We start from the raw sequence: 108,561 nt of genomic DNA, 5'->3' as shown, positions 1-108,561 counted from the left end.
ATTAAGGTATATTTGAATTAATATAGGTGTCAACCAAAATTAAATTTTATTTTTGAAAATACATCCTCTAAATTGACTTGATATATTAAAAGAAATAATTATTCTGGATGCAATACTCGAGATTCAAATTAATTTAAAAATAGAAAACTTCCATAATCAGCATGCTGTCGATCCAATTGAAACTAAGCAAAATCATGGCCGAAACCGCGTCTCGTTTTGGCTATAGAAGACTAGTGAAAGCTTGGTAGAGAACACCAAATGAATCTCTTGTTCTTCAATTTCTTTTCCTTTCTCTGTTCGTGTTTCCACGTCTAGACAATTTCATGTCCCACCAAATTTCGGAATTAATTGTTTAACTGGCACATGTTTTGCCATTATAGAAATTAATTAATTCCATACAGGCACATTAATTAATTAATGCCTCTGCTAGTCTATTGTATCCATGGAACGTTCAAGCTGCCTCAGGCTCCAACCTTGGATTTTTTCCCTGGCACGAAACAAGCACCAATTAACCTAAAATATTCCGGTCCAGCTAGTATACGATCATTTATCATTATTTGAATTCTAAAAGCCCACGCAATATACATATAAAAAACAAATATTAAATCTTTTTTTATTTTTGATAAACCTGTTTGTAGCAAGATTTGGAACGTAAGTTTCACAACTAGAAGATTCGTTTAGAATTATATATACATTTCAAGGTAAACTCTTAAATTAGTAATCTAATGATGAATTTAATTTGATCAATTTGATAATATTTAGCAATAAATTATCAAAACTCCTCGAAATTCTCTATGTCAAGTGTGGATATATAATCGTTTCAACTTTCAAGTAGTCCTGGTTATTTTTTAGATTTTCTATAACAAAAATTCATAGCCTCCGCTAGACTTCCCCTACTTGATCCTTTTTTTAGACCATTTTCTTGAAACCTCAGCATGATCAGAGAAGCCAGAGTCAGTTTCATTGGACAATAGCCAGTTTATACGATCATTTTGTTGCAGTTTGGATAATTTTTTTAGTGAAAAAATAGATAAACAAGTTTGTTCAAATGTATTTTTTTAAAAGAAAAATTCTAATTATAAATCAAGAATTAATTAAATATATTAAGAATCATACGCGTCAATAAATGCAAGAAAATAAAATATTAATGTGTCTATTTAACTCGTTTTGTTGCAGGTTGAATATTTTTTTTTTTCAATGCAAAAGAATTAATATATATGTGTTATTAGCATCCTTTTTGACATCGAGTAAAATATATAACCATGAATAAAAAAATTGATACTTATATATAATAAAATACAGTAAAGATCATATGTGTTAATAAAAATATCTAAGATCTTAGGCTAATTTTTAATGCAGCAGGAGAATGGAACAATGTTGCAATTGTTACGGTGAAACACTATTTTCTTAGTCTTTATATAATAACTTTAGAAAAAAGTGTAAAAAAATAAAAAAAAAAACAAAGTACAAAAAAAATAAAAGTAAGAAGTTGGAATAAAAAATGGTATAAATAGGTCAAGTGTAAAGTGATAAATATTTAAAGTGTAAGAAATAGAAAATAATATGTTTTAACAAAAAAAAAGTGCAAGAAAAAAAAACAAAAAATTATTACAAAAAAATAAAAAAAAATATATATGATAAATAGGTCAAGTATAAAATGATAAAAATATTAAATATAAAAAAAATTTGCTTTTTAAAAAATCTAAAAATTACAATTTTACCATGATTACAGCACGCTACATTAAAAACAAATGATAAAATTTATAATTATATTATTTCTACGTGAAAATAACATTTCTTTTCTAGTATATGTATAGCAATTATTGTAAAAAGATTGGTTTGGTTTACCAAACCCGATACATTGTCCGTATCGGAGACAGCAATAGATAGAAACCAAACCAAAAGGAAATTAATCCTGCAACAATGGGCTGATGAATTCTTCTGGGCTCTTTTTTTACCACACTCGGATGAAAATGAAACAGTCAAACACGAAGTCCACTTTGTAATAACAACATACGACAACGACCACTATAGTGATAAGGATCGTGGTTTTTTTTTTTTCCAAACAATTTATTAATTGGATTGGATCGCGGCTTCTTTTGCGTTGGATGTTTAGTTGAACTGGGTTGGTATAACATGACTAATTTTTTAATAATTTAACTGAACTATCCAAATCCGGTTGGATCATCAAAAAATTTAAAATAAAATAAAATCATATTGTTTTAATATAGATTCATCAAGTTATTTTTTAGATTAAACTCCGAGTCTGCGTGGCTACTATTAATTTAAATTTTAGATCAGCTACTCTTCTATAAAAAGAGAATAGAAAAGAAGGGTGGTGGTCGTTCAAAAAGAAGAAAGAAAACACAAGGAAGGGACAGGGCATGTCAAGAGAGCTGGACAGATTCAATTAACAAAAGACTTCTTATCCGCGAATCTTCGGGCTTTTTTCCTTGCTGCGCTCAATAAATTCGTCGGCATTCTACTTTTGTACACGAAAGGCATTGAGATGCCGAAGTGGCCATCTCGAAGAGATCAACAAGTGTTAAATTACCTAATCAACTCGGGGATTCGAGGGTTAGTTGGACAAATTATTGATTGTAATTGTTTCATGACGCCATATTATAGATAATTAGACAGTTTTTAGCACGAACGTAATCGAAATCAAGATTTTCTACTATGTCATCAAGTAATAAAATACTTTACAGGATAGATCACTTGGGTCTGATTGTGCGCCATGGTTAATAATATTCGGCTACCACTTGCCTAAAATAGAGCAAACCAGGTGCGGCAGGGTTTGGCTAATTGAGACTAACATACGGAGCAAAGTCTGTCAGCGTAGCTTTCATTTATTTATGCTCATTTTTTTCATTTATTTAAGGGGGAGATGGTAGAGGATCTGATAGTTTATGAACTCGGATTTGCTTCGGACAAAGGAGGGAAAGACGCTAGTCGTTGGCTGGTTGGTTTTGGCTATGCGACATTAGCCTCTTCCACTGGGTTCCGGTTTTTCCCTGGCCGACAAGATATATTAAAAGGAAAAAAAAATATTAAAACCAAATATATTGGTTTGCTAATATCTTTCCAATTTTTTATTTTCGAAGTGAATTCCGAGAAATTTGCATTTCCTAAAACGGCAACATATTTGGCGATTAAGAAAGTAAAATTAGACATTGGTGAGTGGATTTAGTGGCCACTGGCCGCTTAGCTATCACCCGACAGTGGTTGTGGCAGCGTCCTAAAGATGGCTAAGGAAGAAGACGAGAAATAGGTGGATATTGATAGCTTTTTTTATATATAAATAGTTTTTAAACACCTGCATGGATTACTGAGTTATATTCAGAATATTAAAAAATATTTAACATTCATGACTTAAAATATTTAAAGTCTTTTATTTCTAATAGCCAAGTAAAATAATAGCAATGATAGGTGTTAAAAAAAACAGTGTATTTGTTACTTAAATGGTATTTTTCTCATGAAAGTAAGTTGCAAAGCTTTGCACATAAGATAAAAAAAAAAATCAATGCAAGCAAGGTGATAAAAAAATCCAATTAAATTGTCACTTTATTTTTTAAAATCTTATGTTTTTAAATTTCAAGCAAAAATTAATGCTAAAAAACATCGTCCTTGATTAAAAAGGCCAATTGCCCTCTATTTTTGTTTTTACTTGTTTATTCCTCATGCTCTTAAATCAAAATTGTTTTGAATATAAAAAATAAATATTTAGCTCATATGAAATTTTTTAATATTATTATTAAATTTAGCATAACAGTTTAAACTTTCAGTTCAACTTTTTATTTAATTTGTGTTTTAAATTTAATCATATAAGAATTGCTTCAAGTTGACATTGTCGGCTGAAAAATATCCAAATAAATAATATCAAATAAAAAAAAGAAAAAACATATTGGATTAATTCTGGTCAGCTCGCCAAACTCATAACTCAAATTATATACTTTACTAGTAGAGGTTGAATCAATTTTTTTATCTTACAAAATAATAAAAAAATATAAAAATTAATTTACCATCAACCCAATATTAAAATAAAATAAAATCCCCACATTAAGCAATGATATTTTATTTGAGAGGAAAAATAAAAGATAAAAAAGTAAAAAAAAAAAACTTAAATAAAGCTTGTTACAACAAAGCCAAGGCGTGTGGCTTCTCCTAGACGCACATGCATTTATAGATGATAGTTCATTTGTCTTGTTAAAATGAATATTGTCACCACTATTGTTTGAATATAACACCTTTTATAATATAAAATTGTTATTTAAACTATTAAAAATATATATTAACTTGTTTACTGTTTATATTGTTAAAGAATAATATAAATTATATCCTGAGACCTCACCTAACAGCTTAAGCTATTGGGTTGAGATGATTCTTTGACATATTGGGTTGAGATGATTCTTTGACATGGTATCAGAACCTTAATGACCAGGTGGTCACGAGTTCGAATATGACCATCCCCATTTATTTAATAAAAATTAAGCACAAGGTAATGTGAGCTTGTGCAAGTTTCAAGCCCAAAGGGCTTTCACTTGGGGGGGTGTGTTAGAGGATAATATAAATCATATCCTGAGACATCACCTAACAGCTTAAGCTATTGGGTTGAGATGATTTTTTGATATATATAAACAATTAAATGTACAAGCCTCACCCGTCTTATTTGTTTTTTTAATACTTTTCAATTCTTCTTACATTTTTAAATAAAAACATGTTAATTGACCTCGTAATTTTCTGATTTCTTTACTCGTGGAAGAACACAATTCCTAGTTTCACGATGGTATTGTTCACTAAAAACATCCAATTGACCTCTTCCTTTTCTTCCACTGCAAGAAAAACTTCATAGCACGAGATCTAGTCAAACCAGTGCATGGAATATCAGATTAATAAAGACGTTAACTTTCCCTGTTTCGAATTTCTGTTTGAATTATGCATTTCAATGAACCCAAGTAGTAAATAAAATAAATAAATAACAGAAAAACTCCGGTGGTCAAGAGCTGGAGGCTGGAGCAAGTTGGATTCAAAATTGCCCTCCTCCCCGCACCACCACCACTCGTTACATGGGATAAAGCCTTGTGCAAATACAACATCATGACAGCGAATTAATTATTTGTCATAATAGCTGGTGGTAGAGAATAGAGGGGGGGAAATGCTTGGATCGATTGGAGAGTCTTAATCAGGAATAAATAAATAAATAAAATAAAAATCAAGAATTATGCCGGCCGAATCTTCTGTTTTAGTATGACAATGACACTAATAAATCTGGCATGGCTTTGAAAAATAAATAAAAGATTATTACTCTGTTTTATTTTGAAACTTGGTGGGAATCTGATTGCCATTTACGTACTCAAAGCTTTTTTAATATTATTTTATAAAAAAAGAAAGTGAATGCCATGTTCAAAATATCTTTTAATTACACATTCAATTATGAGCTTGCCTGTATAGTATCAAGTGAAAAAAACAAACTATTTTTCTTTTCTTTTTCTTTTTTTGGATCACGATAGAATATTTATCTCTTCACCAGACGTGAACGCTATCCCTTGGTTCATAGAGGAGACCTTTCAAAAGTCCAACGTCCCGCTATAATTTGGAAACAACTACGCACGTAATGGCTCGTTCGAATCTTTTGACTGCAATATTGTCAAAGAAAATTCAAGGGAATTATTTATTTATTCGTAGATTCTCTTGATATTTTTTTTTCTTAAAAAAATCTGGAGTTAAATGTTTCATAGCTTATTGATCAGATTTCTCTTTAAAAAAATAAAATCGTTACTGATCTCCTAGCTCCTTTTTCTCCCAAGGGAAGAGATTTATTGCAAGAGAGATTAATGTTCAACGAATGAAAAATGCAAGTGTGTTGATTTATTTATTTGGAAATCCATTTCCAGTAAAGGAGATATAAAATAAAATTAATTTCTTATTAAAAGTGATAATAATATAGGATTTCTCTTTCCTGTATATATCTGTATCATTTTTCAGAGTGAGTAAAAAAAAAACATTTGCAATATCGAGCTGTTCTCTTTTTCTTGAAACTCTGAAGAAATGATAGGAAATATTTTTTTTGTTATAGAAATAAAAATAAATATATTTTTAAAATATTCTTAGAATAAGTTTTTATCATTTTAAATCATGAAGGACACGAGGACATGTCTTCGATTTAAAATAAATAAATAAATAAATACTGCCTTACCTTACAAACGTATATATATGCCTTTTTTTTTTCTTTTCCTACGATCATGTATCCACTGATTTTGTTAAAAGAATTAAAATCCAAATCAATACTTAATTTGCAACCTTAAGTTGCTAAAAAAGAGTTGCGTACGTGACAATTTAATTGGATTTTCTTACCACCTTACTTGCATTGATTTTTGAAACTTAATTAATCGTGTTAAATCAGTAAAATAAAGAGCATCACGTTCAAATTATTTTTCCAGACACATTTAATTACGATTTTGAATGTACAATAATACATAGAGAAATAAAATATATATTTTTGCCACTGTTGATATATTCAGAAAAAAATAATAAATTTTCAGATATTAATTCTTAATTTTAAATTTTATAACATCGAGGAGAAGAGCAATATCAAATCAATTTCTTACATTGGAAACCATCCAAATAAACAAATAAACAAATAAAAATTAATAAATATATTCACAATATAATAAAAAAATTCAGTTTGTTTTTGCATTTCAAAATATTTTTAAAAAAAATTAAATTTTTTTATTTTTCTAGCTTCAAATTAAATTATTTTAATGTTTTTAAATCATTTTAAAATAATAATATTAAAAATAATTTTATAAAAATAAAAAAATATATTATTTTTATATATTTTTAAATAAAAAATACTTTAAAAAACAATCCTATCTTCCAAAAATTTCTCAATCCCTAATTAAATTCGTCAACCCCACCACTTTAAAGCAAACAAGTTCTGATTTCTAATTCCAACTACTAATTAAATTCCTTTCCATCGCATTTATTCCTTATCAAGAACATCTCAATCCTCGTCCAAACAAGTCCTTCGGACTCCAAAACATCGACCAAGACCATATCCCCTCACGCGGAAAAGGAAAGGGTCCATGCACAAGCTGACACGCGCTTCCTCTTCTCCTAAAAGCCGCGAGTATTGCTAATATTTAAATGTTCGCGAGTGCAGATGTCCATAGAATCTCCGAAACCTCCGGCCACTTGCTCTTGCCATTTTCTCTCCAGACTCCAGTCTCCACTGGTGGCTGCCCTTGTTTTGTTTTTATTTACCGTGCCAGAAAGGGACTGCCCGTTTAAAGGAAAACAACGAATTTGCCCGTTTAAATGTTCGCGAGTGCAAATGTCCATAGTTTTTATTTACTGTATTTTTCCTTGAAAAGAAATCGGTTTCCAAATGACAAGAACTTGCTATCTTACTTTTCAACATAGATATTTAACTCTATTCTATCCTATCCGAATTTTATATTAAAATGAGTTAAAAATTAATTTTATTAAACTCGAATTAATCCAGTTAAATTTAACAAAACTTATATGAAACTTGATCAAATTAAATTATTTTTTATTTTATTTTTTAAAACATTGTTATTTATTTATAATTAAAGGGTAAACGTGAATTGAAAAAATAATCGGAGCATGAGAATTTTGTTTTTATATATAAAATATAGTTTGAAAATATAAAAAAACTATATTATTACCGATAAATAATCATTGGATAATGTTGTTCTCGCACTCTTAAATCTCGTAATTCAAGAATACATATAGATATTTTGGATTTTGGAGATTATCCACTATGAAATTGGAGAATGCCTTTTCCTTGCAATTTAAGTGATATTTTAGTTCATTGAATAAAAAATAAAAAAATTGTAAATTCAACACGGGCAGCATTTTTTTTATTAAATTCAAAACTCAAAAGGCATTCTCTCTCATTGCTCGTCTTCTTTTTACATCAAAGGGGTATAAATGTTAGATATAGAAAATAAACACAGAGTGCTTGAAAATAAGAGTGGTGAAGGTTTTTAAATTGGTTTATTCCACAGCAGCCACTGCAATATGGGTTTCAACCAAGCCAGTTTAGTCATTAGCAAAGTCTAAGTCAACGAAGATGCTACTATGAAAAAATTTAAACCTTGGGCTCAAGGACGCAGTTATCCGATAAAAAAACCGACTTGTCATATAAATATTGTATTGAAAGATATATTATATGAAGAATATGAAGAAAATTTTCTACAAAGAATATGAAAAATATAACATATACTTAAAAAAAACCGAGACGTATATGGATAAATAAAACTAGGTATGCACATATGACATTTGATGATATATATACTAGTGGGGGATTATGGGACAAAAAATAAATCCACTTGGAGATACATGGAAACATTTCCTTCCCAGGAGATGCCTTGTTCTTCGTCAATTTTTCTCAGGGCGAGTAAATTTATACATCAGTTGAAATTAAGATTTTTTAATTATAAACAATTTTAAATTTATCAGATGTATTAAAAAATTGAATAAATCTAAAAAATTTATTCAATATATAAATTGAATAAATTGAATAAAATATAATTTCATAAATTATCTCAAATAAAATAAATAATAATAAACACAATAGAGATTAAATCTAAAAATAAAAAAAATTGAAAGATGAAGAAATTAAAATAATAATAATTAACATTTCATAAATTATTTCAAATAAAATAAGTAACAATCAAAAGAATGAGGATCAAATTTGATAGATAAAAAAATTTCAATTAAAAAATGATAAGGGAAAAAAAATAACAATTATAAAAATAAAGATCAAAATTAATATAAAAATTAAATTCTAAGCGATGAAATTAAAAAAAATATTCAAAATAAAATATATATAGCAATAAAAAATTTGATGATCAAATTTGATATAATCAGCAAATAATATGACATTTCTAAATTTTTTACAATTTTCGAAAAGTGTTTTCCGTCTAAAATAAAAAAAATACTTTCCTAAAACCAAGCTAAATTTTCTTTTAACTAAAAAATATTTTCCATCAACTAATTTTTTTAATAACAAATAAACATAGAAAAATTTAAAAAATAATTTTTCAAAAATCAGTTTTCAAACAACAAGTTCTCCTTGATTTATCACTAATTATCAGTTATGACCTGCTATGAATTGTCTCTTCAATTCATTGTTTTAAATTCCGGAATGGCCTGATGTTTAACACGGGTCCCAACTGATACGGGATTAACTAGTCTAAATTATATACATAAAAAAAACTTGGTTTATCCGGTAGAAATTCAAGTTGATAAAGGATTGGCCGGTAAATCTAAATTTAACCTGATCGAACTAGTCCATAAACTAACTAATTTTTTATTAAAATAATATTATTTTAATTTAATTTAAAATAAAGATTAAAATAAACTCTACTTGCTATCAAAACCTTACCCTAATTCAACCTTTTAAACTATGCTCCAACTTGTTAATTTTTTTTTATTAACGTAGATATTTGGGTTAGTTTATACATACCTCGATTAATTTAATGAGTTATAAAGTTAACGACCATATAAGTTTCTAGTAATCATTAGGAGACTCGAACTCGTGACAATTAAAAAGTAAACCGAAGATTTAATTAGTTGAGCTATCCATCAAGGTTAGCTTATCAAGTCTTAACTTGTATTTAAGATTGTATTTGGTTCACATTTTAAGATGGAAAAAATAATATTAAAAATAAAAAATAAAAAATATATTTTAAAGTAATTTTTTATATTTATAAAACTAGAAACTAGAAGCGTAGAAAAATATATTTCGTCTGTCTCTCGTTATCTTTATCTGTTTTATTAAAATACAGTAATAAAACGATATCTAAATTCTGTGGCTCTCAAAACTACGCAGGTACACAAATATTTCCTCGCGTAGAAAAAAACCCTCCTTCTCTCCCTCTAGAATCACAACAAAGCTTCCTATGCATGCACATACACTGTCTGCATATATAAATTTTGAGATGGCCAGACAGCGACTCATCCATGCACAAAGACGATCCCAAAGACCCAAACCCCTAAATTCCAAGCCAAAATAAATAAATAAAACCTTCCCTGCCTGTCATCCCCACCACCAATTCTATCTAAGAATTTTACATCCAAAACACGCGCAAAACGTATCTCTACAGCAATCTCAAAATCAATCACGCACTGAAACAACAACGTTATAAAAACCAAAACCATAACCAAAACAAAAAATATTACCCATAAAAAGGTCCTTAGAAATTAACTTCCTTCCCTTGTAAAGACACAAACTTCTAAAATTTCAATCTTTCCATCTGGGGTTTGCCTAAACTTGCAAATAATAATCTTTCATGGGTGTTTATGAGGCTGGTGTGAATGGCACCGCAACAGCGACATCTTGTAGCTTCTGGAATACGAGCATGAGGTGTTGGTGCAGATGGAGATGGGAAAACCATCAACAACAGCAGCAGCAGCATAATGTTTTGCGCCAAAGATTGGTTTCTCTAGTGTTTTCCTCTGGTTTTACGTTCTTTTTGGGGTATTTGGTTTTGTATGGATCTATTGGCATGTTTTATGCTTGGCTTATGTTTAGTAAGCCTTATTTACGTAGCACAAATGCTGGTGTTGGGTTAAAGTCACTTGGTTGTCAAGAAGACAACGAGGGTTCTTGGTCTATTGGTGTCTTTTATGGTGATTCTCCTTTCTCTCTCAAACCAATTGAAGCTGTAAGTTGTTTCTGTTCTTTTACCATGATTTTTTTTATTTGTTTTGTGTTTTGTGCACATTTATGCATTAGCAGAGACTGGCTTTGTGATTATATCTTCACCTCTGTTCATGGGGTTTTTTTTTATTGATTTTTTTGTTTAATTTTTGCTTTTCGTAAAGTGGGTTTTAGTGGCTAATTCCTGCTTCTTCTTCTTTTACTAGTGGCTGTTTCAAAGCTTCATGTTTCTTGCTTCTTCTTTTTTTTTCCTTTTGCGAGTCAGGTATTAGTGGTCAAGTCTTGCTTTCTTGATCAATGACTGTTTTGAAACTGCAACTTTTTTGCTTTTTTACCTTTTCGCATTTCTGTCAGAATTTATTGGCGTGTTTACTTTTTTTGAAGAATTTTTTAATTTGTTCAATTTAATTAAATTTTGTTTATTTCTAGCACATGGGACGAGGCCAATTTTTCGTTTTATTTCCTTTTGCATGTATTGACTTGTATCATTAACATGTCATGATTCTGATTTGCTGGTGGAAAATGACAACAGATGAATGAATGGAGACATGAGGGTGCGGCATGGCCTATTGCCAACCCCGTTGTCACTTGTGCTTCGCTTTCTGATGCTGGCTTCCCCAGTAATTTTGTTGCTGACCCGTTTCTTTATGTTCAGGTAATTATTTTATTAACTGTATTCATTTTGGTAATTTTGTTAAAACTTCCTCTGGTTTTGTGCGTATTTGGTGGTTGTTTTACTGAATGCTCACATGTTCAGTCATGGTATCTGATTGTGGTGCCAAGCGTGTAATCAAGCTGACTAATATATTTTATTATGGAAGTGCCAATTAACAGGACTGGATTCAGGAATTTGGCAATAGCACTGACGAAAATTACTACTAAATTCTTATGTGTCCTTTTCTATTTGGCCCTTGGTGTTTTTGTGTCTGGAATGAGAGCTTCAAGGTGGAAGGGGGGGGGGGGGAGGGGGTATGTATATGCTTATTATTATTGGTCATTGAGTATTGAAATAGTCAGGGGACTATGACAGAAAAGTCCGTAATCCACTGTGCAAATTGGTGAGAGAGACCAAATCCGTGCCGCTGCTCAGATGTCTTAAGGGCCCATAACTTGTGGTTTTATTATTATGTAAGGTATCTCAAGCAATCCCATGGTGAGAGATAGGGAGCTCAGTGCAGCAATTCAGACTCGGTGCATGTGTTCATCTTAATTTTTGCCATATCATGTTATCTAAATCCTAGTTAAATGGCTAGATGAAAACTCTGAGGGTGAATATTTGCAAGAAAAGACGAGGATAGATAAAGATGATTTGTGTGGTTAGGGGAAGCCCCTTGTAGAAATCTGTCATGCGGGCAGAATCAGGAAATTGATGGAAGATCTTTCTGGGGTAGAAAGCATCTTGCGAACGGTATCGGTACCTAGAAATTGTTTTTTACCAGAAGTTTTAAGCAGAAACTGGTTCTGTTATTACTTTTATTAGATAGTGAATATGTGCCCGTCTCTGTATTTGTTTGCATGAGGATATGACCTATGGTGAATATAGTGTTTAATAGTTTTATTCTGGAGGCTAGTTAATAGGATAGCTCGTGGTTTTATTTTCAATAATATTTACTTCTAAAGTCGGAGATAATTCTAGACATGTCGGGACAGCATGGTCTATTTTTCTGGGGAGAAGTGGGTACAGGGGATTTTTTTTGGAGAGGAGGTGCTGTGCTCTTTGACTGCTTCTGATTTTTCTAATTGTTACATGCAAGGATGAGATCAATGGACACCGTTAGCAATGTAAATTTAGCTTGAAGTATGGTTATTTAAGAAGCAGGGGATGAAGATTAGTTGTGGACTTTATTCTGGTTATTTTTCATATTGAGAAAATCCACCAGAAGCAAAAGTCTTAGCTTGGATTTCAAAATTCTTTAGATATATCTTTTGTTGCGGTCAGTGTGACTGTAACTCTGTCTAGCATCAAACTGTAAGCCTCTTACGCTATTTAGTGCTCTTATATGATACATGTTGTGTTTCTGTGTGTGCCTGCACGCAAATGCCTGTCTATAATTTTGCATTTCATGAAAGACCAAATTGTTTACTTTCTAGCGTGCGTTCTGGAAATATCTATTGAGTGCCATTTTTATTTTATTTTATTATAGTAGCTTTCTTCTCTTGAAAATAATCTCTGTGTTTACTTACGTTGAATTGACCAGGGGGATACACTTTTCCTCTTCTATGAAACAAAAAATTCAATAACCAGTCAAGGAGATATTGGAGTTGCGAAAAGTATTGACAAGGGAGCGACATGGCAACAGTTGGGCATTGCCTTGGATGAGGACTGGCATCTATCCTATCCCTATGTATTCAACTACCTTGGCCAAGTAAGATCTATGTTTCCTCGCAAGCGATTATGCATCTAAAAATGTTCACTTGAAGACTATTTATCCTGGATGTCCTCGACACAAGTTAAGGACCTGACCCACCAATAATGGGTCCTACTCGTGAATTGACTTGGAAAATTAGCTGGGTGATCATTGGCGATATGTTGAGCTGGAAAAAAAAAAATCTAACAGCTATTACTATGGACACGTAGCTTAAATAGTTTCCTTCGTTACTGTTTCTTGCAGATATATATGATGCCTGAGAGCAGCCAGAAAGGGGACCTTCGTCTTTATCGAGCTCTTAACTTTCCATTGCAGTGGACACTGGATAAGGTTCTTATAAAAAATCCCCTTGCAGATTCTTTTATCATTAATCGTGCTGGAGAATATTGGCTTTTTGGTTCAGATCACAGTGGTGTTGGAACCAGGAAGAATGGGCAACTGGAAATCTGGTATAGTAGCTCACCACTTGGTCCCTGGAAACCACACAAGAAGAATCCCATTTATAATGTTGACAAGAGTGTGGGAGCTAGGAATGGAGGCAGGCCATTTGTGTATGATGGAAACCTTTATCGTGTTGGTCAAGACTGTGGTGAAACATATGGAAGACGAGTCCGTATCTTCAAGGTAGAAGTTCTTACCAAGGACGATTACAAAGAAGTTGAAGTTCCCCTGGGATTTGAAGAGTCCAATAAGGGACTCAATGCTTGGAATGGTGCACGCTACCATCATCTTGATGTGCAGCAACTAAGCTCTGGTAAATGGATAGCTGTCATGGATGGAGATCGTGTATCTTCAGGAGATCCAGTCCATCGCTTTGTTCTCGGCTCTGCTTCATTTGCTGCTGTCACTGCTGTTGTTGTTGTATTGGGTGTGCTACTTGGAGCAGTGAAGTGCATTATTCCCCTCAACTGGTGTGCTCACTTCTCAGGGAAGAGAAATAATGCTCTCTTGGGTCGGGCAAGGTCGAATTTGTTTTCTTCAAAGGTGAGACGTTTTTGCAGCCGATTGAACAGGGTTCCTCTGTCTGTTCGAGGAAAAATAAAGCCTAATACTTGGGCTGGAAAATTGGTTTTGGCTGTAATATTTGCAGTTGGAGTTGCATTGATGTGCACAGGTGTTAAATATTTCTTTGGAGGCAATGGTGCTGAGGGAGCTTATCCGTTAAATGGTTCCTACTCTCAGTTCACTTTATTGACGATGACATATGATGCACGGCTCTGGAATTTGAAAATGTATGCGAGGCATTATTCAAGGTGTTCTTCTGTTAAAGAGATTGTTGTGGTTTGGAACAAGGGCATGCCTCCCAGATCGAGTGATCTAGACTCCACTGTGCCTGTAAGGATCAGAGTAGAAGACCAAAACTCACTGAACAATCGGTTCAAGGAAGATCCTAAGATTAAGACCCGTGCTGTTCTCGAGCTTGATGATGATATCATGATGTCTTGTGACGATATAGAACGGGGATTCAATGTGTGGCGTCAACACCCAGATCGGATTGTTGGCTTCTATCCCCGACTCGTTCGTGGTAGTCCATTGCAGTATAGGGATGAGAAATATGCCCGGCGTCATGAAAGTTATAACATGATTCTTACTGGGGCAGCTTTCATTGACCGTACACTAGCTTTTGAGAGGTACTGGAGTAGTGAAGCTAAGGCAGGAAGGGATCTGGTAGATAGATACTTCAACTGCGAGGATGTGCTTTTGAATTACTTGTATGCAAATGCAAGCTCGTCCCAGACTGTTGAGTATGTGAGGCCAACATGGGTAATAGACACATCGAAATTTACTGGGGTAGCAATTAGCAAGAATACAAGTGAGCATTACAATATAAGAAGTAATTGCCTCCTGAAATTTTCAGAGATCTATGGAAGTATAGCTGGCCGAAAGTGTGAATTTAATGGGCGCAAGGATGGTTGGGATTTATAGTGATGCCTAATCTTGACAGCAGCACACTTGAGGTCATAAATTCTCTTACTCTTAAGGTAAATTCTTGTGGTTCTCGTCTCTCTAGGTTTTACCCTTCTTGTGAAGATTTTTGCGTTGGGTAAGTTTTAGCATCAATATCTTTGTTTGGGAAGATGTAAATTCATCATGTTTTTACATTTTATCAGAGTTGTTTAGGTATTTGTACATTAGTGACATCCAGTTTTTACTTTCCTAAGTCTTTTATGAAAATTATAAGATATATATACTCTTTGGCAAACATGAAACTCTTCTCTTCAGTGTCTCTTCTCTCTCTCTCCGAGAACTGTCCTATATTTTCCATTTATCTATAGATATTGGATAAGGAAAAGAAAACGTAAAAAGCAACCTCCAATCACTGGAAGCTGGGAGATTTTGGTCTGGCAAAAGACACGATGCTCTTCCCTTCGGTGATATTGAGGTGGAGATTTTGGTCTTTTGAAGGTCCAACTGACAGGTCTCGGACTGAAAGGTGTTTATCTGGGAGTGGCTTTGCACTTTGAAAGGGCTCTTTCGGTTCTTACAGAGATAAATTACAGAAACAAAGACAACCCAGGCCCTAGTGCCACGGAGCATCACCCCCAGGAAGCCATCTCAAATATGAGAACAATGGTTCAGGGAATCAGGGATTTTCGTCAAGCAAGGTACATGCGGGGCCAGTGATGTTGAATACTAAACTCAATCTAGAAGGTCAAGGAAGGCAACCACCGGCCAGCCAGCCACCAGCTATGACCGACCAGCCGCCAGCCGCCAGCCGCAGCCGCCAGCCGCCTTCACACCACCATCCACAGCCGCCTTCACACTTGGAAAGGTTGAATTATCTTGTTTTGAATTCGTGTATAAATAGCAAGCTGAGCTTATGCTATTAGGTGTGGGAGAGTAGAGAGAATAGAGAGAAACACTAGAGAGAAAGAGAGGGTGTGTATTGTTAAGCTTGTTGTAAGTTTATTTTGTGTTTTGTAAGCTTGTGTTTTTGAAATAAAACTTTGTGTTTTATACCCTCTGAGTGTTTCAAAGCCACCACCAGTGGTTCCTCCCACCAACAATTGGCATCAGAGCCCCGTTCGTCAGAAAACAGAAGTATTTTCTGGGATAGCCGAATTTTCAAAGTTATCAAAAACAAGTTTTGATCATTCCACCGTGTAGAGCTCATCCATACGAACTCACTGCCGCAAAAATCAGCTCAATCGGACACCGGGGTGATCCACACGCGCCTCCTGAAGTTCCGGTAACTGTAGCCCAGTCGCACCCACGCGCGCCAGAGGAAGAATACGAGTGACGTCCACGCGCGCCATATTTGAGCCGTTTAAGCCGCGCCGAGCCAAGCCGAGCCAAGCCTCAAGCCAAGCCTCCAGCCGAGCCGAAGAATATTCCCGAGAATATTCCCTTTTCAAGCCGAACCGCTAAGCCGAGCCGATATTAGCCGAAGCCGAGCCGATAGAATATTCCACAGAATATTCCCGGTTCAACCCAGCGAACCGCCCGACGCCCAGAATTGGTTTTTGGACCGGTTCACCCATTGTCTGACCCGATTTCTACAAAGTCAGACCGGTTCCCGACTATTTCGACCATTCCGGATCGATCTACAGTGTCCGTTTTGCCAAATTCAACTCCCAGAAGGAGATATAGTCATTAAAAGAGCAAAATGACTACAGAAAGTACACAAACACTCATCCCGAAGCTGACCAAAGACAACTATGATAGTTGGTGCATCAGATTAAAGGCATTCCTTGGTTCACAAGAGTGTTTGGAGATTGTACACTATGGTTATGATGAACCAGAGTCCAAAGAAGAAGAAGAAGCTTTACAAGAGGCACAGAAGCAAGCCCTGAAAGTCAACAGAAAGAAGGACAACAAAGCAAAGACCATCATCTACCAAGGTCTTGATGAAGATACATTCGAGATCATAGCTTCCGCTGAAACATCAAAAGACATATGGGAGGCTCTCCAACAAAAATACAAAGGTGCTAACAGAATCAAGAAGATTCGTCTTCAATCTTTACGAGGTGAATTTGAGTTATTGCAAATGAAGTCTTCGGAATCTATTTCTGATTATCACACAAGGATTATGGTGATAGTCAATCAGATGAGGAGAAATGGAGAAGCCATCGTCGATTCTCGAATTACTGAGAAAATTTTGAGATCCCTAGATCCAAAATTTGATTTTGTTGTTGTCGCTATTGAAGAGTCCAAGGAAGTGGACAAGTTGACAGTTGATGAGCTTATGAGTTCTTTGCAAGCTCATGAGCAGAAGATTGTAAAGAGAAATGGAGATAAGGCCATCGAGCATGCCTTACAAGCAAAGCTGTCTCTCAAGGACAGATATGAGCAAGGGGAGACTTCAACAAGTGGATATACCACTCAAGCAGGAAGTCAACAATCCAGAGGAGGATTCCAGAGATTCCAAGGAAGAGGTTCTTGGAATACAAGCTTCAGAGGAAGAGGTGCCAGAAATACCACCAGAGGAGGCCAAAGACAACAAGCATTCACTCCTAGAGGAAGAGGAGGCGGTTACAATAACCGTGACAAGAGGAATATCCAATGTTATAGTTGCAATCAATTTGGGCACTATAGCACTGAATGCAAAAGGAAAGCTCCGTTGGAGATACGTGAGCAAGCCAACTATGCAGAGAAGGATGACAGAGAAGAAGCTGCATTTCTTGTCCAACAAGAACTTGGCGAGAAACAGGAAAATATATGGTATCTAGATACTGGAGCCAGCAATCACATGTGCGGCTACCGAGAGTTATTTAGTGATCTAGATGTGACCAAGCAAGGTCTAGTTACTTTTGGAGATACCACAAAGGTTCCATTCAAAGGTAAAGGCAGCATCCCAATTAAGTTGAAGAACGGCGATTCCAGCCACATCGCCAATGTCTATTATGTCCCAGCCATAAAGCAGAACCTGATCAGCTTAGGTCAACTTTTGGAGAGAGGATATACTTTTTACTCGAAGAATTGTCATCTAACAATTAGAGACAACAATTGGAGATTAATGGCCTATGTGAAAATGTCCAAGAATAGGATGTTTCCTTTGAACATCCAGTATGATGCAGCAAGGTGTTTGAGTGCCATCACCAACAGTGAAGAATGGCTTTGGCACCTGAGGCTTGGACATCTGAATTTCACGAGCTTGAAGATGCTAGCAAGCAAGAAGATGGTCAAAGGTTTGCCCCACATTGATCATCCAGATGAAGTCTGTGAGAGTTGTGTCCTCAGCAAACATCACAGATCCAGTTTTGCCAAAGAAGTCAACTGGAGAGCAAAGAGGCCACTGGAGTTAGTACACACAGATGTGTGTGGCCCAATTACGCCTATGTCGACTGGACAGAATAGGTACTTCCTCACTTTTATTGATGATTTTAGCAGAAAGACGTGGATATACTTTCTGAAGAGGAAGTCAGAAGTATTCAATTGTTTTAAAGATTTTAAAGCAATTGTGGAGAAGCAAAGTGGCTACATGATCAAAACCGTGAGATCTGATCAAGGTGGAGAATATACAGCAAATGACTTTGAAGCCTATTGTACACAACAAGGCATCAGACATCAGACAACACCTGCGTATACACCACAACTGAATGGTGTAGCTGAAAGGAAGAATCGCACGATTCTTGACATGGCAAGAAGTCTGCTCAAAGCAAAGAAGTTGCCCAAGCAATACTGGGCTGAAGCTGTATCATGTGCAGTGTATCTACTGAATCGCTGCCCAACCAGAAGTTTGCAAGGAGTCATTCCAAAAGAAGCATGGAGTGGTCACAAACCAAGTGTTACTCATCTACGAGTATTTGGTTGTGTGGCATATGCAAAGATCCCAGATGCAAGAAGGAGAAAGCTTGATGATAAAAGCGAGAAATGCATCTTTGTCGGATATGGTGAAAGAAGGATGGGATACAAGCTATATAATCCCATCACGAAGAAGGTGATTATGAGTAGAGATGTTATCTTTGAAGAAGATAAATCTTGGGAATGGAATGATGATAAAGAAGCAGGCAAATGGATCAACATTGATTTGATCCTTGAAGGTGAAGAAGTACCAACAGTACTTGTCGAAGAACCGACTGTGCCAGCAGCTGAACCACAAAGTCCAGTGATTATGCCAGCAGCTGAACCACAAAGTCCGGTACACAGATTCCCTGTATTCAACAGGAGGAACACACCAGGAGCATCATCATCAACACCAGCAGCAACATCCTCATCGTCAGAAGGACCAAGAAGGATGAGAAATCTTGACGAGTTGTACGATGCCACGCAAGTCATCGAAGATACAACTCTATTTTGTTTCTTTGCAGATAATGACCCACTTAGCTTCAACAAAGCTATCACAGAAGAGAAGATAAAAGCAATGGATGAAGAAATGCATGTCATTGAAAAGAATGATACCTGGAAGCTGACTTATCCACCAGAAAGCAAGAAAGCAATAGGTGTCAAAGGGGTCTATAAGATAAAGAAGAATGCAAAAGAAAAGGTGCAAAAAGACAAAGCCATTGAAGAGGGAAACATTTATCAGAATGAAGTTCATGCTTGGCATGACATCCCTCGATTGAGTTTAAAGGGGAGATTTGTTGAATACTAAACTCAATCTAGAAGGTCAAGGAAGGCAACCACCGGCCAGCCAGCCACCAGCTATGACCGACCAGCCGCCAGCCGCAGCCGCCAGCCGCCTTCACACCACCGTCCACAGCCGCCTTCACACTTGGAAAGGTTGAATTATCTTGTTTTGAATTCGTGTATAAATAGCAAGCTGAGCTTATGCTATTAGGTGTGGGAGAGTAGAGAGAATAGAGAGAAACACTAGAGAGAAAGAGAGGGTGTGTATTGTTAAGCTTGTTGTAAGTTTATTTTGTGTTTTGTAAGCTTGTGTTTTTGAAATAAAACTTTGTGTTTTATACCCTTTGAGTGTTTCAAAGCCACCACCAGTGGTTCCTCCCATCAACAAGTGACCCGTCAAATTTCAGCTTGAGATCCTCTCATGCAGTAGAATTTGCAGTTTGTTTCTGAGCTACGCAATCTTTACCTATCAGCGGGGCCATCATTGTTCTCAAAAGGGTGTCCATCATAACCAGTCTCGAGCTTCAGGCACTTTTTAAGAGAAATACTTAGCGCAGTCAGGTGACTTCTCGAATTTAGACCGATGGTCCTTCAAATGCATATAGGTTCTTTCTACTAGAAACTATAGATATCACATCAGCTAAAAAACATCGGTAAAGTAACAGAGGTTTAATTAGTCTAATGAACAAATCTCACTCTCTCTCACACACATACAAAATATCACATAGAATAATCAAGTATAGTTGTTTTTATATCAAGGGTAAAATATCAAGATGCTTCTTTGTAAGTCCATCCATTTTGTGAGCTGTTTTCAAACCAAGTACCAAGAACCACGACTCTTTCCCTGAACTTTGGAAAAGGAAGATTGCAGAAGTGAATCGTTTGCCATGGGGACACCATGCCTGTTATTCATGCTGGTGTCTCGTGTCCACGTGCATGCATGGGTAATATGATTCTTATTGACTTAGGAGTATATCCTTGTCCACATCTGGACAAGAAAATGTTATGCATGGTTTGATCAAGGGAGAATATGTTTCTCATGGAGTGTGGACCACCAGGACAAACATGGGCTAAAGTCTCTATCTGACTTGATTGGTGATTCCACGGGACCAAAATGAATTGCCACTGCAACCACTCATTCACTAGACCTATGCCTCCACTCACACGAAAATTGGGCTCTTTGTAGGATAAATTAAGCAATTAAGATTATAAATTGATGAATTGACATAAATTTAAATAGATTTGTTAAATAGGTTAAATAGTACAGTTTAATATAAATATAAATTTTAATAAATTTCACTATTACAAAACATGATAAGAAAATTATTTAAGGCATGATCGAACTATATCATTTCTGACTTAATCAATCTCGAAAATAACAAGTAAAATCTTAAAACTACCAAAATCAGAAGGTTTGTTAAGATTTTTTATATTTAAATATTTGAGCATAATCAAACGGTCAAATTAAAAGTTATTGTTCTTTTAAATTGTTATTCTGGTCTGATGCAATCGGATCCCTTATTTATATTATTGGTCTATAAATATATACACTATGTTATCTATGTAATTTATTTGGAGTTGTATGAACAATAAATTTTTAAGATTTTGATTGGAGTTTATTTTTGAGTTAATAAAATAGATAAAAATACATATTTTGACTTATAAAATTATAATTTTTATATGAAATGATGAATCAATTAATACAATTAAATATAATAAATCAACAATTTAAGTAAAAGGTAGCATAATTTGACCATGTTGTATTTTAAAAACATAATATTTACTAAATATTATTATTTTAAAATATAGTAAGTATTTTATTGTACTTAAAAATAATAACATTTAATAAAAGTAATATTTTTAAAATACAATACGATGAAACTATATATATATATATATATATATATATATATATATCACTTCCTCAATTTTTTTTAATTTACTGTGATAATTTTTCAGAAAACCCCCTCTTTGCATGTGTTTTGGGGGCTACCATCTGTGTACAGTCTGGCCTTTCTATTTTACAGGCACATCTTTGCCCGTCCTGGTCAAATCATGATGTAAAGGTATGTATCCAGTCAAATGGCTAGCTGGGTGTTTCGGAATAGACCAGCTTTATACCAAGTTATCATTGCCTCTAGATTGACAAGTCCCAGATTATCTATCCTAAATGGAACATGACAGCATCTTCTCCCTCTCTCTCCTTGAATCATTAGATTTCTCAGGGCTTTAATAAAAAATAAAAAATAAAAAATAAAAGAGGATTTCTCAGGGCCAAGCTTATTGGCCAGTGAAAAGTATATTAATTAATCTATACTCTGAGAATCTTATACTAATTAGAATGAGATTTGAATATTAATTGCTCTGCGCACATACTCGAATAAAGAAATGAAATAATTTAGCCATGTCCATGCATTATTAGGAATTTGGGGTTTCAGTAAAGATTCAGAAAAAAAATTGAACATTCGTTTAGAGTAAATCTGCTATTATTATTCCAGTGATATATATATGTACCTGTAACAGGCAACCTAACACTGGTCATGTTCTTCATGAATTTTCAAAAATAACGCTCATTTCATATGTGTGTGTGTGTGTTAATGGGTTCTATATGCTCGGTGCCTGAGATTAAAAAAAAAATGATTTCAAGGAAGATTTTAGATGATATTAGAAATAATCAGTTATAAATCTAGGACGCTCTCATGTCTTAACCTGTGTTTCTTATAGCTGCAACCTTCTTCTAGGCCTGGTTATTTAAAAAAATCAACCCGACAGGTCTCCATGAGATTTGAGCTACTTGAAATCTGAAATAAAAATCAGGGTAAGAAATTTACTCAGTTTAACCTAGTAAAAAAAATTAGATTAACTTGAAACCAGTCAACTTAAAATAAAATTCGGTCAAAACATGTAAGTAAGAAATTTTAAATTATTTTAAACAATAGAATTTTTTTCTTTTAATTTTATTTTTTTTTAAAATTTTATTCTCAATTCTTTTTATTAGTGAACTGAATTATTTTTAAATTAGACAGGTTGATTGTTTTGTATTCAAGTAACTTTTATATTATTTAATTTTAAAATAAAACAGTCTAGTCTAGAGACTGTAAGGTTAACTCGTGGAGTTGATTAGCTTTTCATTATATTTGCTATTACATTTGTTCACATCTGTTCTGACTTGCAGTCGTAAAGTATAAAGCAACCAACCTGCATTGACTCAGTGGTGTCCAGCTTCAAATTAATGTCCATTCCCCTTGACCAGTACCAGAAAACCGAACATGGTTGTTTCAGAAGATAATCCCTTCGTTTGTAAGATTAAGGATTATTTGTTATGCTCGATGACTTGTTCATGTTTGCTTCTCTGGTTCTGTTTTACTTTGTCCTTGGTCCTGTCAGCACGGAAAGGAAAAAACTGGGAAGTCGCTGCTCAATATTTCAAGTCAACCTGGAGATATTAATGGTTCGAACTTTCCCAACGTGTAAGATGATAGAAAATAATCTCTACTCATCTTCTGTCGTGAATGCTTCCTCTGAAAATTGAATTACTAGAACAAGGAGTGGTAATAACGCTAGGCACATGCTTCAGTTTTTGTCCTTTTTCTCATTTACTATATTTCCTGCCACTGAGAATCCAATTTGTTGCTTAACCAATGTTTTCTCGTTAATTAAGATAACAGTTCACAGTAATTTACTGTAAAATAGCTTTTATATCGTTGTCATTAAACTTTACATGACTGGATCAATTTACCTGATCTAAACTAGTTTAATATCATTGGAATGTATTCCAGAAACATGACTGAATTAATTTACCTGATCAAGTGAATTCCAATGACATTTTTTACTTTTTTTTTTAACTAGAATAATATTATTTTATTTTTTAAAAAATTAAAATAACATTTTTTAGAATTAATCTGGATTAACTTACTAGGTTTGTGCATCAAACATTAAACTACATTTGATAATTTATAAATGTATCAACATGAGAGTGTAAATAATTCATCTAAAACTCCATTTTAAAAAACTTGTCATGGTCGAAAGAAAGAAAATATATAAAAATATAAATAAATTGTTAAAAACTCAACTTTAATTTTATGGTACAAAATAATTAAATAATGCTCTACCTATTAGTCCCCTCCTCCTTTTATAAAAAATATATATTTTTTAATTTTATTATTTTTTTCTTGTATTTTTTTTGAATAGTTATATAAATGTTCATTAAACTAACTAGATTAATTAAATTACTTCAAAATAATATTTATATAATTTTATTTTAAACTTGAATTAAATAATAAATTAAATTGATAATTGTTTTTAATTTTTTAAATAAAATAACTAAATTACTTTTAAATCGATCAAATTAAGTGAGTTATATTATAATAAGTTATATATAATTTAATTTTAAAATAACACTCAGATCAAATCAAATAATTCCTTACATGCCAGAATTTTTTTTTTATATTAAAAAATATTGATACGAAACATAACGTTTAGCTAAAATTGGGAAAACCCAAAAGTTCAACAAATCCAGTGAAAGTCATGCCCCAAATTTCTTATCTGACGTGGCAACAAAGTTTTCTGACACCATTAAGCATTACCAAAACTAAAGGGTCTAATCTCTAATCCCAATCCCAATCCCAATCCTAATCCTAATCCTATTCCATCTACTCTAGAGCTCTATAGATAGAAAACCAAGAATGAAAAAGAAAAACAAAACAAAAGAAAAGGACGAATGATCTCCATCATTCAATCCCATGTGCCCATTCTCTCTTCTCTTCTCTTCAACCCCCACACCCCCATCTCCTCCATCAATTTCCACACACAATCCCCTTAACTTCTCCTCCTTTCTTCAATTGTAACGACATTCACTTTTTAGTGTTTAGAAATTTTGCATCACCAAAACATCCTTGAAGCTCACAACTTTCATGCACATATACCCATGTTGCAAGAAAAAATAAACACATATTTCTTTAATTCCTGTACAAAATACATATACATGGAAAGAATCTTATTCACTTTTCTTTATCAGAGATGAGAGCATAAAGACTCCAACTTTCCCTCTGATTCTGATCCAATAAAGGGTTCTCTTTTGACTTGAAAAACTCACCTCCCAAGATTTGTAGAGAGAGAAATTTTGGTTTTTGTATAGAGAGAAAGTGGGTTTTTGTTAATATTTATTATTATGTGGAGATAATTTGATCGAGAAAGAGAGAAATGTTGGAAATGGAGAGGGAGTTTGATTCAAAGTTAAGAATTCAAAGCGGCGATCATCCTTCTTCGTCATCTAATAACAATAATGGGAGTGTGCAGAGATCTAAAAGCTTTGCATTCAGAGCACCTCAAGAGAATTTCACTATTCATGATTTTGAGCTTGGCAAGATCTATGGTGTTGGGTCTTATTCAAAGGTTTGATTTATTTTTTTGTTTTTTCTTACGTGGGTTTTGTTGGTCTGTTTTGTTTCTTATTCTAGATTGGTGGTTTGTGTTGTTTGGTTATAATTATGGCTAAAGTTTGTATCTTTTATTCATTTTTTCTCTCATGGGAATGTCTTTGATTTATAAGCCTATGCTCGTACTATCATGATCTGATAGCAGCTTGTAAATCTAATTTGTTCCCTGTATAATGGAAGCTTATATTTAGGAGCGACAGATGTATACTTTCGAGTTGTATGAAGAATGTTTTTGGTTCTGGCTCGGGGGAGAAATTTCATTTGAAGGGGATGATGGTTTGGCGAATTTGAATTTCTTTTGTTTGGTTTCCGGGAAAGTTGAATGAAGATGAGCAAACGAAATTTTAAAACTCACCCTTAATTCTGTCTCTACTTCTAAGAAAACGAAGCTCTAGGTTCGCTTTGATGCTGATATCGTTGTCTTTTTCTCGGAAGCCAAATGGAACATCAGAAGTCTGAGAGGTTTATTTAATTCCCCTCTGGGAGCAACTGTCTTACTCTTACAAGTGTAAGTAGGGCCTTTTAGTTGGTTGGATGGTTGGTTTTGCTCATGTTATAGGTGACTGGAGAGAGCCTCAGCATACTGACCCTTTAGTTGCACCATATAATGAGCTAACCTCCCCCTCCCTCAAATGCCTCACTCTGAGGATTTCTGATGAACGTTTAATGGGAAAATGAATTTTGTTGTGGATATTATGTAGCTCTTATATTCCAGCTCCCTTTTTTTGCTTTTGAGCTTCTTCTAATGAATGCCGAGTATCAAAACTAATGGACTTATCAGGTAGTGAGAGCAAAGAAGAAGGATACAGGAACAGTATATGCCTTGAAGATCATGGACAAAAAATTCATCACCAAAGAAAATAAAACAGCTTATGTTAAGCTAGAACGCATTGTGCTTGATCAATTGGACCATCCTGGAATTGTGCGGCTCTTTTTTACATTTCAGGACAATTATTCTCTGTGTAGGTATCCTGGTGGCAATTCATCCAAGTTTCCATGTTCTTGGAATTGATTTTTTTTACTTTAACAACACTGGCTCTCATAAGTTTTTTTTTTAAGTTGGTTTATCTTTTGAGGTCCGTCTATTTTGATTCTGTTGGGCAGATATGGCACTTGAATCCTGTGAAGGCGGAGAACTTTTTGACCAAATAACTAGAGTGAGTACCTATTAAGAACTTTTCTGTGTTCTTTATTCATTTTGGAAAAGTAAATCCTATAGTTTGTCCAAGTTGTCCCAATTTTTTGAAACATTTTGTCTTATAAAGTTAGAATCTGTATTTTGCATTGGTGCCTAATGCAATAAATTTTTCCTGTATTCTTGTATTATTTAAGAACTTCACATCATTTTGGATATAAATAGAAATTAACTTATGGTTTTCATCTTCCATATAGCTTATATTCAAATAAAGTTGCTCTTGAAACACTTTAGAGTGATTGCATAATGCAATGCACATTTCTTTATTCACTTAATATTCAGCAGAATGTCCTTCATTTTTTTTTTTTGCTGCATGTGATTTATTTTGTTATGAAATATCTATTTTATTGTCTGTGCAGAAAGGCCGTTTATCGGAGGATGAAGCTTGCTTTTATGCTGCAGAAGTTGTTGATGCTCTTGAATACATACATAGCATGGGATTAATACATCGAGATATAAAGGTAATTTCCGAGTCCATAGCTCTTTTTTCTATATTTGGAAACTGAGCTAAAGGCCTTTTGAATGGCAGCCAGAGAATTTGCTACTTACTGCAGAAGGACACATTAAAATTGCTGATTTTGGGAGTGTGAAGCCCATGCAAGATAGTTGCATTACTGTCCTTCCAAATGCGGCTTCAGGTAATACTAGAACTTATCATCTACAATTGTTCATTATGTTTTTTTTAGCTGCATGTTATTTTTCTTACTTTGGTCCTCTGTTCAGACGATAAGGCTTGCACATTTGTGGGAACAGCGGCATATGTCCCTCCAGAAGTCCTTAACTCTTCTCCTGCAACTTTTGGGTAAGTGACTCCATATAAATCCAACCAGATAAATTTTATTATTGGAATAAGTTTTAGGTGTGTTATAATTGTTTTTTCCCTTTGTGTTGGGGTGAGGGGGTGTCAATATTGTTTTTCATGGTTGAGCTTATTTCCAATTTAATGAAGTCTTGGGTATGGGGGATAACCTTTTTGCTCTTTTGACCACATTCAAACAGAAATGACCTCTGGGCACTTGGCTGCACTTTGTACCAGATGCTTTCAGGGACTTCTCCTTTCAAAGATGCAAGTGAATGGCTTATATTTCAAAGAATTATTGCCCGGGATATAAGGTTTCCTGATTATTTTTCAGGAGAAGCAAGAGATCTCATCGACCACTTATTAGTAAGCTACAAAGCTCTCGTACATTAGACTTTAGATTTTTTTCAAGCTCACTGTTTTTTTCAAGCTCACCAAACTTCATTCTCCTTTTTGTTCTATTCTCTATCTATAGATAAAACATCCCTGCTTGGTCAATGGTAAGAGCTTTGCTATTGCAGCACAAGCATTTCCAGATTCAAGTTTTGAGATCATATTACATGACTATAGTTTGGTGTGGCCTTTAACTCATTAAAATCGCACAGTAACAATGGCTAGGAAACCCACGGGGTACGGTCTACTACATCTGATATAGTGGGTTTCAGGATGATCTAGAGGTCTGGGAACAGGTTGGAAGATGTGTGGGCTTACTCTCTTTGTTTAGTGCATGGATGGATCCAAGGGGGGCTGGGGCTAAGCTATCCTCTGTCCCTACTAAAACATTGTAATTTAGTCCTTTACTTTACGTTCAAGAAGATATCACCTTGGCCCCTCAAAATGAAAATTTTTTGGTTGTTTACAGCATCTATTTGTTTGTGTTAACACTGAATGCCTGGATGTTAATGCGATTACACTTTCAAGGCACATGACTAATGACAAAGGACAAGGTCATATCATGGTGGTGCATGGTAGCTGGTCTCCCTTGGAATAAGATGTGAAATTTATAAGCCTTAACCTTATGAAGTTCGTGATTTAGGCCTTTGATCTTCCATCTTACAATGTTGTAGGATATAGATCCCAGCAGAAGACCTGGTGCTGGACGTGGTGGGTATGCGGAGCTCAAGAACCATCCTTTCTTTGAGGGAGTTGACTGGAAGAATTTAAGAGGAGAAACCCCTCCTAAACTTGTTTCGGAGCCAATGGTATGACAACACTGCTTTAAAGTATTATGGGCGAAGGATTTCAAAATTCCTTTGCATTTCTCCTCTCCAGGCTAATAATCTTTAGACTTCTAATCTCTTTCCTTACTCATGTACCAGGTGCAATCAGGTGACAGTGACCATGACTCTGGGTCTCCATATAACCCTACACATGCTGGAGACAGTTCTTTGACACAAAATGATGGAAATGCTGGAGTCTCATCATCTGCTGAAGCAACTGCTCACATAACTAGACTTGCTTCAATAGACTCCTTTGATTCCAAATGGTATTGGCTTAACACCTTTTACTCTATGCACATGTCTTGCCTCTATACATGCCCCTTTTCTGCTTCTCTCTACAAGTCTGATTCTTTGCATGCAAAATATCTTGGCTTAAACCTTGTGAGATATATTTTTTGAGATTCTTGTTGTTGCCTAACACGAGTCTTGGAAGTCAAAAGAACGTGCAGAGGATATGGTTCTACTCAACCGCCATCCAAGTTGGAACTAATATTTTTATTTAAGTTCCTTGCATTCCTTGCCTTGTGCACCTAATCAATTCCTTAGATTTATGTAACCTTTGAGTTCATGCTTGGAGTAATTCAAGTCGAGGAAAGATGGACTCTCTTCTGAACACACAGAGGATATGTCTTGACATACTGGATTAAATTGGAATTTTTTTGTGTGTTCACCGTACACCCTTCCTGAACCTAAAGGATGGTTTTGACATTAAAGTTGAAGCAATTTTTTTTTACTTTGACCTCAAGGAAGTTAACCATTTAACATCACCAAAAAGCTGGTACAGCTTGTTTCTTGGAAGAAATTTAAATGACCAGTCCTGTGGTTGCAGAGGGCCTTTAGTCAGCAATATAGGTTGACTTGTGTTGGTTGATTTGCTTCAATCTTCTCAAAAGCTTCAAAAGAATGCCGCTATGAAGTTATTTTAATTGACAAATCTTAAGTGGTGGTTTTTCTTTTCTCTCTTCCTTGTTTCCAGACTACTTGGAAGTATGTCTAACATGTAGGATATCCATGTTACCAGGCAACAGTTTTTGGATCCAGGGGAATCTGTTCTTATGATCGCAATGGTGAAGAAATTACAGAAACTGACAAGCAAGAAGGTGCAGCTTATCCTTACCAACAAGCCAAAGTTGATTTACGTGGACCCTTCAAAATTAGTGGTGAAGGGAAATATAATTTGGTCTGACAATTCTGATGACCTGAGCGTCCAAGTTGCAAGTCCTTCACATTTCAAGATCTGTACGGTATGCCTCTTTTACCATGTCATTTCACTGATTAAATCGTTGGCAGTTTTTTCATTATAAATCAGTGCCATATCCAGACCCGGGTGACATTTCATGGAATCTCGGGCTCGCAAAATGATGAAAATGCATAAATAATTTGATTTTAGGAGTTCAGACCTCTGCTACATGGCTTTTTGACCCTCTTCCTATACAGTGATGGTTTGATTAAAAATTCCAACTACAGGGGATTATTCACCAGTTTATATCCCTTCATTCCCCCCACCCTTCACCCCTCTGCATTTTCCCATCATTTTTCTGACGTAGTTATGTGCTCATTCAGCCGAAGAAGGTAAGGTCATTTGAAGACGCGAAGCAGAGAGCATGGCAGTGGAAAAAGGCAATCGAGAGTCTTCAAAACCAGTGAAAATCTGTTTGTGGATGTGACAAACATTCTTTGTTGTTTTGATATAGCAGAGGAACTTCGGGATTCTTAAAACAGTCGACACCATAACGATTATTTATTATGTGGAAGAGATTCGAGTAACAAGTTTGGCTTCTTCAAGGTGCAAAGCTGCCCCATCAAGCTCTCCTCATCTCACTTGCTTAGAACTAGCTTTGCAATGGGGGCTTTTCTGTGTTTTATGCTTTTAATGGAAGAAATGTACAACGCAAGTCTTGATTGCTCGGTTTGTAGGGGAGGGCTACGGTTCACGACTTACTGGATTTTAAGTTCCAAGCCACTAATGAAAAGTATGAGATGTTTTACAGGTGAAAATTTATCCTCACCATGCCTTGTGTGCAGATTACGAGGTCTACAATGACTGGATTTCGTTATGGAAACATGTCCAGAAAATTAAGAATAAAATAAAAATACTGATGTAATCTGAGCAAATAAACATTTTGATAGCTACTGTTGGAAAAACCCAACAGGTACATATCAGGCATGTGCTTGGTATGTATGGCTCGAGTTCGGTAGCAGCTGCAAATCACGTTTCTCTTCAAAAATTCAGAAACCATAACTAAAATCTTTTAATCTCTTGATTCTAAACGCCTGCAGGTAGGATGATTGTATAGCTTTTCAACCGAGGAGTTGCCATTTTAATTCCTTGGAACATGTCTTTAATTTCTCTATTCTTTTTTCACAAATTTAAATTATTATTATTTGACTATATATATATATATATATATAAGCGCTTGATTTTACACGTTAACCCTTGTTTGTATTAGCTTTAAATTTAAGAGCAATCCCATCTCTCACTCAGTTAAGGATATCCCCTCGCATTTAAACATAAAAGTTTTGAATGAAGCTATCTTGGTAAATGATTTAGTTAATTCTAAGTTAATTTAAAACTATGTCTGTTTCAGTAATTTTTTAAAAAAATTAAAATAACTTCACTTAGAAAAGAAAAAAAAACCAAACTTGTTAGATCTCAACTTATATTTTCTTAAAAGTAAGGTAAAGGTTACTTTTTAAAATAATTTTTACTTAAAAAAAATAGTTTTTAAAATTTATTTTTAATTTCAGTTTCTTGTAACGTTCATGTCTGTTCCCAAATCCCAAGTCTAACTTTAATCCCACATCAGGGTCAGGGCACATGAGACTTGAAATACGTGTTTGCTACAGTCCAAAGGAATTTTTGGAAACAGAATCACTATCCTCAGCACATTGCTATGTGAATTACATCCTGTTCATTTGCTAAAAAATAATTTTATTAAAAAATAAATTTTTAAAAAATAAATTTCAAAAAAGTATTTTTCAATGTTTAATAATATAATTAAAAATAAATTAAAAAATATTTTCCAGTATTTAGTTATGTTATGAAAAACAAGTTAGAAAAAAACTTATTAATATTTTATTTTTTTCAAGTTTATTAAAATAATAAGGAACAAATCTTATAAATTAAAAAGTTGAATAAAAATAAAATTGAAAAAAAATATAATTTCATAAATTATCTCAGATAAAATAAATAATAATCAAAATAACAGAGATCAAATAAAAAATAAAAAAAATTAAAAGATAAAGAAATTAAAATAATAATAATAATTAACATTTCATACATTATTTCAAATAAAATAAGTAACAATTAAAAGAATGAGGACCAAATTTGATACATAAAAAATTTCAATAAAAAAATGATAAGGAAAAAGCAAATAACAATTATAAAAATAAGGACTAAAATTAATATAAAAATTAAATTTTAAGAGATGAAATTAAAAAATAAATATTCAAAACAAAATATATATAACAATCAAAAGTTTGAGGATCAAATTTGATATAATCAGCAAATAATGATATTTCTAAATTTTTCATAACTTCTGGAAAGTGTTTTCCGCCCAAATTTTCAAGGAAAACACTTTCCTGAAAACCAAACCAAATTTTTCTTTGATTGGAAAGTATTTTTCATTGACCAACTTTTCTAATAGCAAATAAACACATGAAAGTTTAGAAAGTGATTTTCCGGAAACCGCTTTCCGAAAAATAAACACAGCCAAAAAAGAAAATATTTTCTTGAAAACCAAGTCAAATTTTTCTTTGACTGGAAAGTGTTTTTCGTTGACCAGAAAGTGTTTTCCGTTGACCACCTTTTCTAATGACAAACAAACACAGAAAAATTTAAAAAATAATTTTCAAAAATTACTTTTCAAGAAACAAACATAGCCTCAAGTACTAGGATTATTCTGGACCTCTTTGACAGCTAGAGGTTCATACCATTGAGGACCAAATCCAGCAGCTTTCCTTGCTTCCTCGTTAAAGGGAGGCTTCAATGGTCCTCTGAAGTGTGTTCTCACTATAGCATGAAATTTCTGAATCACCTCTTCATTCCCCTCCGTAGAAATTTCAGTTTCCTTGTCTCCATTTTCTTCAGATGACAAGCTGTCTCTACTTAAAGCTGGAGTTTTAGACCTCAAGCATAGATACTTAAACCACTTCACTCCAGCTGCACAATGGGTTATCTCTTCTGGATAAACTACTGTCTCCAATAAATCGGCTGTTTCGTTGTCACCTCCATTGCGGAATCGAGATATGGTTGTTGGCAGCACATCAAGTCCCCTGGCCTGCATGTTAACCAAAATCAATAAATCAAGCAGCATACATAAATGTGATAATTGGATAATATAAGGCTAAAGTTAACTTCAGGTTTTGCATAAAATTTTGAATATATGTTTACCTTTGTCCGTATGATCCATAAGTTTTGTCATGTAGACCACTTCAATAAAATTGTCGAATCTACTTCAGCTAAAATATACTTTTTCAAAAAACAAAAGGAACTTCTTTATCAGAAATACAAATCTGTGCGTTTATACACCATAAAAAACAATAAATTGGAAGCAATTTCAACTTTTGATGTTGATGCTACTTGCATTCCATTAAAACGAGGTTTTTTTTTAGCTCACATTAACAAAATAACCCAGCTAGAAACTTAATCATGAAAATGGCAAAATTTATTGCACATGTCTTTAAAGATAGCGCATGGGTCACATGCACATGCTTAAAATTGCAAGGGCCCGTAATTAAGCAGATAATAACATGCACAACCTTTAAATTTGAGTTGGACGCACATCTAACACATACACGTCTCAATGAACTTCGCTATTTTCACAGATAAATTTCTATGTGTGCTATTTTGCAAAATTGTTTTGGCCACTGTGCTCATTAACAAAAAAAAAAATCTTCAAACAAGGCAGAGAGTAAGTGAAAAAACAATCACGCACCTCGTGAACACAATGCTCTATTGCCAAACGAGCTAAAAGGTCCTTTGAAGTAGCAATGGCTGAGTCCCACAAGCCATCATGAGCTGGTAAAGCCCCATAAGAAGAACCCAATTCTTCAAGCCGTTTTGCAAGAAGATTAAAGTGTCTGCCCTCGTCTTGCGCAACCTTCACAAAATCCGTGAAGAACTCTCTTGGCATTCCCTCTTGCTTACCAAACCGAGCAATTATATCCTACAACAATCTCCTTCATAAATACAATAACAACACCAAATTATGAAGCCAGAGAGAGAGAGAGAGTACCCAAGACAAGTCAATAGCCCAACTTTCAGTATGCACAAGACTATGCACAATAGCCTGCCTACTCTGCAAGCTACCAGCTTTCCCAAGCTTTGGCATCAAACTTGGTGAAACCAACCTTACCTGCACCACATTTCTTTTCACTTAGTCATATCATCGAACATTTAATAAGCATCCAGAAACACCAAGTATAACACATAAGTGCGTTACATTAGCGAGCCTGGCGGGGCGATCGGGTACGGGGAAGTCGAGGGAAGGGTTGTAAGCCTGAAAAATGGACCCTTGTTGCCATTTAGAAGCCACTAAATCGCCTAGCTTTGCCTTCTCGAATGGGTCCCCTGTGTTAAGTACCCTTAGCGCCGCTTCCACTAGCGTCTCGCTCTCTAATTCTGGCTGTCGCCTCATCATCACTGTCTCTCGCTCACTCTATTTACTCCTTTTATTCTTATTGTTTTATTAGATAGTAATAAGAGAATAATTATTAAACTTGTTCCGGGTTGACCGGATAAGAGCCTAAGTTGATCCAGTTAAGAGATCAGGTTTTAGTTATATAATACAGTTTAACTTGGTATAATTTGAAAAAATTAAAAAAAAATATTTTAAATTTTAATATTTTAAAATAAAAAAATAATTCATTTGAATATAAATTATATTATCTTTTTATTTTAAGTTTAAATATTTATATCATAAAAAATTCTTTTCTCATATTAGAATTTTTTTTCGTATAAATATAAAGTATGTATATTAATAGATTTTCGATCGGATGTTAAATTTTTTTATTTTTTATTTATATAATAAATTTTAAAATAAATTAATTATCAAGAATGAAAAGATGATATACCGACAACGCATATAATCTTAAACCAAACAAAAGGAAAACATCTAATTAACCCCCTGTACAACCCTTATGCTTCCCGAACCTTCTGTTTTTTACCATTTTAGCTTCTCCACGAAAACTCTATTGGACACTACGTTGTTACGTGGAACACCCACACAGAAAAATTTGTTCCGCCTCTAGAAAAATGTGGAAGGTTATGAATTGGTTTTTTTTGTCTGTTAAGAAAAAAAATTACTCTGTTACGGGAAACACCTACACAAGCAAATGTCTTCCATCTCTAACAAAAACAGGGAGTCTAGGTGTATTCCAGCTCTATAAAGATATGTCAGGCTAGTTATTTGTAGATTCATTTTTTGGTTTTGTTTTTTAAAAAAATTCTCCAGTCTGTGGCACCGGGTCACCCAGTTCATGGGTTGACCCGACATGTCCAAGGTTAGGTTAATTATTTTTAGACTCGGTCAAAATCTTGAATCATTTGGATCCTTAACCTATCAAGATGAGTTAGGTTTGATAAATATTAATAAGAGTATATTATTTTATTAGACACTAATAAGAGTATTCCTAATAACTAAATTAAAATACTTATAGAATATCATACAATAAAAAAGCAGAAAAAAGAAAAACATCTTAGAGAATAGTTATTTTATCACTTTAAAAAATAAAAAATATTTCCTTTTAGTATTATCACCACTTTTCAATTAGGGTAGACAAATAAAACTTCACCAAACTTCTGCTAAAAACAATTTTTTCCCTGTTGGAGTAGAAAAATAGAATAAAACACTTGGAAAAAAAATATTATTTGAGAAAAATTAAGGCGCTTGAGAGAAATTATTAGTTGATTTTTCACAAGCAATAAAAAAATATAAAAAATAAAACATTATTTGAAATGCATTTAACAAGCTAAAAAAACAAAATAAAAAACTCAAGAGTTACTATTAGTTGAAATATTTATAAAATAATAAACACAGGATATTTGAATAATATTAGGAGCTGGAATATTTTTTACCAAACAAAAGGAATTATTAGTGAAATATACTGGTCTATTTATATCATTTTTTTCATTGTTTATTTTATTGAACATGAACAAATTTATGTGCTGCATAATTATTATTATTATAATTAACATGTAGGTTAAATCAATGGACTTTTATGATCAATATTTGTTTGAGCAGCGAATTAGGTTAGTCTAATAGGTTTGAATTGGGTTAATTAGATTTTATCGACTCTATTTAACTTGAAATCAAACCCAAATTATATTCCAAAATTTTAAGTAAAATTATTATGAACCAAACCATATCCTAAACAGTGAATACCATCATTAAAAAAACAAAAACAAAAACAAAAACAATACAGAACACAAGTCCTGGTCCAACGACACGACGTCCTATATCACACCGACTCCGCGTCTTCGATTGACTCTTATGGGCTTCAAGTCGGGCCCAACCTTAAACCCTGAGGGAAAAGATAAATAAATAATAAAAAAGAACAAATTAATTAAACCCTGCTCCATTTCGAGAATTTTCATCGGAAAATTGAGAAAGCTCAAAAGAAATCGAAGAGGATGAGCGGGTTTCCGATAACGAGAACTGAGTCAACTCACCATCGACTCTACGAGTTCGCTAAATCTGCCATCATTAAAATCTTTGCCCACCCCTATGCCACTGTCAGTAACACTAACCCCTCTCTCCACACACACACACGCACACACACACATATTTGTCTGATTTGGATTTTCTGTTTTCTGGTGTTACACGTGAAGGTATGTGATTTGTATTGTGGAGGAGGAGTGGACATAGAGAAATGGGACGCTGCTCAAATCACTCACTACATTGGAATCGGTCTGTTTTTCTTTTTTCTTTCATATACAGATTAATTAATGTATTATTTTTTGGTATTTTATTAACGATAATGTTAATGTTAATGGCGTAGATGTAGCATCATCAGGAATAAGTGAAGTAAAAGAAACATGGGAGAGTCTGAAGAAAAATTACACTGCTGATTTCTTTCAAGCCGACCCTTGTTCTGTATGTCCTTTTTTTTATATACTATTTTTTACGTTATTTTGCACATTGTTTTTCACCAGCTTGACTTCAAAATGTTTTTTGTTTGACAGGAAAATTTTGAAACCCAGTTGCAGGAAAAGGCCAATCAAGCTGATTTAGTTTGCTGTTTGCAGAATTTGCAGGTTTGAAGTTGCTAAGAATGTTAATGATTTTTTTTCTTACGAGGAATATTTAAGTGAGAAATGTTTTGTTATAATTGTTTTTTGCAGTTGTGTTTTGAGACCGAGGAGAGTGCAAGGAAGCTTCTGCATAATGTGGCGTCGTTGCTTAAACCGGGGGGTTATTTTTTTGGTATTACTCCTGACTCATCTACCATATGGTATGAATAAATGATCATTGAAGAAATGATGCCTTTCTCTCTGTGTGTTTGTGCTTCTGCATGTGCGAATCTGTATGTTACAAATTTGCTTCTTTTTAGTTTGTTGATTATCATATCCGGATGGATTATTTAAATCTAGATATTTCTTTCAGGTATTGATAGCAATTTTGAATAAATCTTTGCTGGATGATTTACTTACACATCATTCTTTCTACCCAGAACAAGGTTCATGCTATAACCAATGGAAAACTTTTAGTGGGATTTGGTTTTCTCCATGTCAATTGCCTTTATTTAATAGTAGTTTGAATAATGAAATTGCACAGGTGAATCATTGAATAGCTTAAAGTTGAAATTCTTTTTTAGCTTGTTCCATACAGAACAGAAGTATCTTAACGACTATTGCTGTGGTCGTTGGTGGTGTTTCTTCCTCCAGAATGTACATATTAAAAAATTCCAAGCTTTTTTCCTCGACTTAAATGGCTTCTTGATCTCCGATTCATTCCATCTCAAACTTTTTTTGTGCCTGGACTGTGAACTTTTGTATATCTGGGCTGCAGTTTCCATCTTTATACTAATCACAAGTTTGAAACTCTGTATGAGATTTTTCTTTTAGAAAAAAGGGAATTTTAGATGGTGTTTTTAACGTTCCATCCATGCAGGGCAAAGTACCAGAAGAATGTTGAAGCATACCACAACAGAAGCGGCAGCATGAAGCCAAACATTGTTCCCAATTGCATTCGATCAGAAAGCTACATGATCACTTTTGAAGTAGAGGAAGAGAAGTATATACATGTTTAAGAAATGAGCTTATTCCCTCATTTTTTTCTTGGATAGCTTTGTTCTGATTTGCCTCCCCCCCTTCTATTAAAACCAGGTTTCCATTATTTGGGAAGAAGTACCAGTTAAAATTTGCCCACGACATCTCTGCAGAAACCCACTGCTTGGTACATTTTCCAAGCTTGATAAGGTTGACTCCTTTCTTCATAACCTGTCATGAGTTCACCTTCATTATAAATTGCTTTAATTAGTGTAATCTCTATATTGCCTAATGAGTTTCTGATGCAACTCCATGTTTGCGTTTTATGTGGACCCATTCTATGGCCAGCACAAATGACTTACTTGATAACGCTACGCAAAGGAGTTTTTATGGAATGTAGTTTTTTTAAGAGATAAAAGAGTTGGGTTTAAGGACTCACCTAACCCCATTACACATTCTTTTCCTACCCCCTTCTGTTTCTTTCTTTGTTCTATCTTGAGCAATCCATTGCTCTGCTTCTGAGTGTCCTCATCTCAATCAGCTGGTGTTCCAGTCTGCTTAAATCTAAAGCTAATACCAGAGGATTCTAGTATGTCTCTCATGACAAGTAGGATGTGTGAAAGGAATGGAATACTGATTCCAGTAAGTGTTAATTGCCTAAATAAAATTTTTAAAATACATCCAAGTCATCTATATGTCCATTGTTGATGTTGTTGCCTGAAATCTATTTCATTCTCACCATTTATAGTCTGAATCTCACTCCATATCGTAGTAACTAGTTGACTCATACGGAGAAGATAACCTAAGAGAGAGAAGACAAAAAGAGGCATTGAAGATGGTTGAGTAGAGAGAAGTAAACATTGGGAAGGATTAGGATGCATGTAATATGATGGCTGATTCTTTTATCAACATATAACCTTTTTGTTTGAAAAAGCGTCAGACCCCAATTTCTCCAAGTATATCAATTGGGTCATAATGCTGGGCTGCTGGCATTGGGGACCATTCTGTTTAATTGAAAACTCAATGTTTTCTAAAACTGAAGTTTTGGATCTCCTACAATGTTTCTCTTGAGTAATTGGCCATACATTTTTTATTCTGAAGCATGGATGGATTGCTGTGAACTTGTTTTTTTCCGGCTGAAATTTTGTGGGTGTTTTTGCTATTCTATCCTAATCATATACCTTTTATGCTAAGCTTTAAAAATCCTTATGCTAGAGTCTCTGTGTGCATCTAGGTTGGCCAGGGAAGCTGGTCTGGAGTATGTGGAAATTCAGAACTTGACAGAATTTTATGATGATAATAGGTATTTGACTCTGCATTATTGTGTGTTTTTTATTGTTTCTAGTGCCTTTTTATATATGCACTGCTGATTTCTGCTTTTTCCTCTTCAAAGAACTCAATTTGCAGGTATGATAATGAATGCTGGTCTGAACCTGGTGGATCCTAGAGGGAGACTTCTTCCTCGATCATATGATGTCTTAGGTGTGGCATTTAACTTATTTTCTCAGAAATTACAACTTAATTTCCTATGTTATCACTTTATTCACACATTCTCACCCTTTTGGCATTTCCATTCTGCAGGCCTATATACTACATTTATATTTCAGAAGCCTGATCCAGATGTTGCTCCCCCTCTTACCACCCCACTATTACAGCATGATGGTTACACTATTGATGAGGCAAGTATTTATGATTTTAGCGAAGGCTACATTGAGCGCATCTTCATGCAATGCAGCATAAATGATATTTTTCATGTCATCTAATCAAGGGGAATTCTTAGCGTGTTCTATTACCAAGGATGTCCACACGTAAACTCCTTCAATTATAGCCTCATCTCCGCCCATGAACAAAAATTCTAATCCTTGTCGCTGTGTTTTGGCTCTCCGATGTCTTATCCTTGTGATTCACTTGGGTTGCTTTTGATGTTCAGAGCGAGTGGCAAGCACCTGAGTGGCAAGGAACCCTATGGAGAGACGATGAAAAGAATGCACATCCAGAGCAGCAGCCTCCTCCTCCTCCTCCACCTCTTGGACTTGGAAAGATTAGTGAACAGAAGGGGATATTGGGTCCTGGCCCGGCAGATTTACGTTTCTCAGAGGCACTTTGACCTTTTGGTGGTTAGAAGCAAGCTAGAGGGATGTTGCATGCGATGCAAGAGGGGAGCTTCGTGGAGTGTATTCGTTAACTGTAACCCGACTGTGAACAGGACAAACCCATGCAAACCTGTAATGTGTGTAGCCTATGCAATTACAACCAATGAAGTGTTCTTAGTACACTTTGACATTACTGGCCCTGATGGATCAGTAAAGGAAATAGAAGGATAAGATTCAAGCACTTGGAATAACGTTTTAGGAATTCGATCAGTAAAAGAAATAGAAGGATAAGATTCAACAACTTGGCATGACTTTTTAGGAATATGATCATTTGCAGAATGTCGCATGAGAGTTGCTATACGGTGTCTCTTTGTGTACTAGGTGATTATTTAATTTTATCGAAAATTCCTTGGACAGTGGATGTGGATAAGATTCAACAAAATTTGGTATCATTCCAAATTATTATTATTATTATTTGAAATTTTGTTAATATTTCATGTTTAAGAATAATTAAAAAACGCTTCTTTTATCTCAAAAAACTTGGACAGTGGATGTGGATTTGAGTTTTTATTGGCAAATGAAAAATCTCAACTTAAAGTACTAGAAACTGATTTTTTTTTTATCAAAACTAGGATTTTTTTTATCAATGATAATGAGCAGATTAAACAGAGATAATATTTATTCAAAACATAATACTTCAAAAATGAAAATAGTACATGTTTTAACGTTGCACAACCCCTAATAGTTGAGGGGCAAGAAATGCCATCAAACCATAAATATCTTTAGCCCCATTTGAATTTCCCCTGCTCCTCCATTTGACAAGTTACCTTGTACATACTAAATACTCGGTTACACATGCCTGTGTTCTCTTATTTTATAGCATATAGATGGGAGCTGCCAAAAACTAAGATTTCAAGCCAAATGAGACGCACATTGGCTTTAATCTTCAAGCTCAAGGATCTTCACCACATATGAATCTCCAAGCTTTTGGCAAACAACAACCCGGTCATGCGGCTTTATAAAACCAGCTGCCTTGCCACGATCTAGAGCAACCTTCAGAACTGATTCATTTGTTGCATTTGTAGATTCAGCCTGCAAAACCAACCACGTTCCCATTTGTTAAAAAATAAGTTCATGATGATATGTCCCCTGTCATTCTTAGTTGAAAATCCCTGTGAAACAGGGTGAGTAAAAACTCTAGTGACACAAGATGACCCGAGGTCTGTGAAAGAGCTACAACCTGTAATGCGTTGATTATATTTTTGTATACCTTCTACCTATTTTCCCTGTAATAGTCAGTGGTTACCTACATCTAGACCCCATATTTGCCCTTCGTCCTTTGAAATGCATGCAAAGGCACTTTGCTGGAATGCCAAGAGAATTAAAATCTATATCTGAAAATTATGGTCATGATATGACCTTTAACCTTTAACCTCCATCTCAAATATCAATTATTGGAAAAATTCAAAGAAATAGCATATTAGATCACTAAAATTCATTCCACAAGACCTTTCTTATCTTGTCATTCTGAAGAAGAAGAAGAAGAAAAGTGGGAACTGATAAAAACATAAACTTGCAATCATGTAATGTAATGCGTGCTTACTTGGTGTCGAGGATCAGCAAGCATAGGAAAAACTCCCCTGACAATGAGTGACTGCCTTGCCTGCCAGAAAATTATTAGAGGATAAGCTTCAAATTCAATTAGAGGGGGGTGTTGAAACAATGGAGCACCAAATTCAACAGAAAATTATCCCCTGCACTGGAAGAAGATATAACCAATCTAAGCAATAACATACCTCAAAAGCACCAGTAAAGGACCAACGCAGTTGATCAGTCTTTACCCGAGGGATAACAACAGATATAACAGGCGTTATGGGCTTGTACTTTGCAATCAACCTGTATTAATACATGGAAGATTAGAAAGTCTCAAGTTCTGAAGAAATTGGCGTGTCATCTAAACAACAGTTCATTTGCCCAATTTAATAAATCTTTCAAAATAGACTTCCAAGATACCTAATCACTTGCATTTGTATTCAAATAAACATAGCGCCAGAAAAAGAAACTTAAGAGGAAAAACTATGAAGAAAGAAAAACCTTGCAGCTCTTCCAGTAGAAGTGAAGCACAAAATTACAGAAGCTTTAACCTTGATAGCTGCACGGACCTTGATAACCATAAAAGGGAAAGGATAAAAATAAGTAAAGGAAGGAATACCACAGTGGAAGTAATAAACAATTTGTAAGGAAGGAATGCAAACAATGTTCAACTAAATAAGCAAAAAAGCTAAATTGAAACATTATGAAAATACCGCAGTGGAAGTAATAGACTCCAAATGGCTCATTTCATCTCCTGCATATTTGACAGTTCTTTTGTAATACAAATCATAATTGAAAACCTTCTCTGCCTGCAGATGGGAATTTAATTAATCAGGGGAATAGATTTGGAAATATCAAGAGAAAATGGAGGCAAGGACGGATACTCGATGAAAACAAGAGAGAACTTACCTCAGCACAAATTTTCCCAACTGTAGAGATGGTCTCAACTGGATACAATCCTCTCAGGGTTTCTGCACCTAGAAGAATTGCATCACTCCCTGAAGAAACAGAAAAACACATTAAAATACTTCTGTTAGCCTGTGGTTTGCATAATATATGATACTTTCAGCTTACTTAGCAAGGCTAGAAAAATGAGGTATCAAGACTGCTATATTCTGGTGTAAGAAGTTAGTACTTCATTGTCCAGAACGGTATAATTACATGCAACAAAATTTACAACCGAGAAACACAATCCACGCAAGAATTTTGAAAATTACCATCCAATACTGCGTTGGCAACATCAGTTGCTTCTGCACGAGTAGGTCTCAAATTCTCTGTCATACTGTCCACGACACGAGTTACCACAGCAGGTTTTCCAGCCATATTGCACTTAAAAACAGCAGTTTTTTGAAACATAAACACCTGTAAAATGCAGATAGCAGGACAGTATGGTTGGATTCTGTGTGGTAGTCCATTTCAGGACTCAATAAGCCCTAAATGCAAATGCATGTTTACTGATGGTCTCAAACTAGATAGGAACAACATGCTAATTGCCTACAGTCGGTTTTTATATCTATCCTCATTGGCAGGATTGGCATCACAGGAAATCGTACCTTTTAATGGCCTCCAAAAGCTACTTAGATGTCCCACTTGAAAAAATATAATATGAAAAGTAAACCCGTAAAAAAAAAGATTGATACAGCATGTTGCAGTGTAGCACTCTCCATTTCCCATTTATCTTCTATAAATTGCTATTATGCAATCCTTACAGACTGTTGTGTTACAATATCAGATGTTAACAAGAAATCCTAACAGACTAGTATATTTTGATGACAGGTGCCTATGATAACTTGCACATATTGAAAGTTCATCAATCAGATTTCACACCTACCTTCTCTGGTGGGAGATCTATCCCCAAATTTCCACGAGAAAGGATGATACCGTCTGCTTCTTCAAGGATCTCATCAAAATGAGTTAATCCCTGCAGGAAATACATTAGAATTATGGCTGTTGGAACCTAAAATGGAATTTAAGCACAGTACGATAAGGAATGGCATATGATAGCAGACAAATTACAAAGCTCACCTCTACATTTTCAATTTTCGCAAAAATTTGAGTCTGATAGAGGTCGCCCAGTTTAGAAAGAAATTCACGTGCCTGTATAAAAGCATTACCAGCTTAATTTTATACTATAAAGGGGACAATGAGGAAAATATAGATGCAGCAAACCTCGATAAACACAAAGAGATAAAAATGATAAGGACAAAATGATGGGAAGAGGTCAAAGCAATTTAGTTTACAATGAAAAGAGATAGCAGACAATAACTCTCAGCAGGAAAATCCTTACATGACGAACATCTTCAGCATGCCTGGTGTATGAAAGTGAGAGGATGTCTATGTTGTTTCGAACACCCCATGTGCTTATAACCTGATATTGATCATGAAAATTTCATCAAAGCACTTAATGATATCACAATAGCAGTAAGCACTAAATTTTCAAGGGAGCATGTCACCAATCCTTCATATAGTTGGCACCAAAATTACTCGTTAATAAAAACAATAATATGATTCTGAAGCGTTAGTTCCCTAGGGTAACATATGAGGTAAGAAGAATGAGGCTTTATTCCAGTATAAATGATGGAAGCCAGCACTGATCAGTGTTAAGAAATGAGAAGAGGTTAACACCAAACACCCTCTGCTGTCCATTTCTTATTCATTCAGGGTGCTCGGCCGGTGCTCCTTTCTCAAACCAGAACAACTCTGAACGTTAGGGAGGGAAGACCACCTGAGCGAACCGACTTTGTCTTCCCTAGATCCGCACTGGTGATAATAATAAGGTAAGAGGAGTAGTGATCTAGGTATCATTTCTTATTTTTTTAGAAACAAAGTATCAGTATACTCTTTTAAAACAACAAATTATCTCATCATACTCAATTAAAACAACAAATTATTTCATCAAGCAGAAAGAATCACCTCCTTATCTTTGTCAGTGAGAGTAGGCAGATCAATATGGATTTGAGAGACATGCAAAGTATATAGTGGCCCACTCAAGGTAGTAGAATTCTTTACCAAGCAAACAACATCCTCGCCATTTACTTCAGTGACCTGCATCATCATGAAATTGAATTAAGAAAATGTTCTTTTTTGGAAGTTGAATCACGCCATTATCTTTCGAGTACAAGTCTGCTGGCTTGTTTGTTCAAAGAATAGTTTTAATTGAAACGGGTTGGCAGCTAGCAAGCAAAGTAATTGCTTTCTCATCCTACATAAGTGATATGATTATGATCTGTGAAAGGCATGCTTGGCGTGAAAAGTAGGTGACATGACATGCCTCAATGAAGTTACTTACCTCTAGCCACACAGAAGTAGTTTCACTTCCTGTAAAGAGGTATTGACCTATAAAAATTGTGTCTCCCTTCTTCACTGCCTGCAAAGACCATACCAAACTCCAGCTACAGAAATTGTACAAAGGCATTGACAGATGACATGAACCCATGTCATAAAAAGAAAAAAAAAATGACTTACAAAAAATTCAAAAGAATCAAAGGATGACTTAGGAAACTGAGTTAACAAAAATACTTGACACGTACGCAGACATGCACAAGGCACCTATAGCTATGTTTTAAAGAAACTGCACAAACATTTCCAAACATAGATGCAAATGCCAAATGAAACCGGAATTAGTCTATACAGCATGTAAAACAGTTACTCACCGATGACAACCCAGTAAAATTTATGGGTAGCAGACTTGAAGTGGCTTCTTTGTCCTGATCTGGTGTTAGGACAACAAAGCTATCTTCCAGAAGGGATATCGGGCGCTCAGTTTTATTGATCACCTGTAACTCTGGACCCACAGTATCAAGCATTACCTGAGATTAAAACCAAAAAAATTAGACAGTAAAGAAAGTCATAAGATTTGGCTATTAAATAAAGTGAAAACCCAGCATAAGGAGAATAAAAATCTCATTATCTCAAGCGCATTGGTGAAAGACTTGAAGGACATTAAAGATTGAGCTATCAAAGTTGAGATCACTTCAGTAAGAGAGCTGTATTTGTGTCAAGTGCCAAAACCACTTGAATACATTTCAACATGCATCATGTACTTCTTCAACACATCCAAACTTCAAACTTTTGGAGACGCATTAGATGGTTCTGCATACTTTTTTTGGATATAAAAGACACAGAAATTGACCTTTTTTTAGACACACAAAAATTAAGTAAAGATGAGGAACACATATCTAGTTATCATTCAGCCACGGTAAGATGCGAATTTCCATCCATGCCTTTGCATCAACTTTAGATAGCTAAATTAGGTATTAATATAGCTTAAACTGAATCTAATAAAGATAAGTTTACCCCGCAGAGTTTCTTGGTACTCTTGACAGCTGCTTTCAGATTATCCAATGTCTCTTGATGGTATTCAGTATCACCCCATGAAAAATCAAACTGTGCCACTAAAAAAACGGAAAAGCATTTTAGATCAACCCTCAAGAATAGGCATATTATAATTATAGCGTGCTTGGTCTCAAAGAAAATCAAAGACTAAAGATTGGCAAAATGTTTGTCTTCTTTCAATATTTGACTCTTAGTGTGAAGTGACACCTGCATTTCCCCTAAGCCAGATATAAATTTTGGACAATTTCCTATAGCCAAAAAACAAAAAAGGATCCAAAAAAAATAGAGGGGGGGGGGGGGAGCTTTCAATATTAAGATGTTAAAAAAGATCAGATGGGGGCAATACCAGACATTCCTGCCTTCAGACAATTAGTTATTATCTCCACAGTTCGAGATTGTGGACCAAGTGTGCCAACAATCTTTGTCCTTGCAGGAAAGAAACTCTGCAAAATCCAAAATCAGAAGAATATAAGAAATCATAGCTCATATTCTCTCTGAAAGCTAAGCCCCGCTACTTTTTTTAATCTTTTCCCTTTTGATCTCCACAGTAAAGAAGAATACAACGAATCCAAACACGTCTCAGTTCCTAACATTTTCTCAGCAATGAAACAAATCAATGAAGATTAAGAAACCCCAAACACTATTTGTCTTCTATACTTTTTCTTGAATTTTCTTGGTAACCAATCAAGAAATCAAAGTACTATTTTTGACCGGTTAAATAAACCAAGAAGCAAGAAATAACATTAACAAAACAAGCAAAGAGAGCTTTCTTGAGCTATTAGAAAGAAAATAGCGAGAGCTCAAAAATCAAGGCAAAAGCAAGTAAGCTTGAGTACAACTTACAGGTTTTGATGGCTCAAGAACTGAAGCCAACCTCATGTTCTCTTCAAGATTCAAGTGCGGATTCATTTTCTGAGAAAATACGAAGAATCTCAAGAAGAAGAAGAAGAAGAGAGAGCAGTGGGTTGACGGTAGTGAAATGAACAGAGAGATTGCGTGATTATTGTGGTACTTTCCCTTGCTGGTTTGCTCTGTTTATTTATAGTTTTCTTTCGCTTCATCGAAAATGGTATGGAACGAACGTTGTTTTTTGAAGCTGGCACGTGGTATTTCCATAAAGCATGTGACATGTTACCATGGATTATGGGTAATTAGTTGGCTTCATGGATAAGTAATTCGTTTTTCCTTTTTGGCCAAAAAGTAAAAATTTATCTAACACTTTAAATATAATACAATAAATTAAACTTAATACTCTTATTCAGATTTTAAATTAAATTATATTTAATTTATTTCAACGTAATTTTTTTTATTTGACAAGTTAAAAAAACAGTTTAGATTAACCATAATTAATTTGAATAGACCCCATTCGATCTATAAACTCTACTAATTTCAATTATTTTTTTATTTTATTATATAATAAAAAATAAAAAAAAACCCTTCTGTTTATTAATTTAATAAGAACACGATGAAATTAAAATAAAAATTAAAAGATAAAAAAGCGCGGGTCCAAGTGGCACCGCATGCCTGAGCCAGTTACCATGAGAAAACACAATTTTTTTAAAACTCAGGAATTAATTTTTTTTACCATCCTTTTTTTCCTCTCTCTCTAATGGAAAAGATTTTAATCCTACTAGTAAAACTCATAAATAAAACATGAAAAAATAATAATTAAAAGTGTAGCCGACAAGAGAGATGAAAATGAAATGCAAAGATCGTACTAGAAGCATAGGAATGTTCAACACTCACCAGAGACGCGGGCCTGGTATCTTCAGGAAACCAAGCCAAAACCTCCCGCTCTGATTATTGAAGTCCTGAACTTGTTTTCTCTACGCAAACAGAGCCAGAGAAACAAAGAAATTGCACCCAATCATTCTGTGCTAACAACCATGGCTGAGAACAACAAGGCTAGGAGCAAGAAAGATGGCCAAGAAAAAGAGCCCAGGAGCTTGTTTCTGGTGTTTCGAAGATTTGAGTTCAAGTTTCCTCCAATATTTAACCTATCACCCAAAGCTGATGTTGATGCTATTAAGTTGGAAGAGAAAGAGAAGATTACAGGTAATAAGCCAGCTGATGTTGTAAAGTTCAGTGATCCTAAACCATTAGCCCCTCCTCCATTGAAGGTTGAAGTTGAAGAGCCTGGAATTAAGCATCCCTTAATCCTTTTACCAGTGAGTACTTCCCTTATTGTTTCAAGTAAAACTCTGCTAATAATAATAATAATTTATTATTGTATTTACTTTGCTTTGACAAAACTATTCTCTTTATTAGATTTCGTTTCATTCTAGAGGTTATGTAGAAACACTCATCCTCCCTCTTAAATCAACACAAGGTACAATTTACTGAATTTAAAATATATAAATAAAATTAACGGGTGAAAAACGTTGTAATTAAAAAAATATATCATTTAAGTTTTTTATTAAAAAAAATATTATTAGAAACAACATTGCTTTGACTTGACCGAAGATGCTGACATTATATTTCACAAAATATAAGAATTGTGGAAGAAAAAGAAAAGAAAAGCCACATCTAATGCATAAGTTAATGTAATTATCTTATTTTTTTTTTTACCATTTATTAAAATATTACCTCTTTCCCATCACTCATCACGTGCTCTACTCTGCTTTCTCCGCTCAACTACAAAACCCCAAAAACCCTGAACAATCCTTCCACGCCCCAAATCCTCTCAGAAAACAATGGCGGAAACTGAAAACAGCAAAATCGTGACCCAAAAAGACAGCTCTCAAAAACCCAGAAATCTGTTTTCAATTTTTCCAAAGTTTGAGCTCAAAGTTCCTTTCTTTAACAAGCCAGTCCCTCTGGCTAAAGAGGAACCGAAAATAGCAGTAGTTATTGAAGGAGGAGAAAACGAGAGTGGAATTCAGAAACCCAATATTGTCAGCTTCCCAAATACTCGTTCTTTAGTTCCTTCATCGATTGAGGTTGAGGTTGAAGAGGGCAGTGGAAGGACTCATAATCCTGTGATCATTTGGCAGGTCTGTTGATGTTTCTGTGTTTTGTCTCGGGGTGTTATAAAAAGTGGAAAAAATCGTATAGCATTTAAATTTGAGGTGTAGGGCTTTTGTTTTGTTGTAAATTTTTTTTTTTGTGAAAATTAGGGATCTTTTTATTTCCATGTAGTTTTATGGGAAATCATATGCTAAGATGAGTTAGAAAGGAATTCTGATTATTATTATTTTTGCAGTGTATGGGCATAGATTGTTAGAAATGTAGGAAACAAGAGTGGTCAAGTATCACAGAAGACGAGGGAGTTTGTAAAGTTTATTTTCAAGATATTTTGTTTCTGCAGCATGGTCTTCTTGCTGGATGCTAAGCATTTACCATTCAAAAGTGGAAACTATCTGATAGCGAGCTCTTATGCTGGGTAATGTAAATGTTGGCATTTGAAAGGTGTTTGCTTTGATAAATAGTGAAGGATTAAAGTGTTTATGGGTTGATTGAGATTTGGGTAATGAAACCTTGGATTTATATGACAAAATCTGAATGAATTTATGGTTATTGTTAGGAGAGAATATGGTAGCTTAATTCAAACAGGTAGTGAAGTTAACGTGATTGTGAAATTAGGTTAGAGAATGTATGAAAGGAAGGGAATTTCTGAATGCAGGCTATGGTATTCTCATCTAACCCGTGAGCTTCTGTAGATAGGAAAAAAGTGGTAGTGTACATCTCTCTTCCACTCAGGCTATGGAAATTATGGAGTACTTGAAGCTTATATAGTCATTTATGCGAAGCCAGTGGTCCTCAATTAGTTTAGCTTTTGACTGACTTGTTCTTTGGGCATGTTGTTAGTGACTTAATGAATTTCCTTTCTAAGTTTTCACTTCTGTACTATAGTTTGTTGAGTTTCTCATGTCCACCATCTTCAACCTTCTCTAGCTACTATTAATCAATGATGTTGATTTTCTGTCATTGATTCTTGCGGCAAATCATCTTCTTCTTCTTTTTTTTTTGAACAGACACCTTTGTATGCTGATATGTATGCTAGCATGCATATATACTTATGATGCTGTTGAACTTCCTGTCACCACTCCCTCTCCATCCTCCTTAAATCTTTCTTGCTTTGAAAACTCCAGTTCCCTTTACATCTGTACAAGATCCCACCTAATTGTGCCGTGTAAATAATCTTTAAGACACTTGTGATTTGATTTTGTGATGTTGTGATGTGGGGCTGTAATCCTTATAATCTTCATATATATCCTTCTGTTGGAATTGTAACTCAAAAGTCTCAAGCAACTAATAGAATTATCCGTTGCTTGTCTTTTCCTCTTTTCAAGAGGAATAGAATGCTAAGGTTTTAGTTTAGTTTTGTCCGTATCTCTTGTAATGGGAGCAGCCAGTGCTGGTCATAGCTCCTTTGCCAGGAGACCAGTTCTCTTCACCTTTCACTCTACTGTGAACCAAGACAGCAGATGCAGTAATTTTATTTTTATTTTTTCAATTAATTGAATTAGCTAATCTGCTTTCAGGTGTATGCACTTGGAGGGTTCATTGTTTTGAAGTGGATATGGGCAAGGTGGCAGGAAAGAAACGAGAGAGCCAAGAAGGCATCATCTGATGACGATCAGTCAAATGACGGGTATCAATCTCCAGCAGACGAAGAATGATTCCGAAGAAGCGTGGAAATAGAACGTGCAATTTTTCCTTTCTTATCTCAAATTCTGCCTCTTCTCCTACCTTTAATGTGCAGTTGAACATCGACCGGCTGTGTAATTTGCTTATCTGATTTCCATACACTTAATGACTGGATGCTAGGTGTCCTGTCACTTTACTTCTTGTGCTTTCTTCACATACCCTAACAAGGGAAACACTATCCTATCTCCTCCAACTGGTATTTCAAGTTTGTGTTGAGAGAGCGTTGGGGGAACTGTTTATATTGGTTTCTTGGTGAGAACTAAAGCACTCACCAAGCCACTATAATATATAACCTTTCATTCTGTAGTGTTCAAAACCCTCTTCTATGAGGTAATTTTGGAGTTTTGAAGGCCTAATATGCCAAAAATGAAATTGGTTGAAATTATTTATTTTATTTATTTTCTTAACTCAATTGTGAATGATTTGTGGTTAGATTTAAGACTTGTTCTCGTCGCAGTCATCTCAAGCTTATATAAATGAATCGAAGATCGAACATCTAATTTATTTTTTATTCGATAACTAAACTGAATTTTTTAATAACTAAATTGAATATTTTTATATAAAAAAATTAGAACTAAAATAAAATCAAATAAAAATCAACCGATCAATTTAGGTTTAATGATTTTATATTAAAAATAAAAAATTATATTATTTTTTGGATTTTCTTTTAATTTTTAATGGATTAGATTCGGATTTAACTCGGTTTTTTTGGGTTTAGTTTGATTTTTTAATTTCAAATTTATAAAACCAAAATCAAATTAGTTGGTTTTTTAAATATTCTAATAAGTTTTTTTTTACAACATCATTTTTAAAAATATATATATTTAATTTTTTTGATTTAATTAATTTTTTAATTTTTTTCTTACCCTTATCCCGTCGGTCGTAAATGTGTCGATGACAATGCTATGCTCTTGATACCAATTTCTTGTAAATACATTGAGATTCTTTCACGTTTTGGTCATGTGTTTTAAATCTAAATACTTAAATTTAAGTTAAACTGACATGATTTAATGAATGGTAAGAAATAATAATAACTTGATTTATTTTTATTTATCTAACCTAATATAGATAAATAAAATTAAAAAATAAAAATCATATCAAACTTGGCTTAGGTTATTGGATTTCGGATTAATCAACGAATAATTGATTTTTTAATCATAAAACTAAAAATAAAAGAAACCATAATACCAAACAATCTTGATTCAAGTTAGATTTAAAACAGAGAAATAAAAACAACATTTTAACTATTTTCAGTTTTCAGCTGTAACGTTTTTTCTTTTTTCTTTTTGAAGTTTTAACACCCTAATAATCAAATTTAACCTCTTTACTAACCGAACGCGTTACTTCCCTCTCTTGTTTTAAACGGATCCGTTACACCAACTGCGACTCAAATCCCTATTATAAAACCGAACCGCCTAACCCCCTCACTCCGTCACCCATCCCTCTAACGTCGTCTCCCCTAACATCTTCTCCCCCACCCCCGAATCGAAATCTTAACCCTAACCCTATTTTCCGATGTCCGCCGACGATTTCCCCCTCCTCGACGCGCCGCCTCCTCACCCTACAACGCGCCACCCAGATGCCGCCTCCGTCACGACAACCGGCGATTACTACTACTCCGATCACGACAAATCGTCCGCCACACCCTCCTCGAAACGCAACCACCAAAACCACTACTACAACAACAACAATAAGAGATCGAAATCAAACAGCAACACAGAGTTAGAATCCAGCGATTACCGAGATTACAGGAAGGATAGAGAGGAATGGAGCGATACGGCGATATCGTGTTTGCTGGAGGCGTACACGGAGAAATTTAATCAGTTGAATAGAGGGAATTTGAGAGGGAGAGATTGGGAGGAAGTAGCGGAAGCCGTGAGTGAGAGAGGAGGGAGTAATAATAAGAAGAGTGTGGAGCAGTGTAAGAATAAGATTGATAATTTGAAGAAGAGGTATAAAGTGGAGTTACAGAGGATTAGTGGGAGTGGGAGTAGTTGGCATTGGTTTAAACATATCGAGGTGATCATGGGGAATGCGTGCAATGGGAAGAGTAGTGGTGGTGGTGGTGGTGGTGCTGCTGCTGCTGCTGCTGGGGGAGATAGTGAGGGTGGTGGTGGAGGGAGTTGTGGGAATGCTAATGTGGTGGTTAAGCAAGTGAAAAGGTAGTGTTTTTGGATGAGTGAGGGTTTGGATTTTTATTGGTGTTTTTGGTTGGTTTTTTGTTTTGATTTTCTGCGATTATACTAAATTGATGCAAATTTGAAATTGATTGTTGGATTTTGGTTAAACAGAAGAATTGTCAGGTGGTTGTGGAATGGTTTAAGATGGCTAATTTGATGATTTTGCTATGTGTGACTGATTGCATATCCCAACGTCTATGTGCAGGTATACATCTGGCAGTGCTGCCTTTGCTAATAGTCTCAAAACTAAACCGGTGACGAATTTAAAATGGCGGAGAGTAGTGTTTAAAATCAGCGGTTCTGCATTGGCTGGGAATTGCCAGAATATTGACCCCAAGGTGCAAGATTCAGTATTTGGATGATTCTTTTATCTATGGAATGATGATACATAAAAAATGCAAGCTAAGCTGCTTTCTTCTGTTTCTAGGTAGCTATGCAGATTGCTCAGGAAGTAGCAACAGCTAGCCGTGTTGGACTGGAGGTATTTGCCCAAATCCTTTTTCTTGCTGGTGTCCTGCAATGCAGACTCAAATTACAAGATGCTTACTCTTGTGTGCTTTTTATAGATAGCGATTGTTCTTGGAGGTCGTAATTTCTTTTGTGGAGAATCGTGGATTTCTGCTACTGGCTTAGAGAGGCCTACTGCATACCAGATTGGGTGATGCACCGTCCTCTTAGAATTTGCATTGAAGTATCTATTTCAGTCATCGAATCCTGAATGTTGTCCTGTTAACTATGTTTGCCTTTCCCAGTAGCATGTATAATAGCTTAAAATCTCTTTGTACTGTCTTAATCCTAAACTTGCCTGTTGCTAGTTTGTGATGTGCTAACTTGTGATGTAATGATGTCAGCATGATGGCAACAGTTATGAATTCAGTTTTGCTTCAATCAGCCTTGGAGAAGCACGGTGTTCAAGCTCGTGTGCAAAGTGCATTTGCAATGCCAGAGTTAGCTGAACCCTATAGCAGGCAACGGGCCATTCGACATCTCGAGAAAGGAAGAGTTGTCATATTTGGTGGCGTTGGTGCTGGTGCTGGGAATCCTCTATTTACTACTGACACAGCAGCTGCTTTGAGAGCTTCTGAGAGTATTGCCCTCTGCCTGCTTTTACTATATTTTCTGCCCTTGCCTTTGTTCGGGATGAAATCTTGATGCCTGTTTTGTTTTTTTTTCTTTGATTAGTCAATGCAGATGCACTCCTTAAAGGTACCATTGTTAATGGCGTCTATGATAGCCATGCTGGTAGCAGCAATATAATACTGGATCACATATCATTCAGAGACGTGGTTTCGAGGGGGGCTACCTCAATGGACATGATGGCAATTACGTACTGTGAAGAGAATGGGATTCCTGGTTTGTAATGATTTTCTTATACTGATTTGCGCTTCCTGTATCAACAACTCCTCCCTCATCCTCCCAAACCCACTTACGTTGCTAATTCTTATGTGTCGTGTGTAGTGGTGGTCTTTAATTTGCTCGAGCCTGGGAACATCTCAAGAGCATTATGTGGAGACCAAGTTGGCACTTTAATTGATCAAGCAGGAAGGATTAGTTAAACGCCTATGGATTCTTTTTTACGCCGACGCTTCGAAGACTAGTGCTAGTTATATATGGCAGCGAACCAATGCATTATTACTATTTGGACCGTAATCTAATTATCGGCACCAGCCCGTGAGCATTGGAGACTGGCATTGGCAGCTCCATTTGGCATTCGAATTTAGAGCTGCTGTCTGCAATACATGAGGTGGGCAGGAGTTGCTTTACTCTTACGGTCATACCCGTGAATGATCAAGCTGGCAGGTGGTGATTGGTGAATAAATTCTGAGAAATGTGGGATTTCCCAATGCTGCTTCATTGTGACAGGAATAATTTTCGCCCCAGTGTTGTATCCTGTGTAAAATGTTCTCTGTTATCCTAAAGTTGCATATACAGCAGGAGGGGTAGCATCGATGTAACCCATGATGTACATAAAGATTCTTCATTTTATAGTGAATATAAAAAAAGGGAAGAGATGTTTCAGCGAAATAGCCATGGAAGCGTGATAATCCATTTCGGTTCTCTTTCTATGCCCAAAGGAAAGGAAGAAAAGGAACATGGATAAAACATAAAATTGTGGGATCTTTTTTACGAACAATGAAAAAATCCCATGTTATGAATATTGCTCTATACATTTATGGTGATAGAAAAAAAGAATGGGTATGTTTAAATTGTTTGAAATCTGTACAGCAAACTGTTATTGAGGGAGAAAAAAAGCTACCGTGATGATTGAAGGATGAAAAGCTGACCCCTTTGATATACATCTGCCCTTCACTGCATCACCACCTCAAGCTTTGCTTGTCTTTTCTCTTGTGAGGGAACAAGCTTGCTTGTTTTGTTCCCAAAGAACGACTACGCTAAATGATAGTGTGGTACTAACTCTATGTTCTCTGTATGAACAGTCCCGATTTCAAAATCTGAGGGTTCTGCACTGACCCTACGCTTGAGTTGCTTGAGAGCTATAATATCAAACTTCTCTTTAAACTCTATTTCCCTTCTTCTCTCTATGAAAACAACTCAAACCAATTATTACGGAGAATTTAAGTCTATATCAATGCATGGATAATAGAGTTATGAGGTACTTACTGTGTCAAAATAAGTTTCGTATATAGAGAGACTATCAATTGCGTCGTAGTTTGCCTTCACCCCAATAAACTGACTACATAATTGAGCACAACCAGCCTCTGGCCACCGGCAGCCTCCATCTCTTGAGCGTGAAGGGCATATAGCACCACACACTCGATCGAGTGGATTGTTGGAAACAACATCATCTGCCACTGCTGAAATGGAAATCGATAGATCTGAATTGTATTGATGCTGGACAATACCATCAGATTCTCTTTTTGAGTGAGAAAACACAGATTCCTGTGTAATTCCCATAGGGTTGGTCTCGATATCAACAGTAGTGTCACCACCGCCAGCAAAATGAACTTTGCATCCCAATGACTGTATAGCTCGCTTTATGGCTGCACTTTCCTTGCTCGCCCTCTTAGCCAATGCCATAGCAGAGCTACTGAGTCGCTTCTCATTCTGTAGTTCTGCAGATAATGATTCCATGGCATTTGTGGTTTCTTTAGCTTTCTTCTCTGCTCCTTCTTTTGCCTGGTCAGGTAAGTGACAGAGTCAATGAAAAAGCAGACTAAGGTGCAAACCAAATAGAAAAATGAAAGAAGAAGAAATTGAAAGAATATATTATACCCTGATCAGTCAGACGAGGGCAAACCAAAAGGACTACATTACTCCAAAGGATCGTGTTTTTATGAGAACATTGTATTGGTTCAGTAGCAAGAAAGTAGTTCATTACCTTCTGTAGTTCAGAGAATTTTAAAGACATATTCCGGCATTGAGCTTCAAGCTCCCCAGCTTGGGCTTCTGAAGGACAAGCCCATCGAAGATGGAACTGGGGCCATAGAGTCGGGGCTAAAGCTGCTGCTGGAGGTAACAATGGGCCATTATGTTTCAGAGGACTATAGAAAAGGTTATAGTGCACATGAGACCTTCCCTCTGAAGAACGCAAATCAGCCAAATAAGCCCACAAGCATCCACAAGATTCAGAGACACCAACTAGCTGCCTTTCCTTCTCACTGAAAAATTTAGACTAACACTAAGAAAGAGATATTTTAATGTTTCTACAATAATTGGAGTTGACAGGACAGGTCCCATTATGTGCTAGAGTGATTAGAGTAAACAGGACACGGTGAGGGTTCTCTGCACGCAATATCCTAATGTTCAGCATTTATGCATAAAGTTGCCCCTTGGTCTGCCTTCAACAGGAACCAAGTTTTAGTCCAACCTAAGAGGTAGTCAATAAGTACAATGAACGGGCTGACAAGAAAACATGCACGATCAAAAAGATGATAAATTTGGGGGTCATCACTTTTTACACTGAGGAACTGCCACTTTTATGAGAAGGAGAAGAATTGACTGCTTGAACTTCACTTAGGAAAGAAGAAACTGCATGCTCTAATGAACTGTTCTAAAACCAAATGCCACAAATACGACAAATTCCTACACAGATGCACTACCATGCTTCAGACAAAGCTACATGATTGTCTCTTTATTTCTAGGAAGATGAAGGGATTTCTACCAGAAATCATCCAACGGATGACCCTGCATTGCCACAAATATGCAACAAACAGATGTCATATATGCATCTGAGAAGATGCAACAATGTCATTAATCATTTTGGTAGAATAAATCAGTATGGTGCCTCTATGGGAATTATATTTGCCGTAACCCCTTTCAGGACATTGATACCACTTTCATTTTTTAAATTTATCAAACTTCTCTATATCCAAAGAAGATGATCAAACTACAGATGATCTGTTAAACTTTAAGATTAAAGGAAATGAAGCAGCTCTTCTTTATTCTAGTTTCTGGTTCATGCAAAGATTTGCTGAATCCATGTTTGTCTTGAGATATTCTGAATTTTCAGCTTCCAATCCAGTATTGAGTTTGAAATTAAAATTTCTTGATTCTAAATTACTTATATCACCTTCTAATCCATGTAGTACGGACAGATCAAGTAAAGGCATGCCAGAAGCCACAGGCCTTAATCTATTTAAGATATCCCTATGCAGAAGTTAAAAAGTAATAAGAGAAAAGGAATCACCTATTGCAGAAGAAGTTACCAAAACGACATGAAAGCACACAGTCCAATACGTCCACCAGGAAAGCCTAAGCCATCAAACAATACACTAGTCAGAAAAAAGTGAGATGAGGAAACAAAACCAGTTTCTTCAACTTATTTGATCATCTCAACAGCTAACTTCTAATGCATGCAAGGATGAGTATCATAAAAGAAGAAAATCACACATACCGAGGAGAACTCAAAAGCAAAGGGATACATCCGCAATAATTGTGAAACACAATCAATCCACTGCAGAACACATTAACTATTTTTAGAACTTAGCAAAGACCATCTTACACAACAGATTCTCAAGTTCACTTGGATTGAAATATACTATTGGACATTCAAACAAATAGGGTGTTGTCACTATTATCACTATTATTTAGGCTTTTTTAAGTGGACTTCCTTAACAATACCCCTACCATCCTCACCTTCAAACCAATCCTTCTAGTAGATTCTACAATTGCTTGAAGATCCTATGCATTATACTCTTGCCTTCACATCTCTAGCTTACAACCCCAGTATAAGGTAAAAAAAAAATTGAACACATTTGGCACATAAATGCAGCGTTAAACCTAAGTATCCAAAATTTCTCTCTTCTTTATCACAAACACAGAGAGGAAGGGAAAAGGAGGGAATCCTGAGCAATTATTTATCTTTTTCACAAGATCAATACTATCTATTCATGTATTTAGATCTTCAAAACAATCTCAATGTGTCAGGCTCAATGCAAATCATATGGTAATCCCTAATCCCCTATGATTTTGCGTTGCCAAAATAATCATGATAACCAGTTGGTATTCCTAAAATTCAGTGTATTAGGGCATGCATAAAATAACAGTAACCTGCAAAAATATAGGAGAATATTGGTTCTGTGCATGAGAAGAACTAGGAGCTTGAGGTGCGAGTGATCCTGATGACTGTCGCATGGGTGATGATGGAAAACTCCCAACTGAAGATTGCCTAGATAAATCAAGAGGCTTATCACTGCATCCAGATACAGCTGGCATTCCCATTCGCTCTTCAAATGGATGACCAAATGCTAGCCAGTCTTTTTCAATGAGCGCCTGCATTGAATTAAGATATTCCAGAAAGTAAAATTTCACATCCAGGGAAAAAGAAAGCTATTTTATCTGGAGGGGCATAAAAATCCTTTTCATATTATAGTAACAGTAACATAAGAGTAACATGAGAGAAATATGTGTACATTCGGAAGTGCAACGGCTTAAGCATATACAAAGCAATACACAACCAACAAAGGAGTCTTACAGTGGAAGAAAATACCTGAAACCCAGTGAATGTCCGATAGTAAGGGTCAAGCAACAAATTAGCAAGTGAAATCAGCTGACTAGTTCTATCCCATCCATCGCTAAACAAAAGAATGAAAGACAAGAACTCAGCTCATACAGAAGCTCTAAAAGCAAGCACAAAATTGAAAACAGAAACGAAAGGTAGCTTTTTTCTGATAGCAAATTTTGCTAATTAATGAAAATATGTATAATGACAAATTATTCAACTGAAATGCTTGCTAGAAGATTCAGCTATGCAATTTTTTCTGCTCTGTTGAAAAGCAGAACAAATGTGGGCCAGGAGTCTGGTCGTAGGCAGATGACTCGCCAAGTTCACAAATAAAACCATGATCTGCTGGGCAATGAGACCCAGGTTTTTCTGCTAATCAGTATGTGAAGCTCAATCCATGTGATTACACAAAGAAGAAAGGTAGATGCAAGATCTATTGGTAGAGCGCCTGATTCAGATTTGAAGTTGATGTATGGAATTAACAAGTAAGAAAGCTTGATTTAGATTGGAGTCCATGTATGGAATTAATAAGCGCTTTTCTTTTAGATTATGCATAATGAATAGAAACTAAAATAGATTGACAGCATATGAAATAGAATTTACAAACCAAAAGGACAAAAAGAGGATATGTAGCATGCAGAACATTAAAAATCTTCAGATTTCATCACTGTGGCAACAGAAAAGAAAAGATTCTGCCAGTTATTACAAAGATTAATATAACGGATAAAGTCAAGATATCTGACCTGCAATGTACAAGTACTGATGCTGATTCCAAAGCAACACGAGCAGCAATCCAAGCTGAACCAGCCAAGACACTTTGGACATGTATTAACCAACCACTGTCACCGAGGGTTGCCACAGAAGCAGACATACTGCTGAGATTGCCTCCACCCCAGGTCCAGCCACCATGTCTCTGTAAATGAAAAATGGAATGAACAAATAGAGATATTAACACCTACTACAAACACTGCATTTCTGCTGAAGTTCAGTAAGAAAGCATAGGAAACATAACAAATGCAAAGCTTGTGAACCAATATTGTGAAAATATCTTTACTTAGCCTTCAAAGTGTTTTAGAGCTATTAGCTAATCAGCCAGAGATCAATGCCGTGAATTAATTGAAAAAATCCCAACTAAAGATGAGGAGCATATTTAAGTACGTTTTTTACTATAGATAAAATCATTGATGCACCAATGTCAAGATAAAGGTTTACATTGGCTCATGCGCATCATTAGACAAGCACACAAGGCATGAGGATGTCAGCGCATTGAATAAGAGTTGTATTGTGAACAGGATGGTGTCTCCAATATATGTTGCCATACAGATAGCTGAATGCAATCGATGTTTTTCCAATTGAGGATACTTTCACAATAGCACAGGAAATGAACATGAAAACTCTAGTCACAGGAAATGAACATGAAAACGCTAGTCTTTAACCCAGAGCCTCAAACAACAGCCCATTCACGAGGGTTATTCCAATCATTTGGTAATGGTAGAATAGGGAACTGTACTGCACAGTCATGCATTACATCTGATTATTTGTTTATATATCTGATGTTATTCAAGGACTGGTTACTCAATTATGTTTACATGTAACTCGAAAAATGGATAGATGCATGTTTCACTTGCACAAAATAATACATCATCATTTTCTTAAATTGTATTTAAGAGAGAGAGAAAAAAGAACTGCTTATTACCACTGATGTTAATTTACTAGTTTTCCACAGGTGAAGGTGCCTGATTTTAAATTCTTAATGTTTATAAACTAACCAAGAGTGATAATGTTCCGTCTGATGAAGTGGAGCCATGAGTATCCAAGTAGTCCCTAAGCCGAGAAAGACTCTCACGCATAGCATGTATGTTGTCTATCCCAAAGAAAACTACCTGATACCAGATTAAAAATAAAATTAAAAAAAAAAGAATATGACATCAATTAAAATGAGGTATCAAAGCTGATGACTACTAGAGATACATATCTAAACAGCTCAAACCTCGGATTGAAAATAGTGAGATGGTGATTCTGAGCCACCTCCCATAGCCACATTTGCTAAAGCATTTTTTCTAGGTCTTGCGTCAGCAATATATAACTTCCTGAAAAGAAAACACAAGATTTGGCATTTTCTATAGGCCTTGCTTCAGCAATATATAACTTACTGAAATGAGGGGAAAGCAAAAGCAGGGAGAGGACAAGTAGGGAAAAAAATTATATATATATTTTACAAACATTCATTTACAAAAGCCACAACGCGATAAAGAATAAGCCACTAAAAGAAACGCAAACATCAAATCTAAAATGGGCTTATTTCTTAGCATAACTTGTATGTCACAATGTCAAGCAATGAACATAGGTGTATCATTGTGGATTAACAAAATTACAGTTCTCATTTTTATCAAAAGAGAAATTAGAGTTACAGGACAATAAAGACCCCAGAGAAAAGTGCTCATTCATCCAGACATGCAGTGTGGAAATTTTGCACCATTGACAACAAATAATGAATAAAAATAACAAAAAGTATGGCCACTACATTTCAACAAAAGACCTGTAACCAAGTTTCAATGATTCAATTCCAGTACATTGAATTGATTAGGATTTCCCATCTCAAGAAGGAAATGTATGTCCCATCATACCCGACAGCAAGTAATGAGTGGTCAAAGTTTAAACACTAGGCTGGGTAGTCACCTGCTTTAACCATCTAAGCTATGGGGCCCACCTCTCTCCACCAAATCTATTATAGTGGGTACCTTAAAAGAAAACATTTCTTTTCTCCAGGCATTTTCAGATAAGACACGAACTGGAACCTTGCAACTGTCTGGACAGTGCATTTCAAGATGTACAGAAGCAATTTCATGATTCAGGCTGTGGAAAAGACGACATTTTCTTTTTTCATGTTGAAAAGGTAATGAAATAGGATTTAGTTAATAGCTGAGAATGAGATTCATTGCTTCAAAACTAGGTAGACTGATACATAATTACATTTCAAACTAAGGTATCATACAAGGTATAAAGAATAATACGAGTAAGTCAAGTTAATGCATAAATAAGGAAACAGCACACACAATGAAATATCCAAAACAATGAGACAACTCGACCAAAACAAAAGGGAAATGATTTGAATAACCCTACCTCCGCCCCTTTTTATCACCACCAAGTTGAGAGCAAAGTGCTGCGACAAGCTTTTCATCTGTGTTGCTGCAGACAAATACATTGATGTGAATCTGACATTATATCGAGCAACAGATGGCAAACGAAAAATTTAGTTCACATTCCAAAACCTCTACAGATAAGATATCAATGGATCCCAGCAACAGAAAAAAATAACAGGTGTTACATAAAAGAATCAAAATGGACTGGAACGTTTTTGGAATTATTGGGCCCATGATTCAATAATCATGCCTGTAAAGGATTCTATGACAGTAATTGCAGCCATCATGGCAGCTGCACTTCAAAAAAAAATTTGTTTTAGCTTGGCAAAATATTGTCAAGCATCAAGTTTAGGAAGTTTAATGCTAAAATTTTGACCATCTAAAAGGATAATAAGACATATCTTTCATGAAGCTTAATACATCTCTATTCATGTTAAATATTAGAAATTCCATCTGTACTGAAATTATTTGGAATTTCACTGAATAAAAACACATTGCTAAAATTGTCATCAATTGAGCATGTGATGGCCGTCACTGTTTCTTAATACCAGTGAAGGCATGCATGCAACACAGCAACCACAATCACAAATGTCACTTCAATTTTAGACCATAATCCTGGCATGTGTCTACAATGAGCATAATTTTTGTGGAGCAACGTGTTTGAGTTCATTGAAGGGAAATCAAGCAGGCAGATCAACCTACCTCCTCATATTCATCATTAGACCAACTAAGGGTTGAGATGAACGTGCAAGGACTGCTCCAGTTCCTATAATGCCACATATGTAGAGGCATCAGAATGGAAATCAAGATAGACAAAATAACTAAAATTTCACCTTTTTCATACCAGGATGACACCAAGAAACTACAGGCAAGCGACCCTTGGAACGAAAGCTGGATGCATGGACCACTTCTTCATCACTAGCAACCAGACAGTTATTAGTTTTAGAGTTCAGGCTAGAGTAAGCCCAAGCAAAAATTATTTTCGAGTCAAACTAGAAGGACTTCAACATGTTCTCATCCCCCCAGCCCTCCCTTTTCCATTTTAAAGTGCAGTAAGAATCTAAATGTTTTTACCTGATGGATTTTGGAACAATTAAGGCACAAGGGTAACTCGGGGACATTATGTAGTCGGAATTTACATTACTGATTCTCCACAACTCATTAGACAGTGTATATGACCCTTTGTCGATCATATCTATTGATGCACTACAAAAGCCTTTTCCAAGAAGACGGAAGTACTCATTCAACAAGCGCACTTTTGGGTTAGCATTAGTAAATTTGGACGGTCCACAGTTAAAAGCATAAAGATCCCAGGGTCTTGATGGTTTTGTGCACCTTAATAACCCATCATATATAGCCCGTCTCTGCATAATAAAAAAATAATAAAAAATTAAAAAAAAAAACTTATAACAAATATCTACTCATGGCAGGTGTGATGACCCAGTTCACCATTTTGAAATCATTCAATCAACAAAAGTTATATCTTTCCTCGGTTAATTTATAATTTAAACCCTCAAAATCATGAACTTCATATTTTTTTACAACATATATCTTACAAGTGAAAGAAATTTCAATTTGTAAGTGATCATAGTTAGCAAATAAAGAGCTGAAGAAAGAAGAGTTAACCTGCTTTGTTTTTGGCCGGAAACCAAAAACAATAATTCTCATATCTCTCCCTGCAAAATATAAGAACCAATAATTCCATGACAATTCTAAAGAGAGTATCATCAAAATAACAGTCAGCAACAATACACAAGACAAAGAAAGCAAAAGCAACCAATAGCAGATAGCAATACTCCGTGACATTGTTCCAGTAACTATGCATAACTTCAAAAAAATCTACCTGTTCAGAAATAAAGAGATTGCAAACCCCGTGCCTTAATGCAATCCATATGCACAAAGTTAATCTATCAAACTAGACAACATCTATAAACTTCCTTTCTGGCAACTACCATCACCTTAACAGCTGAGTTACCCTTGCTTCAGAATCTGCCATCGTCTCCCGAGTATTATTATCATAAATTTAATTTATTACTTGAATTTGAATCATCAAAGCCAAAGAAGAGTAATTTTATAACTCAACACAAATGTAAAATCTGTTCCAAAGTTCTATCTTTCAAACACAAACTACAAATCGATTGTAAATCCCACAAAACGAGTAAGCTGGTGAAGAAGTTAAGAGATGGTAAAACAAACACATCAAAGGTGTTACACATACCAATGACTTGGAGAAGACGCTGCGATGGAGTCTTCTCAAATTGACGAGGGGCTGATTGACTTTTTACAACCTGCATACATTCCATAGGGCAACAAATAAAAACATGCAAAAACTCCATTTCCAATAAAAATGTATTATGGGTGGGCAAGCCAAAACAATCTCATATCCATTAACCTAACCAAATGCTAATCAAAACAAAAGAATAATAATAGAGAAGATTTTCTGGCACGGAGAAAGTTTAGCGCATGCTAAAACAGAATGGTGTGATGGATCCATGTTGCTGACTCCAAGTAGTTTGGGGTTAAGGCTTAAATTGAATTATAAAAGATAAGAGTTGAGACAAGTTGTCATTTCAGATAATTTGTGTGAAATCTGTCAGTCTATATGATTCCTGCACAAAATGAACCAAGGTAGCAGCCAACCTATTATCCTAGCATTGCTTTGCCCCCATTTTCTGTTTGCATGCCATTGCATGGTCTGCATATAAAAGATAAAGAATATCTTTCAGAGGCATCCTGTCAAGGATCAGATCACATTTGCATACAAAGTGAAGCACGTGACATGTATATATGCAAATTGATCTGACCAAGAGCACTGTTCTGGCGTTCCCATATGACTGTAGCATGACATATTGACATGTGATCGACATCAGCTGAATATATACAAACAAGAACTTGGAAATACGATTTAGAAATTAGTCAGCCTCCCATTCACCTGTTCTTGATCTCTCCTCCACAAGTCCACATGCCTAGCTATTCTCTTTCTCTCCCCCCCACCCCACCCAATCATTGTGTTACTTTACCAATCACAGCAAAATGGAAAAACTTTTATTGGAACAGATTTTCTATGCCTAAACTTAACAAAACTTGATAAAACATTATTGCCTCAGTGCAAACATTTAAATCAGGAATAATATACATTTATAAAGAGATGGATAGCTAAAGAAAATATGCCGCAAAATCAGAAACAGGAATTCTGCATTCCATTTGGGACAGGACAGTATTCAATTGCAAGGGTGAAGATGTTGAAATACATACATGAATTGATGGAGCAGTTCCACTCGGTTAATAGAGGAGAATGACAACAGAGAATTTGAATAATTTCACCAAATAACATAGTTTGTATGACACACAAACAGTAACAAAATCTGTATCAACCCAGAATTTTAGATAAAAGAAATTTTGTGTAGCAACAATTAAGATCCCACATACACCAACAAGAACGAACTATCGTCCAAGAAATTGCATGCATCAACAACAAGAATTTTCCATACATAAATGTATCTTACAGGCTACAGAAATAAACAACTTTCTCACCAACAGTTACCATAAATAAGTGGAAGGAGTAGGAAAAAAGAATCCATAAGTTCAAGAAAAATAATTTACCATTTTGCTGAACTTCTCAATTGTTGCTAGCGGAATTGTTCCGAGTGCAATGATATTTTCTGTTCCCTCACTCTTGCACAACAGAAGAACACATAAAGTGAGTATAATATTTGTGCATACAGAACATCATTTTCAGTGAAGCAATAACAATTCATTAGCTCTTCAAACATGCTTACATAAACTGGGGCATGATACCAAACTATGAATACAACACAAATTGAATACAGTACCATTCCGTCATCTTACCATAGAATAAAGAAAAGGAGAGAACACTTTACTCACCAAGAAAATAAGACGAAAATTAGTCACTATCAAGGTACCTGCCTCATCAGTGTTAATAAGAACAACACCATGTCCCTGAAATCAAGATTCAATCCATTTAACAATAAGCAGAAAACGAAAGAGCTAAACAGTTAGAACCTGAGCAGAAGATTCACGTAAATAACCCTAGCCACTTACATTGTTCTAGGTTTTTTTTTTATCCAATAGTAGTAATTTAACTATCAGGAAAAAAAAAATGCAATCAAATTAGGGTTAGCTATAACGAATCAAATTCCTCGATTCCTCTTCTATACGCGTAATTTACATTCTAATTCCTAAAAAAATAACTCTAAACAAGAATTAGAAATCAAGACTTTAAAGAAATAAAAAAAAGAAATCAAGGTTATAAAGAAATCACAAGAAAAGAAAATCAAGTTTTTAATGAAATCGCAAAGAATAAAGAAGGAAACTTACCTCGACTACAACACGCTCTGCCTCAAGCAAGCACTTGTAATTAGCGTGATGCGAATCCGAGCGTGACGCTGGATGCTGCACCTAAAAAAGATGGAACATAGTGAGTAATTTAAATCAAGAAAACAAATTTTAAGTTATCTGTATTGAAATTCGAGAGCGAGAAAATTTTGGACCTCCAGTTTGAACCAGTCGAGAGCGTCATCCCAGCTACCGGTGCTTTCCATCCTCTCGATCTCGGCGGAGGAGTCACTTAGCGACGTCGATCGCCGTGAAGCGTACATGCTGTGAGCCGTTAAGAAAGCGAGAATGCGTGTTGTAGAGAGAGTTGTTGAAAGAGACGTGGAAGTTTGGGCGTACTTACTGTTCAAAGTGAAATGTATTCTTGGAAAAAAAGAATTGAGATATATATGTAAGAAACAGATACTATACACTTTTTTTTTGGTTTATTTGAGAAATAATTAAAAAACATTTAGCGTTTTAGCTAGGTGATCAAAATGATTGAGTTTTTTTTAGTAACTTTTTGTTATTTTCTCAAGATATATTTTTTATTTTTAAAAGCACTAAAATTCACTTAAAAACTATTATTTATTCTCATATAAGTGTTTTTTATTTACTACCCAAGCTCAACTATGAAGTCGTCACCTTTTCTCTTCTTTTTTTTTGACAAATAATTAATTTTTTTTAGTGTTTTAATTATTAGGGAATTATCTGATAATTGTTAAAAATGATGAGTATTTTTTAACAAACAGACTCTCAATTAAATGACTACATAAACAAGATCCACAATTGAGTGCATGAATTATAAATATAAAATAAAGACCAAGCGTGCAAAAATTCTAAAAAATAAAAGAAGAAGAAGAAGGTGTGAAAAAGTTGCAAATATATGCTATGTAAAATGTTTTAAAAATATCTTATATTCAAATCCAAGATAATAATACATGATGCTTATTCAGATAAAATAACCATGTATCGCTTACTTTTTCGTAATTAAAATCAAGTACTGCCCATCTTTTAGTATCATGAATTTAATAAAAAGCAGCTCAAATTTTTATTGATCATTTTTAAGTTTTAAGCAATATCTTATATTTTTTTGCTTTAAATAAATATTTTTTTATGTTTTTTAATTATTTTAATGGACTGATATCAAAAATAATTTTTTAAAAATAAAAACTTATTATTTTGATACATTTATGAATGAAAAACACTTTGAAAAGTAATCACAACTACACTTTCAAATAGGTGAAAAATATATTTTTCTTTTCTTTTCTTGATGTTTACATGGATATTCCAAAATTTAAGTGTATTCAAAAGTGTGGTTAAACCTTGTTTTTAATAAAGAATTATTTTTTTATTTTAAAATATTTTTTTAATGTTTTTGGATAATTTTGATATAATATATCAAAAATAAATTTTAAAAATATATATTATTTTAATATATTTTAAAAAAACAATTTTTATTACACTTTCAAACAAACTTCCCTCCTTGCATAGCCGCAAGACAAAAATAAAAAAAAATAAAAAAAAGCATTAATCTCTTTAATACTATTTGCACAAACTTTCCTTTATTTTTCCACCACCAAATAAATAAAATTCATATTTATTATGGTATGATATATTGACTTGAAACGTGTACCCAGTTTCGAAACGTTTTAAACGTTTACATAGTCAAATCTAAGTTTCCAGCTTAATTTATATAATCTATCTTATGATTGATTGACCAAACCTCCATAAAATTCGATCATGTCAAAAGGATTTTTTTTTCTTTGTTTTTCTTCGAAATGACGTTATTCTTGTCATGCACTAACTCAACAAACCCACAATCCAGCCGCGTCAGATAACCATATAAAATCTCCCACGATTGACTAGCGGTCGGCATTTGAATCCCAAAAAAACAAAAGCCTTCTTGCAAAAAAAAATTTTGGTTCAGCTCATGGTGTCCGTTGTCTGCTAGTTTACTAAGAACTGAATGCTAAATCCACAATATTAATACCTCAGCAGAAACAACGGACAACACGCGCTACAAACATGGTGCCAGCATGGTAGAAAAAAGGAACTGTATTTGAAAGAACAGGAGGGCTTTAGATAAATGCAACCAAGCATGAAAGTTGCACATGAAAAGACTTAACAACTATGAAAAGAAACCAAAGGTTACAGCGTGCTGACTGTAAGGAGAAGCAGTGTGCTTGATACCTGTCAAAGAATCACATAATGAAAAACTTAATGCAATACACTAGCTTGCGTTCTGGTGAAAATTTAGATCAGAAATTGCTTTTGGAAAGGTGATTTAGATTTACTCATCAACCTCGAAAGGCACGATATTGTTACATCCAGTGCAGTACTCCACTCAACGAAAAACATGCTCAACCATCAATCCATTTACGATCCAAAACCTTGCGTGGTAAATTTACAATTAATAAAAGTAGGTATTGCTGACAAGTATACACAAATTACAAATCATTCAATAGCAGCCTGATTAGTAAGGCTGAACTGGCTCTAAGAGGGCGAGAATAGAGGAACCACCATTTTCAATGGCTAACAGATGAAAACCTCCATTCACAAAAGAAAGAATAGAACTAGTATATTCAAGCTCAAACTACCTATTACCTTCAACTCACTAACCATACAATTTCGGCATTTAGGATGTCCAGGCATTTGGGATGTCCAGAGAGAATGCACGACGTTAATGTCCTCAGCAGAAAGAAAACGAATGATGTTACTAAAATGCCCCAGGGACCTGCCGGGATCTTCATCCACGTCAAATCCTGTCAAACATGAGGTAACTGGATTGCACGGGTGATTGCCACAGCCTGGAAGAAAAGGTCACTTCTCCACCTCCAAGTATTCATCAAACATTATACTGCTAGCATCCTCCTGCAAGGCTTGTGCATTGAGTCCTCGCCCGAACCTCCAAATGTAATTCAGACCAACCAGAAGCTCAGTTATTGCTGCTTCTGTCTTTTCTTGATTGGCAAAGTAAAGGGTCTGTACCAGAAGCATGTTTGTCCGAGAAACGAAGGTTTGTTGCTCGTAACTTCGCTCTGATTGCCATCTTATCATATTATGAGCAAGTGGAGCCAACCATTCTAATATTGATGCCATTGCCTCAGTCCACTCTCCTGCAAGCACAGTATCATAAACTGATGAACACAAGCTCTTGGAGTATGGCTTTAGCCTTTCCCTCAGAGCAGTTCTCACGCTTGCAGGCAACATATTGTACAGGTCATCTCTCGCATCATGGCCAATCAAGTGAGGAGATGCAGCTAGCTTCTCGATTACAACAATAACATTAGCATAGTGCAATGCTAAAGCAGCACCACCAAGGGTTTCGGGGAGAGCTTGCAACAACTTACGCTGTGAACTGAAGATTGATGGACCGGTTCGACTTGCACTTCCAGGAGGAAGATGGTCAGCATTACTCTCCTTGGCTCCGTTGAGGTTTCTGGAATGAACATCAGATGAAATTAAGTAGCAATTGGCGACAGGAGAAGTGTTTGAAGCTACCATGCATCCTTTAAAAGGTCCCACTTGAGTCAACCGATTTGGCTTTGAAGGCGGTTTCCTTCCCAGAAAGGCAGGTGATTGAGGCGTTCGCCAAAACTTCTTGCCAGCTTTAGCTATTCCAGAAATTGGGCCCGACTTAGTCGTTGCCCCCCCAAGTGGACCTGAGAAAAAGTTCACGTTCCTGTTCTTTCCAGAAATAGGGCCTGACTTTGTGATTGAGCCACCAAGAGGACCTGAATAGGAATTATTTTTGTTCGATTTTGAAATTGGGCCAGAATTTGCAATGAACTTACCAAGGGGGGCAGAAGAAAATCTAGGAAGAGTACTATCCTCAGATGGATGAACAGAAGACTGCAGCAATGCAGAAACTGACTGGCTTTGGTAAATATAGTCAGAATTCAGAGCTTTTGATTGCCCAGAGTATGCTGTTCGATTAATTCCAAACACATGACTGATTCTACTATATATAGTGAACAATGATCTTACTAAGAGGCGAACTGTATAATCATAAGTTCTATTCCAGAGTGAGATCTCCCTCAGATTTTTCACTTCCTGCTGCTTCCATACAAGCTTCTTCTGATAGTCAAGTAAATTATCTGGCTGAGGATTGCTGCCCTTCATTCTCCTCACAGTCTGTTCGAGATCAGCAAGCATTTCAATCTCTTGATACAAAGTAGCATTAACTGAAATAAAACGCTCCATCTTTTTAACTTTCTTGTCCATCTTCTTACAAGTAAATCCCCACCCATATGGGTCAGCATGAATCTTGATCATTTCATCAAAAAGATGCTCAAAGCCCTTCAAACTAGGATCACTACATTTATTACCTAGTCTGGCCACAGGTTTTGCAACATGTACCATACTTTCCATCATCTCTAAACAAATCAAACGACCAATGAAATCATCATCCTCAGCTATAAGCTTTTTTATACCCTCAGAATTTGCGATCTCTTCTCTCAACCTAGTAACCTGCTTATCACTCAAAGACTGCCAAAGATGAACCAGCTTTGACATCAAGCTTGTAACTTCAAAGGCCAAAACTCCAACAACTGCCTTCTGAGGACCGGGTTCATGCTTCTGTGAAATCTTCCACAGACCACGAAACCACGTTTCAGCAACCATCTCTTTACCCCAGCAAGTCTGCGAGAAAAAAAAATCAATAAGAATAAGGGACATAAGCCAAAACTCACACCAAATCAATTGGTTTTATAGATAATATCTACCAATAAATCCTGATGGATCAATTCAATTAATAGATGGTAACAAAAACAAATTAACTTTTAGCAAACACTAACTCAAAAATTAATTGAAAACACTATTTTCTACAGACAAAAAAACAAAGGATTGAATCACTCACACACTCAATGGCTTCTCGGAATTTTTTCTTCTTTCTCTAATCATGAATCTGAAAATTCCATTTTCTCTAAAACTAATAAGCTTTAAACTTTATGCAAGCTGAAAGAAAAAAGGCAAATTAAACAACTTTTATCTTCTACAATTCTCCTTTAAATTTTATAGAATCCTCCTAACTCCTATTAATGAATCTCTCTCAAATTGGAAAATCTATAAATCATAAAAATTGAATTCAAGACCAGTAATTTAGTAATAATCAGCAAAAAGAGGGTGGAAAATTCACAAGAGCATCAAGCACTTCCCCCGGAAAAAAAAAACACGAACTAAAAATAGAAGCTTTTGCAAATTAAAAATGCAAAAATCATAAACAAATATGACAATCTTAGCACAGAGCTACACCAAAGAAAAGAAACGAACTTTACAGTGTCAACCTCAGCTTAAAAGAAAAGAAAAGGAAAAACCCATCATCCAGACCAACCAAAATCTCAAAATTCAACAAGTCCACGCAATATAAAACTTAAAGAACTTAAATTTACACTCAAACACAAACATATCTACACTTTCTCCATCTGGGCCGATCAGAAAACACAAAACAAGAAATGCAAAGCATGCAGTACAATCAATTACAAAAAATGACTTACTGGTCACATGAAAAGAAGGACGTGAAGGAGAACTGGAGAAATAATATTGTAGAAGAAGAGAAAAATGTGAGAGGAGGCAGCTAGGAGAGGGTAGTGAAATAAGGCTAGTGTAGAGACCACATGGAGCGGAAGAAAGAAAAGGAAAAGAAAATTATAGAGGGGAGAGGGGGGGAGAGAGAGAGAGAGAGAGCAGAAAACGAGTGAAATTAAAGATTAAAAGCTCCCACAACAGATAATTATTATAATTTAGTGCTTCTTATCTTGACTATCTAATCCCATGTCTTTGTGTTATTTTCCTGTCTGCCCCTTGATTCTGGGTCTTTTGCTGTTACTCTCCTGTCCTTGTGTCCGAAATAGGAGTTCTTGCATACATGATTTTTTAGTAGTTTTATGTCTTAGGCTGACAATGACCTGGTTAATTTAGATAAAGAATCGGATCAAAAAATTTTAAATTTAAGCCATTATATGGAATTAATTTTCTATGATACTTTAACAAATTCTGATTCGAACCCGCAACTATAGCACAACAATAAAATAGTTGATTCCTAATTGGTTAAAGATGTGGTTTTTCACAGCGTGTTTGTTTTTATATTTTAAAAAAAATTTGAATTTTTTTATTTTAAATTATTGTATATGTTTTTAAATCATTTTAATGTATTGATATTAAAAATAAATTTTTAAAAAATATTATTTCAATATATTTTTAAATAAAAAATATTTTAAAAAATAATTATTATAAAAATACTAGACGAACAGTTATAAAAAGTACCTACTGTGAGATTCTTTTTATTCAGTATTAATAAACCATCATCATTGGTACAATTCCTTTGCTATTATCTTGTCGACAATACGATATATATTTATGAGATTTTTCTCCTCACGGTTTTTATTTGGATTTAGCTTCGGGATAGCGATATGGAAAGCTAACTTGTTTATCATCAAGATCAAAAACACCTTTGAAAAACGTGTTGACGTGAACACAGCTAAGCAAATTGCTTTATCCAATCTTCTACTTTAGAAGAAAAAAATGCCTACCCTGTCTTTAACAGAGAAGTTGCAAGCTGCGCATAGGAAAACAAATCCAACCTTCATTAAATCAGTTTTTGTATTTTTTATTATATAATAAAATATAAAAAAATAATTTAACCAAATAAAATTCATGACCGAATAGCAGGTTTGGTAAATTGGTTAGGTTTAATATAGTATTTCTTTTTTATACATGTGTTTTTTTTTTACATGCCTAATATACAAGATGATACTAAGAAAACAAATCCAGCCTCCAAATTTTATATTTATAATCAATAAAAAGAGCTATAATTCGTAATAAAATTGGACCTACAAGAATCATGCATAGATGGATCCTATAACTGAGATTTTAACCTAGCAATCACTGCAAGCAGTTTTCCAAACCTGATTTTGCATAATTTCTTCTTTTATTTTTCATGATGAGCTTTGAATAATTTTTAGCATTCAAACACCGTGGTTAATAAACCGTGACCGTTGCCTTTTCACACAAACAGTAATAAACGGGGTGCGACTTGCAAGGTCTTGTTTGCAAAAATCACAAAAAAAGAGGGGGCTAGATTCATCACGCAATCATTAATGGCAAGCACGCGGAAAGTGTCTTTTGACAGATTTAACCTCCAGGTCCAAGTAGCCGCACACGGGCCGGCCGACTCCATCAATACGAGAGTCCAATACCAGACGCAAGATGGCAAAAATTGGTCCAACCGAGGACTACCTCGTGGCTGTCTCATTTTTTGTTTTTTGCCTTTGATCATTGGAGTTTTAGCTTTAACACGTGCAGATTTTATCGAAAGAATAAATGTTTTTTTTTCCTTTCTCCTTTATCTTATTCATTAAATGTTTGTTGGACATTTGACTATCCAACGAGGCAACCCTTTTCCGATATACGTTAATCAAATAAATTAAATTTTATCGGGGAAAGCTACCGGATATATAATAATTAGAATATGAATGTTTTGCGAATAAAATTTTAAAATATTTATTTTCAAGTCCAAATTTATTAAATTAAGAAATAAAATAAAATAAAATTTAATGACAATATAATGCTCTCCTTAACCAAGTAGTTTTATTATATGTATTGTGTCGCTCGCGTGAAAAAAACAATTCCATTTATTTCTCATAAGGTGTGCGGTTTGCGTCGCTGACACGTGGGAAAAAATATTATTTTTTTCATTTATTTCTCATAAGGTGTGCCATTTGCGTCACTTGAGATGAGATTCTTCTATCACATTAATCTCCTTGTGGACCATTGACTAAAAGAAGACGCTAGCCGTACCTTCTTGTATGACTAGTCGGCTAATTGAGAACGATATAATTATAGATTTTAAAAATGTATCTTGAGGATAAATTTTCAAAGACTAAAAATTTACTGGTTTAAATAAAATTACCTCTCCTAATTGACTTAATTGAATTGAGAAAATGACTTTCGTTTCGAAGCATACAAGTAAAAGAATAAACTAAAACGAAAAGGAAGTGGAAGGAGTGCCAGACATGTGAATTTTTAAATTATTATTTTGCTTTTTATTTAAATAATAAATGGCCCATTCTATGAGGGTATTGGGGTCTTTTTGTTTTAAAGGAACAATAAAAACATTAGACTATAATCGGAGACAAAAACTTAAATGTTTTTAATCCATGGTATGAAAATTACTTAAATGTTATCTGTATAGCAAAATAGAAGCTTTTGGTCACAGGGTCTTTGTGTGTATATATGTATATACTATTTTTTTTGTCAATAATATTTTTGCATTCTACCACAAGTAAATAATATTAAATTTTAAAAAGTTATTAATAAATACGCTACACGCTCCAGCACATGGAAAATACCTACGTATACACGCTTGCTTACGATGGAGCTTGTTTTTTTATCATGTCATTGGGTACGTCATCACTTTTTTTCTTCTTCTTTTCTCCTGAAATACTCGATGAATCATGTGTTGGTGGCTGCTGTTTGATTTCCCCTTTATAAATTAGATTGATAATAACGTGACCCTTTTGCATAGGTGTTGCGCAGCATATGCTCCGTGTTTATGACATTACATGCACCATGACCAGAAACTGTGTGCTTGTTTTTATTTTATTTTTCGGTCAAGGGATAGTCGGGGGGTTTACCTTAGCCCATTTTTTATTTTATTTAAAAGAATATCGTTGAATCAGTTTTGTATATTAACCAACATCAATTTATATTTTAAAATAGTTTTTTCACTTGTTATTAATTATAACCGATAAGAAATTTATTCTTAGCAGTAGATTTCGAGCTCCCTTGTTATTGAAAAAAAAATATTATTTATAACAAAATCATCATCTTGGCCGGAGATGTAAACGGATTTCTTCAAGAGAAAATGATATGCGAGGTTCATTTTCGTGCGATACCTAATATTAAGTGATGTAATTGATTCATGGTAGTTAATTAGGTGGTAAATTTATATCGGGTTGATCTTTTTATTTCCTTTTTATTATTATTTATTTTCGGGTCGATTTTGGTCCCATTTAAGGACCTGAAAATAAATTTCACTCTGACATAAAAAGTGATAATTAAAATAAAGATTGATGATCACTGCAAAAACCTCATTGGATCCTGCAATGGCAAAGAAGAAAAAAAGCTATGCAATTATGATCACTCGTCAACTCTAGTTGCAGTAATGGAAGGTTAAGGAATTTGGCTAATGATTTCCTAATGACTTTTTTACAAACTATCGATAAAGGAATCATTTTATTGCAGTTTTGCTGAAATATATATATTTTAGAGATAATTAATCTGGTATTATTTAATTTAAAAATCAAATTGATTGAGTTAAAATCTATTATTTTTTTAGAAAATTAATATTGTATTGAATTTTTTTAAAAAATAAATTAATCAAATCAAATTTAATATCTAAATCTCGCACAAAATCAAACAATGCTAAAAAACAAAACCACGAGAGAGTGGTTCTCATGAAGGCAATAATTAAAATGTGAATGGGCATAATTAAATAATAAATAAATAAATAAAACTTAGTTGAGTCCGATATTCAAAAGATAAAGAAGGGGATGATGGTGGGCCCCTTCATCAATGTGAAACCATTGTTCTTTCCACTCACGGACACGATGTTACTTTCTCTCCTTTTGATATCTGAGCAAGACCTTGCCCTCTTTTCTACGCCCAAGAAAGTTAAGAAGCCTTTCACATTGATTATGTATATTTCTTTTTTACTATTTCTTCAGCTCATCACGTGATTCTCAAGCTACAGTGACGATGCACAAAGTTGTGTTTTTTTATAAAGTTAATTTAGCTGAGATGTATGTGAATTAAATATGAACGCACCGAGGTCTTCTTAAGAAACGATTTTGTATTTCAATTTCTATCCCTGCATTTCAGCTTTAAATTTACTTCCTTGTATCTATCCCTGCATTTCGGCTTATTTTATAGGTTGATTTAAAAAATTCACAACACAAAATTTGATGGATTAGATTTTAAGCTGAGATGAAAAGGATATTAATCTAGTAAAAATTGATTGACTCCATTGGATTAAATTGTAATTTAATTGACCTAATCAAAATCGATTAAGTTGATATGTTTTTGAGTTGTTCTTGGAGGCTATGATGATGGAAGAAAGAAGATGAAACCTTGCAATCTGGATTTTTTTTAGAGCTGTTTTTTTTTTTTTTTTTTTTTCTGCAACCAAACATCCCTGCATCTTTTTTTTTCCCCAGAACTACTTGTCGAAGGTACTGCTCCTACAGCTGCCAACATTGTTGAGATTTGAGACTACAGCTATCAACGTGTTTCCCCAGAACACTAGACCTTTCTTTGATGGCTTAAAACTGACATTGTATAAGACCATTGGCAAAATAAAATCCAAGAGAATGCATCCGAATGCTCCAAATAGTGCCGTGATGTCTCCGAAGAAAGGTAGCATGGCAGCGAAAAATGTGGCGATGATAACTGATAATGATCGAAAAATCAACCTTGATATAACACTGCGGATGGAAAATTGATCCATCTTTGGGCCCGCAAACCATTTTTCGAACACTTCGTTTGTTGGTTTCAAGTAAATCTACAAAAATCTATGTCAGATGGTATAAACAGAATGCAACTCTGCTAAAGGTGGTAGGGAAAAGGACGTACTACTGTGATAGCAGCCAATTGCATAGCAGTGAAGAAGTTGGTTAACAGTAGGCAGAAGTGGCTTGCCATCACCCATAAAATTGGTAAGAATTGTTGGCTGAGCCTGATTACCAGATGCCCAATAACCCGAAATGCCAACACTAAAATAGGTACTGACTATGACAGCATAACATACACACATGCCTTTGAACATCTTGCCCTTGACTGGAGGAGCTATAGTTGCCTGCAAAACGTAGGATGCTGAGCTACTTTGGATAAAAAAGTGATCCTTATGCTATATAAGCGATCAAGACTCTCGTTTCCTATCCGGGATAATGATATTATCAGGAGCCATTATAAGTTAGCAATGATTCAGGCCCTAACACTAAAATAGAGATATGATTGGATCTAAAAAAAAGATTTAGGAACTTTGATTTGATATTTAAAATTTTTAAAGTGGATTACAAAAACTAGATACAGGCTGCTGTTATCTTTACAAGTTAGCAAATAGACTACAAGTGTTTGGCATCAAGTACTATCTGCCTAATTGAAGATATTGCACCTAACACTCCTAATGCTGAAAATATGGTGGCAATCAATGTGTTAATCCCGAACATTAGGCCCAGCTTGGAGGACTTGAAGGTTACATTATACAATACCATTGACAAAATGATGTCCAGGGGTATGCATCCAAATGCTCCAATCACTGCGTCGATGTCACCAAAGAAAGGAAACATTGCTGCGAGGGTCGTGGCTATGGCAATGGATAATGATCGGAAAACCAACCTTGGTAGAACACTACGAATAGAAAATTCTCCACGTTTCGGATCTGCAAACTTGCGCTCCAGCACATCATTTGTGGGTTGTAAGTTAACCTGCATATAAATTTGCAGTCTAGTAAAATATGATGCGTAATGGAGAATCCTGCTATGGGTGGTGATGACTGATAACATGTTAACTTCTGAACGATGGACTTGTGTTAGTGTTGAAACCACTGGACAAAATCTGAACCTAGTGATGAGTGATGAGCAAATCATACGACACAGAGAGCTGTGAGTTGCAAGAGGGCAAACACATTGGTCATCAAGAGAACCCAAGTGGGCAAAGGAGGCTTCCCATCAACCATAAAGTTAACCAGAACTGTTGCCGGGGCTTTATTGCCAAATTCCCAGATACCGCAACGCTGAAGAAAGTTGTGATTACAACAGCATAACTCACACATAGTCCCTTAAACATTTTCCCCTTGAGCTGGAGGAGCTATAGTTGCCTTCAAATAGAGTATATTTTTGACAGTTTATTCCTTAATGCATAGTTCCGTCTGGCCTGGAAAGAAAGTAAATGAACTGCCAACGCTGGAAACAACCACCGCAAAATCAATGAGGAGAATAATCATCATCTAGTTTTGCAGAGCTAACTATGTTAAAACATGTCCTTTGATACAAAACCATGCATCCATGGTTATGAAGAGAGATATTTGAAGCTTAGCAAAAAGTTGAAACTGACCTTGAGGCTCTGTCCTCCAAGAAGAGTTAAGGCAACAACTGCACCATAGCATAAACCAAATTGAATTGGACCTACAAAATATCTGCCCCATCCTGGTCCTATATCAAATTAGAGCATTAAATCATCAATAACAGTTCATAATTTTTTGAAATTTTTTCCTTGAAGTGGCACTGTAACATATAGAACCATGCATGATGCATACTTAGCAGATGTTCCTCACCTAGTACATCCCTGGCCATATCTAGGAACCTAAGTTGACGCTGTCCAATGTCTGCATAATGCTCCAAAACCAGTGACAGAAGGTTATAGGAGTAGAATGTAACGACGGCGGCCACAAGTAAACATGGTATCCCCCAAACCAGCCTGTTAAGGCCAGAGCAAAGGTAAGACTCAGAAGTGCTGGAGCTACGATTGTTGTTTGTCATGTGGTATCTACAATGCAATCATGCCACCAGGTATAAACTTTGGATATTAATCATTTGCATATACCAAAAACCCTAAAGCAGTTGCCAATAAAGAATCTGATAGTCTAACTAAGAGCATGACAGTATTGACAGCATAAACGAGAAACATGATGAACAATGAGTTATGGTGTTTTCGAACACCACAGAAAGGTAAAACCAAAAGAGAACTGACAACTGTCAAATATAACATTATGTGCTAACTGACCTCTAGATTTGAGCTTAAACAAAGCTCCAGCTTCAAGCTTCTATGGAGAATCAAAATCACCTTGTTCCTGGTCACTTAAAGACACGTCCATGGAATCTCAGGACCCATCTCTCTCTCTTGCTATCTTGAATTTTTGTTAGGAGTTCAACACAGCACACTTAAAAGAGTAAGTATAGAACTACAAAATATTGCACATAAAAAACAAATTAATTTAAAGTATAAAAAATAAAATTTATATTTTTTAAAATACAAAAATAACCACAAGCTAAACCGAAAGAATAAACTTACGCAACAACCAAGAAAGACCATTTAATGCACAGTTCATCTAAATTGTGGATGTGTTGACATAACAGATAGACAAAGCAAAGTGCAAGAAGAAATCTTTCTTGCAGTAACTTTTGATCTGTGTTCACATTTACTAGGACTAGATCGGTTTTTCAGCAGCAGCCAAGGTTGAAAAGGCCTTAAATTAAGCTCAAAGGATATTATTTTTTTTATTTTCAATTATTTTCGGTCGTATTTTTAGATTTTTTTTTTCTTATTAACTTAGATCCATTTTTAGTATTATATAAACATTTAGCGGGTAAATTTTACTCCACAATTTAGAGCTATAATTTTATTTTAGAACTTTTGACAAATATTTTCCACTGTAAGCTGTGGCAGCAGTGCATTATTTTGGACAGATATCTGAAAGCAGAGCGGCGTTTCAAGATTCTCATGGGATAGCAACAAAGGCTATGGTTGATTTCTGAGATTCATTTTTCAAGAAATTAATTTTTTAAATTTATTTATTATTAGAAAAGTTAATTAACAAAAAATATTTTCTAGAAAATTTGGCTTAGTTTTCAGTAAAGTGTTTTCCTGAAAAATTTAGGTGAAAAATATTTTCTGAAAGTTATGAAAAATTTAGAAATATTATATTATTTGCTGATTATATCAAATTTGATTCTCAAACTTTTGATTATTATATATATATATATATATATATTGTTTTGAATATTTATTTTTCAATTTCATCTCTTAAAATTTAATTTTTATATTAACTTTAGTCCTTATTTTTATAATTGTTATTTGCTTTTTCCTTATCATTTTTTTATTTAATTTTTTTATGTATCAAATTTGATCCTCATTCTTTTGATTGTTACTTATTTTATTTGAAATAATTTATGAAATGTTAATTATTATTATTATTTTTATTTCTTCATCTTTCATCTTTCATCTTTTTATTTTTTAATTTTAATCTCTATTATTTTGATTATTATTTATTTCATTTGAGATAATTTATAACATTATATTTTTTTTCAATTTCATTCTCATTCAACTTTTTAATTTGTGAGATTTGTTCCTCATTATTTTAATAAACTTAAGAAAAATAAAACATTAATAAATTATTTTCCAACTTATTTTTCATGACATAACCAAACACTAAAAAATATTTTTTAATTTATTTTTCATTACACTATTAAACATTAAAAAATAACTTACTTTTTTAAAATTTACTTTTCAAAAAATAACTATTTTACCGTAAACAAACAGTATTTATAGTAATCAACGACTGACTTCGAGATCATAAGAGGAGTTTGAACCATAGGATGTGTAAAATATAATGGGGTTGCATAAAAACATGGCTTGATAAGGCCCAATTAGTTTTCTCAATGGGTTAGCCCTTCAAGGTATTTAGTAATTTACTATTTCACCCATACTCTTCTTCTAAAATATCAAAACCAGACATCACCGCACAATAAACCCCAAGATAAACCTGCCGTCTTGTGTTCATAGAAAGCAGCTTCACATAGCAGCCGCTCTCTCTATCTCTCTGTTAATATACATACACAGCATAATAATTTCGAAGCATAAATAAATAAACTTATTGATAAATTGGAAAAATGGCAAAAGGTGATGATGCTGTGGCGAAAAAGAAGAACAAAGAAAGAAGAAAGAAGATGCAAAAAGAGGGTTCAAGTGTGACTGCTCGAGTTGCTTCCATTATAGCTGCCAAAAAGCGCCGTTTATCTGGAAAACGCCGGATGTGCCAGGTAAGTTAAAGAAGAGAACTTGTTCATTTTTTTTTAAGGATAGTTGGTTATTGGTGATTAGTTTTCGGAACTAAAGTTGAGTATTTTTTTTTTAATGTTTTGAATGGTTCAGAATGAGAAAGATGAGAAATTGTGAAGTGGGTTCTGCTTGTTTTTGTTGGTTTTGGTTTCTCTCGGAGATATATGAATTAGACCCAGAATCAGGAATTGTTAGGAGTTATTTTTTTGTTTTTTTGATTGATTGATATGTGCGTTATGTAGCATTGACAAGCACATGCAGTTACTATTGTTGTTTGATTGAGATATCAAATGTTGTGCTTATGAAAACTTAGACTTGTTTTCGAGCAAAATCTAAGCTTGTTGGGTTTTTTTGGAAATAAAATTATGGGTTATAATATTATATTGATTAGCGTGTGTGTAACTGATCATGTGTTCCAATGATGGACAGGGAATGTGTTTTAGCCTTCCTACACTAGATGATCCATTCAATGACAGGAATGGTAAACTGGAGTTCCAAAAAAAGGAAACGAAAAAGAAGCCTTCGGCCCGAAAGAATGAGAAGGCATTTGTCAAGGGAAAGATGAAGGGTATAGAAAATGATAAGGCCATGAGTATGGGCTCAGAGATTAGAAAGTCACTTATTTCTAATAACAATTTAGGGATCGACCAGGAAAAAGCAAAAGTGCAGATGAATGGAAAAGTCGGACGTGGACGTCAAAGACAGGCCCGGGAGAACATGGATTGCCCATCAAAATTTCTTATGTATAGCTTGAATGAAATAGAGAAAGCCTTGCGACATGACGGAACCTATAATGATGATGAGGACGAGTCATTGTTTGTTAGCCCTTGGGGAGTTGAGTTTTTGAAATGTTATTCGACTGGAAAAGATATATTGGAGACAAGTGGATCTTCATGCACTACTGAGCAAATTGCATGGGTAGTTTCCATGGCTGCCGATATTATTGTAAGAAAGGAGGAAGAAGATTTATCAGTACCTAGTCCATCTTTTCTATTTCTTGTACCATCCCAAGAAGAAGCTGTCAAGGTTTGTTATCTCTTCTTATCACATTGTTCAAATTGAGTTTTGCATTGTTTGTACTGTTATTTGGCAAGAAAACTCAAAAAAATTCTCGTGTTTTGAAATGTGAATCAGTAGTCAATTGTTTAGGAGTTCTGGTTTACTGTTCAGAAACGAAAAGAAATATCATTTCAGATGTCTATGGATGCACAGGGTTTCATCAAATCATTAATTTGGTGCCTGGTTTTTCCCTCTTAAAATTATACTAGGTACGTATGGTGTGCAAACCTCTGAAAGCTCTTGGCATACATACAGTGAGCGTCCATCCTGGTTCCTCCATAGATCACCAGATACATGGGTAAAGAAAAACTCTCTCTCTCTCATGCGTGTTCATGAAAGCTCTTGTAAATGTAAAATTTAAAATCACTGCTTTTCTCTTCTCACTAAAAGTTTTTGCCTCTTGTATAGTTTGGCGAGTTGTGAACCTGAATTTCTTGTGTCCACACCTGATAGACTTTTGGAGCTTGTTTCCCTGAAGGCTATTGATATATCAGGGGTCTCCTTTTTGGTAATGTTTTAACCTTTCATGTAATCGGATCTGGTGTTCCCAGATTATCCTCACACTTTCCCATCTCTAGCTATTATTGTTTTAGGTATTCTGCAAAAGAATTACAGATTAAAACATCTCATTTTTTACACACATTATAATATCAATTTTCATTTTTTTTTCAGTGGTGCCTTTCAATGCCCTCTTGAAAGCCTGTGCTGCATTGTATTGATATACTATTTTATTTGATTGACTTGAGGTGTCTGAGAAGTTGTTTGCTGGTGGTCATCTATATAAGTAGTTGCGAGGCATTTTCTTGTGTCACCTTATTTTCATCAACTTTGAACCTGGATAGTCAGGATCCACAAAATATCAGGATTCACAAAATACAATAGCATAGCAGTCTTGTATGGACTATGGAATATGGTGGCCCTATGCATATCTAGTGTGTTGGGTGGATGCTTTGTGAAGCATGTTCTGCTTTTTGAACTGTTATTATGATTAGCTCTTCAGAATATGATGCTTTTTTCTATCTTCTATGCTCTAGTAAATCTCTCAAAAAAAGATGTTTTGAGATCTATCCTTTATTCCTGATTTTTTTCTTTTGTAATTGGATAGGTTGTTGATGGAGTGGAATCTCTTTATAATGGTGGTTGCCTTAACGCCCTTAAATCCATTAGGCAATCTATTTCTGGAAGTCTTCGTACTGTGGTTTTCAACAATTTCCTTAGTGGTGCTTGTGTTCCGGTTCTACAGAATCTTCTCCTGGGATCAATTTGTAGATTATCGATCGATCAATCTATCCCCATTCAAAGTGCATGCATTGTTCAGACAATAAATCTGTGCACCTCCGAGGAAGAAAGACTTCTAAAGGTATGCACATCTCAATATCTAGATAACTGCTTTCTACTTGTAAAATTTTGAAACGCAAATTATCACACCTGCAACCAGATTCTCACTTAATATGCTTCAAAAATCATTACCATGAGTTGTAGCATTTCCAAGATTTCTAGTTGTCACTACTCCAACACCAGTACAGTGTGCTATAGTCTGTACTGTATAAGATGTAGTGAATTAATATGGTATTATAATGTGTTTTGGTTCATTTAACTATGTATTCTCCCGCTTGATGGGTTTTGCTGTCAGTTTCCTTGATACTCATGGCTTTTTTTAACAGAGTATACAAGTTTTGAATGATGCTTGTGGCAGCCAACTCTGCTCCCAGCCTTTAAAGGTGCTATATGTAGTTGGAAATTATAACAGCTCTTTCAATTTAGTCAAGATGCTTGAAATCAATGGTTATACTGTTTCTGTGGAATCAAATCGCAGTATTTCAAATGATGATAACAGGTCAGCAGTTTATGTATTTCTACTGACTATTCGTTTCTCCAGTAATGTTGTTTCCGCAAGCCTTTTCATTTCATTTTGTTTTTCTCATCTTTAACTGAAAATGTTGGTGCTGACACATTTCTTATTTTGAGCTGCTAGCAGCAATTAGGATGTCTGGGGATAGATGTTACTACAGGATAGGAATGTTGGAAATTCAGGCTGTTATAGCATAATGACAATGATGAAGCATGTTATAGATACCATTTTATAAAACAATGTTGATCTGGACACTACATTCTTGGTAATAGACTTAAACTTAAAATTTGGGTTGCGGAACAGAAATGGGCTGGTAGAGTTATCCTGCGTGTTGCTACTTTTAAGTCTGTCTCCCAGCACAAACTACTTATAGTCTCTGGCTCGTTTAACTCATTTTTGTTTGCTTTCTTCAGCCTGGATACGAATATCAGAATGAAACCTGTGGTCTCTGTGATCAATGTGGAGGACATTTCTACCACCACTTTAGCTTTCTATGAAACTGTAATCTTACCCAACTTCGTGCCATCAATTGATAATTATGTTCAAATCCTCACGAGAATGGCCAGGCACAGTATCAATGGCAGCTTCCATAGCTTTTTGACCAAAGAAGATGCACTGGTAGCTAGACCACTTATGGGAATTCTGGAGCAATGTGGGCAGGCGGTGCCTGAGGCCTTAAGAAACTTGCATCCCACATCATACGTGCCAGAATCATGAAGCTTGGATTTTCACTCATCATTACATCATTCCCATTCTCAAGATTCTAGAATGTCTTTGCCAGGAGCATATGGTGCAACATCAGTACCATGTTTCTATTACTCGATGGCAATATGCCTGGTTTTACAATGTGCAACATTCTCACACATTGGGTGTAGCAAGCCACACATGGTGGAGCAAGCCACAATGGTTGTGCTGGTGAATATTTGTGGACATGTTTTAGTTTCTTTTGAGTTGGCTCAGTCTCTTGGTGGTTACCTAACAGAATGATGTCCCAATCTTTGCTCCTGAATATGCACTCCCCATCATTTTTCACACTCAATATTTTTTATTTGCGCTCTCCCCTTCCAACATTATTTTGGTATACTAATCATGCTTTTGCCAGATTTCAAGTGTAAATTATTAATGGTGGGTTTGGAATTTGGTAGGTTTTTTTTTTTGTCATTTGTCACTTGCAAAAGGCTAGGTTTAAGCTATTCCATTCAACCACACGCAGCTATAAACAGTTAAACCCTAACCATAGTTTTTGTTGCAATTTTGGAACAGTCATGCTAGGTGAAGTCAGTCCTTAACTGGCCCTTGTCACCCAGTCACTAGTCATGTAAAACACAAGCAATTTTTATGACATTTCAAGCTGACATGGATAACTTGTAAGTTGTAACACCTCCACATAAATTCTCTCATACAGAAGGGCAGAAAGCAGATGCTAATGCTTCGAGCTGTTATCTTCATTTTAACGTTTGTTGTCCTGTGCCTAGGCAGGAGGATCACTTCTTACCTGTCTTTCTTTAAAGTTGCCAGCCACAGGCCTGCCTACGCAGTTCCCCAGTGGCCCTTCTATCAAGGAAATTTCCTAGCTATACTACATATCTTTTTGCCCTAATATTGTTCTGTTCTGTTCTATTCTATTCTATAGAGTGTTATGTTTGACCGCATGCAAGCTACGCAATTCGAAGTTTTATCACTAAAAAAAAAGAGATTAAAAAAAGAGAGAGTAAGATTTTGTTTGATAAAGATTTTGGTTGTTATTGACTTGAATTCCTTGTTTCGTTATTTGTTGGTTGGTAAAAATGTGTACAAGTAAGCTAATTATATATTAGGTAAGAGATATCGTGTCCACATTGCACTTGTATCAAAAATTATAAAATTATTGAGTGAGGCTAATCAATAAGCCAGTAACCTAACTCGAACTTAGGACCATAAATTATTTGTTTCATCATGAGTAGCTTAAAGAGGGAAAAAAAGTTTGACGTGTGCACCAAATTCGGATCATTGGGCGTGGTTTTTTTATTTACTAACTTGGAAAAGGACTAGTTCTTCATTTGTGCCCTGTTTTTGACTAGGTTGAATTTCATCTAATTTAGGTTTAATAATTAAAAATATAATCAGAGAACAAGAAGGCTTGTAATTAAATAGTATCAACTTTGTGGTTAATTCACATACTTTAATAATGAGATGAGAAGAATAGTCAATATATAAAATCAAATAAATTAAAAAAGGAGTTAACGGTTTGCGAAGGAACAAACAAGTGATTTTATTTATTTATTTATTTATTTATTTCTGGGAAAGAAATGAAATGAAATGAAGTGATGAAGAGACCTCGAGGCAGGGGGGCTTAACTTTCCCTGCTGTCTTCGCATTGTGTAGCCCAAGCATTTGGACCAGACTGTTGATGGTATGGTATCTTCTAGGGAGAGGGTAGTTGGTGGGCAATAGTGGGGTATCATTAGAAACAAATAGTAACACATTAAAAATGATGTTTTATCAACCTCAGTAAAAATTAATAAAATATTGAATCACTTTCTAAATCCCTCTCCCATTTCATTCTCACCTTTTCTTTAACTTCTAAGTATCCATAAGTACATTATACTTCAATTAATAGGATCGAATTGAATTGTTTTATTAAAAAATAAAATTCTAATATTTAAAAATTTACTAGATTTTAACTAATCTGATCAAGTCGCGTCAATCTATTAAAAAGTGATAATATACTTTATTCATGAGATTTAAACTCAAAATTTTATTTAAACAAAAACAAGCATCGAACCATTTAAAGCAACCCCGGTCATCATCATTACACCTCCCCCATTTTCATTGTGATATGAGCAAGACATTACACCTCCTCCCATCTACCAGTCGTTTCACAAGGTTGACCCAAACAATCTCCTCGCATCAAAGTTTCTCTATTTGGACCCCGTGGGATCACATCTCTAACGTTTTGATTCTTAAAGGATTGAGAGTATAAAATACTAAAAAAAGAAAATATTTTATTGGTACAACCAATTCGTGCGGTCATCACTAATTAAGATTACAATTACTCTTTTCAAGTTGTATATCAATTCTTTGGTAATTCTATAGGCTAACCCACCTCTTGCTCTTCCCATCAACTCATGGACCCCCAGAAAGTAGTTGGTATATTTTAGCAAACTGTTAAAAATCTTACACTGTGTTTGACTACGGTCTCATGACATAAAAAAAATATTTATTTTTGTTAAAAAGATAAAAAAAAAATTCTACTGCAAGTGCTAGTATCAATAAAAATACAAGAAAAAAAATCATTGCCCATAACAATACTAAATACACATGAAGATGAGATAAAAAAATAAATTTATTTTTAAAATAGTTTTTAAAAAATATATTTTTAAAATAATTTATTATCTTTTTTTTTCACGATATAGTAACAAAACGATGTATTGTTGCTATGTAATATAAAATGTGCTAGTTTGGTGTGTGCAACTCGTCACCATGAAGCTTCGCATTTGCCACGTGTTAGATTTCTTCTTGTCGGTGGCGGGTAGCAGCCTGCCTAGTAGCCTAGGAGGGGCCATTGAAGCTTTAACAAGGAAACAACGTGCTACGTTGAACTTATTATATAATTTGCAGAGCCTCCAGCTACCGGTATATAGCATATTCTTTTCTTGATTATTACAGTGATCCAGTAGCTGGGGTGTCGATTTATTTTATATAAAAAAGTTAATCATGATTTGCATTTTTTTTTCTGTAATATAATATTCTTAGAAAAGGTTTGGTGGTAAGTATTTTTTTTTAATTCTATTTTTAATAAACTATAATACAAGAGAAAAGATGATAAACCAGAAAGAATGGTAGTAAAGATAAAAGTAATTAAGTAGATCAATCATCTAATTCAAGAAAAAAAAATGGTTCAATGGTCTACAAATTTATTTTAATGCACGCCCGACTCGATAGATTATTATGAACATTGTTTTGTTTATGTGTGCTACAATTAATTATGCTATTTTTAATCTGAGAAGATTTCAATCCATTATAATTAAGCTGAGAAATCCACCTTGATTATTTTCTATTTAATTGAAGCATGCATGTGAATATTCTATTTTTAAAAAAACGTTGACTTGTACTAAAATCAGATGATAGATGGAGATATAAGCCATCCCTTTCTTGATGATATGGGAATATTTATTTATTTATTTATTACGAATAAAGAAGGTTCTTTTACTGAAAAAAAATAAACAAAAACAACCCAGAATCTTTCATTTATAAGAAAAGGGAATTGCTTTTATTTATTTATCTATTTAATTAAATTCTTCTGAACTGATTGCTGTGTACTGCTCCCCTGGACCTAGAGTAGTAAAGCCAAGGATTGCTTAAATTTTTGTTTTTCTGCCAGCTGGGTTAAAGGTGAGACTGCCTTGTCAGCACATATCATGATCCCTGTCATCTTTACTATACTTGCCATTATATTTATGCATACAGATATTCTCATTAAGAGGTTGATCATTAACATGATTAAGTATATCTCGAAATAATTACCCTTTGAACTTTGTAGCTGGCCAAAATTAAGGATAATAATGTGTCAAGGATCAAGGTGGTAGTTGATACGCCCAGGTCTTTGCGATGTTGAGAATGTCTTTTACCTCAGTTAATATCTATCTAATTACCACCATTATTATAATATAAATGCACGGTTAATTTGGGTAATGCGGTGTGAAGTGTTTTTTAATTAAAAAAATATTAAATTAATTTTTATTCTATTTTTTTACATTAACCCATTAAAATTATTAGAAAACAATATCTAAAAAAACCACTAGCTTAATGCTATTTGAAGCACAAAATGGTTTGAAAAACGTATTCAACTACAAAACAAAACAAGAACTAGGGCATGATATTTGATGATTTTGGACATGAGAGATGGCTCGTGAACAGTATGGTCCCATGAATGCTCGGTGATCGAATTAATGATGGGACACATAGCAACAGACAAGATGACCAGAGAATTCGTGTTACAATGATGATTTCCAAACCCCACGCAACAAGGTTAAAAAAACAGGATCATAGGCCAGAAACTGAACTGGCATCAACCAAATCTAGTCTTGGAGCTTGTTGGCATCCAGACATGTTCATCAAAATGAAGTTCATTGTGACCAGAAGATGGAATACTCATGTGAGGGAACATATCGAACGTGTTTTTATCTCTTTTATACATAAAAATTAGATTAATAAATTTGCTTTATGTTATTATTTTTCGAGTTCAAATTTAAAGAGAACTTAGAATTTAAAAATGTGATAAAATTATTAGATGATTAACTCTAATACAAGATCAAGATTGATAGGTGATCAATTTAGATATAGAATTTAAAATATATCTAGATTGTGAAGTGACACAATAATTTATTTGGAAAAATAAATATTTTTCTTGGTTAATAGAAAATAAATATTAAATCTATTAAACCTACCATTTAGATCAGGTTTAATATCTATGATGGGACGTTATCGATCAAAAAACTAATCTGACAATAATTAAAAAAAATTAACATTTGTTGTTGATTAGTGCCCTTCTAATTAAAATGAAAATGAAAATGAATCTCAAAGATGAGGCAAATGCCAATAGAATGAAAGTGAAGGCTAAACTCATTTGAGTCAGTTACAAGCTTAAGGAAATGGACTTCCCAGTTTGTCAATAAAGATGGGCAAAGCCCTCATCATCATCAATTAATGTTGAAAACATTTTGCAAGACAAATAAAACTAGAATCCAAATCTCTTTGTCGGCATCAGATTATCAGTACTTTTCCATTTGACTATTTGTTGTTTTATTTAGCATTTCTTACCCTAAATGTTTATTTGTACGCGCTCTGTAACAACAGGTCCAATCATATTTTTACAAATATAAAAGAAAATATATCAAGAGCATGTAGATTTTTTTTTTTTTTTGCAATGATACCAGTCCGCGGAGGAAAATAAATCTTTATATATTTTATTTTGAATCTTGTTGTGTGATGTGAGTTTCCAATAAAATATATAAGAGAAATTTAGATAATTATATTTTATTTTAAAAAATTAATGTTAAACAAAAAAATAAAAAAAATGTTAAGTCACGTAAACTTTTCAAACTAGTAACCCGAGATATTAGATCAGAAATATCATACATAGAAAAGCGATGAGACTCAATTCCTAACAAATCTAACATTGAATAATAAATTATTATTAATATCATTATTATTACTACTATTTTAATTATCATTATCACAAATATTAATATCATAATCACTACCACCACCATAATAAACCTTTTAGCATTGATGCTGCTCCTCCTCCTCCTACCACCACTAGTATTATTATTACTACTATTATAAATATTATTATCACAATTACTACCATCACTATTATTATTATAATAAACTATTATTATTACCACTATTACTAACATTATCATCGTTGTTAGAAGTATTATTAATAATATTGTCAGTATTATTATTATCGTTGTTGTTGTTGTTGTTATTACAACCACTACAATTGCCATTATTAGTATTATTACCATCACTATTATTATAACAAAAATCATAAAATTAATTTGAAGGATAAAATTAAAAACCATGAAAACTTCGACAAAAAGACAAAGGAAAGAAATAAAAAAAATCAAAAGAAAAAGGATCAAATTAAAATAAATATTATTACTATTAAAAATATTCATAAATTTGATTTGAGAGATAAAATTATAAATTATAAAACCTTTGACAAAAGAGTCAAGGAAAAAATAAAAAATAAAAATTAGAAAGACCGAATCGAAAAACATCATATATACAAATTAGAATTAAAGTATTAAATTGAAAAAAAATGAAATAAGAAATTAAAAGAATGAGGATTGAAACTGTAAAATAAATAAAAATAAAACAAGAAATTAAAAGGAGGACTGAAATGAAAAACAGAATATATGAGAAATTGTAATTGAATGACTAAATTGAAAAAAACTTCTATAAGAGAAGTAAGAACGAAATAAAAAATTAAAAGAATGAGGACTAAAACTGAAAATCAAATAACAAAGAGAATAATGATGTATTTTAGCTGTCAAGAAACAAAAAAAAAGAAAAAAACAAAAACAAATGACTACCGGCAACAATACGACCACCACACGCCTACATACGCTACACCATGTTGAAGAGGAGACGGTTGTGCATCTGGTAAGATGACGGATGACCAGATTTGACCACTTTGTAGCGTCAAATACGCTACATGAATAGCGCAAACAGTACCCACTTGATGGCCAGCGCCACTAGATTTTTAAATAAAAAATTGAAAAAAAACGTGAAAATACAAAAATACCTCCATGAACCTGTTAATTACATAAAATATCAATGTGAAAATACTAAAATATCTCTAAAGGCAAAGTTTTCTTTTTTTGTTTTTTTAGCTTAAAAACATGTTTTCTGGATGATGAAAAAACCATAAATACTTCTATCCAGTAGTTTAATAAATTTTTTATCTTAAAAGCAAAAAAGTATTTTTATTGTTAAGAAGTTGGTGAAAAATTAAAAAAGTATTTCATCAATAATTATAAATTTTGTTGACTCTAAAATAAAATAGTATTTTTAATATATATATATATATATATATAAACATATTTTTTTAATGGCTATTGTGCCAGTGGAAAAGACCAACAAACACTCTGCTTCAATGCTTAAGTTTTTCCCAGTCCGAAGTGTAAAAGAATAACTTCACTGTACGAATCCAATTGTGTGTACTTCCACACCTTTTAGCTTTTTTTATTTATTTATTTTAATATTTAAGCACTATGCATTTAGCTTTAAAATCCCCAGGGCCTCTCTTATCTAATCACATAGCAGAGAAGGGAATACCAGACTTGATCAAAATATTCTCCTCTCTGAAAGGAAAAAAAAAAAACAAGAGGGTCTTGTAAGCATTTTATATTGCTATTTGCTTTCCACATTGGCTAGCTTCCTTTGAAAGATCTACAACCTGTGCATGATCATATATGGCTAGTGGGTCTACTTCTGCAATGGAGTGACAGCTGCTTCAACAATCAAGTCACTGACACCAGTCCATCTTCCTAGCTATCTCTCTTCCACATTGCCTAAACGTGACTCGAAAGCAAAAGGAATTGAGTCATTCTTGTTCTTTTCGCAAAGAAGTATATCCCTCTATAAAACCAAGCACACACAAGTGTCACATATTTTTGAGCCTTCCTTGTACCCTTTATCGTATCAGTGCCATTTAGTCCAATGGATCGTGTATCATCTGCTAGTAACATTTTCCCTACTGGTCGTGATGATATTACAGGCCAGTTTGGATTGATTTGGCAAGTACTGAAAGAACCATTGATCGTGCCGGTCTTGAAACTGTTGGTTGTAGTGTGCTTGGGCATGTCAATAATGCTTTTCATTGAACGAGTGTATATGGGAATTGTTATAGTTTTTGTGAAGTTGTTTGGAAAAAAACCAAATAAGATGTACAAATGGGAGCCTATGAAGGATGATATTGAGGTTGGTAATTCAGCTTATCCTATGGTTCTAGTGCAGATTCCAATGTACAACGAAAAAGAGGTACTTTTTTTTTTCTCCTGAACTACTGCTTTTTGTTTATAGTTTTGCTGTATTCTAATCTCTACTGTTCTATTGTTTTCAGGTGTATCAGTTGTCCATTGGAGCTGCCTGTGGGCTGTCATGGCCGTCCGACCGGATCATAATCCAAATTCTTGATGACTCAACTGACCCTGCCATTAAGGTTTCTACCTCTTAACTCTCCAGTCTCCTTGTAGTTTGCTGACGGACTTGTATTTGTTTCCCAAGTAAATGACATGTCAAAAATATATGCAGAGCTTGGTGGAACTAGAATGTCAGAGATGGGCAAGCAAAGGCATTAACATAAAGTATGAGATTAGGGACAACAGGAAAGGATACAAGGCAGGAGCTCTTAAAGAAGGCATGAAGCACAGCTATGTTAAACAATGTGATTATGTGGCCATATTTGATGCTGATTTCCAGCCTGAACCTAACTATCTTTGGCGCACCATACCATTTCTGGTTCACAATCCTGAAATTGCTCTTGTTCAAGCTCGCTGGAAATTTGGTAATCTTGATTGGTACTTTAAGCATCGTTAAGTTAATCATTGAGGTATACTAAATAATAATTGAACATTGGTCTGATCATTACTTATTTTTTTGGACTGATTCTTTGTAGTCAACTCTGATGAGTGCTTAATGACAAGGATGCAAGAGATGTCATTGGATTACCATTTCACTGTGGAGCAAGAAGTGGGGTCTGCAACCTATGCTTTCTTTGGCTTCAATGGTAAGATTCATATTGAAAAAGCAGTGACATGGTTCGATTTTCTCTTTAATGTGCAATCAGTTTTCATGTCTGAGACATATTGATACAAATTTGGACATTTGGTGCAGGTACTGCTGGTGTGTGGAGAATTTCAGCAGTCAATGAAGCTGGAGGTTGGAAGGATCGAACAACGGTGGAGGACATGGATTTGGCAGTAAGAGCTAGTCTGAAAGGCTGGAAGTTTGTTTATGTTGGTGACCTCAAGGTATCATTTTCAGTCTTAATGACTTCCATCAAAAATATTACAAATGAAAAATCCACCAAATTTTGATTAGCCACCAACCTTACCAGCTGGCCAGGTGATTAGTACGTATGTCAGAAAAGTTGTTAGATATGCAAGTCCTCTGCTAATCACATGCGGCCACTTGTTAATACAACTTGGTTGTTTTTTTTGCATTTTTAGGTGAAAAATGAATTACCAAGTACTTTCAAAGCTTACCGATATCAGCAACACAGATGGTCTTGTGGGCCTGCAAATCTCTTTAAGAAAATGGCAATCGAAATAGTAAAAAACAAGGTACACTATCTTTTCCCTTTTGGTCTGATAGTTAAGAAAACAGAAAAATGAGACTAAATTGTTGGTTCATCTTCCAGTTTTAACTAATAGCATACAATTTACTGCAGAAAGTGTCACTGTGGAAGAAGTGTTATGTGATCTACAGTTTCTTCTTCGTCCGAAAGATTGTGGCACACATTGTCACATTTGTATTCTACTGTGTTGTTTTGCCTTCAACTGTTCTGGTTCCTGAAGTAAGCGTTCCTAAGTGGGGAGCTGTCTATATTCCTTCAATTGTAACTCTCCTCAATGCTGTTGGAACTCCTAGGTCTGTCCATCTATCCTAAATTTAACCAAACTTTCTTACTGTCCAGTTTCGTAAAACTGACGTTATTTGTAAATTCCTAATACTTCTGAACCTGCATAATCTTGCAGATCACTCCACTTGATGGTTTTCTGGATCCTATTTGAGAATGTCATGTCCCTCCACCGGACGAAGGCAACTTTCATAGGTTTGCTGGAGATAGGAAGAGTGAATGAATGGGTTGTCACTGAAAAACTAGGAGATGCTCTCAAGGGAAAATTACCTGCTAAAGCTACCAAGAAACCGCGGATGAGGATAGGAGAAAGGTAGACTTAACATACATGATTCCTATATGAGGTTATCAGGAACCAGTTTTTAACGATTCTGATATTGTTTTCTTAATGGTTGAATGTTAACAGATTACATTGGCTAGAACTTTGTGCTGGAGCCTATCTCTTCTTCTGTGGATGCTATGATTTTGCCTTTGGAAAGAACAGATACTACATTTTCCTCTTCCTTCAATCTATTGCCTTCTTCATTGCTGGATTTGGTTACATCGGCACCTTTGTTCCCAACTCTTAGCAAACAAGAATCATGGCCAAGCATTGTCTCCTCCCAATACTTGTCGTTCCTACGTTGTTTCTTGTCTTCAAGAAACTACAACACTGTCATTCTTTGGGGACAATTTTTTCTTATCGTTGTTGCAGATCATTGAAGCCAAGGCTGGGCATTCATTTTCTGCTGAACACAAGGGAAACTGTTTTTTTTCCTTTACAAGAACCATTGTGATTTGTTGTCATTTTTCAGAGTACAAAATACAAAGAAAAGAGAGTAGATTGGTAGAAATAGTAGCATATACGTTGTGCCAGCTCCCAAGTAATGTAGACATCTTTGTGAGGGTTGTTTGATTTAGAAAGTTGGAATTTCTTTTGCAAATAATAATGCAGATGGACAAGAATCTGTAATTCAAATCAAAATTCTTACAATTTATGTATACCCTTTCTCATTTTTATTTTTATTTTTATTTTTCATTTTCGAGTGTTTTGTTTTCATATCATGGACGGATTCAATGATGTTTTATCTAATAATAAATAATAAAAACTAGATGATGTTTTTATACATAATAATTTATCCAAAATCATTTCTTAAATATATCATACATTATTAAAAAACCTCGAGTAATACAAAATCATAAATACAGCAATTGAAACTTTGAGGAGAATGGTTTCGAGGAGGAAATCTTCAGTAAAATTAACATCATTCAAAAACGCTCTTTATCAAGTTCTTCTTTTGTTATTCAAAAAAAAAAAAAACCCTTCAATTCAATAAGAACAGAAGGGAAGACCACCATTTTACCCAGGACAGAAGCTTTGGAAAAGCTAGCATACAAAACATTGCTGCATCGTGCCTTCCAACACAAGTTTAATATGCATTTGGCGTGGGCATGTAGAACTTTCCTCGTCCATAAATCATTAATTTTAGCTTTCGTAAAGCTACTGTGAGACAGTAATTAAATAGCCAAGAACAATGAAGATTGACATCAAGGAGCTTGTGCAATTACTAAAACCAAATAATTAATTACATACACATTCCCAGAAGAAGAAGAAAAACACAAGACACGTAAAAAAGTTGCATAATCCTGATCGAAAACCAAAAACAGAAAGAAGTGTGCATCATCAAATAAATGGTAGAAATAATTTCTTCCATCAAAATATAATTAATACAACACAAACATTATTAGGCAACTAAAGGGAAATGAAACCTTCTCTGACAAGCAAGCCAAACATGAGAACAAAGAGACCAATGGTGATACACTGTGTAGGAGAGACAAAAGTCTGTGAGTAAGCAGACAAGGTGATGGTTGCACCAACCAATCCAATCCAAAAGGCACCTAAGTTCCGATTCATGGCTGTGTCCCTTCTGTTTGCTTGCTTACTTCTTGGTTAGTTTGTAGCTCTTCTTGCCCTTTTATGGGATATTTTGAAGATGATGAGACCAATTCTTGTATTCTTGGATCAAATATCCAAGATTCAAGCTAGTTATGTCCTTTGAGACCAAGTTTAGGCCAAGATCTAATGTATAAAGTCAACTCATACGAAGGATTAGATCTATGATTTTGATTATTTGACTATGTATTGTAAGTCTCAACTAGCATGTATATTTATTTTATTATTACTATTTTGTTTTTTAAGGCAGCCATTGAAAAGGACAGTAGAGTGGACCTGTTTTAATGGGCTCTTCGAACATTTGCCATGGCAGATGGGTGGGTATTATATAGACCCACCTGTTTCTGATGGATCGATTACATCATGGATGGGCGTTTCAGCCCAAGATCCATTGTCCATGACGTGCGTTATCAGTTTGATTGAATGTAGAAACCATAATTTAATTAATTATCGAATTCAAATTTGAGTAAATTTATGGCTTGTGATCATAAGAAAGGGCAGAATATTATTCTCTTAACATTAATATGTAAACTCCCTTCAACACGAGATTTGCTAGATCAATTAACATCGTATGCTAAATAAGGAAAGAAATGGACTGTATATTCAAGGTTTATAAATGAAGTTAAGAAATCATATAGCTTTCAAGTAATTACATATTAATATATAGAAATTATTGCTATCGATTACGAATTTTCTTTTAACAATGTTCATGAGATTTGCTTTGATCGCAGGTAGGGACGGAGATAAGAGGTGGCAAGCAAGGACTGGGTCCTGTAAGAAAATTGTTTTTCCAGTCTTTTTTTGATAATTTATATGATTTTAACTAAAATAATAATACAATTGAAATCTTGCCTCCTCTAATTTTATTTTTTAGCTCCGTCCCTGATCACATGATTGAGAAATCTTGCCAAGATTAAATCCACTGACAATATTAACACCAGCAACTTTCCTACCCAGATCTCTGCTAAGCCAGTTTGTTATTGGTCTACTGTGTGTTCGGTCGCGATGATGGCTCAAAACCCATCTCTTTCTGATTTTTTTAGCTTAGCTTGGTGCAATATGCTTTTAAAAAATAAATTTTAATTAAAAATATTAAAATTTTAATTTTTAAAATTTAATATTAAATCATAAAAATATAAAAAATATTAATTTAATATTTTTAAATAAAAAATAATTTAAAAAATTGAAATTACTATAGTGCCAGACAGCAAACTGGCACCAAGTCCTTATTATCGGACACAACCCCACCAAAACCGCACCCGTGGTGCTGTGGTCCGGATCCTTAACACCTCCTTGAAGCCCACCTAGAACTCCCTGACAGCTAGGGAGCCCTTTGGTGTCATCATCTCCGGAAAACTTTATTTCCTATGACTGTTGTCCTTCCCGTTTTCTCCTTGGTCTAGTCTCTAAGTTAAGATTTCCTCGTCTTTTCGTTTCGATTTTTTTTTTACAGAAAGCACTAATTAATTATAAAAAACGATAAATGAGAGAGAAAAAAAAATCAAAAAAAATTGAGCATTGGATCATGATTTGCCACCAATCCAGTGACTCGTGTATCTTTCAAAATTCTATCCACTCATATTTCTTCTATTTTATCGATTTTGTTATGATTTCCTTTTTCTTCTAAGAAGAGGGAAGAAAGAGGATCTTCTTCAATGGATACAGGCATGATCCCTGTACCGAATGCTCTTACGAAAAAGTTCTGGAGGTTGCTGCGAGAAATCCTTTCTTTCTCGTTCACTCAGGGGGCGGACACACCTCTGCAGATTACGCGTGGCGGTTTCAATACCCGACGACATTCAGGGAAGAATTCGGACCAATCGAGAAGGGCTGATCATTCCAGTCCTGGGAGAGGACATACTCAAGAACCAAGAAGCTGAGCTAGCTAGGGCATTTCTTCTTTCTCAACAAGAGTGAAAAACCTCTTCTCTACTCCTGGAGGGAGGCCCGGGGAATGGTCCAAGTGCATGTTTAGTATGAATATATTTTAAAAGCTTTCAAAATATATTAAAAAAAATTTAATTTTTTTTTCATTATCATTATATCAAAATAAAACATGAAAAAAATATTATTTTTAAGTAAATATATTTTTCAAATATACATAAACAGAGGTTAAATACAATACAAAATATGCACTCGATGTAAGTATCAAGTCAAACCGATTCGTGTATAGCAATGCAGTTCTTGCCTCCCTTTCTACCTAGCGCCCTAGAATATGTAGCATGGGTTAGTTATTGGGTATCTTCCTATGTTTATAAATGTGTTAAAAATTATTTTTTAAAGTGTTTTTTTTAATATATTAAAATAATATTTTTTTTATTTTTTAAAAATTATTTTTAGTATTAGTATATTAAAACGGCTTACAAACACACGAAAAAAATATATTTTTTAATTATAATTTAACTATAATTCCAAACAATACCTTTACATTAACTGCTATATCAGAGTACAACTATACTAAGCGGGAAGAGCATATTGAACTAACAGGTTAGAATTCAATGAAAAGAATTAATTCAAAACTATATTTATGTGCATTTTCAAAGTCTATTTAACATGAGAAAATATTAAATAAAAAAATATATAAAATATTTTAATGTATTTTCAAACAAAAAATACTTTTCAAAAATACAATACCTGCAATAACAAACAAAATCTTAAAATGAGTTAAGATTTCATTGTTTATTTGTTATGATTTTTTTTATATAAAAGTACTAATTAATTGAAAAAAAATTAAAAAAAAATGTGAGTCTTGAGATCATGGTTGGTCACCAATCCAGTGACTCGTGTCTTTTTATTTTTTCATCTTCTTAATATTTACAATTATTTTAGTTCCTAGAGTAATGATGTTCTAGCGGAATATTTTAAATTAATTTCGCAAATAATACGAATAAAATGGTGTAGAGATCCATACCACAACAACTACTCCCGTACTAATTTGGTTGGTGTGCCTATAAGCGTATTTATTTAACTTGGATACATAAACTAGACTGTATTTGTTTTTGTTAAATTGGTTAAAACTCAATCAAATTTAACTGGTAATTTAGTTAATTTAATTAAATTCTAGTGAGATTTAACCGAGTTAATTTTAATAAATTTTTATTATTTAATATTCAAAATGATAATAAATTTTCATTTTAAAAAAAAATTAGAAGAATATCATGGCAACCCACGAGTCAATCCAGCCACATGAAATCGAGCATTGGTTTCCATTGCAGGGCTCCTAACAACTATATCAAATTCCCACGTGTCTCCTTCATAAATATTGCAACTTTGATGGCCCCAATTGTTTTTTAACGAGGTGAGAAGGAACTTAAACTTTAATTAATCCATGGAGGAGTAGGCAGCTAAATTGCTGCCCAGTAATCAATACGGAGAGGGGGCAATACTTTGATGGTCCAATTTTTTATTTTTTATTTTTTATTTCTTTTTAACGAGGTGAAATAACTAAAGCTTCAATGCATGGAGGAGTTGGCTGCTAGATGCCAACCCGGTAATAAATACGGAGAGGGGACAAAATTAGGCCCACGTGTGAAACAGTCACGGTAAGAGGAGTCGCGGCGGTCATACGGTGAAGTATGCAATATGATATTAACAACCGCCCAATAGATACACGCAACGTGGGAATCATCACGTGAATGCATGTACGGATTTTCAGAGGAAGCAACATGAATGGCGGTGATGTGTTGGAAGGTGACAGGCACCATAATATTATTTTCAATCTTGGTGGAAATAAAAAAATTGATTTTCAATTCAGGTAAAAATATTTTTTCTCGGTGGATCCTAAATTTATTTTTATTTCATTATTTATCTATTTTTTTCTTAGAAAAAAATAAGTCTGGGAGTTTAGAAAGTAACTTATTGTGTGGACACCATGAAATTTCCCAATAAAACAGCTGTCAAGAAGAAAATGTGGTGGTTTTGCTGGAAATTTGAAGGTGAAAGTAGCATAGCCTTCTATATTTTTCTTTATATACCTAATAAAAATCTTTCAAATATAGTCAATAAAAAACATTGTAAATTTATTATTATAATTGATTTCTCCCTGGTAGAAGAAGAATTGCTTTTTTTAGACGGGTTTTTACTTATTTTTTGTTCTTTCTATGATTTATTGCTGATGCCATGTTTACCAGTCTGATTAGCAATAACATTTGTTCACATGCTTGGTAATTCCAATTGGTGTCTTCCTTGGCTCCGATGAATCTTCTCCTTTTCTACCTTTCTGGGGTAAACACAGCTGAAGTTAAAATTCACCATCCGGAGATTTGGTAAAATAATTCTATAACCACAGGGCTGTACTGGATCTAAATTCAAAAGAAAGTTTAATTCATTATATCATTGATAAATAAAATTAAATCTGACTAATAGTTAAGCATAAATATTAGATCAAGCATTAAATAATAAACTATAAACTATAAAATAAACATGCATCAACATAAAAATAAATAAAAATAAACTAGAATACCAACAAAAAGATAATAAAAACTTAAAAATGTGAACAAATCAAATCACAGTTACTTGTCAAAGCACGAATTAAACGATGCAACATATATATATGGCTATGGTTATCACAAGAATTGTACTATTTGTCTTTAATGATAAATCTTGTATGCTCTTGTAAACAAACTTGAGATGGAAGTAGAGGAAAATAATTTTAAAATAATATTTTTTTTGTAAATTTTTAATAAATCAACTAAAGCCTTTATATATAAATCTTGAAAGAGAAATACAAACTTTTTTTTTTTAATGTGGGACAAAGGCTATAGGTAGGACTTGAAAGATATATCAAGTATTTTTTTTATTGATTGAATTTTTTATTTTTTTACTAATTTTATCGAGAGTTCTTTAAAATTAATTTTTTATTTATTTTAAATATTTAAATATTATTTTTAAAGCATTTATTTTCAATAATATTTTTTAACAAAGATTTAACCTCCAAATTGGATAAAATCTTCTTAAATTGTGAAAACATCATCTAATCTACTGCTACTTTTTATTATTATTATTATTATTATTATTAATGTGGGGTTATCCGGATCACGCGTCTCAGCTAATTCTCACGGTCCTAAAATCAACGACTAGACTCAGTTTCTTTCTCTCCACACCCCCTCTCTCCACCTTCTCTCCCACAGACAACAACCTCATTTCTTGTGGCTCCTCCATTGACAACCGTCGTTTTATCTCTGATTCCCATCCAAATTCGCCACTTCTCTCCTCAACGGAAACGACTCCGCTCACCAACGAGAACCCGTCTTCCAATTATCCCCAAATCTACAACACTGCAAGAATTTTCAAAACACCTTCAAAATATGCTTTTGAGGTCAAGGAACCGGGGACTCTTATGGTAAGCCTTCATTTTTACCCCTCTTTCTCTTCCATTCCGGACTTAGATGATGCTCAATTTCACGTTTTGGTTAATGGACATGTTGATCTAGGCAATTTTAGTGTAGGCAAAGTTAGGGACTTTGCAGCTAAGGAGTATTTTATACGGGTTGATTCTGTCAAGGTTGTGATCAATTTTGTTCCTACAAAGAAGGGTAATTTTGGGCTTTTCAATGCAAGTGAAGTGATATCTGCACCTAAAAGATTTGATTGCTCGTGGGATTTCCTGTTAATGGTTGTGATGATTTGTGAGTGTTTGTTTTCTGTTATAATTTTCTTTTTTTTAATTTTTTTTTATATTTTATATTTTGGTGTTAAAAATTTAAAAATAACTTTTTAAGTATTATATTATTTAAGGGATTTCTTGTAGTTTTTGAAATTATATTAGCTCTTATTTTCAAAATATTTTTTTATTTATAAATATATTAAAATAATATTTTTAATTTCAACAGAAATTATTTCTTAACATACTAATTTACAAAATATTTTTTTTCCACTGCTTGGAAAAAAACTCGCCAACAGTGGCCAAAACGATTTTTAATCTCTTTAAACCAGCAGAATAGCAACGACATGACATTTTTGGCATCCAAAACAACTTTAGATAAACGAGCCCTCTGTTAATACATACTTGTTTTTTTTCTCTTTTTCCTAGAGCCATTCTTGGTTGGATCTCGAATCTATTCAAAAGTTGATCCATGGAGTACAGCATGGAAGGATCCGACCCGAACCTGGTCAACCATAGTAATTAGGTATGATATGTTTGTATGAACAAGTCATTAACACTCACAGGTTATTTCAGAAATTTGGAGAAGAGTAGCAGACCCCAATACAAATTTCTGGTAAACAACAGCACTAGAAACGAAGAAACAATCAAGAACATTTATGACTGGTGAGGAGAGGATTTTTCAGCAGAGAAAAGCGTGACAGACCAGTGACCAACACTAACCAGAGGCAAAGCTCACCATTCTGATTCTAAAGGCATCAGCATACACAAGAGAATTGGGATAGCTGTCAACCTAACTACTGGATGCTGACGAAAGTGCATGCGCACTCTTGTTAGCTATCCTCTGGGCAGCTAGAAGAGACATTTGTGTGAACCTCACCAAAGTAAACCCTTATTTTATTGACGGTTTCAACCAATAAGTCAAACGTAATATTCAATTTAATTACATATTACTACATAGCAGAGAAATAGCTGCTTTTATTGGGGGGGGGGGGGGGGGGGGGGTTAAACGAAAAGTGCATAAAGAGATATCCAGAGAAAACTCTTGTGGTATTGATCTATAATTCAAAAATTGTAATAAAAATCCCGGATCCTACAAAAAGTTTCCAAGTCTATTGCTCGAACTGAGGTTGCAGAAGCAAATCTATCGAAGTTGAGATAGGTTCTTATTTTGATTGAACTGATCCAAGTTGAGACAGGTTCTTATTTTGATTGAACTGATCCAAGGCATGTAACAATTATAATAAACCACATCAATATCTAAATGTCCGCTTTCTGTCAACTCTGACCCGGGGTGGTCTCCAGTATGTCATAGTGACCATATCCATGAAACAGCACATTAATGGGATTGACTTCATCTTTCTGGTACTCTTCACCGTAATTTACTATGTTTACCAAATTACCCGTTGTCCTATCTCTCATGAACACTGATATCATTGTCCTGAGAAATTGAGTTTAGAGAAGAGGTGTGTCAAACTTAGAGATCAAGCACGACATGAAGAAATTGGAATTCAAAAACAGCATGCAAGTCCAACAATGGTGATGATAGCATTTTGCACTCTAGCTAGGAGTACAACAATTCTGTTTTGCTATGACATCACCCATTAGCACACCATTCAGTTTTGAATGGGGCCTTTCCAAGTTTTCAACAAAGTGGACTAAAAACAAGGCTGTGGTATTGGTCTACAGTTCCCCTGCCCCACCCACCGCTAATGTGGCATAAAAGAAAGAAGTTCAAATTCAACCTTGAGTGTCGAGCCTTATTTCTCCACATAATCTATCAACAGGTACACATCACACATGCACGCACACCTACCCATAAACATGAATGCAGATGCAGATTCCAGAAAAATCACAACTTTGAAGCAAAGCAGGATTTTGCTGTTTCATGAGGCCATCATCTAAGACGGAGACTCTTTCAGTCTTTCCGAAGAACTGGGGAAAAAACTATTTTATATATTTATACTAAAGTGGTTTGATTCTTTTGGTTTTTGTTCATAGGTGAGGAAAAAGTGAAGAGCCATGTCTACATGGCATCATGGATCAGCAAGGGCGTGACATGTATAAACTATTCAGTAATGGAAGTAATAAAAGAAAAAAAGAACTCAAACTCACTTTAAAACATGAGAAGCCATTAACAACTCAGGTTCCCCACCCCATACATAAGGTTGTTGAATTCTCTTGACATATGCATCGAAATCTCCTTCAATGAACCTAAGTTGATCATGACAAAACCAAACCAAAAGTACCATTATAGCTAACTTATAAACCACAAAGTGCTTACAAATGTAACGGCCACAGACTTACCATTCAGTTTCTTCCCGCCTCTTTAGAAGCTCATCAACAACCTGTTAAGACAAAATTTGGTTATGCATATTGTTAGACACTGGGGAAAATTATTGCAACCTCAAATCAACTTCAGTTCAATTTAATTATATTTGAATCGAGCCAATTGCCTTGTTAGAAATTTTGAGTTAGGATTGAATTCCTTGTGTGAGCCAAAATATGGATCGGTATTGAAATTAGACTGTTCTAAGTAGTTGCAAAATTCATTGGATGACATACGACTTGCTTCAAAAGCACCCTCATTCTACCCCAATATAATCCAAACTCTAATCATCCAATGAGGGGCTATAGGCAAAACAAATTCAACAGAATTATCAGTTCAATCTGTTGGTTTAAAATTTATAGTCAAAACAAACAAGAAAATTCTACCATAAAAACAATTTGATGAATTCCACCGTAAAACATATTCTTAAGAACTCAATAACTGTAAACACCAACACTTACTTGAGCTCTTAATTCATCAGCAAGTTCTCTTTGGCGATTTTCATCAGGGGCCTCCTCTCCATTTCTCAAACAAGCCATGTGAGCTATTGCTCTAAATAGACATCGCCCATCCGCCAGCACCCCTGCAGCATCCTCATTTTAGATTCTACCCATCCAAACGCAAACACATGCATGCGTGCACATACTCCAGTAACAAACGACAACATCATCAATGAATTGAAAGCGCATAATCAAGCATGATTGTGCACAAACGTACATGTATTTGCCCTAAATAGAAATATCAGAAAAGGCCATTGCACAATATAAAGAAGATTGTGTGATCACTTTAGCAAAACTGAAAAAAAGGTTAACATCTATACTTGGCTTCATTGTAATTTGCACCGAATAGAAAGATTATAAAACAAAAAAAAAATCAAAATTAAAAAAATTGACCGAAAAGCAGCATCCATAATACAACAAAGCTAGCAAATTTTAAAGAAAAAATGAAAAGGAAATGATTAGTGTATTCCCAACCAATAGATAGAGCAACTTTTTTTTTTTTGTAATGATATTACAAATCAAACTGTCTTTTTGAAAAAATATTTAGCAAATCCATAGTTCATATAAAAAAAATCTCTGCAATGAATTAACCAATTAATCAATCAAATTACATAATCACTCATTAAAAAAACACTAACAAATAAACCAAAAGAGAGAATCTTTTAAATGAGGATAAAGCAAAAACAGAGTGTGCTGTTACTTTTATGGATTAATAATTGTAAGCAACCTGTAACTTTATAATCAGCACCAACAGTAGCGTCACTGCTATCCTGTTTCGCGTCATCAGAACTCGCATTCAAATCACCACCGTCAATTCTCTCTTTCTCCTGATGATCAACATCATCGATGTTATTCACATCACTCAAGAACTCGATCGCCGGAGCAAGGCAAGCACAAACGCCGAACAACAACCAAGCCGAGTCAGGCCGGTGGAGCCACCTCGCCGGTCTCCCATCCCACGCCGCGTTCCACGACCCCTCCCCTCTCACACTCCTCCTCTCTGTCCTCCTCCGCCAATCAGCCGGCTGAATCACGTGCCATATCGCCGCCGCTCCTCCGCAGCCTGAATCAGCGCTGCACAAGCTAGAGTGGCGGCGGCGAGCCGCGGTGGAGGAGCCGGATAGGTGCAAAGAGAGGCGGTTGTTACTGTTGTGGTGGTGGTGGTGGTTGAGGTGGAAATGAGTGAAGAGAGAGTTGAGGATCCAATTAGGCTTGGGGCGTGCGCAAAGTACACCAAGCATATCACAGTTTTGGTGGCGATGTTTTCTTGCTAATTTGCCCTTGAATTTTCTTAACCTACGCACCCATCACCACTGTTTGTGCTGCGCAGCACCTTATTCTGCGCTGCAGGGAGAAAGGGAGAGAGGGAGCTCTAAAATATCTGCAGGAGGATGGGTTAGCTATCCTTCTGACGGCGAAGCCTTTTAGAGAGAGAGGAAGGGTGGTGCGGGGTCCACAATATATTACGCTTTTAATTAAGTAATAATAATTAAGTATATTAAACTCTTAATTAACCCTTTTAATTTAAATGACATAATTGGTCAATCTTTGGTAATCTATATAATCAATCCTTATAAATTCAGAAATATTCAATATTGGCCTCTATAATTCGAAATTTGAAGGGCAAGGCTATTTCTCTTGGGTATCTAATCAGGTGACCTGAGAGGAGAGAGAAAAAGACCTTTCAAGAACCATGAGCTAAACCCTTGAGCTACGAAGGGCGATTACTAATTGAGGGTAAAGTGGGCATTTGATGTGGGCACGTGAGTGTTGTTGGGTCACGAGGAAGTTGGAACCAGGAAAGTTGGAGACGATGACGATGTTTTTTTTTAATATGTGTGTGTGTGTGTGTGTGAGAGAGAGAGAGAGAGAGTGTTTTTTGTGTGTGATTTATGCAAACGTTTGGTAGGTTTGCCTAATATGGTTTTGTTTGATTTTGGATGTAGAAACTTCTGGGGGAGGTCAAATCCCTCTTGTTTACCAAACACTACAAATCCCTATCCTAGAATTTCATTGTATTACAATGAGTTTGGGTTTTGTAGAGTTAGATATGACAATAGTTAGGTATAATTTTATCTTCGTTTTTATAATAACTCATTTGCATCACAAACTCTGCACAAAATCATCGTAAAAAACAAAATAGATTGCCCAAATAAATTAAATAGAGTGTATTGGTGTGTTGTGCGGGATAACTTGTTTGATGAAGTTATTTGCAATCATTTTCAAAAATATTTTGGGTTATAATAAAAATACATCGTTCTCGATGTCTCATGAACAAAAAAAAAACTTAGATTATTGGATTATTATACAAATTTGATGTGCTAATGTCAACAATAACTTATATTAGAGATTAATTATTTATTAGATCATATAGCATTAAAATTAAAAAAAATGATGTTACGGCTTGTTAATTGAGCTTGTAAATAAAAAATTATAGAATGCCTTTGTGAAACAAGTCTGAGATCGATTGTTTAACAAAAAAACAAAAAGAAATGGAAGGCTTGTTAACTGAGTTAGCAATTGATGATGTTGTGGACGACATCTCTATGCACCAGAAATATTGTTTGGCAACTTTGAAAGACTAACAAGTTTAATTAAAAAATTATTCCTGATAGCTTTTTACATGCTTAAATTTGTTATTAAAGTATTAGCAATTACTTCAGAATATTACAGATCAATTCTCAGCGATCAAGCATTTTATTATATGGAATTTTCATTGACCAAGTTATAGATAAACAATTATTTTTTTAATTCTCTACTGTCTGTCATTCACGAATAAACAATGGCCCTTTTTACCAAGTTAGCAATTCTTAGTTCACAGGGACTATTCAGTATATCTGGATGCTTCGCACAAAAAGTTGTTCATGTTTATCAATGTTATTATAATGATAAATTTAACTTAGCGATAGTTTTTTTATTTTTTTATTTGTTGAAAGAGTTAAATTTTAGATCTGGTGATAGCACAATCAAACTTCTTCTATTTAATTCTGTTTTAGAATACAAGAATAACTTTAAATTATTTAAAGTTGATGCTATTTGCAAGCTTATTGAAAATCTTTGTCCTAAAGATTTCAATAAATAAAAGATATATTATTTGAGATTTTGATTAGAGTATTACCAGATTGATGTCATTCATCATGAGAGTTTTTATAGTGTATCTATCATTTTCAAATCATGTTCAAATTAGTTGATACAAATAAGTTGCAACATATCATTTGACTTTGCATATTGATTCGTCTTATTTTGAATTTGTATATATGTCTCTACTACCACCACAAAGTAAGGATTTTCAAATATGAAGCATGTTAAACGTGTCTCATAATAAAATAAAAGAAGTGTTCTTAATAGATTCTATGATAATGTACATTAAACGAGAGCTTGCTGAAGATATCAATTCAGATTCGATCATAAATGAATTTCACTCCTCGAAACATTGAAGGGTGCAACTTTAATAGTGTTGTTTATTTTTATCTTCACTTCGGTTTTATGTACATTAAATTTCAGTTTTTTATATTCTGGGTTGTGTTTTTGGATTGAAACTTTATTGTTAACTTGACAAGTTCGTATTAACGAGTTAATGATTGATATTGAAAAACAAAATTGTATACTCGTTTAGTAGGCAATGAGGAAAATTTTTTTTGCTCTACCATTTTTTATTTACACACACACACGACAGGGGGTCAATATTAAAATCCCCCACGCCCTTAAAATCTTAAATAAATTGTTCAAGGAGAAACCCAGATTTTGTTTTTTTTATAGGGTTAGGCACCTGCTAACCTACTTTGGCTTTGCCTCAAGGCGATGTTATAAGATTGATGTTGGGTTCCTGAATATCATACATGCAGCAGAAACTATGAAACAAAATTATTTAAAATTCATTAGGATCCTTTTAAATAGATTTAGAGTTATTTAGGAATTTATTACCCGAATATCTGTTCTGTTTTTGCTTTGAATAATTATTTAAAGGTTAGGCTGTCGCAAACCACAAGCCGTTTTATTTTCCGGCCTCCAATGGTAATCCACACAAACCATCCGTGAGAAATTTTATAAATATTTGTTTAAGAGAAAGGAATTGTTATGCCTAGAGTGCTAGCTCTAATTGTGATATCCCACATCGGAAGCGAGAGTCCAAAGCTAGGGCCTTATAAGTACATGCTCACCTTGACTAGTAAGACACGTTTTGTGGTCATGCGTGGCTGCCAAGAACAAACCCATGAGAGGGACCTGGGTGGAAGCCCTGGATATGGGTGGACTGGGAGGCCCAAAGCGGACAATATCTTGCTAGTAAGGTGGGGTGTTACATTTGGTACCAGAGCCGAGGACGGCTCGTCTTAAGGTGGGGGATTGTGACATCCCACATCGAAAGCGAGAGTCCAAAGCCAGGGCCTTATAAGTACATGCTCACCTTGACTAGTAAGACGTATTTTGAGGTCATGCGTGACTGCCAAGAACAAACCCGTGAGGGGGACCTGGGTGGAAGCCCTGGATATGGGTGAACTGGGAGGTCCAAAGCGGACAATATCTTGCTAGTGAGGTGGGGTGTTACACTAATTATGTGTTTTAGTAGTTTTTCTGTCTAATACACAATCT

At 34.6% G+C, this 108,561-nt stretch overlaps 13 protein-coding genes, 1 long non-coding RNA gene and 1 pseudogene across 19 annotated transcripts; 8 read left to right on the top strand and 7 right to left on the bottom strand.

Annotated features, from left to right (window-relative positions):
- Positions 1-9,964: 9,964 nt before the first annotated feature.
- Positions 9,965-16,021, top strand: LOC133697219 (glucosamine inositolphosphorylceramide transferase 1-like). Of its 2 annotated transcripts, XR_009842842.1 has the most exons (5): positions 9,965-10,694; positions 11,223-11,345; positions 12,889-13,056; positions 13,303-15,041; positions 15,336-16,021. XR_009842842.1 is itself a non-coding variant. In XM_062119655.1 (4 exons), exons 1-4 carry the CDS (start codon positions 10,320-10,322, stop codon positions 14,983-14,985), a joined length of 2,349 nt encoding a protein of 782 aa, XP_061975639.1. In that variant the 5' UTR covers positions 9,965-10,319; the 3' UTR covers positions 14,986-15,220. The 2 variants fall into 2 exon arrangements, 1 of the variants encoding a protein (XP_061975639.1); XM_062119655.1 differs by lacking the exon at positions 15,336-16,021 and having other exon boundaries at positions 13,303-15,220.
- An 8,175-nt stretch (positions 16,022-24,196) lies between these two features.
- Positions 24,197-30,219, top strand: LOC133697189 (3-phosphoinositide-dependent protein kinase 2-like). The gene is made up of 11 exons (XM_062119600.1): positions 24,197-24,963; positions 25,789-25,969; positions 26,112-26,164; positions 26,562-26,663; positions 26,732-26,840; positions 26,926-27,004; positions 27,202-27,367; positions 28,069-28,203; positions 28,321-28,487; positions 29,243-29,465; positions 29,785-30,219. Exons 1-11 carry the CDS (start codon positions 24,772-24,774, stop codon positions 29,866-29,868), a joined length of 1,491 nt encoding a protein of 496 aa, XP_061975584.1. The 5' UTR covers positions 24,197-24,771; the 3' UTR covers positions 29,869-30,219.
- Positions 30,220-31,948: 1,729 nt separating this feature from the next.
- Positions 31,949-33,957, bottom strand: LOC133696343 (uncharacterized). The gene is made up of 4 exons (XM_062118515.1): positions 33,666-33,957; positions 33,459-33,578; positions 33,159-33,389; positions 31,949-32,501 (listed from the first exon to the last, which is right to left on the bottom strand). Exons 1-4 carry the CDS (start codon positions 33,861-33,863, stop codon positions 32,106-32,108), a joined length of 945 nt encoding a protein of 314 aa, XP_061974499.1. The 5' UTR covers positions 33,864-33,957; the 3' UTR covers positions 31,949-32,105.
- A 1,848-nt stretch (positions 33,958-35,805) lies between these two features.
- On the top strand, positions 35,806-39,941 carry LOC133696341 (mRNA cap guanine-N7 methyltransferase 2). Of its 2 annotated transcripts, none has more exons than XM_062118514.1 (11): positions 35,806-35,956; positions 36,053-36,131; positions 36,229-36,317; positions 36,407-36,478; positions 36,566-36,675; positions 37,335-37,457; positions 37,550-37,642; positions 38,667-38,735; positions 38,826-38,914; positions 39,014-39,111; positions 39,363-39,941. In XM_062118514.1, exons 1-11 carry the CDS (start codon positions 35,855-35,857, stop codon positions 39,537-39,539), a joined length of 1,101 nt encoding a protein of 366 aa, XP_061974498.1. In that variant the 5' UTR covers positions 35,806-35,854; the 3' UTR covers positions 39,540-39,941. The 2 variants fall into 2 exon arrangements, with proteins under 2 accessions (XP_061974498.1, XP_061974497.1); XM_062118513.1 differs by having other exon boundaries at positions 36,223-36,317.
- A 261-nt stretch (positions 39,942-40,202) lies between these two features.
- LOC133696001 (pyruvate kinase 1, cytosolic-like) lies at positions 40,203-46,508 on the bottom strand. Its single transcript, XM_062117997.1, has 16 exons — positions 46,297-46,508; positions 45,800-45,896; positions 45,415-45,512; positions 44,772-44,927; positions 44,408-44,485; positions 44,032-44,163; positions 43,406-43,486; positions 43,144-43,215; positions 42,950-43,039; positions 42,336-42,480; positions 42,028-42,116; positions 41,832-41,927; positions 41,620-41,687; positions 41,322-41,421; positions 41,129-41,188; positions 40,203-40,617 (listed from the first exon to the last, which is right to left on the bottom strand). The coding sequence occupies exons 1-16, from the start codon at positions 46,360-46,362 to the stop codon at positions 40,465-40,467; spliced, it is 1,581 nt and encodes a 526-aa protein (XP_061973981.1). The 5' UTR covers positions 46,363-46,508; the 3' UTR covers positions 40,203-40,464.
- A 1,535-nt stretch (positions 46,509-48,043) lies between these two features.
- On the top strand, positions 48,044-50,405 carry LOC133696360 (uncharacterized). Its single transcript, XM_062118532.1, has 2 exons — positions 48,044-48,446; positions 49,938-50,405. Exons 1-2 carry the CDS (start codon positions 48,147-48,149, stop codon positions 50,073-50,075), a joined length of 438 nt encoding a protein of 145 aa, XP_061974516.1. The 5' UTR covers positions 48,044-48,146; the 3' UTR covers positions 50,076-50,405.
- Positions 50,406-51,494: 1,089 nt separating this feature from the next.
- Positions 51,495-54,308, top strand: LOC133697220 (uncharacterized). Its single transcript, XM_062119656.1, has 7 exons — positions 51,495-52,265; positions 52,489-52,621; positions 52,711-52,764; positions 52,850-52,941; positions 53,135-53,370; positions 53,466-53,636; positions 53,742-54,308. Exons 1-7 carry the CDS (start codon positions 51,619-51,621, stop codon positions 53,837-53,839), a joined length of 1,431 nt encoding a protein of 476 aa, XP_061975640.1. The 5' UTR covers positions 51,495-51,618; the 3' UTR covers positions 53,840-54,308.
- A 73-nt stretch (positions 54,309-54,381) lies between these two features.
- On the bottom strand, positions 54,382-66,104 carry LOC133697218 (phosphatidylinositol-3-phosphatase myotubularin-1). 3 transcript variants are annotated; one of them, XM_062119652.1, is made up of 20 exons: positions 65,903-66,104; positions 65,730-65,810; positions 65,277-65,351; positions 64,995-65,066; positions 63,610-63,679; positions 63,018-63,067; positions 62,466-62,755; positions 62,236-62,309; positions 62,094-62,157; positions 61,372-61,437; positions 60,239-60,338; positions 60,018-60,131; positions 58,992-59,161; positions 58,234-58,318; positions 57,795-58,016; positions 57,139-57,198; positions 56,932-56,996; positions 55,624-55,903; positions 54,906-55,421; positions 54,382-54,823 (listed from the first exon to the last, which is right to left on the bottom strand). In XM_062119652.1, exons 1-20 carry the CDS (start codon positions 66,008-66,010, stop codon positions 54,806-54,808), a joined length of 2,580 nt encoding a protein of 859 aa, XP_061975636.1. In that variant the 5' UTR covers positions 66,011-66,104; the 3' UTR covers positions 54,382-54,805. The 3 variants fall into 3 exon arrangements, with proteins under 3 accessions (XP_061975636.1, XP_061975637.1, XP_061975638.1); XM_062119653.1 differs by having other exon boundaries at positions 65,730-65,804; XM_062119654.1 differs by lacking the exons at positions 64,995-65,066; positions 65,277-65,351; positions 65,730-65,810; positions 65,903-66,104 and adding an exon at positions 64,032-64,071.
- A 1,982-nt stretch (positions 66,105-68,086) lies between these two features.
- LOC133697247 (protein PSK SIMULATOR 1) lies at positions 68,087-71,412 on the bottom strand. Its single transcript, XM_062119699.1, has 2 exons — positions 71,225-71,412; positions 68,087-70,370 (listed from the first exon to the last, which is right to left on the bottom strand). Exon 2 carries the CDS (start codon positions 70,350-70,352, stop codon positions 68,550-68,552), a length of 1,803 nt encoding a protein of 600 aa, XP_061975683.1. The 5' UTR covers positions 70,353-70,370; positions 71,225-71,412; the 3' UTR covers positions 68,087-68,549.
- A 5,355-nt stretch (positions 71,413-76,767) lies between these two features.
- Positions 76,768-78,600, bottom strand: LOC133696453 (GABA transporter 1-like; annotated as a pseudogene).
- A 1,661-nt stretch (positions 78,601-80,261) lies between these two features.
- On the top strand, positions 80,262-84,576 carry LOC133697198 (pre-mRNA-processing ATP-dependent RNA helicase PRP5). Its single transcript, XM_062119612.1, has 7 exons — positions 80,262-80,545; positions 80,994-81,590; positions 81,833-81,921; positions 82,032-82,131; positions 82,729-82,983; positions 83,288-83,460; positions 83,889-84,576. Exons 1-7 carry the CDS (start codon positions 80,396-80,398, stop codon positions 84,190-84,192), a joined length of 1,668 nt encoding a protein of 555 aa, XP_061975596.1. The 5' UTR covers positions 80,262-80,395; the 3' UTR covers positions 84,193-84,576.
- A 6,706-nt stretch (positions 84,577-91,282) lies between these two features.
- LOC133697199 (glucomannan 4-beta-mannosyltransferase 9-like) lies at positions 91,283-94,612 on the top strand. Its single transcript, XM_062119613.1, has 9 exons — positions 91,283-92,007; positions 92,090-92,188; positions 92,281-92,533; positions 92,645-92,755; positions 92,863-92,999; positions 93,198-93,311; positions 93,419-93,618; positions 93,726-93,920; positions 94,014-94,612. Exons 1-9 carry the CDS (start codon positions 91,687-91,689, stop codon positions 94,174-94,176), a joined length of 1,593 nt encoding a protein of 530 aa, XP_061975597.1. The 5' UTR covers positions 91,283-91,686; the 3' UTR covers positions 94,177-94,612.
- A 516-nt stretch (positions 94,613-95,128) lies between these two features.
- On the bottom strand, positions 95,129-95,727 carry LOC133697200 (uncharacterized). The gene has a single exon (XM_062119614.1). It carries the CDS (start codon positions 95,499-95,501, stop codon positions 95,340-95,342), a length of 162 nt encoding a protein of 53 aa, XP_061975598.1. The 5' UTR covers positions 95,502-95,727; the 3' UTR covers positions 95,129-95,339.
- Positions 95,728-100,176: 4,449 nt separating this feature from the next.
- Positions 100,177-102,085, top strand: LOC133697858 (uncharacterized). The gene is made up of 2 exons (XR_009842944.1): positions 100,177-101,167; positions 101,572-102,085. It is a non-coding gene; the product is annotated as an uncharacterized LOC133697858 (long non-coding RNA).
- Positions 102,086-102,173: 88 nt separating this feature from the next.
- LOC133697856 (OVARIAN TUMOR DOMAIN-containing deubiquitinating enzyme 4-like) lies at positions 102,174-105,390 on the bottom strand. Of its 2 annotated transcripts, XR_009842943.1 has the most exons (6): positions 104,699-105,390; positions 103,933-104,054; positions 103,450-103,490; positions 103,258-103,356; positions 102,342-102,583; positions 102,174-102,304 (listed from the first exon to the last, which is right to left on the bottom strand). XR_009842943.1 is itself a non-coding variant. In XM_062120667.1 (5 exons), the coding sequence occupies exons 1-5, from the start codon at positions 105,210-105,212 to the stop codon at positions 102,421-102,423; spliced, it is 939 nt and encodes a 312-aa protein (XP_061976651.1). In that variant the 5' UTR covers positions 105,213-105,390; the 3' UTR covers positions 102,174-102,420. The 2 variants fall into 2 exon arrangements, 1 of the variants encoding a protein (XP_061976651.1); XM_062120667.1 differs by having other exon boundaries at positions 102,174-102,583.
- Between the last annotated feature and the right edge of the window lie 3,171 nt (positions 105,391-108,561).

The sequence above is a fragment of the Populus nigra genome, chromosome 6 (genome assembly GCF_951802175.1).
Source record: "Populus nigra chromosome 6, ddPopNigr1.1, whole genome shotgun sequence".
In the NCBI taxonomy this organism is placed as follows: domain Eukaryota; kingdom Viridiplantae; phylum Streptophyta; class Magnoliopsida; order Malpighiales; family Salicaceae; genus Populus; species Populus nigra.
This window is presented reverse-complemented; position numbering and strand designations above follow the sequence as displayed.

Bases quoted from the DNA above. Each gene is read 5' to 3' on its own strand.
- LOC133697199 (XM_062119613.1), top strand. From the start codon at position 91,687: ATGGATCGTGTATCATCTGCTAGTAACATTTTCCCTACTGGTCGTGAT. The intron at 92,756-92,862 runs GTAAGATTCATA...CATTTGGTGCAG, and splicing joins TGCTTTCTTTGGCTTCAATG to GTACTGCTGGTGTGTGGAGA. The intron at 93,619-93,725 runs GTCTGTCCATCT...ATAATCTTGCAG, and splicing joins AATGCTGTTGGAACTCCTAG to ATCACTCCACTTGATGGTTT.
- LOC133697198 (XM_062119612.1), top strand. From the start codon at position 80,396: ATGGCAAAAGGTGATGATGCTGTGGCGAAAAAGAAGAACAAAGAAAGA. The intron at 81,591-81,832 runs GTTTGTTATCTC...AAATTATACTAG, and splicing joins CCCAAGAAGAAGCTGTCAAG to GTACGTATGGTGTGCAAACC. The intron at 82,132-82,728 runs GTAATGTTTTAA...GTAATTGGATAG, and splicing joins TATCAGGGGTCTCCTTTTTG to GTTGTTGATGGAGTGGAATC.
- LOC133696341 (XM_062118513.1), top strand. From the start codon at position 35,855: ATGAGCGGGTTTCCGATAACGAGAACTGAGTCAACTCACCATCGACTC. The intron at 35,957-36,052 runs GTCAGTAACACT...TTACACGTGAAG, and splicing joins TTGCCCACCCCTATGCCACT to GTATGTGATTTGTATTGTGG. The intron at 36,676-37,334 runs GTATGAATAAAT...CCATCCATGCAG, and splicing joins CCTGACTCATCTACCATATG to GGCAAAGTACCAGAAGAATG.
- LOC133697856 (XM_062120667.1), bottom strand. From the start codon at position 105,212: ATGCTTGGTGTACTTTGCGCACGCCCCAAGCCTAATTGGATCCTCAAC. The intron at 104,055-104,698 runs GTTGCTTACAAT...AGGATGCTGCAG, and splicing joins TGCTGATTATAAAGTTACAG to GGGTGCTGGCGGATGGGCGA. The intron at 103,357-103,449 runs GTAAGTCTGTGG...TGATCAACTTAG, and splicing joins AGGCGGGAAGAAACTGAATG to GTTCATTGAAGGAGATTTCG.
- LOC133697200 (XM_062119614.1), bottom strand. From the start codon at position 95,501: ATGAATCGGAACTTAGGTGCCTTTTGGATTGGATTGGTTGGTGCAACC.
- LOC133697218 (XM_062119652.1), bottom strand. From the start codon at position 66,010: ATGTACGCTTCACGGCGATCGACGTCGCTAAGTGACTCCTCCGCCGAG. The intron at 59,162-60,017 runs GTTAGTTTATAA...TTTCATTTACAG, and splicing joins ACGGAACATTATCACTCTTG to AGACATGGTGGCTGGACCTG. The intron at 58,017-58,233 runs GTATTTTCTTCC...AATTCAATGCAG, and splicing joins GGACATTCACTGGGTTTCAG to GCGCTCATTGAAAAAGACTG.
- LOC133697220 (XM_062119656.1), top strand. From the start codon at position 51,619: ATGTCCGCCGACGATTTCCCCCTCCTCGACGCGCCGCCTCCTCACCCT. The intron at 52,942-53,134 runs GTGATGCACCGT...TAATGATGTCAG, and splicing joins CCTACTGCATACCAGATTGG to CATGATGGCAACAGTTATGA. The intron at 53,637-53,741 runs GTTTGTAATGAT...TGTCGTGTGTAG, and splicing joins TGAAGAGAATGGGATTCCTG to TGGTGGTCTTTAATTTGCTC.
- LOC133696360 (XM_062118532.1), top strand. From the start codon at position 48,147: ATGGCGGAAACTGAAAACAGCAAAATCGTGACCCAAAAAGACAGCTCT. The intron at 48,447-49,937 runs GTCTGTTGATGT...ATCTGCTTTCAG, and splicing joins ATCCTGTGATCATTTGGCAG to GTGTATGCACTTGGAGGGTT.
- LOC133697219 (XM_062119655.1), top strand. From the start codon at position 10,320: ATGGGTGTTTATGAGGCTGGTGTGAATGGCACCGCAACAGCGACATCT. The intron at 10,695-11,222 runs GTAAGTTGTTTC...AAATGACAACAG, and splicing joins CTCTCAAACCAATTGAAGCT to ATGAATGAATGGAGACATGA. The intron at 11,346-12,888 runs GTAATTATTTTA...TGAATTGACCAG, and splicing joins ACCCGTTTCTTTATGTTCAG to GGGGATACACTTTTCCTCTT.
- LOC133697247 (XM_062119699.1), bottom strand. From the start codon at position 70,352: ATGGTTGCTGAAACGTGGTTTCGTGGTCTGTGGAAGATTTCACAGAAG.
- LOC133696001 (XM_062117997.1), bottom strand. From the start codon at position 46,362: ATGAATCCGCACTTGAATCTTGAAGAGAACATGAGGTTGGCTTCAGTT. The intron at 44,928-45,414 runs GTAAACTTATCT...TTTTAATCTCAG, and splicing joins GTACCAAGAAACTCTGCGGG to GTAATGCTTGATACTGTGGG. The intron at 41,928-42,027 runs GTAAGTTCTCTC...TCCCATCTGCAG, and splicing joins TTGGGAAAATTTGTGCTGAG to GCAGAGAAGGTTTTCAATTA.
- LOC133696343 (XM_062118515.1), bottom strand. From the start codon at position 33,863: ATGATGAGGCGACAGCCAGAATTAGAGAGCGAGACGCTAGTGGAAGCG. The intron at 33,390-33,458 runs GTACTCTCTCTC...AGATTGTTGTAG, and splicing joins GGGCTATTGACTTGTCTTGG to GATATAATTGCTCGGTTTGG. The intron at 32,502-33,158 runs GTGCGTGATTGT...GTTAACATGCAG, and splicing joins TAGAGCATTGTGTTCACGAG to GCCAGGGGACTTGATGTGCT.
- LOC133697189 (XM_062119600.1), top strand. From the start codon at position 24,772: ATGTTGGAAATGGAGAGGGAGTTTGATTCAAAGTTAAGAATTCAAAGC. The intron at 24,964-25,788 runs GTTTGATTTATT...TGGACTTATCAG, and splicing joins GTGTTGGGTCTTATTCAAAG to GTAGTGAGAGCAAAGAAGAA. The intron at 27,368-28,068 runs GTAAGCTACAAA...ACAATGTTGTAG, and splicing joins ATCTCATCGACCACTTATTA to GATATAGATCCCAGCAGAAG.